Source organism: Diceros bicornis, chromosome 5, assembly GCF_020826845.1.
Source record: "Diceros bicornis minor isolate mBicDic1 chromosome 5, mDicBic1.mat.cur, whole genome shotgun sequence".
Lineage (NCBI taxonomy): Eukaryota > Metazoa > Chordata > Mammalia > Perissodactyla > Rhinocerotidae > Diceros > Diceros bicornis.
In genome coordinates this window covers 28126920-28228499 of record NC_080744.1, presented here as the reverse complement: position 1 = coordinate 28228499, position 101580 = coordinate 28126920, and the positions used below count along the sequence as shown (strand labels likewise).

The window sequence follows — 101580 nt, the reverse complement described above, 5'->3', positions numbered from 1 at the left end:
ACTGGTGAAACATGAAGTGGCAGAGAAAGCAGAGAATCCAAGAATTCCCACTCCCAGCCTCCTTCCCTGCTTTCTAGAAGAGATCTAAGGCAGATCTCCTGCTACATACCCCACCCACACTATCCTACCCCAAATACAGCTTCCTCCATGGCATCCAGGCGGCCCACCACACCACGCTCTGCCCACCACTATCACTGCCTTTCCCACCCCTGTGCTTCTGACCAAGGAAGGCGTATTGGAAGTGAGAGGAAAACAACTTTCTTCCACCCCTCTGGCGTCTCCCCAGTGTTGTGGGCAGGCTCCACTTCCTCTGTCTGCACCTTAAATGATGGTGTTTCTCAGGATCCTATTCTTAGCTCTCTTTTCTTCTCACACCACACCCTCTTGAGTGCCTTGATACACTTCCATGGCTTCAACTGCCACTTACCTGCTCCCAAAAGCATATCTCAGCTCCGATCTCCCAAGTTCCAGGCACATATATCCATCTACGTAGAGTTACCAGCCCCCTCAATGTCTTGCAGGCATCTTAAAAAAAACACTCAGAACTGAGCTCAGATCTGCTGGGCTTCCAGACTTGCCCCTCCTCCTGCAGTCTCTGAGTCTCGGTTAGTGGAAACATCACACCCAATCATTTAAGGTTCTAATCTAAGAGACACCTGTGTCAACTCCTTTTTTGTTTGTTTGCTTCTCCAGCAATTTCCCATCTACCCCAGGTACTGCCTTAAGAGGGCACAAAAGTTCTTGGGTTTTATTTTTTCCAAACATCACTTGGTTCCAAACATGTGCCCAGCACACGTTATGGCTTTTGAGGGGGCTGTGATTTGGAGCTGGGAAAACACAACTAAGTTACTGCAATCAAGAATTCATTATCTAGCCTAGGAGGCAAGTGAAAATAATACCTTTGAAATACTATCAAATGATAACAGAAGAGTATAATGAATCAAACGTATTTCATAACATTTTTTTTCCTACCTCCCCTAGAGTTTCATTCATCCTAACCTAAAGTTTGTTCTCTGTTAAATATTAATCTTCCTGTTACACGTCTCTGGCATAACATTAGGTCTGTAATCACAGTCGTGCAACACCAGGAGAGATTTAACCATTCAATATTTGTAAGAATTGAGGCCCCAGAAGCTGGAAAGAGGGTGGAAACAATTTAGAATAGAATGAATCCAGAAATAGATTAGTTATATCCAAACACGTGGTGTAGCAACCTGGGTAGGAGGTTCTGACTTCCGTGTGTAGGTAGAAGAATTAGATGAAGTGTAACTTGAATCTAGGGGCCATGGGCTGTGAAACTGGCCTACTCAGAGAGTAATGACACAGCATCCTTAAAACAAAGTTCTGTAGGGCAGTTGGAGGCCTGAGAAGAGCTGCCCGAAAGCCTTGGGGCAAACTCTCTGCTGGCAAAAAATCACTTGGGAAGAGGCTCCCCAGACATCTAGGATGACATAATTATTTCCTAGCGGGTAAGTTAGTTTTCATATCCAGAAAATTTCAAATTAAGGATAGAGGTATTTAAGAGAATCAAGCTCGTGGTATTAATATGTTGTATTAAAAAAATTGTGCATATTTGGTGTTTTAGGTATTTGCAGTGTTTAAGAGAATTTAGTCTGTTACAGTAACAAATTGGCCTTGCAATTCTAATTTAAAATGTGTAATTGATTTAGACGTGTGATTTGAAATAGAACTTTCCTTTAAAATTAGTTTTGGAACATTTAAGAAAACTTACAAATTGAATCACCATATTTATAAATTGTTAGATTTATAAGAGTTTTTTAGGTATTCAGGAATGTCTTGTTGGTTAGCACAGATGACCAAATTGCTTTATAAGGACATAGAATATGTTAAATTTATAAAATAGATTTTTAAATGTTTAAAGGAGTCTTATTAACTATATTTATAAATAGTTCCAAATAGTCATCAAATACAACACTTTAAAGAGACTATTAAAATTTACTTGTTGTAAGTTAAACATAAAAGATTAAGGAAGAACTGGGCTTTTGATTTGCACCTTTAATACAGGGAACATAAATTTTAAAAAGCCAAAGTAGCCCTCTGAATATTCTCTTCTAGGGACATTTAAAAAATTCACATTGACACTGCAAGACCAGTCCATTTTCTGCTCTGTTTTCATCCACATAATGCGCAGTTAGCTGCAGGGATTGTATTTCCTGGTGTTCCCACATCTGTTGGTTTTACTGAGCCTTTAGAAGGGAGGGTGGCCACTGATGATGCAATAGCCCAGGCTCAGGCTCAAGACATACAGCCGGCAGTGGTGGTATTTGAATTGAACCCGGAACTATATCTCTCCTCAGTGCCCTCCTTTCTCTGCACTGTGCTGCCACCAGGTGGGTCATTCTGCGGACTTGAAGAGGGTCTCCCATTGCATTCTGGAGGAACTCTTATAAATCTATATTAAAAAAACTCATAAATCTAACAATTTATAAGTATGGTGATTCAATTGGTAAGTTTTCTTAAATGCTCCAAAACTAATTTTAAAGGAAAGTTCTATTTCAGAAAGGGGAACAGGGCTTCCCCGAGACCAGTATGGTGGAGGCAGCGGAATTCAACAAAATATACTCCAAGAAAAAGTAAAACTCAGAGACTATGGTTGAGTCTCCATCTTCAATAGGCTTTTCCTCCTTGGAGTTTTAAGACTACATTTTACCAAGTAAGGTGGCTTTAAAAAAACAAAAACAAAAACCAACAGATGATTATGCAACTGGTTCCTTCAATAAATCAGACTGCTTGCCTGGAAGTATATGTGTATGTGTATGTGTGTGTAAACACACGTATGTTCGTGGCAGGGAGGTGAAGTTATGTTAGTGGGATTAGGAGTGCTACATTCCACCAATTACAGATTCTTTAGGGACCAAAACTCCTCATGTGAAGTATAAATATCTTTTGGCAGAAATAAAAAAACAAGATAATGTAACAATTGCTTGGAATCAAGCACTTAGGTACTGGGTTTGGCTTGGGAGCATTTGGAGGCCTGGCACAGCATATTGAAAATTTTGTAAAAAAAGTCTTAAGAATAGGTGGAATATGCCAGAGACCTGGAAGTAGACAATGAGCACAGGAAAGGTCAAGGAACCAGAAGTAAATTTGCACCCACCTGCTCAGCACTTCTGAAGACTGGAGGCTTGGGGAATGGGGGTGGAGGGATGACTTAATGCTGTTGTAATTCCCAGATTGCCTGCCCCTGGACACTCTGGGGGGAGTTTGCCAAGGAGGGCTCCGGCTGCCCCTAGATATACCTGGCACATACTAGGTCTCAACAAATGTTCGCTTAACAAAATTTGTTTCCAGAGCAAAGAAATGGGGCTAGGAAAATATGTAGATCATAAATCTGGAAAGCTTATCAAACAATTTCTTTTAAAACTCTCTCAGTATGCTGAAAATTTTCCAGAGAAGGAGAATTTACCTATGGAGATGGCCTGTGCCATTTTCAGGCAGCTCTAAATATTAAAAATTCCCCTGTATAGAACTTAATCTATATCTTTGTCACTGCAGCAATTCACTGATGCCCTATCACTTTGAGCCATTTAGAATAAATCTAATTTGTCTTCACTCAACCTTTTAAATATTTCAAGAGAGTTTCATGACCCTTGCCCTCCAAATATTGCCTCAGCAGGCAATTACAAGAGCTATAAAATGGCTCCTATGTCTGATCCAACCATGCCACTCAGTAGAATATGCTAAATGGGAATAGCTCAAAGTGAGGAGGAGTAAATTTGTGCAAATCTGTTTATACATTTCTTTGTGTAACACAAAAAAGTTATAAAGAATACAAATTCCCCAAAATTGAGAAGGACTAAACAAATGATGGGGCAACTACTTGATGCTTTAACTGAAGCACCAAGTTATCACTTTACCTGAAGACAAATACACAAAATTATATCGATGCATGGAAATATGTATGGGCAATGCTACATGAAGAAAACAGAACATAAAACTGTATTTTCAAATGGGTTACAACTATCTACCAGAGTCTCTGTACATCAATACAGTCCATAAGTGAATTTGGAGCCTTTCCAGAACTCCCTCTCCAAACTATGCTTCCTCTGGACTCTCCTAGCCCAGTGAACCTACATCCAACCCGGAAGATGTTCCACATTTGCGTTTAATTCTGTCCTGTGTCTCTTCCACTTGCAAATATCAACCAACAGACAAAGAAGCACTTGTGAGGGCTAAGTCTAAGGAGAAAGGAAAACTGAGCAGCGGACCCTAAGCCTCCACCTCCCCACTCCCTCCTGGTTTTCACCTCTCCCTCATTCCCACCACCATTCTTGCTCTGTGGGGCTTTCTGCTCCCCCTACTCTCTTCACCTGGATTGGTGAAATCCTTCACGACCTAGTCAGACACTACCTAGGATACAGCAGTGACAAAATAGACAAGGTCCCTGATTTCATGGAGCTTATTTTTAAATGATATATGGTGGTGAGGGTGGGCCTATTTTGAGAGACAGGAAACAAACAAATAAATAAATACATAATCAAATAGAGATAGACACTGTGAAGGAAACAAAACAAAATAACATGATTGGGTGGGACAACGGGTGAGAGACCACTTTAGACCAGGTGGGCAGAGAAGACATTTGAGAATGCAACACTGTAGTTAGGACCCAAAAGATGAGAGCCAGCCACTAGAATTGTTAAAAAAAAAAAAAAGGCCTCTAGACAGAAGGCAAAGAGAGCCAAAGCTCCCAGGTTAGGAATCAGTAAGGCACACTTGAAGGACTGAAAGAAGGCCACTACGGCTAAGGGTCACTAGTGCTTACCACATTGGCGGAGTGGTAAGAGATGAGGCTGGAGCCATGGGCATAAAGGAGTCACGATGCAAATGGGAAGCCATTGAGGGCCAGCCCGGTGGGGCAAGCGGTTAAGTGCATGCGCTCTGCTGCGGCAGCCCGGGGTTTGCCGGTTCAGATCCCTGGCATGCACCGCTTGGCAAGCCATGCTGTGGCGGCGTCCCATATAAAGTGGAGGAAGATGGGCATGGATGTTAGCCCAGGGCCAGTCTTCCTCAGCAAAAAAGAGGAGGATTGGCAGATGTTAGTTCAGGGCCGATCTTCCTCACAAAAAAAAAAAAAAATGGGAAGCCATTGGAAGGGCTTGACGTGATCTGATTGGAGTTTTTAGAAGATAGCTCTGGCCAGGGTGCAGAGAATGGCTTGTCAGGAGGTAAGAGGGGAGCAGGCAGACAACTATGGAACTAATGCACTAGGACAGGCAAGATGTCGGTGGTGTGGACTTTGGTGACACCTAGTTCAGAGAAGACAAGTTGTAAATTTTTAAAGGAATATTACCAATAAAATAAAACCAAAACTAAGGAGGACAGTAAACAAAAAATAGAATTAACATATATATACTACACAGATTTCTTATCCTAAAATAACTAAGATTTGGCCCCCAGTTTCCTTGGAAGGCACAGGTAACAAAAACATGTTCTCTCAAATCTGTCCCTCCCTGTTCCTAAAATCACCCCTGTTGTCCTTCATTAATTCCCCTTACCTTGAGGCATGGGACTGTAGCAGAGTCCTAGTCACTGCTACTCTCCAGGTGGACAAATAGTGGGCAGACTAAAGCCCCAACCTTATGGAGAATGATAGCTCTTGGTGCACATAAGCCAGACAATAAACACTACAGACACAGGTGTTTCTTCCGGCTTCTCTCTTGTTAAGATAACACTACGTCCCCCTAAGAACTACAATGGAAATTTCTTGGGGATTATTTTAACTATTATTTACTCTAGAACAAGTCTAGGGGGCAAAAAAAGCTTTTATTTTCTGACCCACAGGGACATATCTATCACTTTTGGAAACTCTTTCAGCACTGGCTACTACAAAAACAAAGTTAACATTTTTTTTTTTTTTTTTTTGTGAGGAGATCAGCCCTGTGCTAACATCCGCCAATCCTCCTCTTTTTTTGCTGAGGAAGGCGGCCCTGGGCTAACATCTGTGCCCATCTTTCTCCATTTTATATGGGAGGCCGCCACAGCATGGCTTGCCAGGCAGTGCGTCGGTGCGCGCCCGGGGTTCCGAACCAGCGGGGTTCCGAACCAGCGAACCCCGGGCCGCCGCAGCGGAACGCGCGCACTTAACCGCTTGCGCCACTGGGCCGGCCCCAAAGTTAACATTTTTTAGCATGACAGCTAGGTGGTGGAAAAGGCAATGTAGGGTTCAAAGCGCTTCTTTTATGGACTTTGACAGTTTAGATGAAGCCCTGAACTTAGTGATTGAGAGTGAAGGCTCTGGAGTCAGACTGCGTGGGTTCAAATCCTGGCTTCTCCACTTACTGTGTAGTTTACAGCAAGTTATTTTACCTCAAGAAGCCAGAATTTCATTTGTAAAATGGGAGTTTAATAAGCCCCAAAGAATCTGACATTGGTGAAATATGGTGAGAACTGTTGGCGTATGCAGGAGACAGCTCCTAAGCCTGGGCTACCCCAGCCCCTGATTCCTCCATTAGAATCCTTCTCCTCACATCTCCCAAAAACATACAAATCCACACCCTATTGTACAGACACACACACAACCACATACACACACTCTCTTAGGTATGAGCTTTTCTTGAAGGAAGTGGTATTTAACCACTATAAGCATTTATGTCACTCTACTTAATAAAATAAACCTTTCTAATTTAGCACAGATTAAAATCACTCCTGGAAAGGAGTAACTGGATCCCAGATCCTGCATCCAATCCCCCTCACCCTACAGGCTCAAAAACTTTCAATGGCTCCCCTTTTTCCATGGAAGAAAAATGATCTACTCTTTTTTTCCAGGGAGTTATGGACTCCCATAGCCAGCTTAATTCATATTCCACTTCCTAATTGTGGGAACATTCCACGCTACCAACTGTTCCCCCAAACAATTTGCTTGAGTATAGAGAATGTAAGACCTGGTAAGAGAGGGTTCAGACTCTTTCTCAACACTGGGAATGGGTGAGCTGGATTTGAAACAAGTGAATAAGACTCATAATATATCCTCTAAGAAAGTTTCCTCAGTGCTGGCCTCTGTAACCACCTACTGGGCAGCATTTACAGAGTGGACACCAGGGGGTAGCAAAATCTCACTCTCCCAGTTCCCAGGCATTAATTGTAAGGAACCTGCCGAGTCTCGGTGACTCGAGGTCCCCATAACCCATTGATGGAAAAGACCTCCAGCTCCCTGCCACTACCTCTGGGGAAGAAAGTCACTGGCGGTTGCTGCCCTAGACTGTTTTTTCGACGCAATGGAGCAGAGGGATCTTCTTGCTTCCAAGGAAGATGAACATTTTCTCTCTCCTCTTTTCCAGACCCAGCAGAGCGGACAAAGTGTGGAGTTTAGCGTTCTGAGGAGGTGAGAGAAGAGCCCATCACCTAGGCGACGCCCCTTCTCCCCGCTTCTCCAACGGCTGGCCATAGGCTCCGGGCTTCTGGCCTCAAAGGAGTTGCATCCACCGGCAGGACGTTTTCCACCCCCCAGCCGCTGTGGCACATGCCTTCACGCCCCTCTCTGGGGACTATTTGGCTTTCCCATCTCCTCTCAAATGCCCACCCTTTGGAAGTGCTCCCCCACCCCCCAGCCCCTGCGGGGCTTCCAGGTGCCTGCTCAGAGGAGGGGCAAGGCATCTCCCTGCTATGCCTAAGCCTCCCCCAGCTCTCCTGGGAGACCTTCGCAGGGCCTTCATTTCCCATCCAGACGCGGTGGAGATGAGTGAGGCTAGAACTTTCTTAACTAACCTACCCCTCTTTGTCTCCTGCGTCAGATAGCCATTCCCATGGCCAGGAGCCCTAGCGGCTCTGGGAGACTCTCTATCGCCACCCCACAAAGTGGAAGGGTCTGGCATCCAGTCTCGAATCATGGGGTCTGACTGGGGGTCTGGTGCCTTCCCTCGGCTAGCCGAAAAGGGAGAGAGAGGGGATGCAGAGGCGAAGAGACAGCGAGGATAGAACTCAGAAAACGTCAGCCACAGGGCACGCCCTACAGGAGGATCCTGATCCCGGGACCCTGCCCCCCTTCAGCCACGATGTCCACCCCCCACCCCACGCCTTCACCGCTCCCTAATTCCCCCCACGCCCCCGCCCTCCCCAGGCCGCACAGAGGAGCCCATTGTCGGAGCCCGAAGGCTCGAGGCCGCAGGAGATGGGAGGGGAAAGAGGAGGGCAGACAAGCCCCTGGAGGGTGGGAGGAATCCCCTGATTTCCCTGCCCTCCGCTCCACCCGAGGAGTGCAGGGGCCTGAGGGTCTCTTCTGAGCCCCAAGTGCTGCCGGAGTCTGGCAACCGAGGGGAGAAGAGGTTCCCAGGCGAGTTAGGGTCGGGAGGCTTCCGGCCGCCAAATGACTCCAGTCCTAGGCTGGGGACCCCAGGGAATTCACGCACGCCTCAGCCACTGAAGTGTCCCTTGCGGAGGCTAAACTGATCCCGCAGGGAGAAGGCGGAGGCGGGAAAAGAGAGGCATCCTCGGCGGGGCGGGCATCCGAGGGTCAGGGTCGGGGCTACCCACTGGAGGGCGGGGCGGAGGAGGAAGAGGGTTGCGGGAGAGCAGAGCAGATCGGCTGGGGCGTCAGGGGAGCGGCGGAGGGGCTTGGCGCGGGAGAGGGAGTCCCGGCAGGGGGTCCCGCGCGGAGGCGGAGGCGGGCACTGAAGGGCGGGGCGGGGAGGGGCGGCCGTCTCGGCCCTCCCTGGCGGGGCCCCGCGGCCTGGGAGCCCGAGCGGGCCGAGCCGCCACCGCGGCCGGAGCTGTCCCCTAGCCAGACCCTGCGAGACGCTAGCGGCGGGAGGGAGGCGGCGGCGCGCCCGGTCCCGCCCGCCCGAGCGTCGGACGCGGCCCCGCGCCGAGCCATGGTGAGTCCCGCGTCGCAACCCGGGTGACCCCTCTGCCTTCGCGCAGCCCGCTCCGGGCCGCCAGCCCCCAGCCTGGTGCCTCCTGCGCCTGCTTTGGACTGTTGAGCGCTCCCGGGGCTCTCCTCCCTCCCATCCCCCTTTCTTTTCTTTGATCTGTCTGTCTGTCTGCCCCACTGTCTGGCTCTGTCCTCACCGAGTATTGATTGCCCTCACCCTTTCTTTCTTCCTCCTCTTCTCCACCCCTCCCCCATCGTCCCTTTGGTCTCACCCCTAATCCACACACCTCCCCACCCCACCCCCCACCCCCACCGCCCTCCTCTGTCCTGACCCCTGCCTTCCTTTGCAGGATCTTCCCTCCCCCTCCCGGTCCAGCTCTTTACCCGCGGGAGACCCCTGCGGGTTGGTGCTACAGCGGCCCTGGAAGGGGCCCGGCCTCAGGTCATGAGAACTGACCTGCCTGGAACCACCATTTTCCATCCCAGTAGTCCCCAGCCCGGTGAGCCGGGCCCACCCATCCGGCCCTGGGGGACCGGCCACAGCTGTGGTTGGGCTGGGGCCAGGGACATGGCCAAAGAGGGAAATTCCCGCGGAGAAAGAGAGGCTGCCCCAGGATAGTGGACAGAGTGGGGAGGGGGGCTCACAGTGCCAGGGGGCGTGACGCTGCCAGAACAGACAAGGGATTGGGGGTGGCGAGGAGTGCCCTGGAGCTCACGGTGCGGGGAACAGAAGCACTGTCTCAGAGCATTCTGGCTGCAGTGGGGAGGGAGACCTGGCAGGAGTTCCCTGCAGGGGGTAGGGGACCCTGGCAGCAGCAACTCAGGACACAGGAAGCAGGAGGGCACTGTTGAGGGGAAGCCCATACCAACCGGAGTGGACAATATCCTGGAAACTTTCACTCCAGAAGTACTCTCTGAAGAATCATTGCAGGTGTGGGCACTGCCAGGGAGAGCGCCCACTGCGGGGGGCGGGAGGGAGAACACGGTCAAGGGGGCGCTCACTGCAGGGAGTGGAGGAGGGGGAGAGGCCCTGCCAGGGGGCGCTCACTGCAGGGAGTGGAGGAGGGGGAGGAGCATTACCGGGGCTGCTCCTCTGCAGAAGGAAGGGCAACCCCTGGCAGGGAGGCTGGAGCAAGAAGAAAGAGGAACTGGGCCAGGGAGAGCTGACTCAGTCTCTCTGGTCTCCTCTTTGGTCCTGGCCGGTCGGAGGCCCGCTCTCTGTGCTCCTGCCCGCCGCCTCCCACCCCAGACCCCTCCCCTCCTCCTGCCGCTGCCGTTTCCTGTGGCTGAGACTCTCGCTCAGCCATGAGCTCACCGCCCCTAATGGGTTGCAGCTGCCTCGCCGCTCCAGCTCTAGCTCCCCCGCCCTGGCCTCGGAGCGGACGGCCCACTCTGCCTCACCCCCGCCCATCTCCACCCTCCCCCACCCGTGCTCACAGCGCTGGCCGGGTCCCCGGAACACTGAGGGGTCTGTCTGCTCGCCCACACACTTTGGGACCCGGTCTCTGTGCTGACGCACTGAATGTCCGTCTGTGGAGTGGCTGCCCTAGCTTCTCAGACGGTCGGGACAGGCGGGCAACTCTGGCTGGCGGGACTCGAAGTAAAATATGCAGTTTTGTCTTCAGGGCAAAGGCAGGGCATGGGGGATGGGGGAAGAGAACTAGATGCTCACTGCGGTGAGCATTCCCTTGCCCATTTACAGCAAAGAAATCTGATAAAATGAATTTCAAAGCCATCTCTAAAGAGACCTGAGTTTGCAAAGGAATAGCCTGAGGGGTGGTTGTTTAGGTTATGGGCTAGAGAAAGATATCCCATTGATTCACTTAGGGAGGCCAGTCAGGAGAAAGTAGGGCTGAGTCTTCTGACACAGTGGCTCCAGGTGGAGGTTGGCAGAGAGGTCCTCCTGGAATCAGATAATACATACAATCAAGGCCTCCTCGTCCCTTTCCCACATGTTCCTTTTGTGACTTTTTCATCTTTCAACTGCCCCCACCAGGGTCTTTGTAACCCAAACCCACAGAGCCACTCTGGGACAGGGGTGCTAGAAAGACTAAGACAGACAGCCCTTCAGTCCCCCTTCTTCCCACCCAATGACCGTCTCTAGCGTATGGTTGTTCGTGAGTGCTGGCACTTCCACTTAAGATGGGGGGCTCCAGATAGTAGGCCCTGTGAGGAGGGACTTGCAGGATGGCTGTGTGAAAGCCCCCTACCCTCTAGAGCTCTCAGCCATCAGTAAGTCCCCTGATGAATGGCCCAGGAGCCTGTCTCCTCCTGAGGAGAGCCTATGTAATTCACAAGAACCGGGGACAGCTCTGATCAGAGGCATTCACAAAAAATTCTCCCTGGATCTCCAAACCAAAGCCTCAGAGCTCTCATATAGAGTGTCCTGCTAAGCTGTTCACTGACTGGCCCAACCCTACTCCCATCCCGGGCTCCTTCAGCCAGCATTTCCTGCATGCCGTCTCTGTGCACACACTATGTACATGATGGGGGCTCTGGGAGACACAGCCAGCCCCATACCAGTGTGGCCCCCAAAGAGCCATGCTTGGGTGATTTCTAGAGATCTGCAGCCTGGTCTTGTCTCTCCCAGGAGCCTGAGCCAGTGGAGGACTGTGTCCAGAGCACGCTTGCCGCCCTCTACCCGCCCTTTGAGGCGACGGCCCCCACACTGTTGGGCCAGGTGTTCCAGGTGGTGGAGAGGACTTATCGGGAAGATGCACTGAGGTACACGCTGGACTTCCTGGTACCCGCCAAGCATTTGCTTGCCAAGGTCCAGCAGGAAGCCTGTGTGAGTGGCCATGCATCCTGGTTCTATCTCCCCTAAGATCCACCACCTCACTCCAGAGACTAGCCAGACTGACTAATTTCCCCCCACCCACAGACACTGCCTCCCCGACACTGATCTTCCCAGAGGAACCAGCCACTCAGATTCTAACACATACACAGACACTCATCTGCCCCAAATATTGACCCCCTAAGAAACATCAACTCCCAAAGACCCTGACCCTCCAGACAATTTCAGACATTTCCCCCCTCATAGCAATTTCTCAAGATACTAACTCCCCCAGACATGACTCAACAGAGTCAATTCTGCAGATATAAAGACCTCCTAAGAGTCTCTGACTCCTCCAAGACAATGGCATCTGCTGACCGTGTCTTTGTAATGACTCAGTTCTTACCCTCCCACACATGGAACTAGCTTCCTAGAGAAGGCTTCCCACCACCAGAAAACTAACCAGTCCCAATCCCATCCTCCGCCACATGAACACCCCAAGATATCCCCTCCTGTTCCCCTGGGGTTATAACCCACCAGGCATAAGGCTACTCCTGCCTAGGGTGGTCCCATTCTAACTCCCCTCCTGCTGGTTTCATCAGCAGAGGCCTGAGTGTAGCCTCCCGCCTCTCTCCCCAGGCCCAGTACAGTGGTTTCCTCTTCTTCCATGAGGGCTGGCCTCTCTGCCTGCACGAGCAGGTGGTGGTGCAGCTAGCAGCCTTGCCCTGGCAGCTGCTGCGCCCGGGAGACTTCTACCTGCAAGTGGTGCCCTCAGCAGCCCAAGCACCCCGCCTGGCACTCAAGTGCCTGGCCCCAGGGGGTGGGCGGGTGCAGGAGCTGCCTGTGCCCAATGAGGCCTGTGCCTACCTATTCACACCCGAGTGGCTACAAGGCATCAATAAGGACCGGCCAACAGGTCGCCTCAGCACCTGCCTACTGTCTGCGCCCTCTGGGATTCACCGGCTGCCCTGGGCTGAGCTTATCTGCCCACGATTTGTGCATAAAGGGGGCCTCATGGTTGGACATCGACCAAGCACGCTTCCCCCAGAACTGCCCTCCGGACCCCCAGGGCTCCCCAGCCCTCCACTCCCTGAGGAGGCCCTGGGCACCCGGAGTCCTGGGGATGGGCACAATGCCCCTGTTGAAGGACCTGAGGGCGAGTATGTGGAGCTGCTGGAGGTGACGCTGCCTGCGATGGGGAGCCCCACGGATGCTGAGGGCTCCTCGGGCCTCCCCAGGACCAGGACGGTACCCACCCGAAAGGGTGCTGGAGGAAAGGGCCGGCACCGGAGACACCGGGCGTGGATGCACCAGAAGGGTCTGGGGCCTCGGGACCAGGATGGGGCACGTCCACCTGGTGAGGGGAGCAGCATCGGAGCCTCCCCTGGGTCTCCCCTGGGAGCTGAGGCACTCCCAGAGGCAGCAGCCCTGGAAGTATCTGAGCCCCCAGCAGAGGCGCTGGGGGAAGCCTCTGAATCTTGCCCCCTGAGGCCAGGGGAGATTGGAGGAGGAGCAGGCCAGGGGGCTGAAGGACCGCCTGGCACTCCTCGGAGAACAGGCAAAGGAAACAGGAGAAAGAAGCGAGCTGCAGGCAGAGCCGCTCTTAGCCGAGGAGGGGACAGTGCCCCGCTAAGTCCTGGGGACAAGGAAGAGACCAGCCACCAGGAAGCCCTTGTCAGTCTGTCCCCACCAAATGAGCACAAGCTTCTAGGATGCAGCCCGGCTAAGGAGGAGCACAAAGGCTCGGGGAAACCAGGGTCTGAGCCGAAAGAGGAACTCAAACCAGCAGATGAAAAAGAACCTCGGTCCCCAGAAGCCTGTGGGCCTGCAGAAGAGAGGGCCAGAAAGAGAGAGCAGGAGGGGCCGAGCCTGGTGTCCATGGCAGGTGAGACGACACGGAGGCCAGCAGGGCAAGGGCCAGCATAGGTTGGGCCCAGGGAAGGGGGCTGAAGGAGGAGCAGAGGGGAGGCTGGGAGCAGAACAGCCAGACCCATCCTCACTTCAGGCCCATTGCTCTGCCTGTGTCTGTGCAGGACCCACAGGTCCAGAAGAGCTCCTGTCTGACCCCCTAATACCACCCCTGGAGACTGTGCAGGAAGCAAAAGGGGACAGCATCTCAGAAAAGGCCCCTGCAGTCTCCATCTCTGATGACCCTGATGTAGCTTGGGACTTGATGGCATCTGGATTCCTTGTCCTGACTGGTCAGTGAACATCAGTGGTTGAAGGGAAAGGAGTGGAGGAAAGAGAAGCAGTCAGGGTGGGCTGCGGAGGGAGGTCGGGTGGGTGGGAGGTAGCCAAGGCCTGCCCCCACCCAGGATAGCCTGGCCGTTTTGTGTCCTCAGGAGGGGTGGACCAGAGTGGGCGAGCTCTGCTGACCATTACCCCACCGTGCCCTCCTGAGGAGCCCCCACCGTCCCGAGACATGCTGAGCACTGCTCTTCATTACCTCCACTCACTGCTCAGGTAACGAAGGCCCAGCACTGGCACCCTGGACATTAACTTCCTGAGTCATGTGGACCTTGACCTCCTCTCTTCTCAGGACACTGACCTCCTGACCTCTAGGACACCTATTTCTTCAACTCTCAGATTTTCAAGTCATTGACCTCTGACCTTACTGACTCCTGACCTCCAGGATATCTTCATCAATCCTCAAATCAACTCTGCTGACTTTCTATATCCTAAGACACTACCTAGTTTATCAGGAGGTTGATTCACTCACTCGACAGCTATTTATTAAGCACCAAGAACCTGTTAGACCCCATGCTACATGCTGGCATTGAATTCATATCCTTCCAGCACGTGGAATTCCTAACTTTTTAGACCCTGATCCCATGACCCAGTAGCCATGTGAATATAGGCTTCTGATCGCTGGGTCCCCATCTCTTGGAGACACATCCCAGACTTTGGCCCTTTGCCCATTGCCTCCCAAACACACCAGGAGCTAACTGCTCCTAAGGACTAGTAACGATAAAACCAGGCCCTGTGCCGCTATCCCCCCAACACACAGACTCATGCACGCATGCACACTGCCTCCTTGGCTCTTTCTGCCCCCACAGGCCTGATCTACAGATAGTGGGGCTGTCCGTCCTGCTGGACCTTCGCAAGGCACCCGCACTGCCTCCAGCACTCATTCCTGTCCTGAGTCAACTTCAGGTAACCAACCCCTTGAGACAGGTAGTTCTCCTGGATCCTGACTCTTCCCTCTTGCCCATTCCAGGCCACCCAATGCCCACAGTTTAAGAATTAGTCTTTCCTTCAGAACTTGGGAGACCCTCCCCTCGTTCAGCGGCTACTGCTTCTCACCCATGATGGCCTTCCAACTGAACTCCATGGATTTCAGGTTTGAGCTCCTCACTCCCACCCAGTCCCCATCAGTGGTGGAGAGAGAAGAAGAGGCGGGCTGGAGCCCCAGGCCAGTCCTTGAATCCCTGGGTGTCCAGGCCAGAAACCCCATGCCTTCACATGTCCACAGGGTGCTGAGTTGCTGTCAGAGAATGATCTGAAAAGAGTGGCCAAGCCAGAAGAGCTGCAGTGGGACTTGGGAGGTCACAGGGAGCCCTCTCCCAGCCACTGGGTAGAGACACACCAGGTAAATCTTACCCCCTCTACCTAGGACACTGAGAGCCAAGAATGACCCAGCTGAGGAGATTCTAGGAGAGAGGGCGGACCTGAGACATGACCAAGCAGTTGAGAAAAAGTGGTTTCCCTTCCATTCAATTTAACAAGTATTTATGGCTCACAAACCATGGGCAAAATATTGTGCCTGTACATGAGCTACTGGGGAGATGGGAGGAATATATTAAATAAATTCTTAATATGACATTAAGCAGCATACAATTTTTGGTGGGAGATAAGTCAGAAACAACTGGAGAAGAGTACGAGATAGTGTCACTGGGGTTCTGGAAAGAGCTGAGAGTCAGGAAGGCTGCTGACCTCCTGTATCTCACTCTGGAGATGGCTGGTGCCTTTCTGTACCTGCTCCCCTGCACCAACATCCCGGCCTCAGGATCCTCGCCCACAAAGTACAGCAACTGTGATGTAATCTCTGATTCTATGAATCTAAGTGCTGTGAGTATTCAAGAAAAGAGGTGTCAACGTGATCTGAGCTGAGTAAGGGGGTCTGTAACATGGTCTCTAAGCTGTGTATCAAAGGGGAAATGAATCTGAACAGGCAGAGAGGAGGGTTTTATAGGGTGAAGAGCCAGTGCAGATGAGGGAAAGGGGAGTCATGTTTACTAAGCTGTGCAGTGTGCCAGGCCCACACTAGGTACTTACCTGGCATCATCTCTTTAAACCTCTCAAAATCTGGTTGTCTTATCTTAAATTTATAGTTGAGGAAACTGAGGTTCAAGGAGGTTTCTGGTCATACAATTAGTAGGTGACAAAGTCAAGAACTGAACCCAGCACTGCTTCCATAAAAGTGTCTGGGGCTGCTCCCCCTCCACCATAGGGCTTAGGCTCCTTATCCAAAACTCTGTCCCTGGACTCCGTCGTTCCTGTGTGTGTGTTTCAGGATGTGACAAGGCTGTGCCGCCTGTGTCGGGGTGTGCTGGGCTCTGTACGTCAAGCCATTGAGGAGCTGGAGGGAGCAGCAGAGCCGGTGGGAGAGGTATGAAATGAGCTGGGGTAAAAGGGGATGGGGTGGGGATGGGGATGAGCTGGACTGGGCTGGGCTAGGGACTCTCTGGTGAAACTGCAACTGTCAACTGCTCCTTGCCCCCAGGAAGCAGTAGGAATGCCTGAGCCCCTACAGAAGGTGCTGGCGGATCCCCGGCTGACGGAGCTGCAGAGAGATGGGGGAGCCATCTTGATGAGGCTGCGCTCCACCCACAGCAGCAAGTACGAGTGACGGGTGTGCGGGGGCAGGTGGACGTGCGGAGTGGAGACACAGCAGAGGGTTGCCAATAAACCTTAGCTGCCAGATAATTCTTTCTTTCTTTTTTTTTTGTTAGGAAGATCAGCCCTGAGCTAACATCCTATGCCAATCCTCCTCTTTTTTGCTGAGAAAGATTGGCCCTGGGCTAACATCCATGCCCATCTTCCTCTACTTTATATGGAACGCCACCACAGCATGGCTTGACAAGCAGTGCGTCGGTGTGCACCTGGGATCCGAACCAGCAAACCCCGGGCTACCGAAGTGGAGTGCACGCGCTTAACCGCTGTGCCACTGGGCTGGCCCCCAGATAATTCTTACTGAGCATGTGTCTGGACAAGATATCACGCTTTTCCGCTTATCTCATAACCCTCACAACGTCCCTAGGTGCTAGTTACGATTACAGATTGGAGGATCAGAAATGTTAAATATCTTGGCCTCGGTTAGTCAGTAAATGGAAGAGTCAGAATTCAAATCCAGGCCCATGGTCTGACCCACGATGCTGTGCCACCTCTCATGTTGGGATGCAAGGATGGGATGGAGTGGGGAGGCTTGACAAGGGCAATGGTTCATTACGCCGCTGCTTCCCGCTCCTTCCCCAGGCTGGAAGGCCCAGGCCCAGCTACACTGTATCAGGAGGTGGACGAAGCCATTCACCAGCTCGTGCGCCTCTCCAACCTGCACGTGCAACAGCAGGAGCAGCGGCAACGCCTGCACAGACTCCAGAAGGTGACCCAGGACCCCCTTCGCCTCTCACTCAGCCTGGGGGCCTGGCCTCCAGCACCCCCTTTTCCACTGATACTTACAGTTCATGGTGTTCTCCCAACCTGGCTTGGTTGAATGGCCCTCGCTCCCTCCTCACCTCCCCTGGAGGTTGGTAATGGTCAGTGTGAGATTCAACAAGAGAGAAACAGCATCTCAGCACCAGTGAAGAAGAGAAGCCAGATCTCCCCCTCCCCACTGTTTGATCAAGGATCCTTAGAGATTGTGTGTGTGAGATGCTCGGGTACCCTGGGAGATTCTGGGAAGAGCTGATTGACTCTGGAGTGCCTACCTCCCTAGCTTAAAAATAATAAGCATCTACTGATACCAGCTCTTTAGCTACACTGCCACCCATGCTCCCTCAACTCCTTATACAATGTCATCCCCCAGACCTGAGGCTGGAAAGGTCCCACCTCCCTCCACCTTGGAAGCAGAGACCAATGGAAGCCCTCAATGCCTTGGGACGCAGGGCCTCTTTGTGGGGAAGATTCAGGGATAAAGCTGGCTTCTCTGAATCTTGATTCTTCTCTCCCGGGGTTAAGATCTCCATAGAGATTTGCTTCCCACCCTACCATGTCGGGTAGTGGGGGCTTTGAAATCTGATTGTTCCTCGCTAGCCCCAAGCGTGGTGAGTGAACACCTCATGGACCTGCATGTGGGCATCAGGGGAAGGGTCATCTCAGGGTCAGTGTCAAAGGAAGGTGGGGGCAGGGCTCTCTGTTTCCTGGGACTTCTGCATATTGGCTTCCTCCATCCGGTATCCAAGGGGTTGTATCTCCTACTATTTGTTTGCTTGCTTGCTTATTAGCTGTTTTCCCCCTGTTTAAAAAATGTTAGCACACAGGATGTGGAGTCTAAAGTGCTCATCTTGAGTTCTAGCTCTGCTAGAAGTGGGATGTTGGACAAGTCTTGAAGCGTCTCTGAGTTCCTGAGTCCTCATCCGTAGAATGGGGATGATAATAATGCCTACCTCACTAGGGTGTTAGGAAGATCAAATGAATTCAGCAAAGGACCATAGAACTGTCTATTGTTGGCACTGGTTATTAGGAACATTCTCAGACTTCTCTTCCTCAGGCTGTTTCACCTTAGCTTCCAGCCTTTCTTCAGAGAAAAAATTACCATCCTTTTTGGTTAAATATCCCAGAACCAACATGAGAGTCCCTAGAGCCCCATAATAGGCAACTAGAGCTGTTCACATGCGTGTGTGTGCACACACACACACACACACCCCTCCTGGGCCATCTCTCCAAGCCTGAGCCCTGGGCCCCCTGCCCACCCATCCCTGGGCTCGGTGATTGTGAAATTTCTCCTGGCCCTCAGTTATCCAAACAATCCTCATCCCCTCAACCTGCCTCAGGCTCAGTTTTAGAGGCAGTTTGGTTTAGATAAAAGCAGCTTTTATTTCACCTCCAGCCATAGCCCTGGAACCCTAACCCGCTGCCTCAGTGCCTCCTGCCAGCTCAGCTTCCCCTCCATCTGGTGCCGTACCCACTTTCTCACTTGGCCCCTGTGGAAACTACTGCCATTCACTGTCATCATTCCCGCGCATTACAGCTGAGATGAAATGGTGGCCCAGGGCCCTCCGGATTGGGAGGCTGGGGCTGGAACTGGGTCTCAGCTTTCCTTTTCCTTCCCTCTGCACGGGCTCCTTCTCCCTCACGGCCCTGCCTCCCCACCCTGCCTGCCCCAGGTGCTGCAGTGGCTCTCAGGCCCAGGGGAGGAGCAGCTGGTGAGCTTCGCTGTGCCCGGGGACTCCCTGTCTGCCCTGCAGGAGACAGAGCTACGATTTCGAGCTTTCAGTGCTGAGGTTCAGGTAAGAAGGGGGAGAGGAGCAGGTGAGCCAAGACTTGTGAGGAGGAGGGAGAGATCGACTGAGACTGAGGACCAGGTCTGAGGGCATCCTCCCTTCTGCAGGAGCGCCTGGCCCAGGCACGGGAGGCCCTGGCCCTGGAGGAGGACACAGCCTCCCAGAAGGTCCTGGATATTTTTGAACAGCGGCTGGAGCAGGTTGAGAGTGGCCTCCATCGAGCCCTGCGTCTACAGCGCTTCTTCCAGCAGGTAAGTGCAGAGCCTCTTCCTTCTGTGCCCACCATTGCCTTTCTTCTGCCTGGAGAGGCTGATCAGATAGTTGTTAAAAGCAGGGACTCAGGAGGGCATCTCCTTGGCTTTGACTCTTGGCTCTGACACCTACTTTCTTTTTTTTTTTAATAATTTTTTTATTTATGTTTTTCCCCTCATAGCCCCAGTAGATAGTTGTATGTCACAGCTACACATCCTTCTAGTTGCTGTATGTGGGACGCGGCCCCAGCATGGCCGGAGAAGCAGTGCGTCGGTGAGCGCCCGGGATCCGAACCCGGGCCGCCAGCAGCAGAGCGCGCGCACTTAACCGCTAAGCCACGGGGCCGGCCCAAGACACCTACTTTCTGAATGACCTGGGACAAGATACTCAACCTGAGTATGCCTCAGTAGGCACCTACCTCGTAGGGCTGCTGTGAGGATTATATAAGCAATATATAAAAAGCACTTACTACAGAGCCTGCTGCTTATAAATTCTATATAAATATTGGCTACTCTTTCACCTAGGCTCCTCTTCTCCATACAGCTCAGAGCGGCATGGTTAGGCAGTGATGCTGGGATAGTGAGGTGTTCTGAGAGGACTGAGAGGGTGATGGGCATTGGGAAACCACCAGCGAGGAGGAGGAGGAGCTGCCGTTGGGCAGCGCGTGGGAGTGGCGCAGACACTCACTCCTCCTTGTTCCCAACCCCTTTGGCCTTGCAGGCACATGAATGGGTGGATGAAGGTTCCACAAGGCTGGCAGGAGCAGGGCCAGGTCGGGAGGCAGTGCTGGCAGCCCTGGCCCTGCGGCGGGCCCCGGAGCCCAGCGCCGGCACCTTCCAGGAGATGCGGGCCCTGGCCCTGGACCTGGGCAGCCCAGCAGCCCTGCGAGAATGGGGCCGCTGCCGGGCCCGCTGCCAAGAGCTGGAGAGGAGGATTCAGCAACAGCTGGGAGAGGAGGCAAGTCCACGGGGCCACCGGCGACGACGGGCAGACAGCACCAGCAGCGGAGGAGCCCAGCGGGGTCCCCAAAGCCCTTCACCCAGCCTCAGCTCCCTGCTGCTCCCCAGCAGCCCTGGACCACGGGCAGCCCCATCCCACTGCTCCCTGGCCCCCTGTGGGGAGGACTGTGAGGAGGAGGGCCCTGAGCTGGCTCCAGAAGCGGAGGGCAGGCCGCCGAGGACCGTGCTCATCCGAGGCCTGGAGGTCACCAGTACCGAGGTGGTAGACAGGACGTGCTCGCCCAGGGAACACGTGCTGCTGGGCCGGGCCGGAGGCCCAGACGGGCCCTGGGGAGTAGGCACCCCCCGGATGGAGCGCAAGCGAAGCATCAGGTGAGAGCCCAGCCCAGTTGGTGCCCAACAGGCAGGCCCACCTGCCCAGCAGGAAAAGAACACGACACTGTGGGGGTGGTGACTCCCTCCCGCGCCTGAAGCCTCTGCCACTCCGTGTTGTCCGTGCAGTGCTCAGCAGCGCCTGGTGTCCGAGCTGATCGCCTGTGAGCAGGAGTACGTGGCCACCTTGAGTGAGCCAGTGTCTCCCCCCGGGCCTGAGCTGACCCCTGAACTGCGGGGCACCTGGGCCGCCGCCCTCAGTGCCCGAGAGAGGCTTCGCAGCTTCCATCGGACACACTTTCTGCGGGAGCTTCAGGGCTGTGCTGCCCACCCCCTGCGCATCGGGGCCTGCTTCCTTCGCCATGTGAGTGATCCTCTCAAACTTCTTCCAGGTTCTCTCCCTTCACATGTTTCAGCCCCCTCCACGTGGCCCCAACCCCCACCCTCAACCAAAATGTGCAGTCCAAAACTCTGGGGCTGAGTGCTGTTCTCTGGGCCCCTCTGGGTCTACTCAGCCTCTGTGCCCGGCCCTCACTCTCTCCATGGAAGCCCGTCATTCCCTAGGCAGACTGAGTGCTCCCTGGTGGCCTGTCCCTCCTCTGGGCTGCAAAGAGGATGCAGAAGAGGAAAGAGAGAGGCTGGTCTGCAGGGCCTCCGCAGGATGGCTAACCTCTTCCCTACTGCCACAGGGGGACCAGTTCAGCCTTTACGCCCAGTATGTGAAGCACCGACACAAACTGGAGAATGGTCTGGCTGCACTCGGCCCCCCAACCAAGGTAACTTTTCTCCAACCCTCATGAGAAGGGGAGGGCCATGAAGACCTAAAACCCACCCAACCTCAAAATCTCTCAGGGAAAAAAGCTTTCCTGGATGTGCCCAGGAATGTCACCTACCAATAATCCCCCAGACTTGCTGAGGGTGTGGCAAGCACTGGACTAGGAGCCAGGTGAGCCTGGGTTCTTACCTCGTCCATCTGAGGGACTTTGAGCAAGACTCTTGAGTCCTCTGGGCCTCTGTCTCTACGTCTAGTAAATGGGGGCAACATTCACTATATCTAACTCACAGAGTGCTCTGAGGATCAAAAGACCACACATCAAAAGATGTGAAAGTTGGGCCGGTCCGGTGGCATAGTGGTTTAAGTTCATGTGCTCCACTTCGGCGGCCTGGGGTTCAAGGTTCAAATCCTGGGCACAGACCTATGCCCCACTCATCAAGCCATGCTGTGGCAGGCATCCCACATATAAAGTGGAGGAAGATGGGCACGGATGTTAGCCCAGGGCCAATCTTCCTCAGCAAAAAGAGGAGGATTGGCAACAGATGTTAGCTCAGGACTGATCTTCCTCACCAAAAAAAAAAACAAAAATGAAGATGTGAAAGTGACTTCAAAAGTAAAAAGCCAGAGAATATAAGGGATTATTTGTATTCCTCTTCCATTCCCCTTCAAGATATAGAGGATGATTGACTCTCTTGCAGGCCTCTTACCTGCTTTCTTTCTGGGGGAAAGAGAGGGGAAAGTAAGGTTTTTAGCCTTCCTTTTGGGTATATCTGGGCTGGATCTACCCTCAAAAGCCTGAAGTACCACCCACCTTCCCTGCAGAGCTCAGCCTCCACCAGCTCCAGCCCCTCCCCTCATGCCTGCCTGTCTCCTCCCCAACGTAGGGCTCCATGGAAAGTGGCCTTCACTTGCCGCGGGCCCTGCAGCAGCCCCTGGAGCAGCTGGCCCGGTACGGGAGGCTCCTGGAGGAGCTGCTAAGGGAAGCTGGACCTGAACTGAGTTCTGAGCGCCAGGCCCTTGGGGCCGCCGTGCAGCTGCTCCGGGAACAAGAGACGCGTGGCAGAGACCTGCTGGCCGTGGAGGCGGTGCGTGGCTGCGAGGTGAGGCCATGGCTCCAATCACTCCAGCTCAAGCTTCCTAGCCCCATGGCCTCAGAAGCAGCATGGGCTGGTGACAAGAGAATTAGATACAAGGTCAGAGGGCCCCAGGCTATAATTTCTAACCAGCTGGATGGCCTTGGTCAAATCACTGAAATTCACTGGGCCTCCATTTCTTCATCTATGAATCAAGAAGCTATGTCCTGCCCAACATCCCATGATCCTACATCTGCCTGTGCTTTCCTATTCCTTTCCTAATTCTTAGCTTTCCCTATCTACCCTGCATTTCGTCCTGCATCTCAACACTCAACACCTACCTTATTCTCCTCTACCTAGTCTCTTTTGAGCCCTGAGGTTCCAGAACAGGTAAGAAACCTACCTTCTCTGGGATAGACCTCTTTCCCCTTCAGTTCTTTGCTGATTCTCTTCCTGGGACAAATAGTGCTTTGGTCCCCAACATGCAAAGGCTTCCCCGTGGGAGGCTGTAAAGCCTACTGTGCAGTGTACCTTCCATCTTCAGAAGCAGGGCTGTGCGGGCCGGCCCGGTAGCGCAAGCGGTTAAGTGGGCGCGCTCCGCTGTGGTGGCCCGGGATTCGCTGGTTCGGATCCCGGGCGCGCACCGATGCACCGCTTGTCAAGCCATGCTGTGGCGGTGTCCCATATAAAGTGGAGGAAGATGGGCATGGATGTTAGCCCAGGGCAAGTCTTCCTCAGCAAAAAAAAGAGGAGGATTGGCAGATGTTAGCTCAGGGCCAATCTTCCTCACAAAAAAAAAAAAAGGAGAAGAAGAAGAAGAAGCAGGGCTGTGCTGCTAGGCCAGGTGTGCTGTGCATGGTGACCAGTGGATGGACTCTAGGCCAAGGGCTTCCGTGATTTCCTGCCCCTGGCTGAGAACCAGTGTGTTAGGCCCCTTGCCCCATCAATCCCATTTTTACTTTCCATAAAATATACACAAAGGGCTCCAGGGCCAATGACCTTTCCTTTTCCTTTCCCCAGATAGATCTGAAGGAGCAGGGACAGCTCCTACACCGGGACCCCTTCACCGTCATCTGTGGCCGAAAGAAGTGCCTTCGCCATGTCTTTCTCTTTGAGCATCTCCTCCTGTTCAGCAAGCTCAAGGGCTCTGAGGGGGGGTCAGAGACCTTTGTTTACAAGCAGGCCTTTAAGGTACAATGCCTGGAGTGGGAAGGGGGGACAGGACAGGAAGTCGTGCTCTTCTTGAGAACACCAGATATTCTGGAAATTTAACCCCAACCCAGGTTCAGAATCTGCATCATCTAGAGCAGGCTTTGACCTGTAAGCTACCATCAGGCTAGGGTGTCAGGGTGATAGAAGTCCCTGTCATTGGTCTACCCATGGAGTTTTCCTTATCGTTCATGCAGGAGACTCATGAGGCATTCCAATCCAGAATGGAGGAGGACCTTTCCCATTAAGAACACACATGCCTTTTGAGTTAGGGGTAGTCCCTTTGGGGTGAGGAGAAGGAACATTATACATATAGCTTAACTTGATGGAGTTGAAGAGCCCAAGAGGAGGGAGGCCCTGCTTTACAGAAACAGCCTGGTATCCAGATAAACATCAATGGCGACCTAGAGTCCCAGATCAGGCAGTGTGGCATGATTCTAAGGGTTTCTAGACTTTGTCTCCCTACACTAGTTCCAGCTCTTCAGGGGGGGAGTACGGTATAGAGAAAAAAGCCTAGGTTTGGAATAACGTGGACATGGGTTTGCACTCTCTTTCTCTAAGCTATGATAAGCCCTTGGGCAAGTTGCTTTGTGTCTCTGGGCAATCCCCTTCTGTAAATTATGGTTGTTAGGAAGACTAAATGCAGAGCAGTTGGCACATGGTAGGTGTTGAGCAAACATTTACTGAACATCTACCAGATGCCAGACTAAGTGTAGTGCTTTTCCATGTGGTGCCATCTAGCCAGGACTCACTCCGTCTTCACCCACTCTCCTCCGCTCTTTCTCAGACTGCTGACATGGGGCTGACAGAAAACATCGGGGACAGCGGGCTCTGCTTCGAGTTGTGGTTTCGGCGGCGGCGTGCACGAGAGGCGTACACTCTGCAGGCAGCCTCACCAGAGATCAAACTCAAGTGGACAAGTTCTATTGCCCAGCTGCTGTGGAGACAGGCGGCCCACAACAAGGGTATCAGGCAGAGCCGGGGGAGGGTGTGCTTACGGTCAAGGTTGTGGCAGGAGGATAGCTGGGGAGTGTAGAGAGGCTTGGGAAAGCAGGGTGGAGGATGGAGAAAGAAGGAGGACATATGAGAAGATTCAAGATCTGACCTGAGAAAGCTTGCTGAGGTAGGAATTAGTCTACAGGGTACCAACAGGAAAGAGGAAGCGGGCAAATTTCAGGGAAGCAAGAGCAAATGGTTGGGCGAGAGAGAGTGAGAGGAGAGAGAGAGAGTGCGCTCACTGGACCTGGGTTCCAGAACTCACTTGCTCTGTGACCTGGACTAGTTTGTTTTGTTTTGTTGCTGGTTTTTGTTTTGTTTTGTTTTTAACTCCCTGCACCTCATTCCACACATCTGAAAAGGGAAGTAATACCTACATCTTGGTGTGATAGGGAGGATTGAATAGAGTGATATATGTGCAAGCACTTACTGTAAAGGGATGTAAAAATGTGAGTTTGCTCTTAATGCCTAAGATAAAGAAAGTGAGTATTAGAAGACAAGTTGGGTGGCTGGAATGCCAAATGGGCAGGTTGCAACATATAGGAGAGAAGAGACAGATGTCTAGGGAGGAAGTCGAGGACCACCATCACCATCCACGTCATGACGGTCAACAGGAAGAGACACCAGAGGAATGAGAGTTGGGAACGAGCAGAAGGAAGAGTCCCCCATGACGGTGCTAGGGCTGGAGCAGAGGAGGGGCAAAATGAAGTTGGTAACAGGGTCTCTGTTCCCTAGAGCTCCGGGTGCAGCAGATGGTCTCCATGGGCATTGGGAATAAACCCTTCCTGGACATCAAAGCTCTTGGGGAGCGGACACTGAGTGCCCTGCTCACTGGAAGAGGTGAGAGCCAGAGTGCTGGGGGGTGGCCCCCAGAAGTCAAGACCTTGAGAGTGAGGGCACAGTAGGGAGGTGTGGTGGAAAGTGAGGAAGGGTAATGAGTGGATATATCTTCCCAGAAACTGGGCTGACTGGGAGGCCCTCCATGAAACTGAGGGTCATTTCAGGGAGCCAGGAGGGCTTTCCCACACCAGCACCCCACCCCCACCCCCCACTCTCTGCAGCCGCCCGCACCCGGGCCTCCGTGGCCGTGTCATCTTTTGAGCATGCCGGCCCCTCCCTTCCCGGCCTCTCACCGGGAGCCTGCTCCCTGCCTGCCCGCGTCGAGGAGGAGGCCTGGGATCTGGACGTCAAGCAAATTTCCCTGGGTGAGGCACCTCTCAAGGGGTGGCTCCCAAAGCTGGGTCATTGTGGTGATGTTCAGGCTGCTTGCTGCTGAGCGATTCCTTTTTCTAGCCAAGTAGCCCAGTTGCCATGACAACTATGTACAGCTTCCCCATTGCTAAAAGAGCCTTCCATCTGGTTGCTAGGATAATGCTTACAGCAGCCTGTTGCTAAGAAGCACTTCCTCTGTACCTCTCTCTCTAGCTCTCCTTGGGTTTCTATGGAAACTGCCTCAGCTTCCTGTTGTACCCTCCTGGTTCACCACGGCAATCCTTAGTTTCCTGTCGCTTCTTCCCTGGTTGCTCTAATGATGCTGCTGACAATTTCCTGCCTCTTGGTAGGGGGGTTCTCTTGCAACTGGATTGCTATGGTGACTCACAGCTTCCTGTTGCTATGGAGCTTTTTCTTCCCTGATGGAGCAGCTTGGTTACTTAAGGTAATCTAGAGGGGTTCTATACCCTGCTCTCACCCTAGCTTCCCCTCCAGCCCCAGAAACACTTGACTCTTCTGGAGATGTGTCCCCAGGACCAAGAAACAGCCCCAGCCTGCAACCCCCCCACCCTGGGAGCAGCACTCCCACTCTGGCCAGTGGAGGGATCTTAGGGCTATCCCGGCAGGTAAGTCCCTGCAGGAGGGCAGGGAAGGGGTGATTTCGTCTGCCACTTTCTGGGTGGGCTCTTCTGATCATTCAAGCCACGGGAGGCAGGGCAAACCAGTGAGCTCCCAGCAAGGCTACAGGTTGAATATATTCATTATCCAGTCTGCCTCTCTCCTCTCCCTCAGGCCTAGCTGAGAGGCATCCAGGTCAGAAGTGAAAAGTAATCTGTAATCAGGAGCATAGTGCAGGAGTGGATGGGAAGGGGAGAATGCCAACAGCCTGGTTTTGACTTGGATTAAATCAGCAAAATTCAGGAACTTTGGGAGGAAAGAGAGGTGAAGTGGCAAGCTTGGGAGAGAGAGAAATATAGGGAAGAGATCATTTCTTATCCTTTAAATTCACTGCAGTTTCTCTCCCCTCAGAGTCACGCCCGGGCCCTGAGTGACCCCACCACGCCTCTGTGACCTGGGTGAGTCAGTACCCACTCTCCACAACATCCAACACTCCTTCCCTCCTGCGTGTACCATCCTTCCTTCCTTCCCCCAGCCGAAGCTTCTGCCCTCTCCCAACCCATCTCCCTCTTCTCTCCTGGCTTCTAGAGAAGATCCAGAACTTGGCTACAGCCGCTCCTCTTAGCACAGTTTGGGCTGGGATGGCAATGGGACATAGTAGAGGACTGGAAGAGCGTTGAATTCCTTCCCTCTGCTTCCTGGACAGAGGAGGTCAAAGGACCAGCGCGGTTCCCTGCTACCACTATCTCTAGCTCTCCCCAGCTGGGTGCCTTCCTGCCGGAACCGGAGCAGCCACATTTGCTTGCCTTCATACCCTGGAGGTGGAGACATTATCCCTTGTTCAGTCCTTCCCCATGCCGGGCCACTGCATACTCGCAGGACACCGCTCCGTGTCAGCCCGTGTTCTCCACTTCTTCCCAGCCCTGACTCTCCCTCAGAAGACTCATCTTTGCCAGGTCAACTGTAGTCCTTGGTGACTCCATTCTGGGGTGTCACAGGAAGTGGAGCTATGCAAACCATTATAGGAGGGTGGGTGGGGAAGTGCAGGCTTTATATATGTAATTACTGTTATTCTAATACTATTGTCATATTAAATGTATTTACTCACACTCTGTCTCTGAAGAGCTAGAGCAGCCCTCTGGGTTGAGGTGATACTAACTTGAGCACGTCCCCTCACCCAACCCTTAACTAGACAGAAAATAAGACCCAGGTTGCAAGGTACCCTGTACCCCTTCCCAGCCCAAAGCTGGGCCTGGGCCTGGGAGAATGTGCCTCCTCCACAGTGGCTCCCAGAGGCTCAATGGACCCTTTGAAGTGCCTCTTCTCATGCTGCACCCACTTCTTGAGGCTGAGCTGGTCACAGTCGAGCTGGGATCCAGCACAGTCCAGCAGTTCAGACCACAGTGCATGAGAATCCTCTAGGCTACTTGCTAAATGCTAATTCCTGGGCCCCACCCCAGAGCTACTGAAGCGGAAGCCTGGGGGTAAAGCCCAGGATTCTGCATGTTTTATCAAGCTCTTTGGGCCATAACTAAGTGCCTCAAGAGGTGACTATTTCCTGGACAGAATGGCCCAAGGAAAAGGACAGGACATAGGCAGACAGACACAGCGCCCTGTGCCTCAAGACACCTGTTTATTGGGGACACAACTCTGCGACAGGGATGACAGGAATCGTACCAAAAATAGCGACGTCTACAGGGCCCCTGAAGGGGCTAGAAGGGTACAGTGCCCCCCACCCCCACCCATTGTACAAAAATAAACTCTCACGCCTATGGACCAGCAAAGACTGGCAGAGTGGCTCCTCAACAGGGACACAACCCTCTCTGCCAGCCCTGGGACCCCGTTCTTTGATGCTCACTCCTGCCACTTCTAAGGCACTGTGACTCTCCCCTGGGCTGGGTGGGTACTGCCCGCCCACCCTCCTACGCCCTCCGCCCCCTCCACCTCTGGTCCGCCTGGGGCTGGGATGTGGGTCCCATGCTGCCCCCTGCTGGCTGCTCTACCCAACTACCTCTAGCGCTCCCCCGCTCCGGCGGGGTAAGCTCTCTAAGCTAACCGCCCCTAAGAGGGCTCCCTACCGTTCTTGCCCCCCCAGCCCCGCCTCTCCCGGTCTCGACAGCCCGGGACCCTCCTCCCCTTCCTGCGGAGGACTAGGAGGAGTCTCTCCCGACGGTGCCCGGGCATAGGGTGGGGACGCATCGGCCTGAGGAGGCCGGCGGCCCCGAGCCCGGCGGCTGTGGTGCACTTGCAGGTGCAAGGCCATGAGCTCGGGGGCTCCAGTGGCGAAAGGGCAGAAGAGGCATCGGTGGAGGGCACCCCCCGGCCCGGCCTCGCCTCCTGGCCCTGCCCGCAAGGACAGGTCCAGGGGCTCGGCCTCACCGCCTCGCCCGTTGCGCAGGGTCCTCCCGGGGCTGGCGGGCTTCCGACGGGACCCCGGCGCGGCGCCGCTCGAAGGAGGCCGGGGGCTCGCCGCGCCCTCCACCCAGGCCGCAGGCTGCGGAGCCAGCTTGGCTCCTGACTGCTGGGCCGAACCCCGCTGGGAAGGGGGCGGCGGCTCCGGGGGCGGCCCGGGGCCAGCCCCGCTCCTCTGCTCCCGGTGGTGGCGCTGCAGGTGATACTTGAGCGAGCCGGACTGGGTGCCCGCGTAGTCGCAGTGCGGACACTTGTAGGGGCGCTCACCTGGAGAGAGGGGGATGAGATAGGGTCACAGAGTCACCACCACTGCCCACCCGCATTTCGCTCCACGTACAGACCTCCTCCGGACCAGGAAAAAACACTGCCTCTCCCAGCCCCTCTGATTTAATAAAGAAGCGTTTCCCAACGCTCTTATCTAGCCAATCGGAAGGTTGCGGAACGTCGTCTCAAAAGGCTAAACGTCTATGGCGTTTCCTGTAGCCCTCTCACCTCTCTTCCTGCCCTCCAGTTCCCTCCCCACCCCGCAGGCTGCCCACCTCACCTGTGTGCACTCGCAGGTGCACTTTGAGGTGATGCGCTGAGCGGAAAGATTTTCCGCAGAAGGGGCAATCCTTGCCGGTGGCGCCCCGGCCCCCTTCAGGCCGGGTCCCTCCAACTAACAGCCCATTCTCTTCTGCAATACACACGTTAAGGGAAGTCAGAGGAGCCCTTTGCCCTATCAGGGTCATGCGCCCCCACACCAACCCAGGACTGGTTCCCCCCTAGGCCCAGGAGGAAATAGTACGTTTGGGGGAACCTGAGGGGTTGGATTTGTTGTGAGTCGAGCTGTGCCCTCAAAAGGTAGTAAAGCCTCCAAGGGAAAAAGAGCGAGAAATAAGAGGCAGGTCCTTTTTAAAAGGACACAGGAGGGGAGTGGGCGTCAGAGTGGGCCCTGGATGCGGGAAACCTAGAAGAGAGGAAACCCCTTACGTACCCTGCGTGGCGATGGACCTTGCCTGGGCCCCCGGAGCAGGCGCAGAGTGCGGCCCCTCGCCTGGGCGCGGGTGCAGTGAAGCCAGGGGGCCCAGTGACCTGCTCCGGGACCAGGTCTCCTCCTCCGCCTCCACCACCTCCTCTTCCTCCTCTGGCTCCTCGGCGCGATGCCGGCGAGCCCGGGCCGGGAGAGCAGAGGGTAGTGGGCGGAAGCCTCCGAAGTTGCGGCCAGCCCCCGGCTCAGCGCCCTCACCATTGGGCCGGGCCTCCCCAGCTCGAAGGCTCAGGTAGCCCAGGAGGCTTGGAGGCTCACGGCGCTCAGCCGGGGTGGGCGCCGGGGCCAGGAGGAGCGCGGGGCCCAGCGGCTCATAGGCCAGCAGGCCCAGGTCAGGAGGCTGGGGGGCCCGGGCGGGCCCGGAACCAGGCCCCGGGGCACGCAGTGGGCCCAGCTTGCTGGCATGCACTTTCATGTGGTTCTTAAGGAACCAGGGCTCTTTGAAGCAGCGGCCACACACGGGACACGCATGATCGAAGGAGGCCTTGTGCTTGCGCATGTGGCCCTTGAGAAACCAGGACTGCGTAAAACTCTGGCCACACACTTGACAGCGGAACTCCGGAGGCGCAGCGGGCTCCTCGGGAGCGGCAGGAGCGGGGACAGGGGTTGCCTCACGTTCAGGCTCCGCCTCGGGCTCGGGGACCGATCTGGGTTCAGGCTGCGGTGGAGGCTGAGGCTGGGATGCAGCCGAAGTGGCCGCCAGGGGGCGCTCAGGAGCTCCGTGGGCCGTCAGGCTGTGGTGCAGCAGCTCCTCCTCCTGGCTGGAGCCGAAACTGCACAGGCCACACTTCCAGGGCCTGTGCAGGATGTGCAGGTGGCGTTCGCGCTCCGCCGCGGTGCGAAACTTGCCTTTGCAGAAAGGGCAACGGAAGGCGGACGACGAAGGAGCCTGGGGCCGCGCAGGGCCCTCAGTGGCAGAGGTGGCCTGCACGCCCCCTGAGCTTCGGGCTCTCCCCAGCCGGGCCTCGCGCAGTAGCGCGCGCTCCTCCAACTCCAGCAACAAGCGCGCGGCAGGGCTACGCGGGCGCTCGGGCTGGTGCGTGCGCAGGTGCGAGCGCAGCAGGGCCCGCTGGGCTGCGCGGTGGCCGCAGTGCGGGCACTGGAAGGCCTGGGCGCCCGGGTGCGCCCGCAGGTGCAAAGCCAGGATGGAGTTGAAGCGGAAGCGCTTCCCGCATACAGGGCAGGGAAAGCGCCGTTCGCCAGTGCGACTCTCAGACCAACCCACTGCTCCCATCCCTGGAGACCCGGCGCTCACGCCTGGCCCGTTGGAGTAGCGCTGCAGATCCAGTTCGCCGTCGAAGGCCGGCGGCGACGGCGCTAAGTGGCCGCCCGGGGCGCGGGGACGTGAGCCCTGTGGAGAAAGATGTGAGTAGGAGAAAGATGTGAGTAGAGCAAAGGGTAGAGAAGAGAGAGCTGTGGCGGAAGCAAGGGCATGGAGGGCCAGAAGAACCCGAGGGAGGGTGGGTTGGGGCCTGAACCAGGAACACTGGATGTCCATCCCACTCACCGCGGAGAAGTTGGGAGATGAATGGGAATTGAGCTGCTGGGGCCAAGGAGATAACTCATAATAATGGGCGGTCAGAGAGAGAGAGAGAGGTGGGAGGGAGGGAGTACAGTTGTAGGTACTTGCAGGTTCAGGCCAGAGCTTCACTCACCTCCATGGACCCCCTTCACATTCTTTGGTTCTGGGGAGTGCAGGGAAGAGGAGGAGGAAAAGCTGCTAGTGAAGGCAACAGGTGCTGCAGAGCTAAAGCAAGAGAGACAGATTTGGAGGAAAAGATGAGCCCTGATTTTCAGCAATGGAAAGTCACCCCCAACGCCAGACCCTTAGCACCTTGTATTCCTGAAACCTATCCTTCCTCCTTCCTTGCATCGTAAAACAGAAGGGTGCTGCTGTCTTCAAAACGTGTACTTGATTTGCCAAGCCCACAAGCCTCCCTGATAATCCAGATTTCTTCCCCCAAATTATTCGTTTGAAATGCCTGGTCCAGAACCACCACCACCACCACCACCCCCTGGCGGTGGGGAAGACCATCACAGTATACCCCTCTCTCATTTAGGCTGGATTGTGCAGCCTGATGAGCAAATGCGGTGGGCTTGCCATGCTCCCCAGTTGTCCAAGTGGGACCAGTTGCTCTCAGACTCCCTAACTGACCAGCCAGCCAAACATCATTCCAGGCTCCACTGTCCTTCCTTCTGCCCTTACCCTGTATTTCCCCCTCATTCTCCCTCCCTCTGCCTGGATTCCTGATCCATTCATTTCCATTCATTACAGAGACTCATTCATGCATGGGAGAGAAACACCTCCCAGCAGCAGAGAGTCTGGAGACAGACAGAGGGGGAGGGGCATGAAGGGGGAGAGAGCCAGAGGGAGAGGGAATGAAGAGAGAGTTGGGGGAGGAGTGGAAGTTCAGGGGCGCTGCTGGCCTGGGGAAGGGGTGAAAAACTGCAAATACCGGATAGGATTCATCCCCATGTTTCAAACCTTGGAGCCTGCAGTTTGATGGGGCATCTCAGCCCCTTTGTCCAGGGCTGTTCCGAAGCAGACTTTCCTCCTCTCTGCAGGGGAGAGGCTCCCTCACACAAGAGGAGGATTACACTGGCTCTGAGCTCAAGAGGCTGGAGTGAGGGATGGGGGGCGGGGCTGGGCCATCTGCACAGATACGGGCTCAGCACATGCTCTGAACAGGAAAGGGTTAAAATTCTCCAGGCTAAAATTCCCTGGGCCTGGGATGTGCAGAGCTCCAGTTGTGAGGAAGAAGAGCACTGAGAGGAAGACGCTGGGGGTGGGAGTGACACTCCTGATTCTAAGCTGCAGTGGAGGTTAGCATTAGGACTTAGAAGCAACCCCAGAATTAAGATTCATAGAAACAGGCCTAGGAGAATGACCAGAAGTCGTCCAGTCAACCTTCCTGCTTACATATATAATTGTATCCGTTCAAGGCTAGACGAACTTGGGCCTAACCTATTTTTTTGCCTGAGATAGAAAGAATATTTGAGATATAAAGAACTTCCTTACAATAGGCATTGTGAAACTGAAATGGGTTACTGAGAAAGAAAAGGACTCAAGCATTACTTTGCTTAAGGATCTTTAATAGAAGAGAATTGGGCCAGGAGTCAGCCCTGCTTATCAGCAAAGAGAAAAGGCTCTGGAGGTCCAAGGCTTCTTTAATTTTGGACATTTAGTGGATGTGATAAGACTCCATGAAGGGGCAGGTACCTGTTACACGTGGAATGTGGGTTATGGGAATTTTATTAACAGGAGGTTAATTAACAAAGTGTCCTCGTCCAAGGGTCACTAAACAACCTCCACTACGACTTTCAACATTTGTATTTCTGTAGCTCCAAATTAGGGCATCCACTCTCATCTTCTAGATCCTCCAAATAAGCCCCTTTCCTGGGCCCAAGAACCTAGCCGGGCTCAGAGTAGTGTCATGAAAGGTGAATTAGAGTAGGACTGAGGGGTGCAAGGCTACTGTGGGCCCAGTCTGACCATTAATAGCCCTTCAACTTTCAGTATATCAATTAACCTCCCAGTTTACTCATCTGTAAAATAAGGGGGTTGGACTAATTTATACTGATGGTCCCTTCCAGCTCAAAAGTTTTGTGGTTCTGAGTCACAGGACTTTCTGGACCCCAGAGAAATGTGAAAAACAAATGGTCATCCCTTCAGTACCATGGAGAGTGCAGTGGGCTACCAGAGGAGCCACTGTGGCCACCTCAGAACCATAGGTAGAGCTATGAAGTGCCAGAGGGGCTGCATTTGCCATTTTAGCACACAGAGGAGGCACTGAGAAAAGCTAGAGGATTTTTAAAAATTCCTATCTGGGAATCATAGGGAAAAAAAAAAAACCAGTACCAGAGGGATTATTTTAGCCTTTTGGATGTCACTGAAAATAGATAGATGTAATAGAAAATAGATGTAACTAGAAGAATTTTAATTAGCTATAAGGAGTGTCCTGACAGTTACAGTTTGTACATCCTGGAATGAGTTACTGAGGCATCGTATTTGGGTCCATCACATTCTGTTGCTCTCCTGGGGATTCCCGGAACATCCTGGTGTACAGCCAATCTGGTATATTCAGAGGAAGCAGATGGTGGGGGAAGAGGGGGGAGGCTGGGAATACTGCATGGTCATAGCTGACTAACCTATGGGCACATACTCTGATTCTGAGAAGATTCTAGGGCCCCTAAAACTTCCTGTAGGATAGCAAGCAAAATACCTCATGGGAGGCTGACCTCATACCCAAGGCAAGTAGAGTAGGAATACGGCAAATCTCCCTCCCTCGAAACAAAACAAAAACAAAAAACCTGTTTTGCACCTAACAGTTTCCAGGATGGCAATACAGTGATAGACAAGGCGGCCCAAATTGAAGCTAATTCCCAAACAGGGAAAGTTTCCCCGGGGGGCGGCGGGGTGGGGGGAGGGCTCAAATCAACAAAACCCACTGAGAGATCCTCCTAGGCCTAGTCAAGATCTCTTGAATCATCTCTACACCAAACCAGGTCCCAGGCGCCTGATCCCATGAGTTTTTCTCAATAGGAGAAAGCACTGACAGGGCCCAAGATCTGTGAACTGGCCTGGAACCCAGGTCATGCCTGTGGGCAATAATCACAGAGTTTTCTAGAGTCAGGCCCTAAACACTATCCACGAGACTTAGCCAGACAGTAGCAGTGACCTACTTTCCACCCCCACTGGGAATCAGGGGCTATCTTGCCCTTATTTGGGTTCTATAGGGATGCAGGGCCAGGGGTAGGGATCAGAAATCTTTCCAAAGCAGCAGGCCAATTACTTTTAGGTGCTAGGAGAGCAGGTGGGGAAGGGGCTGTGGACCATCAAACCTTACTGAGTAGGGAAGGATGGAAGGGTTGGTGAGAAGACTCTTGGAAACAACAGGGACAGGTACATAGAACCATCTGCTGACTGGAGGACCACAAAGATTGTCCCTCAAGCCTTGTAGTTCAAAAGTTTTTAGGGTCAGAGTGTATGGGGTAAGGGTTCAGGACTTCTGAGGTATAGTTGTGACTAGGTTCTGTCTCTGGTCATCTCTGATGCTTGATGCTTTTACCTCTGTTGAGAATCCTACACCTCCCAAGTCTGCTAACAATTATGATTAACACTGCACTAGATGGGGTTAAAAGGAAAATGAACTTCTTAGGTGGTCTGGGGTCAAGACCACCTTTATCACTCAGACATGCCAGTAGCTCACTTTTATGGTCTCCTCTCCATGGCCCTCTGAAACTCACTGCTCAGGTGGCTCCTCCAAACTGACTCCACACCACAGCTTGCCCACCTTTTAGACTGAGTTCTTGGTAAAGCCTCCTTCCCTCCATCCTCACTGTTCTGAGTTGGGGGCATGGGCCTCAGTCATGGACTCCAAATGTACAGCAAGAGGTGAGAGGAAGGTACACCTGCTCACCTACTGCCGCCCCACCATGGTGAATCTTATCCCAGAGGCATGTCCCAACTTGACCCCTCTTCTGAAAGTTCTGGAAGACCTGGATTTGGGGGAGGGGGCATGTGGCCAGCCCTAAGTCCCCTAAACTGGAGCTGATCCTAGAAAGGTCAGAGTCTTAGCACCCACATGAACCTCAGTCCTCAGATTAGGGGTGGGGGGCTGGGCAAGAGAGCCTCTGGGAAAATCTCCCTCCCAGAAGTAGGTTGGCCAAGTAGGGCAGGACCTGTGGTCCCGCACAAGAGGTTCTTCTCGCAGCACCCCAGACCCCTCCCGGGGAAGATAAGCCAGAAGGATGATGGGGGGCAGGGTTGGGAGCTTGGGAGGCCAGGGCTCAGCTACCCGGGCCGGGAGAACAAAAGCTGAGTTGCAGCCGCCTCCGCTGCTGCCGCCGGCCGAGCTCTTTGTGACACTTTGTTTGGGACGCAGAGAGGGAAGCACCCCCCATCCTCTCCCCTCCCCCACCCTCGCTCCCGGAGAGTTTGGGTCCCTTCCCCCTCCTCCATCAGCCCTACCTGGGCCGGGGGGCGCTCATCCACTCGGGCTCCCAGATCGGCCACCCCGCACCCCCAGGCCCCTCGCGCCCTGCCTTCGGGCCCCTACAAAGACGCCCACCGACCCCCCACCCGCGCTGGCCTTTCCCCTTTGGTGTCCGCTTTCCCGGCTCCCCCACCTGGCCCCCCCCTCCCTCGAGGCCCCCCTAGCTCTCCAGGCTTCCGAGGCCGCCGCCCCCACCCCGCCCCCCCAGGAGCTCTGGGCGAAGTTTGCTTGGGGCCGAGCCGGCGCCCCTCCCCCGCCCCCGCCCCCTGCACCTGCTCCGAGCCGGGCGCGCGGAGCAGGCCCCCCCTCCGGGAGGGGGGGAGGGGGCCGGGGGCGGGGGCCGGGTGGCGGAGGGGGGGCCGGGAGTGGGGGGAGCGGCTACTCACGAGCCCCGGGCGGGCGGCGGCGGAGCGGGCGGCGGCGGCGGCGGCGGGCGGCGGGCCGGCGGCGCGGGCGTCAGCGTTACGTGGGGCCGGGGGAGATGCGCCGGGCCCCGGCCCCCCCGCCCCCGGCCCGGCCCCCGCCCCCTCCCCGGTCCCCCGCCCCCGGCCCTGGCCCGCATTGTGTGCGGCGGGAGGCGGCCCGGCCATTAGCATGCGGGGGGCGGCGCGGCGGGGCTGGGAGCCGCGCGGGAGCGGGAGCGGGGCTCTGGCTCCGGGGACAGGGAGCTGGGGACCCCGGGAGCCGCGAGAGGCGGCCGCCAGGGGCGGGGTGCGGGCAGTTTGGAGACGGGGGGCGCTGTCGGAGGGAGGGAGGGAGGGAGCGGGGGTGGGGCGCACAGACGATTCCAACAGGAGACTGGAAGAGATTTTGAAAGGTCATCTCGTCCTTCCCCCAGCCTCCAAGCAGGACTGCCCCTCCCACCCTAAACCCGGACATACCAGGGAAGGAGTTGGCTCTGCCGCTCTTTCTGCCCCAACATGCACAGACTCGGGAAGTTCTTCCTGGGGTTTTATCTCAAAGCCTCTCCCTTACAATTTCTGTGTCTCTTTTTGGGGAGGAGGAGGGGCGATTATAGAGATAGTTAATGTCTGCCGTATAAGAAACATCATTAAAGTTACTCTTCGGTCCTTTCTGTTCTTGATTAAACAACAATTCCTGCTCCTTCCTCTCGAACTCTCTTTTCCATTCCTTAAGTCACTTTAATGGCTCTTCAGTACAACAAATATTTACTGAGTGCTTACTAAGTACCAGGCACTATGCTTGGCGCTGTGGGGGATGAGCAGATGAGGGGGATGTAGTATCCTCCATCAAGGAGATTGTAATCCAGACAGGGACTACACATTTGTGCGTAGTATATTCAGATTTAGTCAATATTTACTGAATGCCTGTTCACATATTTAATGGTATATAATCCTTACAATAACACTCTGAAATATAACTAGTCTGCACTTAAGGTAAGAAAAACGAGCCTAAAGAATGTCTTTCCGTTGGCCTACCGGCTCAGGGGTCCTCGGTGCAAGCCTAACATCTGACACTATGTCAGGCCATCACCACCAAATACAGTTAATGCACCCGGGGATCCAAGAGGGAGTAGACACACAGCAGTTCCCAGGGTCCCTTTAAATGTGATTCCCACTCCCCAGGAAAGAAGAGTGGACACAGTGCTCCAGTGAGTGTTGGCCCAGCACTGAGCAGGGCAGAAGTGGCTTACAAAGAAAGCTCCTTGCCTCCTAGGACCCTGCCTCCTGGTACTAATTCCCAGGGGTCTTCTGGCTCAGCCTTCTTCTGTCATCAATAATAATAATGATAATAGCCACTAACATTTATTGAGTGCTTTGCCAGGTGCTGGGCTAGGCTGATTCATATGCATTTTCTCTTTTAATATGTACTCAAGGCAACCCCTTGAGACTGGTATTATTAACTTCCCTTTATAGATAGGGAAACAGAATGATTAAGTAACTTGCCCAAGGTCACCCAGGTAGATCTGGGATTTGAACATAAGTCTGGTTGCTTCCAGACCTCAGGCTCTGCACCAAGATGGGCCTTTCCTATTTTTGATCTTTAGAGTATATATGTTCTGCTTCTTACTGTAGAAACAAATGTCCCCAGCTTTGCATCTGAATAAACCCTGTAGTATATGGGCGTCAGGCACATCAGTATGACTTCATCAACACCACTAATGGTCATTAAACACCCACCATGAGTCAACACTTCACAGTCATATTATTAGCCACCGTTTTAACACTCAGTTTGAACAAACTGAGGTTCAAATAGATAGAATAATGTATCCAAGGTCACACAGCTGGGAAAGTGGCAGAGCTGAGATTCCAGTCCAGGTCTGCCTGGCTGCAAGGCAACTTCTATCTCTCAGAAATATTAATTGTTGCAATACTGTCCTTCCCAAGACTGGCCATTTGGGGACCATCTTCTGTACATGTCTAACTGCAGGTTATCACTGAGTCAAAAGCAATCCCCTCTATAAATAGGGCTCCTCATCCACCTAGTCCCATCCAGAGTAAGTCCTTCAAGAAAGGAAGAAGAGAAGAGAAACTGTCCAGAAAGTGAGGGAAGGAAGCCAAGGGAATTAAACCTTGCCTGGTCTTGGGACAAAGCTGCAAGTGGTAATGACAGGGGACCAATCCAGACGGTAATATGGGATTTCCCTAGGGAACAACAAGTAATTTGAGGAGGATGCCAACAGAAGAAGAAAGATTAGATGGAAATGGGGGGAAATTGGGGCCTAGGGTGGTAGTGTCCATGGGGATGAGGTGAGTATTCAGAAGAGGGACCCAGGATGGGCAGAAATGGGGGCAAAAGGAAACGAGAACAGAGCGAGGCAGGGCTGGGAGTCTTGTGGAGTGAACTGAGGCTGGTGTCTACCGACGGCCACTCCCTGGATCCTTAGGCCCTCATGGGGACCTTTGCCCCACCACACCCCAGTTCTGACAGCGTGTCTCTCCCAGGACAAGTCTGTCATCTGCTCTGAGCTACCAGGTCCTGCCAGGAGCTTCAGGCCCAGCTGTGTCCCATCTCTTTTGGAGGAGCTGCTTCAGACTAGGTAGGTGTGAGGCCCTGAGCTTCAACTCCCTGGATATTGGAAGTGGGCAGAGGGGCAGCTGAAAGAAATGTTGCTGCACGTCCTGTCTCCTGATAGGTGTCATAACTCATTTTTCCTGGCCTAGGAAGCACTGAGCTCCATTGGTCGAGGGAGCCATGGAGGAGAGAGCTGATCAACGAGAGCAGGAGAGACCCAGCCTTCGTCTGGAAAAGCTACAGCACTGGGCAAGGCATAGGTGGAGTGGGCACCTCCTGGTGCTGGCGGTGAGGCCAGGCTGCCCCACCCCAAACTTCAGCATGTCCACTTGTAGCCCAATTCAATTCCATCCATGTTTAGTGAGCACCCACCATGTGCCTAAAACTGTGCTAGGCTCTGAGTGGGAGGAGGGGGGTGGAGGAAGCATAGAATAAACAAGGCAAGACCTTTAATCTCCAAGTAGCTTCCATCATTTGGGGAAAACACATAGGTAAGTAACTAAACTGTGACATGAGGCAGAAAAAAATAATGCCCTCTCCCTTCACTGCCCTTGGTTGAGTACTTTCTGCCACCATGCATTCCTCCCAATTGCTGACCTCTGGAAGAGGAGGGGTTGACAGGAGGGAAGGGAATCCCTGACAGTTCCCCAACTACCCTGCATCCGGCCTCCAGGTGAGCCAGCTATGGCTGGCAGTGGCTGTGGTGCCCTTTGCTGTCTCAGTTGCTTGCTTGAACTCTGCCTGTCATATGGCCACAGCACTGCCACTTGGGCCTGGAGCATTGGTAAGACCCACCACAAGGGAGGATGGAAGGTCCTGGGGGCCCCTCTCTAATGGGGCCAGAGCTCAACACTTGCCTTTCTCACCATTCAGGGTCTCCTCACTGGGATTATTACCCTTGAGCTGCGCAGAGCACCCCGCCTCTGGAAGGTGAGAGGGGAAGAGAATGCAGTACTATTCTCCCACCCCCCAAAACAGACACACACACTCTCAGCCCAGGAAGTGGCTAAGTGTTGACTAATCCTGTCAGATCTCTGCCCCTAACTGGCCTAAAAGATTCAGGAGGGAAAGCAAGAAAGTTAGAGGGCTGATGGCCCTGTTTGGAGGTGGAGGAATAGGAGCTGAGTTTTGTTTTCAGCTAGGCTGCAGGTGGGGCTTGGGGTTCCAATGCGTCCCCTAGGCTGGACAGGGCTGAGCTGGCTCACTGGCAGGTGCGGGCCATGATGATATTCAACACCTTCAATCTGATCTTGGGCTTCATCGCAGTGGTGGTCGAGGTGATGAAGACAGCCTTGGGGCCTGCCTCAACTGCCCCCTCCCAGGTACGGGTGAATAAAGGAGAAGGTGGGAGGATGAGGAGGCAAGAGGAGACGGAGAGAGAAAAGGGCATGGGCAAACAGATGCTGGGTCCTCTGCAGCATCCTCAGCCCTGTCTGCCTACAGCTGGCCGGCTTGCTGGTGCTGGAGCTCAGTGCTGAGGCCTTCACCCTAGGAGGAGTGCTGGTCTCAGCATACTCCCTGTTCCTGCTGAGCCAGAGGAAGCCAGGATGCTGCAGGAGCCAGAGTCAGCACTACCAGGAGCTGCAGGAGGTAATGAGGGCTGGGAGGAGAGTTTGGAGCAGCTAGCTAGCAGCTCATTTTTTCACTGGCTATCCTGGTCAGTGGTACTTCAGGGAAAACAAGGGGACAGAGGGGAAAGGAAGGAGTCCTAGACTGAAACTGATTGGTTTTCTGGCTTTGGACATTTCTCCCCCAGTGGTGGGTAAAAGGGAATTGGGTATCTAAATGGTTGGGGCTAGAAATGTGGGAGAGCATTGGGAAGCTGCCTAAGTAGTGGAAGGGCTACAGGAACATGAGAAGAAATGGCAGAGGAGGAGGAAGTTGCTTCTATCTGGGATTCCTCCTTTCTCACCCCTACAGTTTGCTCCCCTCACACCTCTGTCTGGTTTTTAGGGTCTCTCTGAGTTGGAGGAAGTTCCTGATTTGGAGGATGGTCCCAGGGTGGCTAGCACAGCAAACGGAACAAATGAGTGAGCTGGCAAGGGGAAGCAGACAGGTGCTGCTCTCCCGCCCTGCGGGAGCGTTGTCCAAACTCTCCTGCACCCCACCGCACTGAACTCAGAAGCTAGAAGGAGTCCCTTGAGACCTACATGAAGTCCAGCGGAGTGCCTTCGATTTTCACTCACACTAGGCCCCTTTCTAGACTGTAGACCAGAGTCTTCCCTCACCTCATCGCCCTGCAAAGCTGCCCGCTTGCAGAGCATCCTTAAGCCAACTTTGAGCTATGCCCACTTCTTCCCTTCCATCCTTACCCTCCTTCCCCACCGCCTCCCTATACAACTTCACATCTGCCTCATCTCACTATTTCTCTTCTTTCCACCTTTCACAATCCCATCCACTCCAGGCCCGGTTCCTGGAAACGCCTACTCTCTGAAATCAATTCATGGGTGCTTCAGTTCTCTCCCTTCGATCCTTTCTACTGTAACGGAGACTACAAGTCCCAGGAGGCCCCGCTGCCCCGTAGCCTGCTGGGAAATAAAGGGCCTTCCCTCCGCGGTGGGGGCGCTGTGCATCTGCTGAGTGACGCGAGGCGCTGGAAGTTGGGGCCTAGCCGAGTTTCCTCGGACGCGACCACTGGCCTCGTGTGTAGGGAGGAGCGGGGCGGGTTATTGTGCGTGGGGGCGCGACATCCCAACCTCGGCAACTGAGAGCTCACTGTGGGCCCCCACCCTTCCCTCTGGCAGCTTCGGAGACTGGCAGGGGCTGGAGGCTGGCCCTCTGCAGAGCTGGGGTTTCCCAGATGCTGTCGCCGCGCCCCCACCCACCGTGCCCAGGTCCAAAGTCCTGAGACTTGGAGCGCGCGCGAGAAAGGGGTTGGAGATGATGAGTCAGAAGCCTAGGGCCCTTCTCGTCCCCCTCCCCCGAGGCCTGGGCGCCTGAGGAGGACAGGCTCGCTGGGCAGAGGGGTGGACCGGGCAGGAAGAGGGAGGGACGCGGCGACCCGACCCAAAACTTTCCCGCCTCTTGCGAGCACGCGGGTGTAACGAGCCCGCGTTGCCGCCGCCCTTTCTCTCCAAGGCGGGAGCGGGACTGCGCAGGCTCGGCCTCTCGGCAGCCCCGCCGAGACCTTTGATCCCCCTGCAGTCCGGTTCCTGAAGTCTGGTTGCGCTCAACCCCCACCATTTATGACCTTTGCAAGTGTGCAAAGATGACAAGCTCAGGTGGGCTGGAGAAAAGCCCAGGAAAACTGGGAGACCCAGTAGCAGCAGCCGGGCAAGTTACTAGCCGCTAGAGAAACTAGAAATTGACCAGAGCTGGAGTACTGAGAGAACTCACCCCAAATTCACATAGTGCCCAGGATGGTTGTGCGCCTCACACTCATTTTTGTTCCCACTTGAGAAGGCTTCTTTCCCTAGAGAATGCTGCTTCTCCGGGCTCAGCCAAGCCCAGGCACCAGTGAGGAAAGAGCGCAGCCTGGCTGCCTGGCCCTGACATTGCAGTGGTGCCAGCGGCAGCCCCTTTCTGTTTGTGACACCTTGGGAGTGGTAATAGTCGCCCTATGACAAGGGTATGTGAGTACTAGTGGGTGGAGACAATTCTCTAGGATTAGGCTCTGGAATGGAGAACACAAGATCTGGGCCTCCCCCTTCCCCTCCTCCTTCCAATCTATCTGCCATAATGGAGAGCTCAAGTGTGAAGGACTCAGAAAATAATTTTCTTCAAAATCAGAAGGTGGTAGTAGATGTGGGGGGAGGGGCAGGGAATCAATAATTTGCTGTCACCCTCTTCCAGAGAAGAGCAAGAGCCTTTAGCGTTATGATCAGAAGTCTAGGATTTGCATTCTAGTTCTTGGAGAAGTTCAATGACCATGCAAGTGAACCTTGTGTCAGTCAGGTTGGGCTAGGCTATATTGTGTAACAGTGCCCAAATCTCAATGGCTTAAAATCACAAAAGGCTTATCTCTCACACTGCATGTCTAGGGTAGTCTGGCAGAGGGCTCTACTCATTATAAGTTATTCAGGTACCCCAGCCATGGAGCACCACCATTTTGAGATCCTACCATGTCGCCATGAGGCTTAGAGCACCCCCCCACCCCCACCCCAGCCGTGTGAAGTAAGAGTGAAGAATTGTTCATGGGCTCTTAAATGCTCTGCCCCAAAAGGGACACATATCACTTCCATTCACATTTTGGTGGCCAAAGCAAGTCATATAGCCACACTCAACTTCAAGACAGCTAGAAGGGCAATCTTTTCATATGCCTGGAAGGAGAAGGAAAGCAGAAATACTTCATTAAAAGAAGAAGAGTTCATCATTTGTGGTGATTCTCGAACAGCTTAGCAGTTGGAACTCATCCATTCCAGCAGTTATGCCCATATCTACTTTTTGGTTTTGTTCCATGAACCACTAAATCAAGTTCTTAATAGAAACTTTTCCCAAAAAAATAATAGGCCTGGGAATCAGGAAAACTAGATTCTGGTCTTGTTGTGTAAGTTTGGGCAAGTCAAACGTCCCTGAACTACATTTTGATTACATGGAGATTATAATCATAGTATTTATCCTCTCTACCTTACTGGAGTATCAAGGCTAAAATAAAATCACACATTTCGTTTGGAAAGGAAAAATACTTTAAAACTATAAAGTGCTTCAGAGGTTGAAAATAAATTGCCTATGGGGACAAGGAGTAGTGTAAATGAATAAAGCAGATTGGGTATGTATGAGGTTATAATAGAGAGTGGTGGGGACTGTGGCAAACGAGAGAGCACACATTCTATTTAAAGACCTTACCCACACTCAACTCCATCCAATTATTGCCACGTGGGACTGTGGGCCTGGTATTGCCATAGTTCCAATTTTCCTGTAAAAGTCAGAAATTCTGACTTTTTAAATGTGAAATCTTCTGATTTTAAAATGTTAATAACTAACTTTTTAAAAATTGAGAACCAGATTCAGCCTATAGTCCTTCAATTATAGTCTCTCCGTTATACAAACATATGGTAGGAATTTGGGTTTGGGATGTGCAATACGGTTCTCATAAGCCTTCGAGATGTCTTCTGAAATTCAAGAATCTTGGAGAGGTTTAACATTACATTCTTAAAACCTTTTTATCACATCCCTCCACCGCATTCATTCTCAGGGAGAGGGCATTTTGCCCCCCAGGGATTATTTGGCAATGTCTAGAGACATTTTTGGTAGTAACAACTGGGGCGGGGGGGAGATGTAACGGAAGGAGCATTAGATGAGAAGTCAGAGGATTGGAGATTTAGTCTCAATGCTATTGATGCCCCTTTCCTGTGCATTATCCTCTCCTAGCTGTAAGTAAAAACTGCCTGAGGACTGTCCTGTGATCCTCATTATTCCCGCACCACGCTCCCCATTGCTGGAGTCCCCAGCTGCTCCATGAAAGCATTCTGCTTTGCTGCAATGCTTCCCAGCAACCACTGTATCTGCCCCTTTCTTCATCAGTTTGGCAACCTCTGTGGAAGTCACTCATATTTTACTTGAACTGCTGCCCACTGGAACTTCACAGAAAGAAATGACTGGACAATGTTCCTCCTGACGTCAGTTTTTAAAGGCCTTGACCCCTATCCCTTGCTTTAAGCATTGGAGAAATATCCGATTCATATGTGGCTTCATATGCAGCTGAATTCTGTGGTGGTTGGGACATGTTGATAATTTTATCCTCGTTTCTTTGAAATTCAGTCATTTATTCTGGCCTTAAATACATGATTATAGGCAACGGACGGTATTTCCCAAAAGAAATATCCACTTTGCAAATGATTCTGGTTTTGTGTCCTGGGCTGTGTCCTCTGCTGCCATCTCGTGGCCTCTCTTCGCGGCTGCCCGGGTCCAGGTCTCACAAAGAGCCTTCCCGCGAGGTAATGGCGTATGGCAGTGGCTAAATTGGAGAAAAAAATCTCTGCACGCTGCCGGGCGCTCCCCGAATCCTTCCCCTGCAATGAGTGCACCAGGGCAGCCGCGCGCGCGGCTGCACCTCGCGAGGAGGCGGGAGGCGCGGGGCCCTTCCGGGTCATCCTCACCCCCTTGGGCCTCTATGTCTGTCTGTTATGCAATCCTGGACACGAGCCACAGAAATCAGTGAACTAACTACCGGGGAGTAATCGGAGCTGACCTCGCCTGCTTGGCCTGATGAATGCTCCGCAGCCTCTCGCCACACGCCACCTGGGGCTGGGATCTTTTTTTTTAAATTTTTGTTTAATCTCAGTGAGAAGAGAAGATTCCCTCGTTGGGTTTCTGGATTTCGTTTTCTTGTCTGGGACCATTTCGTGTTGCTGTGTCAACGCCCTTCATCTCGGTTTGCCCAGCCAGTGCTGCCTCAAGTTCGGTATTTGACTGATGGGTTAAGCAGAACAGTGGCAGTGTTTCCTATAAATATGGCGGGATCTGTGCACTGTAGCGATCAGAGGTCCATCTCCAGGGGACAGGGAGTCTGGGAGACTGCCGTGAGCTGGGTTACTGGCCACTGAGCAGTGACTCCGTGCAGGAGGGAAGGCAGGAAAACATTTTTACTTGGCGCCAATTTTTTTTCATTATAATAATGTGTTAAAAACCTTCCAATTGCTAAAGCAAATTTGTAGAACTATCCTTCAGTTGTTAGCTCCCCGTGTGTGCTTTCCATATGTTTAGTTTTTTATGGAGAGCCCTGAATCTACTATGCCCTCATTACGCCTAACCCCAGAAGAGGAGAGGGAAGAGGAAGAGGAAGGAAGAGGAGGGGAAGGAGGAAGAGGAGAAGAAGAAGAAACTGCTGCCTTAGTGTTTGTTTTCACCTGCTTTCTCTGTATGAAAATTCAGGGGAAAGGGGGGCCTGCCTGGTGGTGTAGTGGTTAAGTTCTCCGGGTCTGCTTCGGAGGCCCAGGGTTGGCTGGTTCTGATCCTGGGTGTGGACCTACTCACCACTCCTGAGGCCTTGCTGAGGTAGCCTCCCACATAGAAGAGCTACAACTCTTCAACTATGATACACAACTATGTGCTGGGGCTTTGGGGAGAAAAAAGAAAAAAAATTGGGGGGAAAGGGCCTCCTTGTATAATTTCCTAGGGCCTCAAGCCAGGGACTGGCTGCTACTAAGCTGGTGTGTGTTGCTTCTCTTTAAAATTCAGATGCTGTTTACTTAGTAGGAGCATCTTCTGTTTCTTTTGTTTTTCCTTCTTTGCCTGTGTTTTTTCTGCCTTATTTCATTTATATTTTATGTTGCGTGTTATTCTTGATTCTACTTATCATCTGAATCTTTGGTTTCTTTTTCTTATCAGACACTTTTCCTGTATTCTGTCCAGAGTGAATGAGTTGTCTTTGTTGATCCCTGTCTGTTTTTCCTTGCCTTTGTAAAATTTTCTTCTTTAAAATGCTTTTCCTCAAATCCAAGCTCCAAGATATAATTTCATTTGTTTGGCATCTTTATAATTTTGTGCTCCCTTTATGTGTAAAGAAAATGCTGTGCATTTTTAAGGAAAATCTTATGGTTTCGGTAAAGCGAGAAGACTCAAAGTCATGGCATAGAAGAAACAGGATTGATGTCTTTATAAATCTCAAAGATAATTATGATGAAGAGAAACTGTTCTTTGTGAAGCGAAGAAGTGAAGTTGGGTCCAATGGTTACTTGTTATGGAGAGGCCGATTTTAGACCAAAAAAGGGAAGAAACTGAACACCTTTCCAAAGATGAGCTGCTTTGAGTTGGCCTCTCAAACTCTGGATGTGTTAGAGGTGTTTTGTGCAATGCACTTCTGCACTGATAGGTTGTTGAAGCAAGTATTCAAATATCAGCTGGATGGTTGGAGTAGATGACCTTTAATTTCTTCTCCAACACTAGGATTTGGTTTCTCAGCAGTGGTGGTGTTTTTTAATTGACCCGTCCATACTCTCTAATCGGAATGACTGGCCCTAGGCAAAATTGTAAAGTATTCTTCTAGTCCTTAGAAGAGAGTTCATCAACCATGGCACTGCTGACATTTGGGCCAGACCATTCTTTGTTTTGGAAGACTGTCCCAGGCGTTGTAGACTGCTTTGCAGCATCCCTGGCCTCTAACCACCAGATACCAGTAGCACCCCTCCCCCAAGTTGTGACAACCAAAAATGTCTCCGGACGTTGTCAAATGTCCCCTGGGGAGCAAAATAGCCCCCTCCTTGAAAACCAATGCCCTAGAGAGAAATGATAAGAAAGATTTCAAGAACTTCTTTATGTCTAATTTCTCCAAGATTCTTGTATTTAAAGAGACGTACAAAGACCTACAAGAAGCTTATTGCACATCCAAAACCGAAAATACTCCCCTTGTATCTGCCGCCTACTCCCTCTTCTGAATTTTCAGTCTTATCTGGTGTTATCATTTGGACACACAAGCTGAATGCTAAATTCCTCTCCCTTGTTTCCTATAGCCAAATACTCATCACATTCTATAGATGTTCCTGCTGCTCTCGAATCATCCTCTTCTCATCACCACCACTCCTGCCCCAGTGCAGGCTCTCATCTAGATCACAGAAAAAGCTTTCTAAATAGTTTCTATGCCTCCAGGCTTGTCCTCCTCAGATACATCTTCCACATAGCCACATAAATGTGACCATGTAGCTTCCCTGCTTAAAAGCCCTCCAGTCGTCCCCATCACCTATAAGATCAAGTCCAAGCTTTTTAAAACGGTTCAGTGACCCCTGTGATCTGGCCCCTGGCTGCCTTTCCAGTGTCATCTCCCACATCCCCTCCCTTGCACTTTACTCTTCAGTGACAGCAATCTGAGGAAGGTGGCATGGGCATGCAGCCTTAAAATTTTTTTAAATTATTAATTAATATGTATGATAAACACTTTCACCCCATCTTTGAGCTTCACGCTCTCCCTCTTCCTCTTTTTTTCTTTTTGATTAGCCCAAGGATGATGATGATGACAGCTCTGACTCATGGTGGGCTGGGTGGAGGTCAGGGCTGTTTGTTGCGCACATTAGTGAGAAGTCAGAACAATGAAAACACTAGTGGGAAGTCAAAGCCATATCACGTCAAAATAGCTAAGTCAAAACATCTGACTTTGGCACATATATTTCTTACTTCCATACCTTATTCAAGCTCTAGTATCTCGTCCTCCCCCCAAACCAGCCCTTTGTATTGCTAACTGCTCCTGATCCTTTATGACTCACCTCTGTCCTCGCCTACTTTCCTGGCCTCTCCCACCACCGCCAAGACTGTACTCTTCAATGCTCCCTTAGTGCTGTATACATAGTTCTATACTTACAAGATTTTATTATGAGGCGGTCAGAATACGCCACCCCGAAATATGCCAATTTAGCATAAGGATTGTTTTGAGCTGAAGGCAAATAAGAAGCAGCAAACTCAGAAAGAGCTCTCCACCCTCCCCCATCTGCCTAAAAGTAGGACATAAATTTCCCTTTGTGAAGGTCTTCCCCCTCCCCGCTCCTGTAGCAGGAGGAGTTATTGCCATTATCACTGCAGACAGAGAGTCAGCACTCTGAAGGGTCTGCACAAACAAACCTCACTAAAATAGCCCTGATCCTCCATCAATTCTCCCATATATTTACTTTCCCACAATTTACCACCCCTAGAAGCCCAAACCCGCTTCCCTTTGTCTTGTGACTTCTCCACAATTTCTTACCCTTTGTTAAAATGGTATATAATCCCCTGTGTCTAATCACCTCTCTGGGCCTTCATTTCTTTTCTATGGAGACCCTTTGTGCGCATAGAAATTAAAATATTAACATCAAATAAAATTTGTATGCCTTTTCTCCTGTTAATTTGGCTTCTGTCAATTTACTTTGCAAGCTCCAGCTACTAAACCTAAGAGGATAGAGAAAAGGATTTTTTCCTCCCCTACAATTGAAATTATCATTTATGTGCCCATCTCTGAGGCAAGAACTGTGTTTTATTCATCTTTATAACTCCAGAACCTAGCCAAGTGAATGGCATATAGGAGACATTCAATAAGTGTCTACCGAATGAATGCATAAATAGACTAAGTCAGAAGGAAACTTACAAGGCTTTCTACTCAGCATAGAAACTCTTGTGCAACATCCTGGCAGACGTTCAGTCTCAGCTAAAACATTAACAGTAATGGTGCCACTGGAGAAAATCGCTCAAACACGGCAGCTGGTGCCACAACAGATTCATCATCTCAAACTGCAACTAGATCCTAAAGGCTACACAATAATACTGCTATTGGAGCCCTCAATTTCCACAGCTGCAACTTCAAGTTTGTTACCTGGTTCTCAATAGTCATTCCAAAGTGCATCTGGAAGAATAAAGAAATGATAATAATGGAAGGAAGGAAGGAAGGAAGGAAGGAAGGAAGGAAGGAAGGAAGGAAGGAAGGAAGGAGGGAAGGAAGGAAGGAAGGAGGGAGGGAGAAAGGGTGGGAGTACTCTTACTCTAACAAGAAGAGTAATAAGGTGAGACTTGGTCTATCAGCTATTAATGTATATTAAAGATAAAAAAACTAAGACAGCATGGTATCAGCACCAGAATAGACAGATAGATGAATGGAACAGAACAGAGAGTCAAAAAGAAGCTCAAGAGCTGGCCCCGTGGCTTAGCGGTTAAGTGCATGCGCTCCGCTTCTGGTGGCCCAGGTTCGGATCCCAGGTACGCACCGACGCACTGCTTCTCCGGCTGTGCTGAGGCCGCGTCCCACATACAGCAACTAGAAGGATGTGCAACTATGACATACACCTAACTACTGGGGATTTGGGGGAAAAAAAAAAGGAGGCAATAGATGTTAGCTCAGAGCAGGTCTTCCTCAGCAAAAAAAGAGGAGGATTAGCATGGATGTTAGCTCAGGGCTGATCTTCCTCACAAAAAAAAGAAAAGAAGAAGCAGCTCAAAGGCCAGCCTGGTGGCATAGTCATTAAGTTCGGCATGCTCTGCTTCTGCTGCTCGGGTTCACTGGTTGGGATCCCAGGCATGGACCTACACAACTCATCAGCCATGCTCTAGCAGCGACTCGCATACAAAATAGGGGAAGATTGGCACAGATGTTAGCTCGGGGCCAATCTTCCTCACCAAAAACAAACACAAAACAAAAAAACTCAAGTATCTACAAAAATTTAACTTATTTTAATAGCACTATTTCTTATCATTCAGTTAATTACAAACTGATTTTTTCAATAGATGTTGGAACAACTTCATAACTATTTACAAATAAATTAAGTTACACTTCTCTTACACACCATACACCAAAATAAGTTCTAGATGATTAAAGACTTAAGTGGAAAAATCAGAACCATAACAATATGGGAAAAAATATGGGTAAATATTTATATAATCTGGGGAAGATGAGATCTTTCTAAGTATAACATTAGCGGCAGAGACGATAAAGAAAAAGATTGAGAGATTTTATATTAAAAATTTTAAACTTTCTAAGCAAAAAGATCACAATAAAGGTAAAGTTCAAATGAAAAGTTAAGGCTGACAAAGAGTAACATATGGCTAAAAGATTGTTAGCATAACATTGAAAAGAAGAGAAAAATTGGGAAAGACAAAACTGCCAATTTACCAAAAAGAAAGAAATTTAAATGCCTAATAAATCTATGAAAGATGATTTACAGTCATAGTAGTTGAATAAATGCAATTTAAAACAATAAGATGCCATTTTGGACCAATCACATTAACAATTTTAAATACATAAAGTTCATTATTGATGACTATGCAAGGAAACTGGTACTTTCTTATACCTCTGATAGAACTGTAAGTTGGTACAATGGTAATGAAAAGCAATTTAACAACTTGTACCTACAGGTTAAGAATTGCCTACACTTGGCCCAGCAATTCTTTTTTTTTTCCTTCTTTTTTTCAGGTAATATTATTTTATAACAGTATATAAATTTCAGGTGTACATCATTAGACTTCGACTTCTGTATAGACTATATCAATACGCCACCAAAAATCTAGTTTCCATCTGTGACCAAAACAAATATGCCCTTTTACCCCTTTTGCTCCTCCCTCCCCCCTTCCCCTCTGGTAAACACGCATCCAATCTCTGTCTCTATGTGTTTGTTTGTTGTTGTTGTTGTTGTTTCATCTTCCACATATGAGTGAAATCATACAGGTTTGGCTGTCTCTGTCTAACTTACTTTGTTTAGCATAATACCCTCAAGGTCCATCCATGTTGTCACAGGTGGCAAGGTTTCATCTTTCTTATGGCTGAGTAGTATTCCATTATGTAAATATACCACATCTTCTTTATCCATTCACCCACTGATGGGCACTAAGGTTGTTTCCAAGTCTTGGCTATTGTGAATAACGCTGCAATGAACATAGGGGTGCAAATATCTTTTTGCATTTGTGTTTTCATGTTCTTTGGATAAATACCCAGAAGTGGAATAGTTCTATTCTAATTTTTCTACAATAATCCTGGATTACTTAAGTCTTTTTAAAAATATGTTGTAGAATAGTATTTAATGAAATAGAGGAAATACTAATCATATATTCGTATATTATTAAACCAAAACAGTATATTTGAATAATCCCAATTTTATTGTAAAAATACACAAATTATATAGAAAAAGACTGACTGGAAGTATATATGCCAACATATTAATGATTATATTTCAATGGGCTGATTATAGGTGAATTTTTTTTTTTGCAGGAGATTCTCCCTGAGCTAACATCTGTCACCAATCTTCCTCTTTTTACTTGAGGAAGATTGGCCCTGAGCTAACATCTGTTGCCATTCTTCCTCTTTTTTTTCTTTTCTTTTTTTTTTTGCTGAGGAAGATTGGCCCTAACAGCTGTTGCCAATCTTCCTCTTTTTTTTTTTTTTGGTGAGGAAGATTTATTTTTTTTGTGTGAGGAAGATCAGCCCCATGCTAATAGCTGCCAATCCTCCTCTTTTTTTGCTGAGGAAGACTGGCCCTGGGCTAACATCCGTGCCCATCTTCCTCCACTTTATATGGGATGCTGCCACAGCATGGCTTGCCAAGCGGTGCGCCGGTGTGCGCCCAGGATCCAAACCAGCGAACCGTGGGCCGCTGCAGCCTAGCACACGCACTTAACTGCTTGCGCCACCGGGCCGCCCTTTGGTAAGGAAGATTAGCCCTGAGCTAACATCTGTGCCAATCTTTCTCTATTTTGTATATGGGTTGCTGCTACAGCATGGCTGACGAGTGGTGTAGGTCTGCGCCCAGGATCCGAACCTGCAAACCCGGGCCACTGAAGTGGAGTGGAGTGCACTGAACTTAACCACTACACCATGGGGCCAGCCCTCATATTTAAATGTCCTCAACCTAGAGCTCCAGTTCCCCACTCTTCCTCCCCAGAGACAATTTATAGATCCTCCCAGAAACTCTCTAGGCGCACACAGTATAACTGCAAATAGGAGGATGCTGTACACACTGCTTTGCATCTTGCTTTTTTTTTTCTTTTTGGTGAGGAAGATTGGCCCTGAGCTAACATCTGTGCGCATCTTTCTCTATTTTGGATGTGGGTCACCACCACAGCATGGCTTGACGTGTGGTATAGGTTTGCGCCCGGAATCCAAACCCGCAAACCCCAGGCCGCTGAAGCAGAGGGTGCGAACTCAACCACTCTGCCACTGGGCAAGCCCCCTAGGTGAATTTTATTTACTTTTTAAAAAAATACATTTTCAAAATTCCTCCGGTGAATATAGACTACTTTCATAATTTAGGTTTTAAGTATTTCTTAAAATTTTCCTTATACTGAGCCCAAAAATCTTCTTACTTGTTAAACGAAACTGAAAGTTGGGGAAAAATTGAAAGACAGAGTTTTAAAGGTAAGTAACACAAAAGAATCTGGAAACTATTAAAATGAAGGAAGAGGAAGAGAATGATCAGAGAGACCAGTAAGCATGTGATTAGAAAGAAAAAAATCTCTTACACAGCTGACTAACAGAGTCAAAGATGTTATTGTTGTAGGGGAGAAGTACCTCTCAAAAAGGGAAAGGAGAACAAAGAAAAGAGAATGAGGATGCGACAAAATCATATTGAGAGGTACAGACTCTAAGTGGCTTTTGCAATAGATTGTAACAAACAATGCCAGCGAGTTTAAAAAGAACTCAGGGAAGGAATTAGAAAACTGGTGTCCAAACCTGTGACCTCTGACTACAGCTGGCTGCGAGGTTGCAGGACAGATGGGCTGCAAATGCGGTTTGTGTTTATGAAAAGGCCTTCAGAAGGGGCCTGAGAAAACAGCAGTTATGAGCAACCGTAGCATTTATAATAATAATAATAATGATACCTTCATTTCTAATAATATTTACATGTACCTTTGTCATGCTTACTGTGTTCTTGACACTGCTTTAAGCACTTTTAGTGTTTTAACTAATGTAATCCTCACAACACCCCTAAGAAGCAGGCATTATTATCCCTGTTTTACAGATAAGGAAAATTAAGCACAGGAAGGTTAAGTAATGTCACACAGCTGGTAATGAAAGAGCCAATTCACTATGGACAGCTAATTTTCGACAAAGGAGCCAAGAACATACAATGGAGAAAGTAAAGTCTCTTCAACAAATGGTGTTGGGAAAACTGGACAGCCACATATAAAAGAATGAAAGTAGACCATTATCTTACACCATACATAAAAATTAACTCAAAATGGATTAAAGACTTGAATGTAAGACCTGAAACCATGAAACTTCTAGAAGACAGCATACGCAGTACACTCTTCGACATTGGTCTTAGCAACATATTTTCAAGCACCATGTCTGACTGGGCAAGAGAAACAATAGAAAAAATAAACAAATGGGACTACATCAAACTAAAAAGCTTCTGCACAGCAAAGGAAACCATCAACAAAACGAAAAGACAACCTAAAAATTAGGATAAGATATTTGCAAACCATATATATGATAAGGGGTTAATCTCCAAAATATATAAACAGCTCATACATCTCAACAACAAAAAAACTAACAACCCAATTAAAAAATGGGCAAAAGACCTGAACAGACGTTTCTCCAAAGAAGATATACAGATGGCCCACAGGCACATGGAAAGATGTTCAACATCATTAACTATCAGGGAAATGCAAATCAAAACCACAATGAGATATCACCTCACCCCGTCAGAACGGCTATAATTAACAAGACAGGAAACAACAAGTGTTGGAGAGGATGTGGAGAGAAGGGAACTCTCATACACTGCTGGTGGGAATGCAAATTGGTGCAGCCACTATGGAAAACAGTATAGAGATTCCTCAAAAACTTAAGGATAGAACTACCATACGATCCAGCTATTCCACTGCTGGGTATTTACCCAAAGAACGTGAAAACATCAATGTGTAAAGATACATGCGCCCCTGTGTTCATTGCAGTGTTATTCACAATAGCCAAGACTTGGAAGCAACCTAAGTTCCCATCAAGGGATGAATGGATGAAGAAGATGTGGTATATATACACAATGGAATACTACGTAGCCATAAGAAACGACGAAATCCAGCCATTTGTGACAACATGGGTGGACATTGAGGGTATTGTGCTAAGTGAAATAAGTCAGAGGGAGAAGGTCAAATACCATATGATCTCACTCATAAGTAGTAGATAAAAACAACAACAAACAAACACATAGTGACAGAGATTGGATGGGTGGTTACCAGAGGGGAGGAGTGGAGGGAGGAGGCTGAAAGGGATGATTAGGCACATGTGTGTGGTGATGGATTGTAATTAGTATTTGGGTGGTGAACACGAGAACATGATGTAATCTATGCAGAAACAGAAGTGTAATGATGTACACCTGAAATTTATACAATGTTATAAACCAATGTTACTGCAATAAAAAAATTTAAAAAAGAAAAAAAGAGCTAATTCATATCCAGGAGTCCTTACTCTAGATTTCATGTACTTAGCCAGTATGTTACACCACCTCTGTGGCCAAAATAGCCCCTCCAGCAGTGGTTCACAAAGGGTAGTCCTTTCAGGATCTCCAGGGGCTCAAAACTATTTTCATAATAATACTAAGGGTTTTTTTTTTTTTTGGTGGTGTTTTGGGGTTTTTTTTTTTGCCTTTTTCATTTTCATTCTTTTATGAGTATACATATGAGTTTTCCAGACGCTACAGGAAGTATGATGACATCATCACTTTAACGGCTAATAGAAAATGTGTTTGTATATGCTAGTGTTTTCTAGGATTTTCTAAGGCAAGCTGTTTGGGGTCCTGAAACCAAAAAGTTTGAGAACCATTGCCCTAAGGTAAAGGGAACATGGTTTCTGAAGGAATAATCAAGACTGATGCCAGAATTCATTCATTCATTCATTCATTTAATAATTATTGAGCACTACATTCCAGGTACTGTGCCAGGAGTGGGGATGACAGTGTTGGACAAAAGTCGCATGGTCCCTTGACTCATGGGTTTACTGCAATGGTCCTAAAATATTAAGGTGCATGGAAATCCCTTGGTAAACTAATTGCAAATTCTGAGGTTCTACCCTGAGAAATGCAGATTCATTTTTGGGGAGATGGGACTCAGGAATTTACGTCTTTTTAACAGTCTGTTAAGTTGATTCTGAAGCGAAAGTTCCACTAACCACACATTGAGAAACACTGGTCTAGTGGTTGTTTAGCCTGAGGAGAAAACTTGGGGAGATGACAGTGACCACTGTATATAAAGACCTTTGTGACTCCAGAGAGCAAAATAGATACCAGTCAGTGGAATCTCACCTGGAGGCAGGTTTCCATGGAACATTAGGTAGGAATAGTCATTCGGATGAGGCAGAGTTCCCAATCAACTGCAAGTTTTGAGTCTGCTAGAGAGCCATACCACCGACACTGTCATAAGGATTCTCACATTGGGTGTGACGTTTTTCAATGTGATCTCTAAGCATGAGGGAATTTTACAAGAACCAAAAAGGAGAGTTCATAAAAGTGGTAACTGGTTTAGTGCACTATTTTGACCACTTATTTTCTCCAACAAACTATGTCAACTCAGATGATATTACAAATTCCAAAGTGACCACTTAGGCTAGGACAGACTACAAGGCCTGGCCAAAGTTCAAGAACTTTGAGGATGAAAGGATGAGGACTTTGAGAAGGAGGAAAAAGTGGAAGCAGTTTCCCAGACCTTCCCTTGTTCCTCATGCGGCGGCACCCAAAGTACGGTGACTTCAGCAATAAGGGCCAAGAACAGACCTTTCTTCCATTTTGGATCTTGGGAGAGGGTGCCTGTCAGGCCTCATCACCCAACTAACACCTGAGCTCCAGGTTCATATATTCTTTCTGTGCCACAGAAATATAACCCAGTTATGAAACCCGTATGAAGCATTTCATATAACTTATTACTTCCAAGTTTCATTTCTGGCTAATTAGGCCTGCTGGAGATTTCAGTGCAGCAAACCTAGCCACGGCCTATATATTATATGTGGTCTACATGCATGCACATTAACCCTTGGAAGCAAACATTCGTATCCCCATTTTATGGATGAAGTATAATTAATTTTATGACTTACTTCATATTTCACTGAGAAAATAGAAGAATCCAATTGAAAACTACTTCATTTTCCTCACCAAAGTACCAAACTACCTGGGCCTTACCTTACCAAAGAAGACTTACCTGTCTTCTTTGTCTCCTGTTACAGCGCACAAACTGTTCTCATGACCACCTAAGGCCAGTCCCCTCATTTGTGTACTGGACTCCAATCCCTTTTCCTTATTCTACCCTCTAATTCTACCCTCTCTCTTCTACATCATCAAGTTCTTCCTCTATAGAATTATTCCTATCAGCCTACAACTATGTTATAGTATCTCCCATCTGTTTAAAAAAAGTTTGTTTCTGTCATGACATTGCCCCTTTGCTCTCCTATGTCAGCATGAATTAAGTTTAGTCACATATAACAGAAAACCCAAATTAAAGTAGTATGTAAAAGATTAGGGTTTGTTTTCTTTTATGTAAAGGAGGATCAGAGGTAGATATTATAGTTCCATAATGTCGCTAGGGAGCCAGACTCCTTCTGTTTTCCTGCTCTGCCATCTTTAGCACAAAACTTCCATCCCCAAGGTCACCTCATGATCTAATATGGCTACAGTAGCTCCAGCCATTTTATCTATGTTCCAGGCAAGAAGGAGAAAGTTGGAGGGAGAGGAAAGAAGTAAATCTCAGGCTTTTCCCCACATTACTGTACTGAAAATGCTTTTGTCAAGTTTACCAATTATATCCATCTTTTCAAATCTCATATTAAATTTTCTGTTCTCATCTTATTGAACTCTTGGCAATATGTGACGTACTGACCCCTACTTACTTTCAAAACAATGCTTTCATCTGGCATCAGAGACTCCACATTCTCCTGGTTTCTTTGTACTTCATTGGCTGCTGCTTCTTAGTTTCCTTTGCTGGATCCTCTCTCTCTTTCTGGTCTCTAAATATCAGTTGCCTCGGGCTTTATTTCTTGGTCTTGTTCTTTATATATATTATTTCCCTAATGATCTCATCCGGTCCCATGACGTTAAATACTCTCTTATATACTGCTGATCCCATAAGTTTGTGTCTCCAGACATGACCTCTGTCCCGAACCCCAGACTCATATATATAACCTACATGGTTGTCTAATAGGGATCTCAAATGTAGCATGACCAAACCAGAACTTTTAATTCCTACTCTAAAAAAAAAAAAAAAACAAAAACTTCTCACTCAGTCTTTCCCATCTCCATTAATGGCACCACCGTTCACACAATTGTTCTGGCCAAAAACCTAGCAGTCATCCTTGATTACTTTATTTTTCTCCCCTTCCTCATCCAATCCTTTAGTAAGTCCTGTCAACTTTATGTCCAAAATATATCCCCAATACCCAAACCTCTTATACCTCCAATATTCTTCCATCATCGTCTCACCTCTAGTTTATTATAATAACCTCCTAACCTTTTCCTTTCTTCAAGGCTTGTTCCCACTAATGGTTAGGGTTAATAGTTACAAACAGAAATTTAACTGGCTGAAAAAGAAAAAATTTGGGGGCCGGCCCGGTGGCGCAAGCGGTTAAGTGCGCGCGCTCCGCTGCGGCGGCCCGGGGTTCGCTGGTTCGGATCCCGGGCGCGCACCGAAGTACTGCTTGGTGAGCCATGCTGTGGCGGCGTCCCATATAAAGTGGAGGAAGATGGGCACCGATGTTAGCCCAGGGCCGTCTTCCTCAGCAAAAAAAGAGGAGGATTGGCGGATGTTAGCTCAGGGCTGATCTCCTCACAAAAAAAAAAAAAAAAAAAAAAAAAAAAAAAAAATTTGAAGGTGGGTCCAGCCCAGCGGCATAGTGGTTAAGTTCGCACGCTCCGCTTCGGTGGCCCAGGATTCGCAGGTTCAGATCCTGGGCAAGGACCTACGGACTGCTTATCAAGCCATGCTGTGGCAGGCATCCCACATATAAAATACAGGAAGATGGGCACAGATGTCAGCTCAGGGCCAATTTTTCTCAGGAAAAAGAGGAGGCTTGGCAACGGGGGTTAGGTCAGGGCTAATCTTGAAAGGAAGGGAGGAAGGGAGGGAGGGAGGGAGAGAGAAAGAGAGAGAGAGAAAGAGAGAAAGAGAGAAAGAAAAGAGAGAAAGAGAGAGGAAGGAAGGAAGAAAGGGAGGGAGGGAGGGAGGGAGGGAGAGAGAGAGAGAGAGAGAGAGAGAAAGAAAGAAAGAAAAGAAAGAAAGAAAGAAAGAAAGAAAGAAAGAAAGAAAGAAAGAAGGAAAGAGAGAGAGAGAGAAAGAGAGAAAGAGAGAAAGAAAGAAAGAGAGAGAGAGGGAGGAAGGAAGGAAGGAAGGAAGGAAGGAAGGAAGGAAGGAAGAAAGAAAGAAAGAAAGAAAGAAAGAAAGAAAGAAAGAAAGAAAGAAAGAAAGAAAGAAAGAAAGAAAGAAGAAAGAAAGAAAAGAAAGAAAGAAAGAAAGAAAGAAAGAAAGAAAGAAAGAAAGAAAGAAAGAAAGAAAGAAAGAAAGAAAGAAAGAAAGAAAGAAAGAAAGAAAGAAAGAAAGAAAGAAAGAAAGGAAGAAAGAAAGAAAGAAAGAAAGAAAGAAAGAAAGAAAGAAAGAATCTGAAGGAATATTGGCAGGGAATTTGGAGGCAAACTGGTAGCATGGATAACAGAATACAGTGGATAAAATCATGGAGTATTGTGCAGTTGTTTAAAGCAATGTATTGGAGCTACTTGATACAACCCCCATGGATTCCATTCTCAATGGTCTAGGATGCTGCTAGTTTCACTGCGAAGGGGCAGGCAATGACTGTCTGTCTCAAAGCAACTCTACAGAAAGGCAAGAGCAGAACATGAAGAAGCTTTTCTCCACCTACTCTCTCATGGCTGCCCTCCCTCTACCCAAAGCACAGCCTCCCCCACACTCTCTTACTCTCCTCCCCACGCATCTTCTCCCGCCCCTTCCCACACACTCTAGTTCAAGACAGACCCTAGTTTCCGCCGGGGTTTCTCGCAGAGATAGTGATCATGGTGGTTCATTCCTGGATTCTATGCTTCTCTCTTACTTTATATTTTCTCCAGGACTAATTTTGGAGGAAGGAGCCAGCGACCTGAGCTAATTTGCCATCCTAGCAGTTGCTGGTGTGTTCTAGTTCTTGGCAAGTTCCTGCAGTTATTGGAGGAGGTTATCGCATTGTTATTGAGAAGAGGGGTTGGCCTAGGAATATTTTTAACCCCAAAATTGCACAACTTATAGCAGGCTGATTTACTGTCACTGATGCAATAATTACAACCCTGGTAAGGAATCTGGAATGCATTGTGGGTTAAGATTCATCTTAATTAACTCAACAAATACTTGGTGGTTATTATAAGCCAGGCATGGTGTTATGCGATAGACATAAAAATGAACAGAAACTGTCCCTGCCCTCTAGTGGAGAATGAGAGAAATTGTTTTATTATAATTATAATATTGTAAATCAAGACAATTGCATACCTTAGTAGAGGTATGCACAAGGTTATTAGGATCCTTGGCAAAAGGAGGCTTCACAGAAAGATAACATTTGAGCAGAGAACTTGAAGAATGTGTAGGAATTTTCAAAGAAAGCACCAGAAGAAAAGTGTTATTGGCAAAGAGTACAGTATGAGGCAAAGAAAAAAGGCTTGAGGAAGCATGGTGTACTCTGGGAAATACAAATAGATCAATATTTCTAGAGCATAAGCTGTGAATGGAAACAGCCACTCTAATTCATTGCTAATAGGTGTGTAAATTGGTTCAACTTTTTAGGAAGGCCATTTAGCAATAACTATCAAAATTTAAAATGCATTGACTTTTTGGTCAGGAATTGTATATCCTCCAGCATTGTTTGTAACAGCAAAAGATTTGAAACAACCTAAATATTCATGAAAGAGGAGCTGGTAAAATAGATGATGGGATGTCCAAATAATGGAAGAGTCTGCAGTTATAAAAAGGAACAAGGCAGAGCCAGCTCTGGTGGTCTAGTGGTTAAGATTTGGCACTCAACACCATGGCCCAGGTTCATTTCCCAGTTGCGGAACCACACCACCCATCTGTGAGTTGTCATACTGTGGCAGCGGCTCACATAGAGAACTAAACTAACAACTAGGATATACAACCATGCACTGAATCTTTAAAAAAAAAAGAAAAAAGAACAAGGCAGATTTACAGGTACTAATATGGACTAGTTTTAAAGACATATATATTGTTAAATGAAAAAATCTGCATGCTGAGCACTGTGCATACAATATTATCACTTATATGTGTGTGTTGGGGGGGGTGATTTCCCACAGATGCATAGACTATCTCTAGATGGGTTCACAAGGAACAGGTAACAGCAACTGCCCCCTGAAGATAGGAACTGGGGATCTGGACTGGGAGGCAGTGACAGACAGATTCTAAAATGGTCCCCAATCATCCCTGCCTCCTGATATTCATGCTCATGTGTAATCTATTCCTCTTGGAGTTTGGATAGGATCTGTGACTTGTTTCTAGACAATAGAATACAACAAAAGTGATGGATGTCACTTCTGTGATTATGTTAAATAAGATTGTAACTTGCATCTTGCTAGCAGACTCAACTGAAGCTCACCCTTGCTGGATTTCATGAAGTAAACTGCCATACAGAGAGGTCCACATGCCAAGGAACTGAGGATGGCCTCTGGCTCGTAGCCCACAAGTGCAAGGAATTGAATCCTGCCAACGATGACATTAGCTTGCAAATGTATCCTTCCCCAGTTGAGCCTCAAATGAGACTCCAGTCCTGGCTGACACCTTGACTGCAGCCTTGTGAGACCCTAAAGCAGAGGATCCAGATGGGTCATACTCAGATTCCTGACACACAGAAAATGAGATAATAACTGTGTGTTGTTTTAAGCTTCTAAGTTCATAGTAATTCATTAACACAGCAATAGATAACTAATATAGAACCTGACATTTTTCTTGTAATACATTTTTTTTTGTTTTTTGGTGAGGAAGATTGGCCCTGAGCTAACAGCTGTTGCCAATCCTCCTCTTTTTGCTTGAGGAAGACTGTCACTGAGCTAACATCTGTGCCAATCTCCCTCTATTTTGTATGTGGGATGCTGCCACAGCATGGCTTTATGAGCCGTATGTAGGTCTGTACGCAGGATCCAAACCTGCAAATCCTGGGCCACTGAAGCAGAGCGCGTGAACTTAACCACTACGCCACTGGGCTGGCCCCTTTTGTAATACATTTTTAGTGCTTTTACCCATATGCCTGTAAAACCTACATAAACACAATAAATGTATTCATCAATTCATAAATAATATATAGATCAATAAACCAATCAATAAAATAATCTTGAATAATATTTTAATATGTTTCTTAAGAACTAATTATATCAGACGACTTCTGGAATGATGGCAGGAGAAGCTCCACAGATTTGCTCCCCAGTGAAACAACCATCACTGGTAAAAATCATAAAACAAACAAACACAGTTTCTAGAAATTGTCACAAGGGCATACAGCAAATGAATTGAATTGAAAATTTACATTTAATTTAAAAAAGAATGTGGTGGCCATATATGACAAGCCCGCAGCTAACAAATGTACTTAATGTTGAAAGGTTAAAAACTTTTCCTGCTAAGATCTGGAACAAAACAAGGGTGCCCACTCTCACCACTCCTATTCAATATGGTACTGGAAGTCCTAGCCAAGGCAATCAGGCAAGAGAAAAAAGGAATCAGAATTGGAAAGGAAGAAGTAAAATTGTCCCTATTTGCAGATGACATGATTTTACATGTAGAAAATCCTAAAGACTCCACCAAAAAACTGTTAGATCTAATCAATGAATTCAGTGAAGTTTCAGAATACAAAGTTAACATGCAAAAATCAGTAGGGTTCCTATACACTAACAATGAATTATCTGAAAAAAGAAATAAAGAAAATGATCCCATTTACAATAGCATCAAAAACGATTGTAAAAAGCAAAAGGAAAAAGAGTATGGGGAATTTCAAGGCTGAGGATCAAAAACAATGTAGATTTAGATTGTAAGCCATTAAAAGGAGCTGGTAGCTCCATGAAGAGAACAAGTTAAACTGTAGGCCAGCTAGTTTACCAGAGAGAGCCAAGAAAAGAGACAGCTACGAAAAGCCCTGAGAACAAACCTCAAAGACTAGCCTCAAAAACCACCCCTACAAACAACTACAGCAAAGTCGCAGGGTACAAAATCAATTTACAAAAATCAGTTGCTTTTCTGTATGCTAATAACGAACTAACAGAAAGAGAGCTCAGAAAGATAATACCACTTACAATTGCATCAAAAAGAATAAACTATCTGGGAATAAATCTTACCAAGGAGGTGAAAGACCTATACAATGAAAACTACAAGACATTTTTGAAAGAAATCAATGATGACATAAAGAAATGGAAAGACATCCCATGCACATGGATTAGAAGAATAAACATAGTTAAAATGTCTATATTACCTAAAGGAATCTACAGATTCAATGCAATCCCAATCAGAATCCCAATGACATTCTTCACAAAATAGAAAAAAGAATACTAAAATTCATATGGGGCAACAAAAGACCCCGAATAACTAAAGCAATCCTAAGAAAAAAGAACACAGCAGGAGGCATCACAATCCCTGACTTCAAAACATACTACAAAGCAATAGTAATCAAAACAGCATGGTACTGGTACAAAAACAGACACACAGATCAATGGAACAGAATTGAAAGCCCAGAAATAAAACCACACACATACAGACAGCTAATTTTCGACAAAGGAGCTAAGAACATACAATGAAGAAAGGAAAGTCTCTTCAATAAATGGTGTTGGGAAAACTGGACAGCCACAAGCAAAAGAATGAAAGTGGACCATCTGCTATCACCATTCACAAAAATTAACTCAAAATGGATCAAAGACCTGAAGGTGAGACCTGAAACTATAAAACTCATAGAAGAAAATAGAGGCAACACACTATTTGACATTGGTCATAAAGGAATCTTTTTGGATGACATGCCTACCCAGACTAGGGAAACTAAAGAAAAAATGATCAAGTGGGACTTTATCAGATTAAAGAGCTTCTACAAGACAAATGAAACCAGAATTGAGATGAACAGACAACCCACCAGCTGGGAGAGAATATTTGCAAAACATACATCTGACAAGGGGTTGATCTCCATAACATATAAAGAACTCACACAACTGAACAACAAAAAAACAAACAACCCGATCAAAAAATGGGCAGAGGAAATGAACAGACACTTCTCCAAAGAAGATATACAGATGGCCAATAGGCACATGAAAAGATGTTCAACATCACTAATCATCAGGGAAATGCAAATCAAAACAACACTAACATATCACCTCATGCCTGTTAGAATGGCTATAATCACCAAGACAAAAAACAACAAATGTTGGAGAGGATGTGGAGAAACAGGAACCCTCATACACAGCGGGAATGCAAACTGATGCAGCCTCTATGGAAAACGGTATGGAGATTCCTCAAAGAATTAAAAATAGGGATGCCCTATGGTGAGCTATCCCACTACTGGGAATCTATCCAACTAACCTGAAATCAACAATCCAAAGAGGCTTATGCACCCCTATGTTCATTGCAGCATTATTCACTATAGCCAAGAAGTGGAAGCAACCTAAGTGTCCCTCGACTGACAATTGGATCAAGAAAATGTGGTATATATATACAATGGAATACTACTCAGCCATAAAAAAATGACAAAATCGTCCAATTTGCAACAACATGGATGGGCCTGGAGGGTATTATGTTAAGTGAAGTAAGCCAGAAAGAGAAAGACAAACACTGTATGATCTCACTCATATGTGGAATATAAACCAACACATGGACAGAGAAAACTGTATTGTGGTTTCCAGGGGCAATGGGGGTGGGGGGTGGGCACAAAGGGTGAAGGGAGACATATATATGGTGATGGACAAACAAAAATGTACGACCCAAAATTTCATAATGTTAAAAACTATTAAAACATCAATAAAAAAATAAATTAAAAAAAAACCACCCCTACAAAGAGGCTTGAATTTAATTGGCTGGAAGAATTTATGCCAGAGGGAATTATCAAAAACAATAAAGCAATCAGCCACCAATTAGTGAACCCTAAGAGCTTGGGCATGATACAGAGGCAGACAGCTTAATCGAGATATCAGGGAAATAGTCAAAAAGAGCCCTGCTAAAGCTACTGTCATCCCAGGGTGATTATACACGTTCCCAAGGCTGCACCATTCAAGGAGTGATATCAGAGGCTGCATGCTGTGGAGGAAACAGACATCCTTAAAATAATCCAGCCAAGTCACTAAATAAATAAACAAACAACAACAAACCCTGGATGGGGAGGGTGAAATTAATATCCAGAATTGCTATAATATATCATCTAAAATGTCCAGATTTCAGCAAAAAAAATATGAGAAATGCAAAGAAAAGGAAAGTATGACCCATACACAGGAGGGTAAAAAGGCAACAGAAACTGCTTGTGAAAGGGCCCAGATATTGGACATAGCAGCCAAAGACTTAGTAGCAGCTTTGCAAATATATTCAATGAACTAAAGGAAATCATGGTTAAAGAAGTAAAGGAAAATATGATGACAATTTCTCATCAAACAGAGAATATAAATAAAGAGATAGAAATTACAAAAAAAAATCAAATGGAAATTCTGAAGTTGAAAAGTAAAGTAATTGAAATAAAAAATTCACCAGAGGAGCCCAACAGTACATTTAAACTAGCAGAAGAAAGAATCAGTGACTTGAAGATAGAATGACGGAGACTTTGCAATCCAAAGAACAGAGAGAAAAAAAGAATGAAGAAAAATGAACAGAGACTCAGAAAATGTGAGGCACCCTTAAGGACACGAGCATACACCCAGCTGAAGCACAAAAAGAAGAGTGAGGGAATGAAGAGTAAAAAAATTGAAAGAAATAATGGCTTGAAAATTCTCAAATTTGATGAAAATGTTAATCTACACACCCAAGAAGTTTAATGAACTACAAGTAGGATAAACTCAAAAAGATCCACAAACAGACATATCATAGTTAATCTGTTGAAAGACAAAGAGAGAATCTTGAAAACAGCAAGAGAAAAGTAAATCGTCACATGCCAGGGAGGCTCAATGAGATGAACAGCTGCCTTCCGATCAGAAACAATGGAGGCCAGGAGGCAGGGCATGACCTATTCAAAGTAACCAAAAGGGAAAAAACCACAACCAAGAATCTTATGTCCCCAAAACTACCTTTCAAAAACGAAGGCAAGGGGGCCAGCCTGGTGGCATAGTGGTTAAGTGCGCACGCTCCACTTTGGTGGCACGAGGTTCACAGGTTTGGATCCCAGGTGCACGCCACTGCACCACTTGTCAAGCCATGCTGTGGCGGCATCCCGTATAAAGTAGAGAAAGATGGGCACAGATGTTAGCCCAGGGCCAGTCTTCCTCAGCAAAAAGAGGAGGATTGGCGTTGGATGTTAGCTCAGGGCTAACCTTCCTCCCCGCCCAAAAAAAAAATGAAGGCAAGATTGGGGCTGGCCTGGTGGCATAGTGGTTAAGTTCCTGTGCTCTGCTTCAGCGGCCCCAGGGTTTGCAGGTTCAGATCCCGGGTGCAGACCTAACACTGCTCATCAAGCCATGCTGCGGGGGCATCCCACATACAAAATAGAGGAAGATTGACACAGATGTTAGCTTAGGGGCAATCTTCCTCAAGCAAAAAGAGGAAGATTGGCAACAGATATTAGCTCAGGACCAATTTTCCTCACAAAAAAAAAAATGAAGGCAAGATAAAGTACATTTCCAGAAAAACAAAAACGGAGAGAATTTGTTGCTTGTAGACCTACTTACAAGAAATACAAAGGAGAATTTCAGACTGAAAGCGATTGACCGTGGATAGTAATTCAAATCCACATGAAAAAACTAAAAGCACCAGTAAAGGTAACCATGCACTTATAAAAGAAAGTGTAAACGCATATTTCTTCGCCTTCCTTCTCTTAACTGATTTTCAAAGCAAACATAAAAAACAATATGTATATAGTTGTATTGTTTGGCTAATAAAATATAGAAATGTAATATATTTGAGAATTATAGCACAAAGGAGGTGGATGGGAGCTAAGCTACATTGGAGTAAAGAAAGAACACTATATGGTAACTCAAATACACAGGAACAAATTAAGAGAACCTGAAATGGTAAATAAGAAGGTTGATATAACAAACTCTATGAAGATATACCTGCTGTCTTTTCTCTAAACTTCTTTAAAAGACATTAAATTATATAAAGTAATAATTATAACACCGTATTATTGGGTTTCTCACATATCCAGATATAATATGTATAATACTAATTTTTATTCACTTCTACATATTATATTTATTTTCCAAAATTTCTACTATTAATATGCATTATTCTTATCATCTAAAAAGTAAGTCTAAATGGAAAATGAAAGATTTACTTAACAAATGTTATTGGGATAAGTGGATAGACATTTGTGAAAAAAATTGACTCTCACTTTAGGCTGTACAATAATAATTATCTCAGGTGATTTTAAAAGTTAATTTAAAAAATAAAAAGTATACAAAAACTGGAAGATAATTAAATTAAATGTAATTAAGGAAGACTCTCCAACACTACCATATGATGCACAATCTGAATTGAAATTAAGAAAACAATTTTGTTCACAGTAGCATCAAAAAGAATAAAATACTTGGGAATAAATTTAGCAAATGAAGTGCAAAACTTATACTCTGAAAACTATAAAACGTTGAATGAAATTAAAGAAGATCTAAGTCAAATGGGAAAACATCATATGTTCATGGATCAGAGGACATAATATTGGGACAATGGCAATACTTAAACTGATCTACAGACTCAACACAATCCCTAACAGAATCCCAGCCGACTTCTTTGAGAAACTGAAAAGCTGATTCAAAAATTCATTTGGAATTGCAAGTGACCCAGAATAGCCAAAACAATCTTGAAAAAGAGCAAAGTAGGAGGACTCACATTTCCCAATTTCAAAACTTACTACAAAGCAACAGTAATCAAGACAATGTGGTACTAGCATAAGGATACACAAACAGATGAACAGAATAGAATTGAGAGTCTAGAAATAAACTCAAACATCCATGGTCAAATAATTTTTGACAAGGGTACTAAGACCATTCAATGGGGGGAATAGTCTTTTCAACAAATGGTGCTGGAACAACTGGATAGCTACATGCAAAAGAATGAAGTTTGACTTCACCTTTCCCTCACACCATATATAAAAAGTAACTCAAAATGGATCAAAGACCTAAATGTAAGAGTTCTGAATCATCCTTCTTTTTCCAAGAGAAATACTACATTTGTAGCTTTATTATCCTGCCTCGTGACCATAGAAGTTTGTGGGCGCCAAGGGCTCTTTCCATTTTGAACAGTCTCTGTTTCTTTTAGTCCAAGAGACAGTCCTTCCACCAATATAATCCTTTCAAAGCTTTGTGGGGTTCCTATGAATCTTGTCTGGGTTCATTCTATTAGTCAAAACCCATACTCACGAAGCTCTTTAAGACAAGTCATTCTCCAGCTTGGGCTGTGAGTCAGGGTGCTGTGGGACATCCTTAAGATTCTTTAAAGCCTTTTCTTTTCTGGTTGAGACAGTCTATGAAGCACTTACTAAAGTCTTAATAAAGAGTTTCTCACCATACCCTTGAGATTATCTTTACTCTGAGGCCTTTATTTTTTGTCTTTTTGTGTTTGTTTTTTCGTTTTACTTTGAGAAACCTTTTACCATCTAACTCTATTGGGAAAGAGAAACAGTTTTAATTTTGATCCTAGCAAGCCCTAGCTACTTGATATTGCCTCTAAATTTTGCATGCCAAACAGTTCTTTTTTATTTCTTCTCTTTCTAGCCATATCTCTAGAGCATTTTTCTTAGTATATGTAGCCAAAAGAAACCACTTGGCACTCTGAACATTCTTGAAAATCTTTGCCAGATGCCCCAGTCCATTAAGTACATTACGGACATTCTATTTTCCACGTTACCAGAGGCAACAGTTTCACTAAACTTCCCACCATCACATAATGTAAGTCATATTTTCTCCATCTCCAGTAACATTTTCCTCACTGTCCTTCAAACTCTCACTAACAGTCTCTTCTAGGCCCTTCCAGCTTCTGCCCACTGCCCAGTAACAAAGCCAATACCACATGTTTCTGTTAAGGCAGCACCCTACTCTCAGGTGCCAAATTCTATTCTTGTTAACTACTGCTGTGTAACAAGCTGCCCCAAAACTTTCTAGTGGCTTTAAACAACCATTTTCTTATATCTCAAAATTTCAGAGGTCAGGAATTCAAGCAGGGCTCGATTGGGTTGTTCTTTTTTTTCCATGTGACAACAGAGGTTACTCCATGGTATTCAGCAGGGCTGGTCTGGGCTGGTCACTCACATGTCTGGCACTTTGGCAGAGGTGGCTAGAAGGCTGAGCTCAGCTGACTTTCAGTTGGAGTAACCACACGTGGCCTCTCTAGCATCGCAATTTCTAGGTAGCCAGACTTCTATTATGCAGCTCAGGGCTCCCACAGAGAGTGTTCCAAGACAGCTGCACCAAAGGGCAAGGCTTCTTATGACTTCGGCTCAAAATCCCCAGAATCTGCTACACTCTATTGATCAAACAAGACTCTGAGGCCAGCCCAGATTCAAGGTAAAGAGAGTTAGGATCCATCTCTTATTGAGAGAAGTAGAAAAGAATTTGTGGCCCTCCTTTAACATCTTGATTGAAGTATAATTGACACACAATAAACTGCATGTATTTAAAGTGTAAAATTTAGTAAGTTTTGACATACGTGTACAGCCATGAAATGATCACCACTATCATGATAATAAACATATCCATCACCTCCCAAAGTTTTCTGGTGCCCAATTGTAATCCTCGCTCTTTCCCCTCCTGCCTCTCCCCAGTTCCACCACCACCATCCTCAACCTGTCTGTTCTGATCTCTGTCATTATAGATTATTTTTCATTTTCTAGAATTTTTTATAAATTGAAATATACAATCTATACTTTTTTGGTTTTTTTTTTCCACTTGGCATAATGCCTTTGAGATTCATACATGTTGTAGCATGTGACAATAGTTCATTTCTTTTATTGCTGAGCAGTATTCCCTTGTATGGACCACAGTTTTTTTCCCATTTATCTGTTGATGGACATTTGGGTTATTTCTAGTTTCTGAGTATTACAAATAGAGCTGTTAAGAACATTTGTGTACAAGTCTTCGTATAGATATATGCTTTCATTTCTCTTAGTGGAATAGAATAGTTGTACCATATGGTAGGTGTATATTTAACATTTTGTGAAACTACTCAAATGTTTTCCAGTGTGGTTTTGCTACTTTACATTCCCACCAGTAGTGTAGGAGAGTTCCAGGTGCTCCACATCCTCACCAACAATACTTGGTATGGTCAATTTTGTTAATTTTACTTATTTTATTAGGGTTTTAGAGGTATCTCATTGTAACTTTAATTTGCATTTTCTTAATGACTAATCATGTTTAACATCTTGTCATGTGCTTTTTTGCCTCTTTTATATGACTTGGTGAAGTGTCTGTTCAAATCTTTTGCCATTTTTCTTATTGAGCTGTTGTTTTTTTCTTGAGTTTTAAGAGTTCTTTATATATTCTGGATACAAGTGCTTTATCAGATATACAACCAAAAATATTTTCTCCCAGCCTTTGGCTTATCTTTTCACTATCTCAAGTGTCTTTTGATGTGTTTTAGTTTGAATGAGGTCCCACTTATTAATTTGTTCTTTTATGGATTGTGTTTTTTGTGTCATATTCAAGAAATCTTTGGTTACCCCAAGGTCACAAAGGTTTTCTCCTATGTTTTCTCTTAGAAATGTTATAGTTTTAGGTTTCACAGGTAAGTCTATGATCTATTCTTATTTTTACATCCTGTAAGGTATGAATCAAAGTTCATTTTTATTCATATGGATAACCAAATATTCCTACACCATTTGTTGTTGAAAAGACTATCCTTTCTCACTGAATTGCTTGGCACCTTTGTCAAAATTCGGCAATCCATATATTTTTGTGTCTATTTCTGGACTCTCTATTCTGTTTCATTGATTCATTTATCTGTCTTTACAAAAGCAATACAACACTGTCTTGATTACTGTAGCTTTATAATAACTCTTGAAATCAGGTAGTGTTAGACCTCAACTTTGTTCTTTTTTTTCAAAATTGCTTTGCTCTTCTATGACCTTTGTATTTTCACATAAATTTTAGAATCAATTTATCAATATCTATAAAAATCCTGCCAGGATTTTGATTGGGATTTCATTGAATCCAAATATCAATTTGGGGAGTATTCACATCTTAACAGTATTAAATCTTGTAAGCAATGAGCATGGTATATATTTCAATTTATTTAGACCTTGTTTAATTTATCTGAGTAGTATTTTGTAGTTTTCAATGTACGGATCTTTTATGTGTTTTGTCAGATAAAAATCAATTGCTCATGAATTCAAAGGTTTATTTCTGGATTCTCAATTCTGCTCCATTAATCTACATGCCTATCCTTACGCCACTACCCCACTATTTTAACTACTATAGCTGTATAGGAAGTTTTAAAATTGGGTATGTATTCCTCCAAATTTATTCTTCTTTTCAAAATTGTTTTGGGTATTTGAGTTCTTTGCATTTGCATAAATCTTAGGATCAGCTTGTCAATTTTTAAAGAAAAAACCTGCTGAGGCTTTCCTAGGGCTTGCACTGAATCTGTAGATCAATTTGGGAAGTACTGCCATGTTAATGCTCCTGGTTATTCCAATCCACAAACATGGAATGCCTACATCTATTTAGATCTTTTCTAATTTCTCTCAGCAAAGTTTTGTGATTTTCAATGTACTTGTCTTGCATTTATTTTGTTCGATTTATTCCTAAGCATTTAATTCTTTTTGGCACTATTTGAAAGAATTGTTTTCTTAGTTTCATTTTTGGGCTTTTCCTTGCTAATATATAAAAGTACTTCTATATTGATTTTGTATCCTGTAACTTTGCTGAACTTGTTTATTAGTTCCAGTAGGTTTTTAAAATAAATTCCTTAGAATTTTCTACATTTAGGATCTTGCCTCTACAAATAAAGACAATTTTTCTTCTCCCTTTATAATCTAGGTGCTTTTTTTCTTGTCTTAATGCACTGGCTACAACCTCCAGTACAATGTTAAACAGAAGTGGCAATAGTAGATATCTTTGCCTTGTTCCTGATAGTAAGGGGAAAGCATTCTTTCACCATTAAGTATGATATTAGCTGTAGGTATTTCATAAATGCCTCAGATCAGGAAGTTGAAAAAAAATTTGCTATTGGGTTGAAGTATAAATCATAATAAGAACTAAAATATACACAGAACTTGATAGTGAAAATACTATATTTCAAAACTTGCAGGATGCAGGTTAAATGGCACTTAAGAAATTTGTCTTAAATGCTTATATTCAAAAGAAGAATGACAAAATTAATGAGCTAATCAAATAATATGATTTTTTTAATTTAGAAAACTAATGCTAAACAGTACTATCCTTAACCTGATAAAGTTTTTCTACAAAAAACCTAGATCAAACATCATATTTAATAGTCAAATTATTAAAAAGCATTCCCTTTAAACCAAGAATAAGACAGAGGTGTCTTCCTTCAATATTTCTATTCAATATTGTGCTGAAGTTCCAAATCAATGCAGTAAAGCAAGAAAAAGAAGTTTTTAAGTATAAGGATTAGAAAGGAAGAAGATAACATATTATCTGATTATCTCCGTTAAAATACCCCCAATCTACAGAAAAAATTTTGTATTAATAAAGAAAGTTTAGCAATTATTTGCACAAAAAATAAATACACAAAAGACCATTTTACTTCTGTACATGAGCAACAAATACCCAGGTAATGTTATTTTTTAAAATACTATTTATAAGGTACATAGATATGCAAAAATATGAGGTCCCTAGATATGCAGAAATTATTAACAAAATTATGAAATTCTAATGAGACATTAAAGAAAACCTAAATAAATACAGGGATGTACCATGTTCGTGGATAGGAAGATTCAATATCATAAAGATATGAATTCTCCCAAACTTGTCTATATATTCAGTACAATTCCAATAAAAATTCCAACAAGATTTTTCATAGAACTTGGCAGGCTAATAAATTTTAAAATTAAGAAAAAAAAAGCAAAAGGTCAAGAATTACCAAGATACACCTAAAGAGAAAGACCTAGGCTACAGGCCAGGTGATGGGGGTGGGGAATATGCCCCACAAGATACGGACTTATTGTAAAGATATACTAACTAAGACAGTGTGCTATCAGTGCAGAGAAATACAAATGCACCAATGAAATAGAATAGAGAATGCACGAGGGCTGGCCCCGTGGCTTAGCAGTTAAGTGCGTGCGCTCCACTACTGGTGTCCCGGGTTGGGATCCCGGGTGCGCACCAACGCACTGCTTGTCCGGCCATACTGAGGCTGTGTCCCACATACAGCAACTAAAAGGATGTGCAACTATGACATACAACTATCTACCGGGGCTTTGGGGAAAAAAAAAGGAGGAGGATTGGCAATAGATGCTAGCTCAGAGCTGGTCTTCCTCAGCAAAAAGAGGAGGATTAGCATGGATGTTAGCTCAGGGCTGATCTTCCTCACAAAAAAAAAAGAATAGAGAATGCAAAAAGGGACTCACGCATGTGTGGAAACTTTATTTATGACAGAAGTGGCACTATAGATCAGCAGGATATTGAGTGCCTATGCAAGAAATGGTTCTGGGACAACTGGAAGAAAAAAGAAATTTAATCCCAACCTAACACCAAAACAAATATGAAGGCAAAACTTTTAAAAACATTTAGAAGAAAGCATAGACTATCTTTATGATCTTACAGTTGGGAAGAATTCTTAAGACACACATTAAAAAAATTCACACCAGGAAGGAAAGAACTGATAAATCTGCTGATATTAAAATTCAGACCTTCTATTAATCAGCACATCATAAAGAAAGTAAAAATAAATAACATTTTAAAATGACATAAACTAGGTAAAGATATTTGCCACACATTTAACCAACAAAAGATTAATTTTCAGCATACAAAAAAAATACAGATCAAAAAGAAAAAGACATGAATTATGAATAAGCACCCCTAGAAGATAAAGCAAGAATGACTCCTAGTAGATTGGTAATATTGTCTCTTTAGCTGGATTGTGAGTGATTGCATTTTATTTTTAATCATTGTATGATAGATAGATAGATACATAGATAGATACATAGATAGATGAAAAATACATTTAAAATATTCTTTCATAGATTTTCAATATTTAATAACAACTGCTTGACAAAAGAAAAACAAAATAAATAAAAAGAAAGAAGAAAGAAGGAATTAATTTAAAAAACCCTGAAATTAATAAAATGAGAAACTGACACATTACAGTAATAAGAAGAAGAACCACAAAACAGAATGTGTTAAAAGGTTAATAAAGTCCTCTGTCAAGCATTACTAAGGAAAATAAAAGAAAACAAACAAAAATATGAAGAATGTATAAGGCAATATAATCACAGATACAAACAAAAGAAAGAAAAGTAGCTGCTACTTACGGAAGAGTTACTGTATGCCAGCCACTGTTTTAGATACTATGTCATTTAATTTTCACAAGTATCACAAGTATTATGTCATTTAATTTTCACAACAGTTCCAGACATGAGATAGGTTTTATTGTTATCCCTATTTCCCAGATGAAAAAAACTATAGCACAGAGAGCTAAAAGGACTTCCCCAAGGTTACATAGCTAGTGAGTGAGTTAGAATCTAGGCAGCCTAGCACTTCAGTATATGTCTTTAATCATTCCTCAAGATTGCCTTCCTTCAAATGTTCATCTCATAGAATTTTAGAGTCCAGAAGACCCTTCCAGACCACTTAATGCACTTCTCTCATTTTACAGAAGAGGATTTGTTTTTCTTACATTGTCCTAAAAATGGAACAAACTATCTGGAGAGACCCAGAGGAGTCAGTGTAGATGGTGCTGACCTAGAGAACAAGCACAAAAATTATAAGAGAACATTATGTGCAACTCATGGCAATAAATTTGAAAATCTAGAGGAAGGAAATAATTTTTAAGTGAAACACAAATGATCAAATTGAATTAATAATCAGGAAAAAAAAACCCAAAATGAAACCAATAATCAAATAAAAAATTGGAAAGGTATTTAAATATCTACCTTTCAAAAAGACACCAGTCTCAGATGGTTTTAGAGCTGAGTATATATCATTTTTAAATAACATATATTCCTATCTTATTTAAATTATTCCACACTATAGGAAAAGAAGAAAGAATTTAAACACATTTTATAAATCTAGTTTACTCTTAATACTAAAACATAATAAAGATGATACAAAATGACAACAGACCAGCTTTATCTTTGACTATAGATGCCAAGAGTCTAAATAAAATCTTTGCAAATCAAACCCAATAGTCTATTAAAAGAAAATCAGTTCATGACCAAGTAGAATTCCAGGAAACAAAATGGTTTAACATTAGGAAATCTGTGTCTTCAATTCACCACGGGAACAAAATTAAGGAGGAAGATCACATCATTATATCAAGAATCATTAAAAAGTATTTGATAAAAAGTCAGCAGCCATTTCTAATAACAGTTAATGTTTATTAAGTGTTTTCTATGCGCCAGGCATTGTTCTAAGTGCTTTGCTTGCATTAACTTACTTAATTCTCCTAACAACAACTGTATTGCTGCACTTATTATTATTATTCCTATTTTATGAAAGAGAAAACTGAAACTCAGAGACATTAAATAACGTCACACATAAAGGAAATGATGGAGCTAGTATGTGAACCAAGGGGGAGTGGCTGTACAGCCGACATCCTTACCAGCTATACACTGCCTCTAATAAAATCTCTAGTTAGCACTAAGAGGAAATAGGCATACCTAAATATGATCAAATTAAATACTAAAGGCTAACAGTAAACTTTACAATAAAAGGTGAAATTTCCATGGAAATTCAGGAACAAGTTCAGTGTCAGGGTCTTTGTGAGGGTGTGTCAATATGTAACACCGTTCTTCCCCTCCTGATTCTAAACAATTTGGAAAAAGGATAAAATATGATCAGATAGGAAGCAAAACATCAATTGCATTACTGTTAAAGGCTAGATGAGGGCACATGGATTGCACCTGTGGGAAAATGGTCTTTATGAAACTGGACTCCAGAGTTAAGACTCTTTGCTGAACCAGTCGTGGATGCGCTGGACCAAGGCAGGTATCTGCTTGTGAGGGGACCAGCCAAGCATGCCTGGTTTATTTTTCTCAAGTTTATCAATGAGGGCACAGAGCTCAGGAATATCATGCTTGATTGAGCTCCCTCTACATAATTCCTCTTATTTAAAAAGATTTAATTTAATTCAATCACAACTTATAAATTAGCAAGAACAGAACACTAACAGGGACAACAAGCCTTTGAGAAAGGCGGAACATTCCTCATCTCACTTGGTGAGAACTTAGGGGCTGATGTAAAGGAAAAGGTGAGGGAACACGCAAATGTCTATTATGTGCTGAGTGATTTACCTGCAATGTCTAATTGAATACTTAATTTAAAACTCACACCAATTAAAAGATGAGGTATCTGTGACTTAGAAAAGCTAAGTAATTTGCCCAAGTTTATTCAGTTTGAAAGTGACCAAGTGGCTATTTGGCCAGGCAAAAAGTCAACGAAGACAATGAAACATTATGTGAAGGTTGTCATCAAGTTGTTGTTACAGTGTCATTCAAATAATTAGACAACCAAAAAAATTTTTAAGCCAAGGAGTCAGTTTTTACAAAGAAGAGATTGTAAAGAATGGGGAGGGGCCGGCTCCGTGGCTTAGCGGTTAAGCGCGCGCGCTCTGATGCTGGTGGCCCAGGTTCGGATCCGGGCACGCCCCAGGCACCACTTCTCCGTCCAACCCAAGGCTGAGTCCCACATGCAGCAACTAGAAGGATGTGAACCTATGACATACGGCTATCTACTGGGGCTTTGGGGGGGAAAAATGAATAAATAAAATCTTTAAAAAAAAAAAAAGAATGGGGAGGATTTCCCCAAGCAGACAAGGACTTCGAATTAGTTAAGGGGAGAACTTTATTACGAAGAATATAAATGTCAGTTTCTAATAATAGAATAAAATATTCACAAACATGGAATTATGAACGAAGCATCTGAACAAAGGCATAACTAAATCTTGCCAATGGGTCCAATTATGCAAAAAGCAGACACTCCCTTCTCACTTCTTTTACTCTCTATGACACTCTCAATTCTTTCTGCGGCACGTAGATGCAGAAGCACCTGTAGACCAGAGAGCATGCCCAGTACTCATGGGGATGAGCATGGCAATGTGCTCAGGTTAGTACCACACAAGGTAAATTTCCCTCAGCTCTCTAAAGACACATTGGTAATGAGTTGAGAAGATCATTCCATTATTTTCCTGCCCAAAACCTTTCTTAAAGTTTCTTTCACATCCTTGTTTCTCAAAGAGTAGATAAGGGGGTTCAGCATTGGGATCACCACTGTGTAGATTACAGCAACCGTGCGGTCTTGGGTCAGGGAGTAGCTGGACCTGGGGCGCAGGTACATAAAAAGTGTTGTGCCATAGAAGAGGCACACGACAGTGAGGTGGGAAGCACAGGTGGAAAAGGCCTTGAATCTGCCCTGGGCTGAGTTCATTCTCAGGATGGCGATGAGAATTAAGAGGTAGGAGACCAAGATGGTTAGAGTGCAGCTCAAAAGGTTGAAACCAGCAAAAATGAAAAGCAGAATCTCACATAGCGAGGAGTCCACACAGGATAGAGACAAGATGGGCGGGCCATCACAGAAGAAGTGAGTGACCACATGAGCGCCACAGAATTTCAGACTGAAGATGCAGCTTGTGTGGATAAGAGAATTGAGAAATCCTGCACCGTAGGAGCCTACAATCAGAAAGGCACAGATCTCAGGAGACATGGTGATTGGGTAGAGCAGGGGGTTACAAATAGCAGCATAGCGGTCGTAGGCCATGGCAGCAATGAGATAGCACTCACTGGTGGCAAAGCCCGCATAGAAGAACATCTGAGCCATGCAGCCAAGATAGGAGATCACCTTTCTCTTGGCCAAGAAGTTCACCAGGGTCTGGGGGACAACCGTGGAGGAGTAGCAGAAATCCAAGAAGGAGAGGCTCTTCAGAAGGGAGTACATGGGTGTGTGCAGGGTGGCACTCACGTGGATCAGAAGGAACATGATCAGATTCCCCAGCAGAGTGATGGTGTACGTGCCCAGGAACACCACGAAGAGCAGCATCTGGAGCTGGGAGTCACTGGTCAGGCCCAAGAGCTCAAACTCAATCCCTCGGCTGAGGTTTGCCTCTCTCATATTTCTCCAGTGCTCTGGGGTGGAAAGAGGGGACCACTAGAAATGAGGTGGAACACCCAGGGGGTCTCACTGGGTTTAGTTCTGCCCTAAGGACAGCCTTATGAAGGTTAGTCTCACTGAGGAAGTCCGGCTTTGTAGATGGAACTCCGTCATAGAGAAGGTCTTCTCTACTTGGTTGGTTAGTTAATTAGGAAGACTTACTTGAGCAGCAATGGAAAATATAAAAGAAATGTACACAGTTTGTTCCCTCAGAGATCTTTAAAAAATGCTAAATAATGAAATAGTTACTTACCAAATATTTAGTGACAGTCTTTCATATGCTTAGTTCTGTGTTCCCCCCTTCAGGAATTCAAGAGTGTCTGACCTCAGGAAGCTTATATTCTAGAAAGAGTACATTTCATGTTTAAGAACACAGGGTCTGGCATCAGAATGCCAAAGTTCCAAGCTGGGACCTCACCACTAACTAGGTGTGTAACCTTGGGAATGTTACTTAACGTCTCTGAGTCTCAGTTTTTCTCATCTGTACAATAGAGAAAATAGCACTAATCTCAAAAGATTGTTGTAAAAATTCAACAAGTTAATTCATGTCAAACACTTGAACAAAGCCTGGCACATTGAGAAAGTTCAAAGAATGTTAGTTTTGATTATTCTTATTAGGTAGACGGACCTAACACATAACTAAACCCCATAAATAAAATAAAACAAGGACAAAATTTGGCAAGCAACCTACCACCGAACAATATGACAGAGATACATGTGCTAAGTAGGAGTGACTAAACACGCCTTCAGAGGATCCTGAATGTTCAGAGGAGTTGAAGGTGGTTCATTAGCTTAGCTATAAAATTGTCTCTCTGAACTTGGCACAGGCCAGGTACTACTGTGGGTTCTAAAGGTGATGAGGGTTGGGGATGGGGAGAGATGGGGATGGGGTAGGGCTGTAAAGAGCAAACTGAGACCTTGCACTCAGTAGCATTGGCCAAGGGGAAAGTGCCACATATCCTTCATGAAGGCACCAGTCATTTCCAGTGATTAGAATCACCCAGGACCCAAGGGCTGTCGGGGCCAGTGGGGAAGGAACAGCCCCTCCCTGGGACTGGGGCTTTGTAAAAAGGCCTTTTCTATTCAGAGAATGAACAAGGCCATGGATACATTACCTAAACATTACACTCTTCTTCTCCATTGGCTGTTTGGCCACCCATGTTCCTGAATTACCTCTGGGTCCCGGAGTCTGTTAAGTACCCTGGGAGGACTCTCAGTTGCAAAGACTTTGAAGCCAGGATATGTGATTGAGGTAGGACAGGAAAGGGCAAAAGTGAGCTCCCTCTTCCTGCCCTGAGGAGAGTAAATGAATAACACAGCTGTAAGAGATGTTGGGAGGATTCAGGAAAGGAAAGAACTGCATTGAACAGGCAAAGATTGTAGTTCATCCCACTGGCAGAGTTTCCAGAATCAGCAAACTGCCAGGGCAGGGGAAGACTCTGACATATGGATAACTAAATTTAGCTGTCAAGTAGGTAATTAAGGCACTATGGCTGTTAATAGAACACTGTGAGTGGTGACAAGAATAAAGCATTGTAATGCCCAGAGAGGTAACATGCCCTAATAAAGTTGAGACACTCAAAATATAAGAGGGCAAATTTGAACACAGAACAATGGTAACTTCTTTTAGAGCATGTGGAGCGTAACTCTGATTCATTTGATGTTACTGAAATGTAACATTCAGCCATTCTTAACTCAACATCTTCTAGTTTATAATAAACCCCGTTACTGTAGGAATATGGGCAGCCCTAGATTTGGGTTACAAATGTCATCGGCCCCATTGGCGTCAAAAGCCAACTCAGCTTCAAGGTAAATTACAAGGACTTCAGAGAAATGACTGTAAAAATTCCAGGAGGGAATAACTTATAAGAACTTTAAAGAAGTTGAGGAATTGTTGTTAATTGTAGAGTAGAACTTCTTGAGACCCAGCTTCACATCTTCTTTCCTCAATAGACTGTTTCAGTGTGGGTAATGGGCCTGCAAGTATCTCTCTGATTAAAAGAATGGACAAAAGCAGAGAAAAGTAGGAATGTGGCCATTGCTCAGGATAGTGTAGATGAGGTGAAGAGGAGGGAGGGGATGGGGTAGGCCGGGAGTAATACAGTGGATAGCTGATCAGAGCCTCCAGATTTATTACTTGCTTTAAATCTACTCTCTCTTTCTCTTCTCCTCCCCTTTCCTGTCTCATCTCTCTTCTCCAATTTGCACTAAATTCAGAACTGTTCAGAACATACTGAGTTAGTCAAGCAAGAGATTGTGGAGAAATTGACATCTCTGACAGTTTTTCAAAGGATGCTGGAATAACCACTATTTCTGCTGGCAGCAGTTTCTACCTCTGAATGAAAACTAGCAAGAAAACTTGAGTAGTCTTTTTTTTTCTTTTGTGAGGAAGACCAGCCCTGAGCTAACATCGTTGCCAATCCTCCTCTTTTTGCTGAGGAAGATTGGCCCTGGGCTAACATCTGTTCCCATCTTCCTCCACTTTATATGGGACGCCACCACAGCATGGCTTGACAAGCGGTGCGTCAGTGCACGCCCGGGATCCGAACCTGCGAACCCTGGGCCACCGAAACGGAGTGCGCGCACTTAACCACTACACCACTGGGCTGGTCCCTGGGGTAGTCTTATCATATGGAATGGATTGGGGAGTGGAGTGTCTAGGAGTGAGAGCAGGTGCCTGGGGGCTGTAGACGAGGGAGGAGTAGGCAAGGGGCTTTATTTATACTTGCCTCTTTGCCCTCCTCCCTGGGATAGCAGAGTGAACATCCAGAGAGCGGGCAGCCAAAGGAAGCAGCCAGTGTCTCTTTGAGCAACAGTGATCCCAAACAATGGTTCTTAAACATTAAGTTACCCTGCCCAAGGTTCACAGGAGAAGCTTGTTGTATGTGCAGAATCCAGGTCCCAATCTCAGAAAATTTGATTCAATAAATCTATAGCCAGGCCCAAAAATCTGATGATTCTGGAACAGGTGGTCCTCGAACCACACTTTGAGAAACACTAAACCCTGGGGTACCTTCATGAGCAGACACATCTTCCTCCTGAGCCACATATAAGTATCCTTTTCTTTTCTTTTCTTTTCTTTTGTGAGGAAGATCAGCCCTGAGCTAACATCCGTGCTAATCCTCCTCTTTTTGCTGAGGAAGACCAGCTCTGAGCTAACATCTATTGCCAATCCTCCTCCTTTTTTTTTGTCTCTCCCCAAAGCCCCAGCAGATAGTTGTATGTCATAGTTGCACATCCTTCTAGTTGCTGTATGTGGGACGCAGCCTCAGCATGGCCGGAGAAGCGGTGCCTCGGTGCACGCCTGAGATCCGAACCCAGGCCGCCAGTAGCGGAGCACACGCACTTAACCGCCAAGCCACGGGGCCAGCCCTATAAGTATCCTTTTCTAAGTTACTAGAATTCTCTGTGCCCCAGAAAATTCCTGTGGATGGGATGGTTGTCCTGGACATTTTCTTTCTTCCAGAATACATATCAGTAGTTAACAATTTCCAGAAATCTGAGTATTACCTGATGATAATCAAACACTAAAGAATTTCCTCCTTCGAAGTTCGTTGAGATGTTCTTAAGCAAAACCTTTAATTCCAGCAAAGCACATGGCTTGATGGCAGAGCTGTTGCTCTGCGGGTCAGAACACAAGCCTTCAGTAGAAAAACAGTAAAGACAAAGCCAGACTCATTGGGTCCCTAGACTGAGTCTGGGGATCAGAGCCTGCTACTGACTTTAACCTCTCACGTGGGGAGGGGAACGAGGCAGCCCCACTCCCTGACAGGTCCTCACAACTGATCCTGTACTGGCAGGAGACAACCCCAGAGCCATGTTTTCCCCTGGGCAGCCCATCAGCTCACAACTGGGGAGGACAATGTGTTCACTGATGAGAGTATAGGAGGCAGGTGAGGAAGTGAGAATAATTGGCCCCATGTAGACCATTAACATGTTTGCAAAGTTCCTAGACTCTCCAAGAGTCTCTACCCCTGAGGAATCAGGTGACTGGGAAACTGGAAATGAAAGGAATGGGTCCACACTAGATCCCTGTCAATATGCTGATCATTATCCCCAAAGGACTTCTCTACCTTAACACCAAATTTAACTCTTAAGTGATTATTATCTGTATTTCCTCTACACTGGAAAACCAAGTTTTCCGTTTTTCTTTCTTTTATGCCAGTTACCCAATGTACACTGTAACCTAGCTTACAGCTGAGAATCTCCCTGCCCATGAAGATGATAGTAAAATTAGTGATATGTGATTTAGTTTCCAAATATTTGGGGATTTTCTAGGCAGCTTTCTGTTATTGATTTCTAATTTTAATAGCATATAGTCAGAGAACTTTGTATGATTGGAATGCTTTCACTTTCAAATTTATTGAGACTTGTTTTATGGCCCAGAATATGGTCTATCTTGGTGAATGTTCCATGCCCCCTTGAAAAGAATGTGTATTCTGCTGTTGTTAGTTTGAGTGGTCTGTAATTGTCAATCAGGTTACATTGCTTGATAGTGTTGTTCAAGTCTACTATAGCCTTTCTTTTTTTTTTTTTTATGAGGAAGATCAGCCCTGAGCTAACATCCATGCCAATCCTCCTCTTTTATTTGCTGAGGAAGACCAGCCCTGAGCTAACATCTATTGCCAATCTTCCTCCTTTTTTTCCCCCTTTTCCCCAAAGCCCCAGTAGATAGTTGTATGTCATAGTTGCACATCCCTCTAGTTGCTGTATGTGGGACGCCGCCTCAGCATGGCTGGAGAAGTGGTGCGTTGGTGCGTGCCCGGGCTCCGAACCAGGGCCACCAGTAGCAAAGCGTGTGCACTTAACCGCTAAGCCATGGAGCTGGCCCCTACTATATCCTTTCTAATTTTCTGCCTACTTGTCCTATCAAGTATCGAAAAAGGAGAATATTGAAATCCCTAACTGTGATCATGAACTTACTTATTTCTCCTCACAGTTCTTCTGTTTTTGCTTCATGTATTTTGAAGTTCCATTATGAGGTGCATAAACATTTAAGATTACGTCCTCTTAATAAATTTACCCCCTTATCATTATAAAATGGCCTTTTTTATGCCTGATAATATTTTTTTCTCTGAAATATACTTTGTCTGATATTAATACTGTCACTACAGTTTTATTTTGATTACTGTTAGCATGGTATATCTTTTTCCATCCCTTTACTCTTAACCCCTTATTTCAACTTTTCTGTGCCATTATCTTTGCAGAATTTCCCCAACCAGATATGAAATTGGGTCTTCTAGGATGATGATATGCCTGGGAAATTTATTTAAGATGTATCTTGTCACACAGTAAGCATTCAGGAATGTTTTGGGGCTTTATCAGAAGAGCTGGTATGGGCTAGGCAGAAATCAAACAAACTTTGTGAAAGGATGAGTGAAAGTAAACTTTGTGAAGGATGAGACGGGATCCTCACTCCAATCAGCTGAATGCCTTTGTAGAGACCTGACAGCCAGGGATAATTCTCACACTGATAGAGTGCTGCTGTGTCGTCTTCTCTATGCAGGTATCTTTATTCAGCTAATTTCTCATATCCTTTACTTACACTTTGGAAACCAACACTCAAAGTTTCTGGTGTGGCTTTTATAAACAGCATATATCTGGAATTTTCTTTTTTAATCAATCAGAATATCTCTATTTTTACATAGGTGACATTTTTGAGTTTTGGTTTTTTTGCTTTTCTTTTTTTTAGAAAAAAAATTTTTTGGGCTTTCTAATATATTGCACTTATTTTTACATCTCACTTTGATTTTTTCGTTTATTACACTTTTTCCAATTTTCTTCCCTCCCCTACCCTCTGACTTTGTTCCTTTTTCCTTTTGGATTGTTTTCTTTGTTTTTCAATGCACATTTTTTTCCTTCTACTGATTCCTCTATTTCTATTAGTAGCTACCCTTAAACATTTAACGATCATATTTAATTTAATAAAGTCTATCAAATATGCTTAAATCCATGAGTTCATAATGATATTTAAATAAATTAATTGGTCACTGAATTAGTTATCCATTGCTATACAACAAACTATCCCAAAATTTAGCAGTTTGAATCAATAAACATTCATTATCTCATACCGCTTGGAAGTGGACATGCTTTAATTTTTATAATGTCCTACTGGTCACACAGGTCAGCCCTATTCACTGTGGGAGTGGACTACACAAGGGCATCAATACCAGGAGCTGAGACTCATTGGGGCCATCTTGAAGACTGGCTATCATAGTCTGCTCTCTGGCCCTCACCAATTCATGTCCACTTTACATGCAAAATATACTTACCCCCTCCCAAGACACCCAAAGGTCACATCCCATTACAGTATCAGCCCAAGGTCCATGATCACATCATCTAAATCAGGGACAGGTGTGGATGAAACTCATCAGGTGTGGGTCCTTACATAGAGTTTCTTGAGTACAATTCTTCTCAATCGTAAGACTGGTGAGCTAAACACACAAGTTATATCTGGCTTCTACACACACAACATATAATGGCAGGACAGGTATAGGATAACCACTACAGAAAAAAATGAGGGGAAAGGGAAGGTAGACACACGAGAGTCATTGGGTCATATAAATTCTGAAATCTAGTAAGGCACTTGTTAGCAAATCCTTGATTAGGATTAAAGTCCTGGGAACAATTCTCTGTAGCTCTTGGCTCCATCTCTGAGATCATGATTCTGCCCACTAAACTATCCTTCATTTTATAGGAAAGATAGCCTGTGTTTATAGCTGAGTAGTTTTCTCATCTTGCCTCCTGTCTGAAGAAGTTTGGAGTTTGAAAGTCTTCTTTTAACTTTCTACTGTCTTACAGTTCAAGCTGGTGATAGTTCTGCCACTATAATACTCTTAAAAATTTTGAGGGCCTTCTACGAATCTTATTAGGATTTATTCCACTAGATAAAAATCACATTAACAAATCTCTTTGAGATAATTCTCTACCTTGAGCCTCTGCTGAGACTGCTGAGGGACAACACTGTTAAGCTTCCAAGAAGTCTTATATTTTGACTGAACTATCCTCTGAGGCACCACCTTGGATATTTCTCAGGTCTTAACAAAAGACTTTACTGTCACCCTCAGGTTCATCTTTAGACAATGTTTTTCTGAGAATGCCCTAAATTTGATCTTTCCCACTTGCCATTTGTTAGTGTCAGCATTATTTGCCATTTGGAGAGCCTGGGAATTTTCTGACCCAAGAATTCTTGCTCCTTCTTGTTTAACAATCCTTCCTATAGCTTATCTTTCCCCTCTTACATTTTACTCTAAGAAGCTAAAAAGAATAAGGCAGCACTTTTAATACCCTTCCTGAAAACCTCCTTAGATAGATCTTCCATTTCATTAGGTACATTTTCTACCATCTAGATTACTGCAGGCAATAGTGTTGCTAAACTTTCTGCCTCTGCATAACAAAGATTCTCTTTTCTCCAGTTTCCAATAACACTTTCTTCATGTTTCTTTAAGTCCGCACTGGCAGCCTTCTCAAAGGCTATCAGAATTTTGCTAACAGTCTCTTCAAGGCCTTTTAGGCTTTCACTGATTCTTTCCTCAAAGTTCTTCCAGCTTCTTCCCACTGTCAAAGCCACTCTAACTTTTTAGGATTTTGCTAGGGCAACACCTCATTTCCATGTACCAAAATCTGTATCAGTTGTCTATTGCTGTGTAACAAATTTCTCTAAAATTTAACAGCTTAAAAGAATAATAAATATTTAATACTTCATGTGATTTCTGTGGGTTAGAAATTTGAGAGACTTTGGTTTTCTCATGGAGTTGCAGTTAAGATGTCAACTGGGGCTGCAATCAACTGAAGGCTTAGATGATCTGCTTACAAGATAGTTCACTCACATGACTGCTGTTGATGCTAACTGTTATCAGGAGGCCTCAGTTCTTCTCCACATGGATCTATCCACAGGACTGTTTGAGCATCCTCATGACATGATGACTGCCTCCCTGCAGAAGTGAACAAAAAATAAACAGCAAAGGGGAAGCCACAATGTATTTTAAGACCTGAGAAGTCTCAGAAAGCACACATCATTATTTTCATGATATCCTATTAGTTACCCAGGTCAACCCTACTCAGGGCTGAGGAGGGTCACTAGAGCCTGGCTATCAGAGTCAGACTTAGAAGATAAGAGGAAATCAATTCAATATCTTTAAAATTAGTATATAAAGGGATAGAATCAAACATTTATCCTGCATTTCCTAAGTGAACTGCATCTAAAATATAAGAACAAAGAAATGTTGAAAGGAAAAGAATGAAAAATATATATTTTATACATACTTTAACCAAAAGAAAGCTGGTTTAGCTATGCTAGCATCAAAGTAGACATTAAGGGAAAGAGCATTTCTAGAGAGTAGGGACATGAAATGATAAAAGGGCCAATCCAACAGGAGGATGTAATAATCCTAAAATCATATGCATTTAATAACACAACTTCAAATATGTATAAAGGGAAACATGACAGAACATAAAGGAGAAACAGATAAAATTACAATCATAGTTGGAGACTTTAACACATCTCTCTCAGAAAATGATAGGACAATCTGACACAAAAAAATCAGCAAAGATATAAAGGATATGAACAAACAACTATACAATTGACATAATTGACATATATAGAACGCTGCATCCAAATGCCACAGAATACACATTCTTTTCAAGTATATGTGGATATTTACCAAAATGGAACATATGCATGGCAATAAAGCAAGTCTCAACAAATTTCAAAAGATTGAAATTACACAGAATTTGTTCTTTGAATGGTATGGAATTGAGCTATAAGTCAACAGAAAGATAACTATAAAATCTTGCTTAGAAATTCAGCAATACACTTAAGAAATTAAGCAACAGACTTCTAAATAACCCGAGTCAAAAAAGAAATCACAATGGTAATGATATAACACAAAGATCAAAAAGATAAGAGAACATTATGAGCAATATTATGCTAAGAAATTTGCAATTTAATTAAAATAGAAAAAAAGGGCCAGCCCCGTGGCTTAGCAGTTAAGTGTGTGCGCTCTGCTGCTGGTGGCCCAGGTTCAGATCACGGGCGCGCACCGCCGCACTGCTTCTCCCGCCAAGCTGAGGCCACGTCCCACATACAGCAACTAGAAGGATGTGCAGCTATGACATACAACTATCTACTGGGGCTTGGGGGGAAAGGAAGGAAGGAAGGAAGGAAGGAAGGAAGGAAGGAAGGAAGGAAGGAAGGAAGGAAGGAAGGAAGGAGGAAAGGAAGGAGGAAAGGAAGGAAGGAAGGAGGAAAGGAAGAAGGAAGGAAAGGAAGGAAAGGAAGGAAAGGAAGGAAGGAAGGAAGGAAGGAAGGAAGGAAGGAAGGAAGGAGGAAAGAAAGAAGGAAAGAAAGAAAGGAAAGGAAGGAAAGGAAGGAAAGGAAGGAAGGAAGGAAGGAAGAAAGGAAGAAAGGAAGAAAGGAAGAAAGAAAGAAAGAAAGAAAGAAAGAAAGAAAGAAAGAAAGAAAGAAAGAAAGAGATGGTTACACAACAGTTTGAACATACTCAATGCCACAGAACTATATGCTTAAAAAATGGTTAAAGTGGTAAATTTTATCTTATGCATATTTTGACACAATTTTTTAAAAAGACTATTTTATAAAATTAACCAAATTACCCCCCAAAAATCCCCACTACAACTAAATCAAGATGGAATTCTAAAAAGTGTACAAGTAACCCAAAGGAAGTCAGGAAAAGTTGGGGGGACAAAATACAGAGGAAACAAACAGAAAATAAATAATAAAATGACAGACTAAAGCTCTAACATACCAATAATAACATTAAATGTAAATGGCCTAATCGACCAAGAAGACATAGCAATCCTAAATATGTATGGACCAAATAACAGATGTTCAAATGCATGAAGCAAAAACTGATAGAACTGAAAGAAATAGATAAATCCACAATTTTAGTTCAAAACTTCAATATCCCTCTCTAAACAATGTATATAACTACTAGATTAGAAACAAAGATATGGAAAACCTAGACAACACCGTCAACCTACAGGATCTAATTCAAATATATACAACACTTTACCATACAACACAACCAAATACGCATACTTTTTAAGCATCCATGGAACATCTACTAAAATGAACCATAACCTGGGTCATAAAACAAACCTCAGTAACTTTTAAAGAACTGAAATAATACAGAACATGTTCTCTGATCAGAATGGCAACAAACTAGAAATCAATAATAACAGAATGATAATAGGAAAATACGCAAACACTTGAACATTAAGCAACACAAATCTTCTTGGATGAAGAAAGAAGTCTCCAGGGGAATAAAAATTACATTGAATCAATAAAAGTGAAAATACAACATATCAAAATTTGTGGGACACAGCTAAAGCAGAACACAAAGGGAAATTTACAGCAGTAAATACTTACACCTCAAGAAACTAGAAAAACAGCAAAACAATCCAAAGCAAGCAGAAAAAGCTAACAATAAATATAAGAGAAGAAATTGAAAATAGAAAAATTGAACAAAAAAGTGACTCTTTGAACAGATCAACAACCTTGATAAACCTCCAGCAACACTGACAAACAAACAAAAAAATGATAGAAGACACAAATTACCAATATCCAGAATGAAACAGAGTGCTATCTCTGGACATCACTATAGAGCCCACAGACATTAAAGGGTTAGTAAGAGAACAGGTCAAACAACTCTACACACATAAATTCACCAACTTAGATAAAATAAACAATTCATAAAATACCAAAAACTACTAAAACCACCCAATATCTCTAGATAATAGATAACTGAGTTCCTAGTTTAAAAATCCTTAAAAATAAATCTTTAGGTCTAGATGGTTTCAGTGGATAATTCTACAAAACGTTTAAATAAGAATTTACACCAATTCTACATAATCTCTTCAAGAAAATAGAAGAAAGAAACCTTTCCAATTCATTTTATGAGGCCAGTCTTACCATGATACCAAAAAAAAAAAAAAACAACAACAAAAACCCAGCAGAAAAAGACCATGCTAAAAAAAAAATCCTCATGAATACAGACACAAAAGTCTTCAACAAAATATTAGCAAACAGAATCTAATCATGTATAAAAAGAATTATGCATCATGACTAAGTGGGGTTAATTCTGGGAATGAAGATGGGTTCAATATTTGGAAAGAAATCACTGGAATCCACCATATCAATAGGCTAAAGAAGAAAGTCACACAACATTATCAATTGATGCACAAAAAGCACTTTACAAAATTCAACACTCATTAAAAAAAAAAAAAAACTCTTAGCAAGTTAGGAATAGGGAAAAATGACCTCAACCCGATAAAGAGCATTTGCAAAAAACCTACAGCTGACATCATAGTTATGGTAAAAGACTGAATACTTTCCCCCTTAAAATTGGGAACAAAGTGAAAATGTCTGCTCTTACCACCCTTACACATCATAGTACTGGAAATCCTACTCAGTGCAAGAATGCAAGAAAAGGAAACAAAAGGCATATGTATTAGAAAGGAAGAAATATAACTATCTCTCTTTGCAGATGAAATAACAGACATGTCTAAGCAGATGAATCTACAAAATCCTGAATGAATTGAGAAAATTCATTTCTCAATGAAGCTACAAAAACCCCCACAAAACTCCTAGAACAAGAAGAGTTCAGTAAGCTTGCAAGATACAAGATCAAGATATAAAAATGAATTATGTTCCTATATACTAGTAATGAATGTGTAGAAACTGAAATTAAAACACAACACCGTTTGCAATTTCTCCAAAATACTTAGGTGTAAATCTAGCAAAACCTACACAGGATCTGTATGCTCAAAACTACAAAACCTTGATGAAAGAAATAAAAAATCTCAATAAATGGAAAGACATACCACATTCATGGATTGGAGGACTCAACATGGTAAAGATGTCAATTCTCCTCAAATTGATCTATAAACTTAACATATTTCCTATCATAATCCAAGTAAGATTTTTTTTTGTTTTGTGTTTTTTGAGGAAGATTAGCCCTGAGCTAACATCCGTTGCCAATCCTCTTTTTTTTTGCTGAGGAAGATTGGCCCTGGGCTAACATCCATGCCCATTTTCCTCTACTTTTCATGGGATGCCACAACAGCATGGCTTGACAAGAAGTGCATCGGTGCGCGCCTGGGATCCGAACCTGCGAACCCTGGGTCGCCACAGCAGGGTGTGTGCACTTAACCGCTGCGCAACCAGGCCGGCCCCTCAAGTAAGGTTTTTTCTTACATATAGACAAGCATATTCTAAAATTTATAAGGAAATGCAAAGGAAATAACTAAAACAAGTTTGAAAAATATAATAAAGTGGAAGGAATCATTCTACCCAATTTCAAGACTTTCTATATAGCTACAGTTAACAAAAGTATGGTATGGACAGATGGATAAATACATTCATCAAAGGAACAAAATAGAGAACCCAGAAATAGACCACATGTGTGTTCAATTGATTTTTGACAAGGTGCAAAAGCAGTTCAGTAGAGAAAGGATAGTCTCTTCAACAAATGGAGCAATTGAACAGCTGTAGGTAGAAACAAATAACAAGAAAACCTCAATCTAAACCTCACATTTTATACAAAATATAACTTAAAATGGATCATAGATTTAAACGTAAAAGATAAAACTATAAAAACTTTTTAGAGCAAACATAGGAGAAAATCGTCAGGACCTAGGTCTTGGTGAAAGTCCTAAGTCCTTAGAAATAATACTAAAAGCATGATCCATAAAAGAAAAAAACTGATCAATTGGACTTCATCAAAATTAAAAAATTTTGCTCTACAGAAGGCTCTGTTAAGATGAAAAGACAAGCTACAGACTGGGAGAAAATATTTGCAAACCATCTGACAAAGCACTTATATCTAGAATATATAAAGAACTCTCAAAACTCAGCAGTTTAAAAAGAATCCAATTATAAAATGTACAAAAGGCATGAACAGACATTTCATCAAAGAGGATATATGGATAGCAGATAAGCACATGAATAGATGGTCAACATCATTAGCCATTAGAGAAACGCAAACAAACAAAAGCCACACACACAAAAAAACAAAATAAAAAACAACTACATACTTATTAGAAAAGTGAAAACAAAAACTAGTGACAACCCCAAATCCTAGCAAGAAAGCAGAGAAACTGGATCTCTTACATATGGTTGGTGGGAATGTAAAATAATACAGCAACTCTGGGAAACAGTTTGGCAGTTTTTTATAAAATAAAATATATACTTACCATACTACTCACCAATCACCACAGTCCTGAGTTTTTATCCCAGAGAAATGAAAATTTATGTCCACAAAAACTCACACAAATACTCAAAGCAGCTTTATTTGTAATAGCCCAAAACTGGAAACATCCCAAATGTCCTTCAACAGATGAATGGTTAAATAAACTGCTACATCCACAGCAATAAAAAGCAACAAAAAGGAACATGTAACAACTTGGATGGAATTCAAGGGCATTATGCTGTGGGGTGGGGGAGCCATTCTCAAAAGGTTACATACTGTATGATGCCATTTATATAACTTCTTGAAATGGCAAAATTATAGTGATGAAGAACAGATTACTGGTTTGCAGGGTTAGGGACAGTAGTGGGAGGATGGGGGATGTGGTGTGACAATAAATAGTACAAGAGTTTCTCTGTGGTGATGGGACAGTTCCACATATTGATTGTGGTGGTGGTTACATGTATTTATACATATGACAAAATTGTGCAGAACCACACACACGCGCATGCACGCGCGCACACACACGAGTGCATGTAAAAACTGGTGAAATCTGAATAAGGTCTGGAGTTTAATAGTAATGTACTAGTGTTGGTTTCTTAGTTTTGACAAATGTACCATGGTAGTGTTAAAATGTTAACATTGGGGGAAACTGGACGAGGAGTACACAAGCAGCGCTCTGTACTGTCTTTGCAACTTTTCTGTAAACCTAACATTATTCTAACATTAAAAGCTTATTAAAAAAAGGAAAACAAAATTTTTTTCATGTGACATCACTGTACACCTACCAGAACGGCTAAAATTAGAGAGAAAATAGCAGGTAGGCAAGGGTGTGGTGTAATACTCTTTTATCCCAGTAATTTTATTCTTAGTTTTATACCCAACAGAAACAGATACATATGTTCAAAAAAAGACATGCTCTAGAATGTTCATAGCAGCTTTATTCATAATCATCAAAATTGAAAACAGCCCAAATGCTATTCATAGAATGAATAAGTTGCAATATATCTATACATTGTAATACTATCAAACAGTATGAATGAGCAAACTACAACATGCAACAATATAGATGAATTGCACAGACATATGTTGAATCAAAGAAGCCAGACACAAAAGACTACATAATATATTATTCCATCTATTTAAAGTTCAAAAACAGGCAAAATGAATTTATGGTGTGGGGATAACAGATGTCCCTGGAATGGGGGCAGAGTGACAGGAAGAGGGCATGCATGCATGAGGCTTCTGTAGTGCTGGTGATTTTCCAATTCTTGATTTCTTGCTATTTTGTGCATGTATGTGTTCAGTGTGTGAAAGCAACAGCTGTACACGATTTGTGCACTTTTCTGTATGTATATTACATTTCAATCAAAAGTTCACCAAAAAGAAAACAAACATAAAGTGAGATACCACTACACACATTAAAAAACCTAAAATTAAAAGGACTGTGCTGGCAAGGATGTGAAGCAACTGAAATTTTCATTTACAGCTAGTGAGAATATAAATTAGTACAATCACTTTGGAAAAGCATTTGGCAATATCTATTAAAGCTGAATATATACATACTCTATGACTCAACTCCACTTGATTATATACCCAACAGAAATGTGTACAAATGTGTTCTCAAAAGACATGTACAAGAATGTTCATAGCAGTATTATCCCCCAGTGGAAACAATCCAAATGTCCTTCAATGTTGCTGGAGCCTTGTAAGATCAGTTACAGCCCAGAATTGGAGGCAAGTTAACCTCCTTGTGGCATCCCTCAGTCTATGGAGAACAGGAGCCAGTTGATAAATATTCTAGCCTCCTGTTCTCCCATCCTGCAGACAATTCTGGGAAGCATTACGTATCCAACCTCTATAACACACCTTTATATTGGCTTTTCCTCCTTAACTGTCTTACTCTTCCCACTTCCTCATTCCTGTCTCCTGGAATCATCCCCCAAATATGCTACTGCACGCAAGTGTTTCTCTCAGGGGAGCCCAAACTTCAACAATACAATACTAGTCCATCTACACATAGTTCAAAAACAGACAAAACCTATATGTGGTGATAGAAGTCATAGTAGTGGTTACCTAATGAGGTAATGATTGGAGGGGCATGAAGGAGGTTTCTGGGGTGCTGATAATGTTCCACATCCTGATCAAGGTGGTGTTTAAACAGGCACGTTCACTTTGTAAATCTTCATCAAGCTATATGCTTAGATGTATGCATATTATAGCATATATGTGTACTTTAATTTAAAAAGTAAAGAATTCAGGTGTTGAGGAGTAGGAGAGCTGCTCACTAAGGGGAGTGGGCTTGTAAGGGAAATTGGACTTAAAGGTATTGAAAGGTTAACTGCAATGAGCACATCCACCTTTTGTGAATAATGTCCTTTCTCTCTCATCCTTGGCATCAGACACAGATTATTGAGGGATTTGTTGGAGGCTGACATTGGTAGAGGATTGTGAAACATTACAGTGAAAGCAGGGGCACTGAAATTCACCTGTAAGAATACACTCCCCTTGAGACAGGCACAAGGCATTATAACATTCCAAGGCAGGTGTATTGTGAGGAGTCAGTTCTTCACCCTTGCTTGGCATTCCTGCTGCCTGTTTCCAAGACTGTCTCACCCAGGCTAACCCTCCTCCACTTCTTCCTTTCCCTTTCCCATTCATTCATTCATTCAACATATAGTTATGTTTCAGACACTATGTTAATTAAGCACGTGGGATATATTGGTGAACAGTAATAGATGTGGTTCCTGCTTTCACTGAGTTCCACTCTAAGAAAAAAAACATATTAATCAAATAATCATACAAATTGATGTGTGACTGTAATTAGCACTACAAAGAAGATATTCCTGGTTCTATGAAAGCATATTGGCCTACTTAAGACAGGCAGGAGAGGATTCCTGGAGGAAGCAACATTTGAGCTGAACTCTAAGGATGAATAGAAGTTAACTAGGGAACCAAATGGGCAAAGGTGGAAGAGCAGAGCATGGGGAGTAGGAGGCATGAAGAACAGTCCAATTTGGTTGGAGCACAGAAAGTGAGGGAGCATAAGGTAGAGGCTGGACAGATGGGCAAGAGAAGACCATTTATGGCCACGTACACTGTGTTAAGCAGCTTAGCCATTATCCTAAGGGCAAGTAAAGCCAGAAGGGTTTTAAGCCAAGAAGTGCCATGATTGTGTGTATTTTTAAAAGATCACTATGGCTGTTGTATAGAGAAGTGATTGAAAAAGGATCACGGTGGATGTGGGTACACAGGATGGTATTGCAGTAGTCCAGGAGCAAGGCGATGGTAGCTTGGACTGGGATGGTGGCAGTCAAGACGGAGAGAAATAATACAATTGAACAGATATTTAGGAGGCACATGAGTTTCAATAGTAGCTATAAAATATGGTGTGTCATCTTTATTTCTGAACAGAGCAAGTATAATCATGTGTTATCAGCTAGATACAGGAGTATGCATTTTATTACCCTTGGTTGTTATTTTTGTTTCACTAGAACATTTCTTAGGAAAAAAGGTGTGTGGCCATACTGCAACTGAATGGTGCCTGGGATATTCTGAAGCTGCTAAATACAAATATTGCTCAAGGAGAGAACTGAAGTTTGCCATCAAGTTGCCAAAGGCAGAGGTTGGAGGGGAGGGCACAGCTATGGGATTGCCAATGAAAAAAACAGCAAAAGGGCATTGCAAGGTACACAGGGCAGGCAGAAGGCTGCCATCTTGGTGAAAAAAGTTAAAACAGCACTCTTCAGATATACCAAAGCTAAGACAAAGCTTCCCAAGGTCTGTAGAGATCTAGGGAAAATGAACCTTTGAGTCATTTGCATGAAGACTGCAGATCCCTTGGCAAAGCGAGGTTGGGGTGGTTAATACTTGAAGAAAAAAATATGTATCCTTACACCCAGGTGGGTGCTTAAGAGGACAAGACAGCATAAACTTCAGAAGAGTGCTGCCAAGTGCCTGATCCACAGGCTGAAGGGGAGACAGCAGGACCCTGGGTATGTACCCACGTAGTTGCTGGGCCCCACCTGGAGAATGGATCAGGACTGTATGCTCAGGTGAGTGGGAATGAAAACACTGACAGCAAACACTGAGGCCACCTCCAGAGGCAGTCAGATTATAGTGAGAAAGTGAGGATGCTGCTAGACTTCCCCTGGGGGAGCAGATTCTACCAAGGGCTGCTCCTCCCTTTGCCCAAGTCAGAGAGGGCTGGAACACCTTTAGCTGGAAAAACGCTGACGGTCTGTCCACGATGGAGGACCTGGCAGACACAAGCAGACTACCGCCAACACTTCCAGCAGTTATGCAGAAAACTTTCTGGCAACTAAACCCCAGTGGCTCCTGGGACCTTGGGAATGACCCAGCTGCTGCTACAGAACAGCTTTCGTGGAGAATGCATAGAAAGTTCTGGGAAAAGGAGACGTTTGGCTGTGTAAGAAAACTAACAAAAAGTGGAAACACAGGTTCCAACTAGGGAGAGGAATACTTTGGGTGAGGTTGAGCTGCCAGTTGGCTCCAGCTAGCTACTTAGCAGACCACCTGGCCTCACTATAAGCCCTCTGGTTGGGGTAATTTCCTGCAGCAGGGCCAAGAGAGGCTTTGAAGTATCTCATTCACATTTCTCTGGAGCAAGTATCCTTTATGGCACAGACAAAACAGGCAAAAAAAATGCATCAGACACCAAGACTTTATGGTCCATAGGAAGATTTCTAAGTCTTAATGGGTACCAGTAAGCTGTTAACCAAGGACCAAGCTGGAAATGAGTGGGATTCTTCCGAGTCACTGAACTTAACAGGTAGATTTTGTTTTTTTTTTCCCTTAGGTCCCAAATTCACACCAGAAATTCATTATTGTGGCTTGTGTGGGTCTGTAACGGTTACTCCATCTGTGTCACTGAACCACTTTCACATTATTAAGTCCTTTTGGGAAAGTCCAGTCTTTCTTTTTCAGGACACTCTTGCAACGACACTGCCAGGCGCTTCTAATGGGCCAGGAAGGCATCAAGGTACAGGGCCACAGTAGGGTAATCAAGAGTAACGTCCTGAGGCAGCTCTGATGGCCTAGCGATTCAAGTTCGGTGCTCACTCCTTCCGTGGCCCAGGTTCGCTTTCCAGCCATGGAACCACACCACCTGTCTGTCAGCTGCCATGCTGTGGTGGTGGTTCACACAGAACTAGAATGACTTACAACTAGCATATACAACCATGTACTGGGGCTTTGAGGAGCAAGACAGACAGACAGCTCGGGGCAAATCAAAAAAAAAAAAAAAAGGAGTAATGTCCTGAGAAAGAGTGATTTTTACATGATTTTTGTAATGTTTATGTTGTTTGAGGTAGAAATGGTTTAGAATACGGGTTCTAGGTGCCCCACAAAGAACTAAGGAAAACGGGTGGGATACTGTCTTCTCCGTATCCTTGCCACATTTCCAAAGCCCAACCATGTTGCATAAAGCAGCAGCATTTCAGCTCTTAGCAAGGCATTTTTCAATGTGCTTTATTGCGACAGTTAGGTCTATGAACCACTCTAGTACTCAGTGCACAGAATGGAGAAAAACGGTAAGGATATTTTTCCTCTTTTGTTAAGAGAGAAGGTGCTGGGATCCTAGAGTCTGTTACCATAGTTTGGGAATAGTTTCGTCACTTTCTAGGATTAAGGATGTAAGTTTAAAGACACCATTTCCTCTCCTAAGGTCCAAAATTCATGGATGTTAGGTCAGATTGTAGGCCGAAATGTTGACTCAACCATTTAGTAACTATGGGGCTTTAAACAAGACACTTAATCTCTCTCAAACTCTTTGAAACATAGGAATTACTACTTCCATACACATGTAATAGAATTGTTTGAGAATTAAGATTGGTATATGTTAAATGCTTGCCCAGCATAATGCTGGAGGCACATAAAACCTTCTGTAAATGGTAATATTTGCACTGAGGCTTCGGCACCCAAGTGACAAGATGGGTTCCCACTTAGAAATGTTTTACCCTGCAAGAGGCATTGCTAAATGAAGGTGTGAGCAACATGGACTAGGCTTGCAGTTGTAGATGTTCTCATACTAGGGAAGTCTTCAATGTTAGGGTCTAGGACCTACAGATATATATTTTCAATGGACTCAGGACATGAAACATCTTGGAAACAGTGACATTTGTTCATTTAAGTTTGAGTTAGTACTCAGTATCCGTACTTGTTTAGAAATTGCTCAGTATTCTCTAGTACTACACTATCCAATGAGGCAGCCATAGGCTACATGTGGCTATTTAAATTTAAATTAAAAATAAAATTCAAAATCCAACTCCTCAGTTCACACTAGCCACATTTCAAGGGCTCAGGAGCCACAGGGCTATCATATTGGTCAATGCATTATGAAACATTTCCAACATCACAGAAAAGTTCTATTGACAGTGTAGTTTTATGAGTGATGGGCAAATCAAGTTTGGCTTACTTTAACAAGCTTTCTGGCAACCTCAGAGAACAAGGATTTTTTAACTCAACCCTTGCTTTTCTCTCAACCCAGATGCCTCCCTAGGTGCTTTCTATATCTTGGTCATAGATTTCAATACAGGTGACACCCTCACCCTTTCACCAGATGCTTTTAAGTATACCACCATGCTTTCCTCTTTTACTGCAACTGCGAATACTCATCTTAACCCCCTCAACAGTGGCCTTCTTGTACTATCTTCCTCAATAGCCAGTCACCCAGAGACACCCTCTCTGAAAGCTTTATCCTTTCATAATCCTTCCCTTCCACCTTATTTACCACGGAAAGGGCACTTTCTGCCTCTTGGTGTAGTGGCTGCCCATGCTGGTAGCAAACTGAAATTAAGGCAGCTTGAAATATACTGATGACAGAGTCCCAATTGCAGAGATTTAATTGGTCTGAAGTGGGCATCCGGGCAATGGGATTTTTAAAAGCTCCCTTGGTAATTTTAATGCACAACCAAGGCTGAAAACCACTTGACAACTATTTTGGTAATATACTAATAATTTACTCTAATTACATTTTTTAGGTTTGTGAAAGGCCTATAGGAGTTATTTTTGCACAAGCCAATTTTTGTCAGACCTTCAGAACATCTTATTTTTCTCAACCTCTTTTATTCCTGTGTGACACCTTAAAAAATAACCTGGCTTGCTCAGGACTGGAACTGAGAGCAACATGCCTTCTTATCCCCATTCACCTTGGGCTTCAGCTCCTTCCTGTTAACTGCTTTGTCTTTTTGGCATTCACCCCATTACACTATCCCTTCTTTCTGTAATGTTTTGGAATTCTAATTTAAGCAGGGGGGGAAGTCCCACCCTAGCTCACAGCAGAGCTCTAACTCTTGAATACTCTCTGGACAGGTTCTGCTTTTCATAATTGTGGTTAAAAAAAATTTTTTTTTATTAATTTGAAAGTTACTAATACAACCACATATTGTTTTGAGGCTTTCTCCTTGATTTACTTTATTAGAATTAATTTGACTAACAAAAATTTAAACTTCCCAACAGTCCTAATTTTGTCTCTTCTCTATAAACATTTGTAATTCTGTCACCTAAGTCAGGTATACATCTATAGCCAGCTTTTTCTCTACCTGGCCAAATTTTTACTTTATCCCAAGGTCTTTCCAAACACTAAAAATTCTCCAACATAGTGTCCCTTATTAATCAAATAAACACCATAGTATGATACCTGTTCTCTGTGAAATACAGCATTGATGTAGCCAAGTGGCATTCTTTAAAGTTACTTAGTAATCCATACTCTGCATATTATGTGTAACTCATTTACTGATCACTCTCATTTCTCTGTCATATCTGGGTCTACTCGAGTTTCAGGTAACTTTTTCTTTGATCCCTCTAAATTCAGCATTTTCTTGGTCAAGGTCATCTGAACTAGGGTCCAGAAATTCAAACCCCATGTGACACTGGTGCAACTGAATTTTCCTCATATTAAATAAAAAGGCTGACTGTCAGTAGGACAGTTTATGTGGCCAAGTCCTTCTTTCTCCCAGGCCACAATCAATACTGATGCCTTCTGGCTCTCTCCTGAAACTAAAATCAGTGCATCAGTGGTCAGTCAATATCATAGGCTAGCCATACGTTCTCAGAACAAAGTACATCTTTTGACTGATCTCATCAAACATACAGCTATTTCCTATTCTCCCACATACCCCCTCATTTCATCTAGATTACCTAAAAACACTAGTGCTTGTGAAGTATTGTCTGTCATCTGTTGTTTCTTTATTTTTCATATCATACCCCTGGGCTTTGCTTCCCCTAGCTACTTATTCTTTTGAATAAACATACTGCTGCTAAGTTGTGCAGTAGATTCCTTTATGGGCATTTTATAGTTACCATATGGCTCGAATGTTACTTTTGTTCTACTCCTTCCATTATATTCTCAATCCTCATTTGACTTGTTCATTCCCTTCCAATTTAGCATAATCTTATTGTTCCAGTTTGTATTCTTTTCCTTTTCCGTTATACCTAGTTCCCTATAAAACAGAGGCTTTAAAACACACACTGACTGGTTTAAGATGCAAATCCTTGCAGGGTTAAGATGCTGAGGTAACATCTGAAGTGAAATCTAGTGGGAACCCTCCTTTCAAGCATTCCAAATTTGTCATCCATTCCAACCTGACAGCTTTAAGTTAGCTCCTTTCACGGATGAGATGGCAGCAAATTAGAAAGTACCCTAGCCAGTGAGCTCCAAAGAAAAGATTGCATTAAAAATTATATAGCATCAGAAAGAAATGTTTCAAAGGGATTTTTTAAATCATCTACCTTCTCGTCTGCTTTCCAATATTCACTGGAAACTGCACTCTTAAAAGCCTCCAGGCTGTTTTCTTAGATTTCATGAATATTGAGAGAAAACCCATTGTCCTGAATTTTATATCCAATAAATACACCACCATTTTTTACTTTGTTTTACATCTTACTTCCACTGAATAGTGTAAGGACCTTGTTTTTGAGATTGTCAAGTTACCCAGAATTCCCTCTAAACAATTATTACCTGACTCCAAAATTGTCAAGCCTTTCACCCTTACCTGCACTACCAATGCTCTGCCTCTGTAATTTCTATTGAATCTACTCCAATCTCATTTTCTGGGGCCCAGGGTTAAGTAACATAACAGTGACTATAAGCCTACCATCTGATCAATGGTCCTTAAGAACCCCAGCCTCTTTTTAAAAAAGCCTGTAGCATCTGCATTTGATCAGATTTCGAAAGACAAGGAACTACATGCTATTTCTATCATGTTTCCTTTACTTTGCTATAGTTTTGGCCTAGGAGCCTGAATTTCAATGTATTAAAAGAGTATACCTGTGATTATACAAGCCTAGAGTACTGTTCTCTTAGTTACATATAGATATTTAATTCATAGTAGCCTGAGACCTGGAGTGTGAAATGACCCTTCCCCATCAAGACAAACTAGAGATATCTTGGTATTTTATCAATAACCCTATGTGTGTGTTTATATAGATTTTCTAAGAGCATATGATCATTTCTCTAGCTATTAAAAAGCGTTTTCCAGTTTCTGCCAACACTTGGTTTCATATGGAAGTAAGAGTAAACACTTTCCGGCCTGGACTAATTGGTCCAATATCTTTTAAATACTGGTGGCTAACATTATAATCTTAAATAGGTATTATTAGCATTTTAGAACTTTGACCCTTTCCTATAAGCATCTAGTTTATATTCTTGTCATGAGTTACAAGCTAAAAGTGAGTTTGTGTAACATGTAAGATCACGTAAGACCAGAAAACAGGGTGGGTAGATAGAACCACTTTTGACCAAATTAACATACAAAAGCTACTTTTATACTGTGGATCTGGGATCCAAGTGTAGTCCATAATTCAGCCTCTTCCTTCTATGCTGCTTTGTTACCTGTTATATAAAATGATTTACGAGATCCTTATAAATAGGACATGACTTCTGCCTATAGTAGGCTAAATACCTTTGCTGCATGCTGTGAAACAGCAACAATGTTCTGGGGAATCCAAGGTTTGTGTGAATGATAATAGTTCAAATTAACCATGTTTTTGTCCTGCTCTGGTAGAAAAACTGAAGTAAAAAACATAAACTGGACCTTTCAGGACTAGGCAAGCATCACAAATTTGGAAGCTGTTTCACAAAACCCTCCTCAGAAGTTTGGGTGCTAACTAGTACCATGCCTAAAAATCACTGCTATTAATCAAGTTGGGGGGGCGAGGAGGAGCAAAAATTAGTTCATATGGATTTAATTAACTGAAAGTAAAATAAGTGTATAACCCCATGTTCTCAGTTACTTGGGAAGGCACTGACTACGAAGACCAGAAAAGAGCTTTCCTATTTTCAGTAATATTGAGGCATGGACTTAGAATCCAGAAGATAACTGGGGCTATAAATAGCAATTAAAAGAAGAAAATAGAAGTTTTGTTCTCCAGTTGTTTCAATTTTCCTAAAATCCTGACACGTTTGAACCTCTTCTATTTAAGGATAAAACAACTTAGGCACACAACAAAAGTCTCAAAAAGGGTGCCAACTGGACCACAAAGCATTGATGAAAAGGCCTAAGTAGTTCCTGAACTTTTTCATTTGGATATAAAAGCCGTTCTGCAAAAGAATCTCCACTCCACATCAGTTACTTGTCTCTTAATGCAACACACCCACCCCAACGAAATATAATTTGAATAATGTGTGTTGTTATGCATGATTATGACTCAAAGAAAAATATATCTATTAC

General features: G+C 45.3%; 4 protein-coding genes across 17 annotated transcripts; 2 read left to right on the top strand and 2 right to left on the bottom strand.

Moving 5' to 3' along the window:
* Positions 1-8657: 8657 nt before the first annotated feature.
* On the top strand, positions 8658-28139 carry ARHGEF40 (Rho guanine nucleotide exchange factor 40). 10 transcript variants are annotated; one of them, XM_058541035.1, is made up of 24 exons: positions 8660-8831; positions 11418-11615; positions 12240-13485; positions 13634-13801; positions 13943-14063; positions 14657-14753; positions 14860-14940; positions 15073-15189; positions 16114-16209; positions 16324-16439; positions 17076-17202; positions 18926-19048; positions 19150-19293; positions 20015-20625; positions 20755-20989; positions 21315-21401; positions 22285-22500; positions 23494-23664; positions 24470-24647; positions 25414-25518; positions 25740-25883; positions 26374-26516; positions 26920-26966; positions 28075-28139. In XM_058541035.1, exons 1-23 carry the CDS (start codon positions 8829-8831, stop codon positions 26959-26961), a joined length of 4569 nt encoding a protein of 1522 aa, XP_058397018.1. In that variant the 5' UTR covers positions 8660-8828; the 3' UTR covers positions 26962-26966; positions 28075-28139. The 10 variants fall into 10 exon arrangements, with proteins under 10 accessions (XP_058397019.1, XP_058397018.1, XP_058397017.1 ...); XM_058541034.1 differs by lacking the exon at positions 28075-28139 and adding an exon at positions 27215-27617; XM_058541033.1 differs by lacking the exon at positions 28075-28139 and adding an exon at positions 27097-27617.
* On the bottom strand, positions 28123-42377 carry ZNF219 (zinc finger protein 219). Of its 5 annotated transcripts, XM_058541044.1 has the most exons (6): positions 36333-36665; positions 35371-35449; positions 31606-31697; positions 29897-31301; positions 29465-29596; positions 28123-29187 (listed from the first exon to the last, which is right to left on the bottom strand). In XM_058541044.1, the coding sequence occupies exons 3-6, from the start codon at positions 31609-31611 to the stop codon at positions 28583-28585; spliced, it is 2148 nt and encodes a 715-aa protein (XP_058397027.1). In that variant the 5' UTR covers positions 31612-31697; positions 35371-35449; positions 36333-36665; the 3' UTR covers positions 28123-28582. The 5 variants fall into 5 exon arrangements, with proteins under 5 accessions (XP_058397027.1, XP_058397029.1, XP_058397026.1 ...); XM_058541046.1 differs by lacking the exons at positions 35371-35449; positions 36333-36665 and adding an exon at positions 42259-42377; XM_058541043.1 differs by lacking the exon at positions 35371-35449.
* TMEM253 (transmembrane protein 253) lies at positions 36803-41630 on the top strand. The gene is given in 8 exon segments (XM_058540502.1): positions 36803-38947; positions 39072-39210; positions 39596-39706; positions 39796-39852; positions 40134-40244; positions 40366-40512; positions 40876-40956; positions 41379-41630. Coding segments are annotated over 7 exon segments (867 nt in total). The 5' UTR covers positions 36803-38947; positions 39072-39102.
* Positions 42378-76612: 34235 nt separating the features above from the next.
* LOC131405323 (olfactory receptor 5AU1) lies at positions 76613-77700 on the bottom strand. Its single transcript, XM_058540382.1, has one exon. It carries the CDS (start codon positions 77643-77645, stop codon positions 76710-76712), a length of 936 nt encoding a protein of 311 aa, XP_058396365.1. The 5' UTR covers positions 77646-77700; the 3' UTR covers positions 76613-76709.
* Positions 77701-101580: the final 23880 nt, after the last annotated feature.

Coding starts and splice junctions, on each gene's coding strand:
- ARHGEF40 (XM_058541035.1), top strand. Junction 19,049..19,149: donor CTTTCAGTGCTGAGGTTCAG/GTAAGAAGGGGG, acceptor TCCCTTCTGCAG/GAGCGCCTGGCCCAGGCACG. Junction 20,990..21,314: donor GGGCCTGCTTCCTTCGCCAT/GTGAGTGATCCT, acceptor CTACTGCCACAG/GGGGACCAGTTCAGCCTTTA.
- ZNF219 (XM_058541046.1), bottom strand. Junction 29,597..29,896: donor AAGGTCCATCGCCACGCAGG/GTACGTAAGGGG, acceptor TGTGTATTGCAG/AAGAGAATGGGCTGTTAGTT. Junction 29,188..29,464: donor GCACCTGCGAGTGCACACAG/GTGAGGTGGGCA, acceptor CCCTCTCTCCAG/GTGAGCGCCCCTACAAGTGT.
- LOC131405323 (XM_058540382.1), bottom strand. CDS start 77,645: ATGAGAGAGGCAAACCTCAGCCGAGGGATTGAGTTTGAGCTCTTGGGC.